The 142,704-nt window shown below is 45.4% G+C and overlaps 5 protein-coding genes across 7 annotated transcripts; 2 read left to right on the top strand and 3 right to left on the bottom strand.

The window, feature by feature from the left end:
• Positions 1-39,928: 39,928 nt before the first annotated feature.
• On the top strand, positions 39,929-84,848 carry SMTNL2 (smoothelin like 2). Its single transcript, XM_077836636.1, has 9 exons — positions 39,929-40,333; positions 68,127-68,214; positions 68,991-69,233; positions 69,930-69,992; positions 72,235-72,310; positions 74,573-74,746; positions 75,424-75,541; positions 77,033-77,184; positions 83,235-84,848. Exons 1-9 carry the CDS (start codon positions 39,929-39,931, stop codon positions 83,359-83,361), a joined length of 1,446 nt encoding a protein of 481 aa, XP_077692762.1. The 3' UTR covers positions 83,362-84,848.
• A 7,664-nt stretch (positions 84,849-92,512) lies between these two features.
• Positions 92,513-100,926, bottom strand: LOC144276591 (tricarboxylate transport protein, mitochondrial-like). Its single transcript, XM_077836797.1, has 9 exons — positions 100,766-100,926; positions 98,205-98,312; positions 97,978-98,077; positions 96,955-97,093; positions 96,502-96,586; positions 96,149-96,253; positions 95,795-95,910; positions 94,978-95,051; positions 92,513-94,320 (listed from the first exon to the last, which is right to left on the bottom strand). Exons 1-9 carry the CDS (start codon positions 100,887-100,889, stop codon positions 94,206-94,208), a joined length of 966 nt encoding a protein of 321 aa, XP_077692923.1. The 5' UTR covers positions 100,890-100,926; the 3' UTR covers positions 92,513-94,205.
• Positions 100,927-105,498: 4,572 nt separating this feature from the next.
• TEKT1 (tektin 1) lies at positions 105,499-113,645 on the top strand. The gene is made up of 7 exons (XM_077836752.1): positions 105,499-105,688; positions 106,617-106,782; positions 108,021-108,149; positions 108,713-108,856; positions 109,762-109,984; positions 111,589-111,785; positions 113,486-113,645. Exons 1-7 carry the CDS (start codon positions 105,499-105,501, stop codon positions 113,643-113,645), a joined length of 1,209 nt encoding a protein of 402 aa, XP_077692878.1.
• Positions 113,646-114,667: 1,022 nt separating this feature from the next.
• On the bottom strand, positions 114,668-116,971 carry LOC144276717 (F-box only protein 39-like). The gene is made up of 3 exons (XM_077836989.1): positions 115,958-116,971; positions 115,573-115,749; positions 114,668-114,796 (listed from the first exon to the last, which is right to left on the bottom strand). The coding sequence occupies exons 1-3, from the start codon at positions 116,969-116,971 to the stop codon at positions 114,668-114,670; spliced, it is 1,320 nt and encodes a 439-aa protein (XP_077693115.1).
• A 4,497-nt stretch (positions 116,972-121,468) lies between these two features.
• XAF1 (XIAP associated factor 1) lies at positions 121,469-133,437 on the bottom strand. 3 transcript variants are annotated; one of them, XM_077836761.1, is made up of 8 exons: positions 133,421-133,437; positions 132,584-132,667; positions 130,173-130,308; positions 129,326-129,382; positions 128,477-128,735; positions 127,154-127,221; positions 126,025-126,369; positions 121,469-123,210 (listed from the first exon to the last, which is right to left on the bottom strand). In XM_077836761.1, exons 2-8 carry the CDS (start codon positions 132,649-132,651, stop codon positions 123,097-123,099), a joined length of 1,047 nt encoding a protein of 348 aa, XP_077692887.1. In that variant the 5' UTR covers positions 132,652-132,667; positions 133,421-133,437; the 3' UTR covers positions 121,469-123,096. The 3 variants fall into 3 exon arrangements, with proteins under 3 accessions (XP_077692887.1, XP_077692889.1, XP_077692888.1); XM_077836763.1 differs by lacking the exon at positions 133,421-133,437 and adding an exon at positions 124,624-124,693 and having other exon boundaries at positions 132,584-132,722; XM_077836762.1 differs by lacking the exons at positions 121,469-123,210; positions 133,421-133,437 and adding an exon at positions 124,592-124,693 and having other exon boundaries at positions 132,584-132,722.
• Between the last annotated feature and the right edge of the window lie 9,267 nt (positions 133,438-142,704).

Genomic DNA, 142,704 nt, shown 5'->3' with positions numbered 1-142,704 from the left:
CTACACTCGCACTGCGGGATACCTTACTCACACTAGTCCCATTGACTAAAGTGGGACCACTCCCGGTGAACAATCCATTCACGTTGAGTAACGACATCGCAACATGTGCTCTGTTTTTATACCTCGTTCCTGTAAGTAACATCATTTACCTTGTTAGCACTGAGTCCGGCTGCTCACTTGAGCTGGAGTTACTTCCCTCCTGCCTCAGGCAGCACCACAAACAGCCTTACGTAACAGAGTGAAACTTCTCCTTCAGAGGCTGAAAAACAAATAGCCGTTGGCAGTTTCCTCTAGCTGCTCTTGCCTTAACTTGAGAAACTATTAACTGGCAATCTGACTTTGATTCCTGCACCAGGCAAGTTTGATACCAGCCAAATACTGTCAGGTGAGTTACTTCTATCAGCCCTACCCTGAGTTCTTCTCTGACCACAAGATTCTATTCATTCGGGTTTTACTTCCAAATGTTGAGGCTTTCACTCAATTCTCTGGCTTCTCTTTTTTATAAGGTTCTTATACCACTCTCCTCACTGTAACATCTGAGCACCTTCCACTAGTGCATTAAATGACATGCCTAACATCTATCGCACATTTGTTCTCTCATCCTCTCCCCAGGGGAAGATACACGAGCATAGGAATGTCTTGCTTTGATGGGGTATTTTGTGTTGTTGGTTTTTTTTGTCTTCCGTTTTGTTGGAGGGGATGTTTTTTTTTTATTTTGTTTTAATATACCTGGTGCTCAGTGTTTATGCTGGAGAAGGCAGGTCAAAGAAATGTGCCTTCCACTCAGAGCAGAAGGTGTGAGGTTTGTGATGGCCCTTAGTCCTGGAGGAGTTCATTCCACAATCTCAGACCAGCCGCTGAGAAATTTCAGATTACAGAGTTGGCAATTTATATACACATCACCTCGATCAATCGATTCCCAGTGCTTTGAAAAGTAACACCCCACGTACAGTGAGTGCTAAGTCCTTCTGACACCTCAAGCTTGAATTGAAAGCTTCAGATTTCAAACACTCAAAAGTTTGGATCGAGGCATGCAGTGGAGGTTTTGGTTTGGGCCGTTAGAACGATAGGAGCTATTTGCAAAGTTTGGAACTGGATCCAGGTTTGGAGTTCAAATGCTTCAAAGGCTCATGGATGTCAAACCCAGAACTCTGGTCTGAATCCATTTCACACAGAGAACAGCAAAGACTGAAATCCTCACATCAGCTGATCTGCTAAACATCTCAAACTCCCTGCTGGGCTAATTGATTTCTCTCCTTTGCCCATGTGTTTGTACAGTTTCCCCCAAATGGCCTCTTGGAGCTTGGGGCATTTCTTGTAACTCCATATTTAGTTATCCTGACTCAGCATGTTACCTTGCTTTGAGTCCCTTTTCACTGTTGCAGGCAGAATTATTGCCTTCCTTTCTAAAAACCTGCCAATTGATTTTCATATTGAATAAGAAATTCACAGCTCAGAGATGGGTAGGGTTGCCGATCCTCCCAGTTTCGGTGTAAGTCTCCCGGAATTGGGCTCTATCTCCCAGAGGCTACTGAAGCCAAACTGGGAGATTTTAGGCCACTAAAAGTCCAGTGGCGCACCAGGGCTAAGGCATGCTCCCTGCCTGCCCTGGGAGTGGGGAGAGGGTCTCTGCATGCTGCCCCCGTCCTGAGTGCTGACTCTGTAGCTCCCATTGGTCGGGAACTGAGGCCAATGGGAGCTGCGGGGGCAGTGCCTGCAGGCAGGGGAAGTGCACGGAGCCCCCTCTCCTTCCCCCCAGGGGCCGCAGGGACGTGCTGGCCACTTCTGGGAGCGGCGCGGGGCCAGGGCAGGCAGGGAGCCTGCCTTAGCCCCACATTGCCGCCAACCAGGAGCCGCCTGAGGTAAGCGCTGCCCAGCCAGAGCCTGCAGCCCTCACCTCCTACTGCACCCCAACCCCCTGCCCCAGGTCTGAGGCCCCTCCAGCACCCAAACTCCCTCCCAGAGCTTACACCCCGCACCCTTCCTACACCCCAACCCCTGCCCCAGGCTCAGCCCAGAGCCCCCTCCCACACTCTGAACCCCTTGGCCACAGCCCAGAGCCCACACAACCACACCCTGCCCCAGCCCAGTGAAAGTGAGTGAGGGTGGGGGAGAGCAATCGACGGCAGGAGGGGGGATAGAGTGATCGGGGCAGGGCCTTGGGGAAGGGGCGGGGCCTCATGGAAGGGGCGGGGCAAGGTTGTTTGGGTTTGTGTGATTAGACAGTTGGCAGCCCTAGAGATAGATCCTATGCCTTGGAATTCAGATCACAACCCTAAGTTTGGAGGAGTCCAGATCTGGGGGGTTCGTTCATAATGGAGGGAGGAGCTAAACATAAAATTTGAATCTTAATCTGGGTGTAGATTCCTGTCTGTCCTCCCCCCTACCACAGGAAAAGGTTATGGGGTATTTGGACTTCGGAGCGTTTTAGTTCAGGTCCAGCTCTAGTTTAAGTGAAAGAAGGAGAAGAACATAACCACTTACATCAAGCCTTTAACCCAGTTATGGAGACCCAGTCAGGGCCTGTCTAAACGATGGCTTTTAAGGGTCTGATCCAATGCTCATCCCAGGAAATGGAAGGACTTTTGTCGACTTCACTGGGCTTTGGATTAGGCCCTGAAACCTGATGTAAGTGCATCCCCTGACTCTATTCCAGTGTAGGCAGGGCCTCTATAATCTAAAGCTCAACCCTCAAACTCTTACTCAGGATTAATTATAGTTTGCACAATGTTCTTATTGTTTTGCAGTTTATTTATAGTAGCACCCACTGTGTGCTCAACAGATTCCAAAGACTCAAGATGTACCGTTCCCTGCTCACAATCTAAAGACAGGCAGACCATGGGACGCAGGATGAGACAAGAGGAGCAACAATAGACAATGTATATACAAGTCACCCCCAGGCTTTGAATGCCCCATACAGAGTGAGTGCTAAGTATTAGGCAGCCCCCTCAGACAGCTCATGCTTGGATTGAAATTCTTGGCACCTGGTTTGTAAACTACTTGGAAATATTTGTCCCTGGTTTGCACCCTCCCCATCTCACCCCCTGCTTGACCTTTCATGGCACTGACAGGAAAGCTGAGTGGTCCCCCGAAATGTCAGCTCCTCAGTGAATTCAGCCGTGTGTTGTGTCCCCAGTTCCTCCTGGGGCGGTGAATGAGATTGGTTCTCATTAACACTGCCTGGGCATTTGGCATTTCAGATTACATAGTGTCATGTCCATTCGGCAAGGCCATAGTGATGTTTAATGAATGGGGCCCCAGTGGTGTCAATCTCTGGCTAAACCCATCGTCTGGTCCAGCACGTTGCAGAATACACAGAGACACTAGCTCCTGAAGGGATTTTGTTTTTATGCAGGGAAAGTTTTAGAGGCAACATGCCTACCAAAAATATACTTCTGGATACAGACTAACACGGCTGCTACTCTGAAACCTGTCAAAAATATTAACACTCTACCTCCACAGTATGCAGCTGTGTTCAGCTTTCGTAATGAATTAATGGTGCTTGGCTGTTTCAAGAAAAAAATAAAATCTGAGCATTCGTTTTTTACTGGTAGGGCATAATACCGCTCTGAAGACATAACCACCTACCCCACCACTGGGTGCCAGGGCTCACCAATGTGGGTAGGTTGGTACTTTGATGGGAGATGTAAAGCAACGCCTTTGAGAATCAGTAGGTTGCATGCTACCTGAGTCAGTATGAGTCTGGTATTATGGGTCACTGAACTGCGGGAGCTACCGAGGAGTAAGAGCCAGGTGCTGACCACTTGTGGCAATTAAAGATTCCACAGCACATTTAATGAAAGTCTTGGCCAAATTCCCATTCAGGGCATTAAATCTCACTTGCCTAAATTCCCCCTGCCATCTCTACTGGAGATGGTGTTCTTCATTTCCTAAACCATTTTATAGTGTTGTTTCACACTGCCATGTACCCCACAAGAGGTGGATAATTTAGTTTTTCATTCATATTTGGATTAAAATAAGGCAAAGAGGCAGATAGCATAAGTAAGCCCGAACACAGAATAATTACGAGCTCATTAACAGTTCTCAGAAGATATTCAAATGGCTCCCCAGAACAAAAAGCCAGCTTTGGGTCTTGAATACAAAGCTTGGAATATATTTAATATGCAAACCTGATGCAGCTATCTTAATTGCTCACATACCATAGTGACAAGTGCATTATGAAAAAGGAAATCGATAGGTTTTGTGGGGGGGGTTGGGGGGGATTAAGATTTAGGCTGTCTATACCACAGATTTCTGCTGGCATAGCTGTCGGCTAGGGCTTGAAGACGTGTGATCTCTGACTGACATAGCTCTGCCAGCACGAGACCCAGTTATATCAGCAAAGCTGCACTTTTACCAGCACAGGTTGTTTAGTTTTGTGGGGATGGACAGAGACAGGGAGCTGAGCTAAGACATAATGGTAAAACTGGCACTTTCCTATACTGGCAAAGTGCTCCTAGTGTAGACATAGCCAGGACTTACCTCCACAGATCACTGAGAAAATGAATAATGAAGAGAACAGGAGAAGCATTAAAACACACACACACACACACACAGAGTCAAAAATGGCTCGAGCTCTCTTCCACCCCCGACCTCCCAGCTTAGTTCAGATCAAGATCAAAATTTCTCCAAAGTTCATGGAGCATTTGGCTTGGAGTTTTGGTTTGAGCCCGTCACTGCATAAAAATAAATCATGACTAGCATAATTAGCTGATAGAAATGATAATCCTCCATCTAGCCCAGGGGTGGGCAAACTTTTTGGCCTGAGGGCCATATCTGGGTATAGAAATTGTATGGCGGGCCCTGAATGCTCACAAAATTGGGGGTTGGAGTGCGGGAGGGGGTGAGGGCTCCAGGTGGGGATGCAGGCTCTGGGGTGGAGCTGAGGATGAGGGGTTGGGGGTGCAGGAAGATGCTCTTGGCTGGGACCAAGGGGTTTGAGGGCAGGAGGGGGATCAGGGCTGGGGCAGGGGTTTGGGGCGCGGAAAGGGGTCAGGGGTGCAGGCTCCAGGCGGTGCTTACCTCAAGCAGCTCCCAGAAGCAGCGGCATATCCCCCATCCAGCTCCTACACGGAGGAGCGGCCAGGAAGCTCTGCGCACTGCACCATCCACAGGTGCTACCCCTGCAGCTCCCATTGGCTGCAGTTCTCGGCCAATGGGAGCTGCAGGGGCAGCGCTTAGGGTTGGGGCAGCGTGCGGAGCCCCCTGGCTGCCCCTACATGTAGGAACTGGAGTGGGGCATGCTGCTGCTTCCAGGAGCTGCACAGAGCGGGGCAAATCCCCAACCCTGCTCCACGGCTGGAGCGCCAGAGCAGGGCAAGCCCCAGACCCCTGCTCCCTCGCAGGAGCTCAAGGGCTGGATTAAAATGTCTGGAGGGCCTGATGTGGCCCCCAGGACCATAGTTTTCCCACCCCTAATCTAGCCCCAACTCAATCACTCATAGAATTATCATTTCACATAAACAGCTTCAAATGAAAAATTGAATGATTTATGGACATGTCCAATGATTTATGGACCTGTCCATAGGTTTTCTATAGCTCGGGTCTCAAAGATATTTAGGTGCCTAACACCCACTGATTTCAATATCTTTGGGGATTGGGACCTAAATGCCTTACTGATCACCCTTTTATTTTATTGTATCGTTGAGATCACCCCACATTTCACTATTTAGAAAGCGTCTCATTCATTCTGCGTGCCAGAGGTACCAACCCCCAGGCACAAAACAGTCTTTCATTGTTGGTGTTCATAGATTTTTCCATCTACAGAGCAAATGTGAGACACTTGTTCCCCCCAGAGAAAATGGACAGAGCATTCAAACTGTGTCGTGTTTCATAGGCCGCTGTGCTGTATTTCATTTGTGGGTAAAGTTATCCCCCGCAGAAGCCTGGATCACAATGAGGAGGACGACCTATATTACTGTGGTACCTTGAGGCCCCAGCTGAGATCAGAGCTCCATTGTATGAGGTGCTGTGCGCACACAGATTGAGACACATTCCCTGTTCCCAAGAGCTTATGATTGAAGCAGATGAGACAAAGGAAGTATTGTTACACCAGCGTTTCCCCCCCAAACAGATGGGGACCTGAGGCCCAAAGATTCAGGATCAGATTTTTAAAGGTCCGGAGGTATCTAACTCTCATTGATTTCAGTAGAAATCAGATTCTACTCTTGATGCTGTGATATTATTTTGTTTCCAAGTCATCTGTGAGGCCTGCTGAAGGGAAAATGGGTAGAGAAGCTCTGGATTGAGAAATCAGAGACCTTCTTTATGTTAGGCATCAATATACCTTTTAAATTTGACCCTAAGTGACTTGCCCAAGGTTACACAGGGAGTTTGTGGCAGAGCCAAAACTAGAACCTAGCTTTCCTGAGTCCCAGGCTCGGGCTTTAACTACAAGACCTCTCAGCCTTTAAGTACAGAGCATACCCACCCCATACAACCACTCACATAGACTATCCCCTGAGCACCCATGCAAGGCTTGGATGAAACTGAGCTGGAATTAACTCCTTGTTTACCAGGACCCCACTACACCACCCACCACATCATTAGCCATGCAATCACAGAAGCTCTTGCTGGCCTCGGAGCACTCCTGTAACTCCGCCAGTACTGACTACCCCAGTGCAGATTCCCCTGATGGGGAGAGCTGACCAGGCGGCATACAACTTCTTTAGAAAGCCCTGTATCAGTCCCCACAGCCCCTAGTGTTCAGAGCAGGTCACGGGCGTGGCTGGGGGAAAAGGCGCAGCGGGAGCATGCTAAGCTCTGGTGGTCTTTGGCTGGCATAACAGCCTTTGAGTACCTGCCGTTCAACTGTGCTACCCTCAAGTCATTGGGTGGTTGCTCAACATGCTGTTTAGGAACAAAGCTCCAAAAACTACCCACACATGGCTCCTCCTTCCTTCTAGGATCAGGGTAAAAGTAGTGCCACTTCCAGCACCAGCCCGCACAGCTGTCGTCATAAGGACAAAGACATGAAAACAACCTCCGCCTCCAAAGATACGGTTCCCTTGGGACATTTTTAGAACCATAACATCTGCAAGATTCCGTGGAGCCCATTCCCACTGGCCACAGAAAGAAGGGTGGTGAAGACCTATTAGGTTATCTCCACCCTGGAATCTCAAACATTTCCATGCTACGGACCACGTCTTAGGGAAGAGGGGGAGACGGTGGCTGCCTCCTGCAACTTCTGTATGAAACCTATTGAGGCAATGTGACCTAGCAGCTAGCCTGCAAGATGGAGACTCGTTAGATGTGGGTTCCATTCCTGGCTTTGCGTCTAGCCTGCTGAGTGATCTTGGGGAAGTCACTTCACTGCTATGTGCCTCAGTTTTCCCCACCTGTGAAATGGGGATAATGACACTTGCCTCCTTTGTAAAATGCATTGTGATCTACTGATGAAAAGTGCTATAGAAGAGCTGGGTATTATTACTGTTGATTACCTCTAACATGTAGTTTGGGGGCAGCACTAATTAGGGAAGATGAGAATAAACTGTGAAATTAAATAAAATAGATGAGATGAAAATAAACACTCTGTAATAGGAAGAGTGAGGCTGCAGTTAGTTTCCACACACACGTCTAACCCTTCTGCTTTTGCACTCCTTGGGGGCAGGACCTAATGTCTGTGGCCCAATTCCTCTGCAGTGCTCCTTCTAGCAGTTGGGAAATGCTTAGCAAAAGGTTAGCAAGTACTCAGATCAAAGTCCTTTACTGAATAGAAATGTAGACAGTGCTTTTACCAATCACTGGTCACTGACTTCAACGACTAACATAACCTAGACTGAGAATATGAGTCTTTGTTCCCCTCTGGTGGCTGGTCTACATAAGAGGAAGAATCTACCACTACTGTCAGCTAATGGTGTTGTCCCATCACCTCACATGGTAGGACTTCATGCTGAAGGTCATGGGTTCAAACCTCCCTGATGATCCAAGTGGCGAATTGATATACTTGAACAAAACATAACTGCTTACTTGAGTGAAATGCTCAGATAAGCTGTTCAAGTGCTTGGTAACAGCCTGAGAAATGTTATGCAAGTTATTTACTTTGGCAGGGGGCTTTCTTGTTGCATGTCCTTTCCACTGCTCTTGGGCTTCAGCCTGCAAAAGGCTGAGCCGCCCCCTCCACTCCCTACTGATTTTGGTGGGAGTCAAGTGTGTTCAGCATCCTGCATGATCAAGCCCCTGATCTCTCCAGGTCATCGTTTGTAAACTTTGAAGTCTGGCTGATGCATCACCATTGTGCAGACCCACCTGAAATCGCCCTGTGGACCAACTGAGTGCTGAGAATCACTAGCCCAGTTCATCCTGATGCTACTGCACTTACACACAGACAGATCTTCAGCTGCTGGAAAGTGTCCTAATTCCACTGGCTTCACTGCAGCGATGCCAGTTTATACCCGCGGAGGATCTCCCCTACATCTCCATATCCACTAGCGCTACATCTGAGTCACGTGAACTTTGTATAACAGGGCCTGGTCCAAAGCCCAGTAAAGTCAACGGCAGCTAATATTTGGCCAACCTAGCTTTAAATCACTCATCCAGTGGGACTTCTGCCACTTGACTCGATAGACGTTGCAGTTAGCAAAATGTGACTATGTGGTGGGTCTGGATATACGTGCAGGGCCTGATTCCATTCTCATTCCAGTGTAAACAAGGAATACCTCCACCCACATCGGTGGACTTACACTAGCTTCAGTGAGAGCAGCATCAGGTCTATGGCACACAGAGTTTGCATTAAAACCACGTGTGCAGCTTTAAAAAGAATGTTCTGAGCCCGAATTGTTTTTCCTCACTGGGGACCTGAGTACTCAAGAAAAAATAATCACATTGAGATTCTCTCGCTCTTTCTCCTTTCCCCTGCTTATTTGAACAGCTGGTTTCTGGAAAGATATTACACTGCCCTTTAAGTTTAATGTCTGCCATGGGGTTCTACTGGTTTACAGTGCCAAAAATTCCACATCCAAATAATGCACCAGCATGACTGTGATGGCGATAGCTTGCTAGACTCAAAATGCAATCCCTGCACAGTGCTCAGTAGTTTTACGAACGCTGCCATGTAAACAGCTGGGGCAGGCTAAGGGGCTTGCTTTAGTTTAAGACCTTCTAAGCAGCCTGCAAGGGAGGACGGTGCGAGCACTTGGCAAAATGACACAATCGCAAAGGTTTCATAGGAAGCCTAAATTGGAGATAATGGACCCAGTGACTCCCAAGCGCAACTCCAGTGAGGTCAAGTGAGTTACACCAGAGGTTCATCTGACCCATCCCATTTATTTTTAGTTTCCCCTTTAACATTCCTCTGTGTGTGTATTTATATCACTCCCCTCCCACTATTCCCCTTCCCTACCCTTTGTGCTTTGATTTCATTTAGCGTATAAGAGTTTTCAGGATAGAGACCACGGGCCACATTGTGATCTTGGTGACAAGGGTTTAAACCCTGAGTAATTCCACTAGGATGAATGGAGCGACTCCAGATTTACACAGTTATAGTGGAGATCAGAATCTGGCCTGGTGTCTTTTAATGTACCAGTAAAGTGCCATGCATATCTACCTTTATTAAAAGTTACAGATTAATGAATTCCACTGAGTTTAACTGAGGGCCTGTCTACACAGGGACACTCAGGAAAGTTAATCCACATTAACTTTTAAAGTGGATTAATAAAATCACATTAAATCCCGCTGTGGACATTCTCACTCAGAATAAAGGCTATATCTATACTGTGCTGTAGTGAGGACTACAGGCATGTTAACTGCACAGTGCACAAGAGTTGCACTCTAGCTGCCAGTGTGGACACTGCTGGCAAGAACTAAAAGGTACCTAGTTGGTGTTAAATATACTCCTCTTTCAAACAGGACTACATCAATGCAAACTAGACACCTTTTAGTTTGTGCCAACAGTGTCCACACAGGGCAAGTTAGAGAGCAACTCTTTGGTGTGCTCTGCGATTCCCACCCCTGCAGTCCACACTGTGGTGCAGTGTAGATAAGCCCCTAAAGTCTCTAATTAGTTTAGCCTAATTCACTTCCCAAGGCCTAAACCAAATTAAGGCCACTTTAGTTCACATGGGGTTTTAATGCAGTTTTACTAATCCACTTTAAATTCACACCCTTATTAGTTAATTTAGACTAATTTCCTGAGTGTCCCCATGTAGATGAGCCCTGAAACTTTATAAGCAAAAGGGACAATTCTGGCTCTCTGTTTCATTAGAAACTCCTCCCAGCCAGCAAGGTATCGCTTTATGGCTACCATTGGTAAAAGGCTTAACACTGTTGCTAGTAGCTGGTGGAGACAGTGGCCTTATGCAAATTAACAAGGGTGCCACATAAACCCCAGCTTTGTAAACAGGGAGAGCTAAAATTCTCCAGAGAAACATGGGAGAAGCAGCGCTTCATCTTGTGGACGGTGCCAATCTGCATAGATGGACAGCAAACCAAATCCAAGACTGAGTCATGGGTTGTCTGGATCTGCTCACACCCTGGATTTCCGGTCTCTGCAAATCACATAGAAATGGGCTCTTTGGTGGATGGGAGGGTCCCAAAGGAGGGCATCGCAGTATGTTGGAAAAACAACAAGCCAGAGAAGTTACGTGTTTGGTGACAAGGGAACCCCACATAGGGAAAGAGACAGACAGACAGGACACCCGTCATGATCCAAATGGCAGGAATTGTATATCATACCACAGGAATGTGTTGGAGGGATTGTGAAGGATACTTGAGGAGCACAGCAATCCGAGTATTATCAGGCAGGAAAACCACTATCATGCATGGGTCTGATAAACCCCAGAAGAGCCCCGAAGAATGCCATAATGGAAGCTTGAGTAGTTTATGAAGTGCCTTGGGAATGCAGAGGGAGATAGTGGGGAACCCAAAGCAGATTACACCAAAGGAATGAGGAGTGACACCCCTGTACTAGCCACTTAATATTTCTGGTGCTATTCAGCTGCTCGGGGAAAGATGCTTCCTGGAATGAGGATTAAAACAAGGGAGCAGCATGCCCTACAGCGAATTTATTTGGTGGCAAAACACCAGCCCTCTCTGTTTTGAGGTACCTGTATCTTTGGGCAGCTACGCAGCCCATCTCTCTGAAAAGCCCTACAGCCAGATTTTGAAAAGAGCTCAATCCCCCACAGCTTCTATTGTTCTCAGCAACTTAGGCATGAAGAGATTTCAGAAACTTGTCCAACGTCACAGGCAGTGCAAGGCAGAACCAGGACTGAGTCCCACTCCGTTTTCTGTACAGTGATCGTGCCAAAGAGCCCCAGTCATGGAGCAGGACCCCATTGTGCTAGGCGCTGTACAAACACAGAACAAAAAAGATAGCTCCTGCCCCAAAGATACTCTGGTGCCGTAACCCCAAGGCTGTTGTCTTCCACCAGCTGGTTAGTTGGGCAACCAGGCTCTTTCAAAATCGATGCCAGCTGCTGTTGTGGTAGAAGCCAAGGAGCGATTAGTACTGTGGTTAGCACTTGGATGGTTGGCCCTCCAAGTATAAACCAGCGCCACCTTCACAACACACCTGAGCACTGCAAGCCTTGTGGCTCCTTCTCAGTCTGGATCGCCTACGTCTCCGTCTTTGGATCTCCAGCACTGTCATTCCTGGGCTGCTGGCCCAGTTGAAATAATTGCGAAAGGCACTCAATTAAACAGAGTCCCATGGAAAATAATAGCTAATAGTAAGATGTAGATGAGGAAGCAGGTGCTACGTAGGAGACAGCGATCACGGAAGTGGTGTCAGGGAAGCGGCCGTGCATTCTTCCACCTCTTCTGTAACAGAGCACTTTGGGACAGGTGCTGACACCAAGTGTCCCATCTCCAAGACCACCTTCCACCCCAGCAACCCCCACCAGCTGGAGTTGTGCCAGGGTGTCAAGTTGCCTTACGCTGTGAACAGCTAGAATTTTGATCTGGAAAGAATTGGAGCCACCTGCGGCATGCTGTCAAACCCGCGGTCGGGTAACATTTGGCCGAAGAGAGGGTGACTGGGCCTTGGTGTTATCTGAAATCAATATTGGGAAAACAAAGTTTGCAACCATGGTAGCACTCCCCCGCTCTCAAATGTTACAGGCTGAAGGGCTTTGGCATCCATGTACTTTACATTTCAGGATATCTCCATAGGTGCTTCTTGCTCCCTTAGGCATGAGGAATAATAGAAAGACTGGCTGAGCTAGGAGTCAAGAGCAGAAGCACAAAGCAGGGAACGGCTGCTCCTTTCTCTGAACCTGAACATGCACCTGCCCTCAGAGAATGTGTGCTCTGTTACTTCTCTGCCATCAGGAACTTAGTATTGTGATAATCCCCAGTACCAAACATAGATGACACAGAAAAGTTGCCTATCAGTTATTTTAAACAGCTGAAGACCCTTGGCGACAAGCCCATACGAACTGAATATTACCTTCAGCTGTTTTCAAATAAGCTTTGCAGATTAGTACTAATGGCTTGATTTTGGTATCCCTGGGGCAGGCAATAAGAAGATAAATAATATGTTAAAATTAACATAATTATGTTCTTTAAATCTCTAAAATTGCGTAGCCTTACATGCTGCCAACCTGTGACCAGTTCTTGCTAACAGTTATTGTATATGTGCATTTGGGGCACCAAGTTCCGTACCACACTTTTCATGCTTCCATATTATTTAGATCATACGAAAGTCTGTCTGTGTCTTAGGCAAGCCTTTAAGGTCCTTGTAAATAAATATTGATGGATTACTTTCCTCATAGTTTATTTTTGACTCACAAATGTTTTGGCACAGTCTGAGATTGGGGAGATTTGTGATGGGGCTGACGAGGATACATTTTGAAAATGAGGATTCCCCAGCATGCGTGCACACACACACACGCCCACGTACACATTGTACATATACACACACATATTCTACACTTACGACACATCCATATACAGACATATTGCACACACCCCGCACAAACATTGTATACACACATGCACACACAGTCCATAGACCTACACACACCTATTATGCACACACAAAAATACACAGCTACATAGACCTACACACACCTATATTGTACACATACACACATGCAGACATGATACCCACACGTATACACACTCTTCTCTGACCCTGTAAAATCCACTGAAGATCGACCTGCTCTGCTATTCCATTCTGTTCTATTAATTTCACTATTTCCTTCCCCTGTGTCATCCCTGGTCCTCTGGGCTCCTCTCTGGGAGTCTCGATGTTGAAATATTACAGGAAAGACAGTTTTTTTTAAAAATCCTCCTTCTGTTTTGAGTGATTGGGCTGACAGTGGGAGAAAGCCATATGAAGGGTGCAAAAAAGGAGAGGAAAATTGGGAGAGGGGAAAAGAAGGGAAGTTCAGGAAGAAAAGGGGAGGACAGGGAAGGGTGAGAAATGAAGGGGGGGAAGAAAAGAGAGAAAGAGAAAATTGAAAAAGGACAGAGATGAGGGAAGGAGAGAAGTGACAGGCTGTGAAAACAACAAACAAAAAAGAAATGAAGTGTTCACTTTCACTACCAGTGCCATTGTTTTTGGGGGCTGAACACCAATATGAAATGTTAGTTTAACATGATGGGTTGCACAATCACAGGTACCACAAATGGGATCTACCCTCAATTCTCACAACCAATGCAAAATTTCTCCTTACAATATGGCCTGGGCACGTCTCTCACCTACACTGGTTTACATGAGTTCAGCTCCATTGGCTTAACGGCCTCCATCTCTGGAGGATGTTAAACAGAAGCTACTAAAGTTAGATATTTTTAAATCATCAGGTCCAGAGAACTTGCACCCAAGAGTTTTAAAAGAACCAGCTGAGGAGCTCGCTGGACCATTAATATTGATTTTCAATACATCTTGGACACTGGGGAAGTTCCAGAAGACTAGAAGAAAGTTAACATTGTGCCAATTTTTAAAAAGCGTAAATGGAATGACCGAGGTCATTATAGGCCTGTCAACCTGACATCAATCCTGGATCTCAACATAATGGAACATCTGATACGAGACTTGATTAGTAAATAATTAAATGAGATTAATGTAATTAATTCAACTCAGCACAAGTTTATGGAAAATAGATCCTGTCAAACTAACTTGATTTTTTTTTTTAGATGAGCTCACAAGTTTGGATGATAGAGCGTTGATGTAATATACTTGGACTTCTGTTTGACTTGGTACCATACAACATTTTGATTAAAAAACTAGAATGATATAAAATTAACATGGCACACATTAAATGGACTAAAAACTGGCTAATTGAAAGGTCTTAAAATGTAACTGTGAAGGGGAATCATCATCAAGTTGGGTATGTTTCCAGTGGGATCCCACAGGGATCAGTTCTTGGCCCTATGCTATTTAACCTCTTTATCAATGATCTGGAAGAAAACATAAAATCATCACTGATAAAGTTTGCAGGTGATACAAAAATTGGGAGAGTGGTTAATAATAATGAGGACAGGTTACTGATTCAGAGTGATCTGGATCACTTGGTAAACAGGGCACAAGCAAACAACTGTATTTTAATACAGCTAAATGTAAGTGTATACATCTAGGAACAAAGAATGAAGGCCATACTTACACGATGGGGGTCTCTCTGCAGGGAAGCAGGGATGCCGGAAAAGATTTGGGGTCATGGTGGAGAATCAGCTGAACATGAGCTCCCAGTGTAACACAGTGCCAAAAGAGCTAATGCAATCCTGGGATTCATAAACAGGGGAATACTGAGTAGGAGGAGAGAGGTTTTTTTTACCTCTATATTTGGCACGGTGTGACCACTGCTGGAACACTGTGTCCAAATCTGGTGCCAACAATTCTAGAAGGATGTTGATACACTGGAGAGGGTTCAGAGAAGAACCACAAGAATGATTAAAGGATTAGAACACAGGGCTTATAGTGATAGACTCAAAGAGCTCAATCTATTTAGGTTATCAAAGAGAAGGTTGAGGGGTGACTTGATTACAGTGTATCAGTATGTACATGGGGAACAAATATTTAATAATGGACTCTTCAATTTAGCAGAGAAAGGGATAATATGATCCATTGGCTAGAAGTTGAAGCTAGACAAATTCAGACTGGAAATAAGGCAAATATTTAACAGGGTGAAAATTAGCCATTTGAACAATTTACTAAGGTTGTGGTGGATTCTCCATCACTGACAATTTTTAAATCAAGATTGGATGTTTTTCGAAAAGATCTGCTCTAGGAATAATTTTAGGGAAGTTCTCTGGCCTCCATTATGCAAGAGGTTAGACAAGATGATCCCAGTCGTCTCTTCTGGCCTTGAATCTATGATGGAGTTACTCCTCAAGTTTGAGAGAGGTAGGGTGACCAGATGCTCAATACAAAATATCGGGACTGCCACAGGGGGAGCGCCTTTTCAATCATTACACTCACCCGGCACGTTCGGCGGCGGCAAATAAATCTTGCAGGCGAAGAAACAAGTACCCGCCACAGAAATGCTGCCGAAACCCATCAGTGACTGAAGCACCCACCGCCGAAGACCCAGACATGCCGGGTGAGTGTAACAATTGAAAAAGCGCTCCCCCCGCCTGTCACCACCGCCTAAGGGGAAAAAAAAAGACGTGTCCGAAACAAAATATTGGGACAAATGGCGCCCTGACCGTGCTTTGGTCAGGACACAGGACAAACTGCTCAGTATCGGGATAGTCCCGATTTTATCGGGACGTCTGGTCACCTGAGAGAGGGGACAATCAGGCCTGAAATTTTCTAGCATAGTCTGGTGTCAGGGTGGGATATGAACTGACCACTCCCGGCAGAGGAGGAATTTCTGAAGGGTGGGGTATGGAAACTCCACTGAATGACTCTAATCTGTTTCCCACAACGTCCAAATTATGACTCCAGATTTAAAAGTCACCCAGCAACACTGACAAGGAAGATCAGACGACAGGCTCCAACAAGATCCTCCCAGCTACCATGGAGTAAGAAACCAGCCTCACGCTTCCTTGCACATAATGTGACTTGATCGCATTCTATAAGTATTACATGGGGAACAAATACTTGATAATGGGCTCTAGCAGACAAAGTATAATAAGATCAAATGGCTGGAAGTTGAAGCTAGACAAGTTCAGACTGGAAATAAGGTGTAATTTTTTATTTTTATTTTTTTTAACAATGAGGGTAATTAATTATTGGAACAATTCACCAAGGGATGTGGTGGATTCTCCATCACTGACAATCAAGATTTAAATCAAGACTAGATGTTTTTCTAAAAGATATGAGCTAGTTCAAACAGGAATTATTTCGGGGAAATTTTATAGCCTGTGTTATGCAGCCAGACTAGATGGCCTTTTAGACCCCTTTACACTGCCAGAGAGGCGTAAAAGGACCTTAGTGTAAATGCAATCAGTCCCAGGGTGTTGAAATGACTCGCCCAAGGTCACATGGAAAGTCAATGGCAGAGGCAGGAATAGAACCCAGGAGTCCTAGTTGCTAGTCCCTGCTCTAATCAATCACTTAAATGGATGAGAAATGATTCACGCAACTTATAAAGCTGTAAATAAAATGGTAATAATGATACACAGGGGAGGTTAAATCTGCAGCCGATAAGTCTGAAGGGGAAACATGAATTAGCTGAGGTATGTGCCTGCAGCGTGAAGGCACTTTTAAGAGCGCTAGATCACAACTCAGAGTGTTGACGTGTTTACTTGCATTGACCAGTTATAACAAAGGCTCCGACAACAATGTACCTTACATACACTTATCTTCCACTACGTTACTGGCAATCAGGGTGTTTCACACAGTTTAAGCAAGGTCTCTGGGAGGGCTGCCTTCACCCCATACAAATAGGTGTCCCTGCATGGGGCTGGAGAGTTAGGATTACAAACTTTTGGAGTGGCTGCCTGGTAAGGCCTCCATTCAGCAAGGCACTTAGAACATACCTAATTTTAAGCACATGCACGGGCTCACTGAAGCCAATGCCTAAAGTTAGGCATGTGCTTGTACCTGGCTGAACTGGGGCACAGGTGGACAATTAGGCCCAGATCCTCAAAGGCATTTAAGCCCCTAACTCCCATTGAAATCGATGGTAATTAGGTGCCAAAGTTTCTTTGAGGATTTGGCCCTTAGTGGTTAAGGCTTTGTATCGATTCCTTCTGCAGTTCAGCTTCCCCGCCTGATGCCAGGGGCCTGCCTGCTTCACACAGTGGATTTCTCTGTTCCACAGTTTGACACGCCAGCCTTTAGTGGGTTTGACATGTGCCTGCGTAATACAAGCTGTCTTGTTGGCAGCTGGCGAGGACTGCAAAGTCCTTTCACTCCCTTGTCCCTCTTCTGCTAAAGGATTATCATTTGGTACATGAGGGACAACAGGTGGGAGTGAGCTCTGGGAGGTGCCAAGACACCAGGGCTGCTGGCACAGAGGAGGGCCTTCCTGTGGAAGAAATGGGATTCATGCTGTTACGCAAGCTGCCCATTTAAACTTCTGGTTGCATGGAACCTCTCAGAGGGCATGTAACTAAACAATGTAGGTGGGCAAAATGCCATGCACTAACAGCGGGGCACAAACGCTGGCAGGCAGCTACACTCAGCAAGTTTCCAAGCCAGCAGTGTCCTAACTGTGAAGGTGCCCAGTGCTGTTGTGGCTAAGAGGATGTGCTGTCTTTTAAACAAAACTTCAGTGTTGTTATCATTCTCTGTGTCATGGTCTCCTCTAGAGGCCACGACTGAGATTTGCGCCCCACTGCACTAGGCGTTGAACATACAAATAGTAAGAGATAGTCCGTGCCCCATAGAGCCTACAATCTAATTATACACAACAGACAAAGAGTGGGTGGAAGGAAGTGTTATTATCCCCATTTTACAGATAGGGAAACTGATGCCCAGAGTAGCAAAGTGACTTGTCTGTGGTTGCCCTGGGGAGTCCATGGCAGAGCTGGGAATCAAACTGTCAGTCTCCAGAGTCTCCAGCTGGGGCATTAACCATCCTCATGTTTCATTTTAGAATCACCTCGTACCAAAAACCTGGCTTGTTTTAAAAAAATTAATGTTTTCCACCCCTAATGAAAATGGGCATTCCTGTCTGTTCCTCACTTGGGTCCAGTCCACCCTGCACAGTCTGGGCTGTGTTGTAACCAGGCCCCAGTCTCGGTGGTTTGTAGGGTAAATGGGCCCTTACTCAATAAACTTAACCCTTCTTAGAAGATATGTCCTGAAGCTGTTCCCGTTGAAGTCATTGGTGAAACTCCCACTGATTTTAATGGGGGCCCCATTCAATTTAGTGGGAGTTTCATCAACAGCTTCAATGAGGCGTTGAGGGGAGCCAGGATCAGACCAGAGCGGTCCTCACAAAGCACATCAACTAGCAACGAGCTGGTTAATTGTTTTCTATATTTAGTCTGTTTCCCAGCACAGCATGGAAAATGGCCAACTCCCTCTGGATCAGCAGGGGTGAGAGGGTGTACGCAGTGGACTCAGCAAAGCACAAAGGGAAATAAGGGGCAGGGCGTCCAAGCGACTCCCTTCTCAAAGGAAAAAGCCATTCCCAGAGTTCCTGGGGGACACTCAGCATTGGGAGCACAAGGAGATGGATATTTATGTTTTTCACAAATAAGTCACAAAGCTATTTTTAGCCGGCCTCCCACTTCCTTCCTTCCCTCTTCCCCCCTCCGCCCCCCCCCCCCCCCCGCCTGCAGTCAGAGAAGGACATCAGCATTGGGCTGTCAAATCAGCTGAAGAGCCCATGTGAGTGGGTGAGATTAACATAAACAAAAATGTCACCAGTGCTGATCTGGTGTCAGTTCTGGTCCTTGGGGCAGCTAATGAATTCCCTCTACTTCTATCATAGCAAGCTTAGCGGGTGATATCCAAGCCTGTGTAGAGGCCAGTGCCCAGCTCAAGGCCTATGCACTGTAGGACCTGCATTTGGGTGAATATCACCCTTTAGAACTAGGGCAGAGTTCACAATTAGCTTTTCCTGTATAGACACGTGTAACAGTCAAACACATGCACAATAAACCACTCTCTATGGTTCCTTTCAAAATGAGGCAGTCTGTAAGCAACGTTCAATGGGAAACTGAGGGCTCCATTGAGCGGGAAGGTCTGCAGATGTCTGCTCGGGACAGAAAACGTGCACTCCTCTTGCCACTGTAATATTCAATAACTGTGGGATGTCTGAATGTGCCATTGTACTGTGGGCATTGAAAGCAAGTGGGTACCAAGATATTTGAAAACTGGAACCAGCTGATCTCTTCCCTTCCCTTCTCCCTCACCACTTTGCTGAGGGAGGTGTGCTGTTACACACAGCAGGTGCAGCTAGGCCGAGTTCCCTAGCCTGAGAGAGAACTGCAACAACAGCAGAGTGCTGATGGTAATTTCAAACTGAGTGGCAAGCTGGCCTAGTGAAGTCAGTGCTGGCCTGCCGGACAGGAACGCCTGAGTTCTAATTCTGACACTGATCCTCCATGTAATTGCATCACTTTGTGCCTCAGTTTCCCCCTTTGTAAAATGGAGACAATACCAAGCTACTTCCCACCAGCACTGGAAGAACGATTTCGTGAATGCTTTGAAGTGTCCACTGGACAAAAACCACCATTGCAATTGGCTCCCTTGTTAGTTGGTGCAGACGAGCCAAGGACTGCCTGGGTCATGGAGGCTGAACTCTTCTCTCTTGGCTAAAGCCAGCCCCTCCATGGCAGCTGGACAGGGGCAGTGTGGCGGAGGTTTGCACCACGACAGCTCTCAACGCTGTATCTATTCTCAGGGATTGATTAAGATTAAATGGAGCATAGATCTATCAAAACCTCAGGTGCTCATGAGATACCAGTCGCCTCACAAACTCCCCCCACACCACAAACTCACTCCCCCAAACCACCCCCTACGAAGGTACTCTTCCTCCCAGTGCCCCTCCCCAGAGGGACTATTTTCCTTTTCAACCCCAGTGGACTTCCTGGTCCTCCACTCTTTGCTGCTTTCAATACCAAGCGCCCAAGGTTTCTGCTCTGGTCTGCCCCTGTTGCTTTTGTGGGGGGCCAAATCCTCCGTCTCTTCACAAGCAAATCTCTGGTGGATACCAGTAAAGCCAGGACTTCTGTAGGTGACTCTGGTTAGAGAGAGGACTCCAGGCTTCAAGGCTGTCAATCTAGCAGCTGTCACCAGGATGAGATTCACTCCCACACACAAAATCTGACCTGGACAACTACATGCCTTATGTAACAACAACAGTGACAGGCCAGAAATAAAACCCGAGGACCGAATTACCTCTCTACACTCTGCAGGCAAAACCCAAGTTCACTTGCGCCAAACAGGCAACATAGGAACATAGGACTGGCCAAACTGGATCAGATGCCTGGTCCATCTAGTTTAGTAACCTGTTTCCCACAATGACCAGAACCAGACGTTTCAGAGGAAGGGGTAAGAACCCTGCAGCAGGTAGATGTGGGATAATCTACCCCCACATACACATTAGAGAGGAAGGGGACACCTTGGGAGAGCTGTGTTCTCTTCTCTTCTCTTCTCTGCCACAGGTTACTGTGTGACATTGGGCAAGTCACTTAGCAATCTCTGTGCCTCAGGTCCCCCAGCTGTACAATGGGGACAACAGCACTGCCCTGCCTCAGAGGGGTGTTGTGAGGGTAAACACAGTAAAGACTGTAAGATAATTATTATGGTAATTGGGACCACAGATGTATCTTAGATAGACATTAGGTCTCCTCTCAATCTCTAATAGAAAGAGACTGATTTAAGCTCTGAAGCATGAGGCTTAATATCCCTTCCAAAATTTTCGTTAGCATTAGCTAGTGTAACTCTGTTATCGATACAAGAGTCCAATTCCTTTTCGACTCTGGATGAGTTCTCTGGCACAGGACATCCTTCCGGCTATGTGGTAACTAGGTGCTCAAACTGCAGCATTTCAGCCTGTGGCCGACTGCCTCTTCTGAGGGGAAGCACATCCTTTCCCTTTCATTTTGCAGCCAGGGCACGGGAGGTGCCCCTGTATTTGTTTTATCTGAGGGACTTTCACTGCGGAAAGCAGAGTGGAAAATGTTAGTCAGATGGGACTTTTGTTGAGCTACATGGCAATTGTTACTGTAAATGTTTGGCTGAAAAAACAAAACATTTGTCCTGTAGAATATTTATGGAACTCGAGCAGGTTTACACAAGTGGTGGAGAGGCAATTACAAATCTCGGGGTCCCTTCCAGCCCTTTGCCAGTTCCCTCTCGCTAGCCCCAAGGAAGGCCGGAGCGATCACAGGCTTCTGAACAGCACAGGAAGAGCTTTTTGGAACCAGGACCTGTCTACACTGGCTAGGATTGGCTTGGGGAATCCGATTTGTCTGCAGTTACTGTGTTTCATTTAATTGGATCAGGAAGGCGGGGGGGAACAAGCAAACAGGATTGTTAGGGGTGATGCGGGGGCAGAAGGGGATGTTTCTGTAGGAGCATCACCTCACCCAACTGGGTTTCTCATGATACAACCTGTGTGGCTGCTGATTACTGGCTGTCTAAAGAATAAATGCATCCAACCCCGCTGCAGAAGCCCGGCCACCCCAAGTCCCGAGTCCTCTTGGAGGAACCAATTCAACCGGACTTGCAGGGCTTGATTGCAAGCCCTGTGCCGCGGGAGGCAGGGGGTGGGGATCATCCCGGGAGCTGGCTCTGTTGAGAATTCCCCTCTACTGCGGGTGGGCTAGCCAGCTGCAGCCAGGTTACATTCCCTTGTGTCCTCTGGAGGGAGAATATGGGGCTGCTCCTGATGAGCCTTTGTGGAGTGGAGGCTCTCTCCAGTCGGGTGACAACTGGGGGAGACCGGGAGGGGTCAAAAGCCCCCTCCACACACACGGCCTGGTTCCAAAGTGGAGCTGTCAGATAGCAACACAACCCATTGGCCGGAAGACACTCCCTCCTCACAGACAATCAGGAGCCAGGGGCTGTGGAGAGAGCAGCAGTAGGGCTCTGGTCCCCCACCCTTCCAAGCTCCCCACCCCACTCTGGTGGCTGTGATTAAATCCCTGCCCTCCAAAAGACCGTCACTCCACATGGGCTACAGCAGCTGAGCAGCGTCTCCCACCAGGAGGCCTGTTCAGGCCAGTGCAGACCTGCCCGCCATGGGAGTGAGGGGCCTAGGCCGCCCTGTGGGCTTATCCCAGTAGGATCACAGAGTTCTGCCTGGGCAAGGGCTGCAGGCTCAGGCCCTAAGGGGAAAGCATGTTGTCATGATGAGAGGTGATGCAAGCCCAATTATCTGAAGGATTAAGAGCCCTCCTTTTCATCCAATTAAAATAAAATAATTAGAGAGCCTTGTCCTGAGGAGCAATGGTACTGCAGGAGATAAACGGTTCCCCCTCCAGTCAGATAAAGCATGCAAACGACTCCATGAGAAACAAAGACAGAGAGATGGAAAATGTGAGTCTAGCCTAGCTGTGGCCAGTTGGAGCACGATCCTCTAACACCATCCTGGAAGCAGCATTCCCACACACCAACATACTTTGCCACAATGGAGAGCTTTCAGGGAACACAGTAATTGCTCCCCGTTACCTCACCTGATTGAAAGTATATTTTAGTTTATAATTTTTAAGGAAGGGCCAGATCCTCAGCTGGCGTAAATCACGGTCGCTCCGTTGGCTTCCATGGAACTATGCTGATTTACACCAGCTTACAATCTCTCCTGAAATCTTTACACTCATGTCAGTTGGACATGAGAGGTCAGATTTTCAGGAGCTCATTGCCCATAATTTGGACCAGTTTTCAGAATAACTTTGCTCTCACCCAGGCCTCTAAATAAGAGCCACATTTTCAAAGCAGCTCAACAACCAGGAGCTCCTCCTATTTGACACTTATGGCCAGATTTTCAGAAGAGCTCAGCAGCCAATGCTCTTTTGAAAACCTGATCTCAGTTCTCGATGCTGAGCCCTTCTGAAAATTCTGGGCCAGGTGGCTTAATAGAAAAGCCCAAACTACTTTTGACATTGGCAGCCCTTGCGCTTTAGATTGAGGAATGGCGCAGCTCGCTGGGTTCAGTAGGAAAAATGCTAATGATGATTTGGTTCAGCTAGACAAACTCCTTCACAGGGGATGTCCCACCTTTGTTCCGTATCCCACGGCCTGGTACATCAAAGGGGATGGGGAAGAGGGGCTACTGGACTAGGTCTGATTTTCAGAGAAATAGGATTCGCACCCTTGGCTCCCACTCAAGCCCAAATTCGGCCATGAGGGCAAGGAGATTCTGGAAAGTGCTACGTGAGTTTTCATCTGTTCCCTTCAGGCTGAAAAAACAAACCTGCTAAGAGTTTCCCCCCTTGAGCAGAGCAGCTTGATTTTATGGAGAGGAAACTAGCAGGAGATTTGACTAAGAGAAGATACAAATCAGTAAAGAAACTAAACTACAAGAGCCTTCCAGTTGCTATTGACTTTACCATTAAAGGCAGCACTAGACTTTAACCTTGATACACATCAGCAGTCCAAGCACTGGGAGGGGGGCGGGAAAAGGGCCAATTACACACAAACTTCCAGGGAAGAAATTGGAGAAGAGTGGAAATCTGTTGCCTTGTGCAGGACAAGAATATATCGCTAAAGCAACTGACCTATGCAGGAACTGCAAAAAGAAATTCTCAATGTATACTTTTCAGCTGATGGAAGGAGATTTGGCCTTACACCATTTAAGTTTCAGCTTTCAGAATGATACCATTTTGCAGCCACTCTTTCTGCCTTATGGATGTGATCTCCTTCCACTTGGCTTAGGGTTTTATTTGTTATTCCTCCTTATTTCACAGGCATGATAACTTCTAAAAGGCATACAGAAGATGCATGCAGGCTAGGAGCATTTTGGGTAGTTGCATCAATCCATCCTGTCTCATTGTTTTCATAACTGTCTCACTCGCGCTTCCAAATTTGGGGTATGTGCCAAAATATGAAGCTAAAGATAGAAAATGTTTTGGAAAGCGGTATACATTGCTCTATAGGTTAATTACAAGGCACAAATTAGCCTGATCCTTGTTTGTCATGTGGACTTCGGGCCAGACCCTCAGATGCTGTAAATCAGCGGAGCTCCATTGAAGGCTGAAGTTACTAGATTTACGCCAACTTACACCAGCTGGGGATCTGGCCCTTTATCTTAACACTATTCATTGAGGACATATTTCCGTTTGGTAACAATCTGATGAAATGATAAATCCAGTCGATAAATCCACCTGCTAATCAAGCCGCCATGGCTCTGGCCCTGACATACATCAGAACAGCCTAGAATAGTCAAGCTATTTTAAATAACTTCTGCTTTTCCTGCCCACTCCATGACCTGTCCTATATTTGTCAAAGTACATCAAATCCATCGGAGCTATGGATACGTTAAAAATGGCAGTGATCTTGCGGTTATAGCTCAAATCTGATATCTTACAGCAAGTCTAGGGGAAATTCTAATGGTATTATCAATATTTATATAACATCATAGCATCGCTTGGCACGTCAGAGATTTTTAAAAGATGATCACTGCCCTAAACAGCTTATCATCTAAGATTCCCATCCTGCAGACTTATGCACCTGCTTAATTTCATGCACTGTATTTTCATTGGGTCTACTCACAGTGCGTAATGTTAAGCAAATGCAAAAGTCTTTGTAGGATTAGGGCCTGAATAAACAAGAAAGATAATGAAGGGGACAATGGAAGGGATAGAAAAAGCCGTTGACGTGGCACAAACTAAGAAAAAAGCTTGAGAAGCCCTGAGCAAGAGGAATTTAATCTAAGCATTCAGAAGCCTCCTATGAGAAGATAAATGCTTAAAACAAAAGGAATGAGAAAGATATAGACAGACACAAAGAAAGACTGTGTCAGCCTTACAAAACGGAAAGGTGAATGGTTTGATGTAATGTCTCCCTGTTGCATAAACCCTTCCCCATCTCTATCACTTCTCCTTTTCTTCCTTCTTTCTTTTTTTCTAATCCTTGTCACTGGAATTGTTCCAAGTGTATTTTGCACACTGTCTCACTATCCTTTTTCAATCTTCACAGTACTCTATGTTACATTTACCTGTTATAGAGGGCCTAATCCTCCCTTAGGGTGACCAGATGTCCCAATATTAGGGGCTTTGTCTTATATAGGCAACCATGCCCCTCTCCCCCCGAAAAAAAAAGTATCCGATTGCCTTCAGCAAGCTATGGATCAGGCACCTGGTGTATTACATGTGTGTGACCTGTATTGTCTGCATCTGAGCGAGATGGTCCTTTTGGGGGACAATAAGCATGTCTTTTTATATGACAGATCAGTGCTGAGACCATTGTCGATGCTCCACAGATAATGCACAACAATTAGCTCTAATATATGAGACTCTTCACTTTCCCTTTCGGTTGTTCTCTCCTTCTCTTTGAGTCTTGCCAGCTCCCACCTTTTTCCTCCCCACCCATCTTCTGTTGTTCTTGTTCCCCTTTCCACACCCCGTCTCCTGTCTAACGCTCAGTTACCAATTCTGCAAGGACTCTCCGTTCTCTCTTTAGTACCTTTTGCCACATGTGTGAAAACTTCCAGTCAATTTGGAATTGTGGAATATTCCTGCAGAACCATCTATAACTGGACACCTTCCTGAAGCAGAGGTGTGTCTGTTGGCTGCATATTTCAGTCCTGCTGGAGTACTGGCTACTCCTGATTTCAGAGCCGTAATTCACAAATTAAATACATCAAGAATCATGCATGGTTTGTTTAGGATGATCTGAAATAAGATAGAGTGATTCTGCTCTAAACTGCCCTGGCTTAGAGTTACTAGCATGCTTTGTGTCCACCTCTAAAGAGGAGTAACTCAAATGATCAGATTTTACAGCACAATGAATTCTACACTGATGAAATAGTGTTAGTGTTGGGGTAGTGCTGACCTTGCAAGTAGAAGAAGTCACACCTTCTGGACCTTCCTTTGTGGATAGCTGGGGAGGGGTGCATTTATTTTAAATAGATCAAACCGCCATCAGGAGCTCTTTCCTCCAGCCTTGCCTCCCCACATTCCTGTCTAACCTAGGATCTGCCCAAGCTTCTCCCCTGGGGCTGAACTCAGCCTGGGTGCAAGGGGGTTCAACTCCTTCAAAGTCAGTGAATTGTTCCTACTTACTCTAGGGTTGGATTTGGCCCTTGGTCTCTTTTCCCATCCCCAGCTTGGCCCTCTCCTCCCTTGCTGATGGAGCAGCCTCCTGGTTAGCATGTTCCATCTTCTCCCCTTTGGAAAACCTGTGACGCCCATGAGCACCAACAACCTTCCTAGGCCCCTGACCCCAAACTGCCTCCCACTTACACCAGCTTTACGCCAGTTGACTTCAATGGAGCAACTCCCGACTGACACTAGTCTATGGGAGAGGGAAATCAGACTCTGTGTTTCTTTTACCTTCACTGCTTCTTTCCAGGGGCCTGATTCTCCTCTCTCACACTCTATGCAGGTGTGACTCTGGAATTACCCGCTAGTGTCCAGGTGGTACATGTGAGAGGAGAATCAGGATCAGGATCCATGTCTTTATATGGTAAGATCCTGGGGGTGCAGAGCAGTGAGGACCCTGTTCTCTAAGGGTGCTGCAGTGAAAGCTGGTGCTGGGCACATGTGTCTTCAGTCTCCTGGCTCTTTGTCCCTACATGTCTGTTTAGTGTGAGTGGACTGACACCGTGATGAATCAGACCCCGTAAGCCCCTCAAGGCAGGACCCACCTTAATACATGTATGTAAAGACCTGGCACATTATGGGGTGCTAGCAAATAATCCCAGTAAATGGAAACATTTTGGAATGACCTCATCCCATTGTGGAGATGCATCAGTCTTGTCGTCTTTTGGGCCAGCCTCACTTCTGTGGGTTCTACTGTCAGCACTGCCTGGTGCAACACGCCTCCTGTCTGCAGGCCTGTCTGCTTCTCGTGTCTGTTTCATGGGTGGGTCTCCCATCCAAACCACAGCACAAGCTTGGACACCGCAGCATGCTGACACCGAAGAGAGAAGGCTCCAGTCACTAACTCAAGCAGCAGTAGCCACCCATCTAGCCAAGATGTGAAGGTGCAAGCAAGCATTTGGCACCATTCAGACTGATGGCCACTTAGGAAGGAGTGAAGGAGTTACACTCCCTGTCTTATGGAATGACAATACTCCAGTCACATACTGTGTTACAGCCACAAAAAGCCACTGTCTGGCTCATGCCTCCTCTCCTGGTAGCTATTATTTTTTTTAAAAGGGCAATTCTATTTGGGAGCCTAGGGTCAAATCCCCGATCTCAGTGATGCCCCTCCACATCCCAAGTTTTTGCAGTGAAGTGGTGTTTACATCAAATTCCTATCTATCACATGCAACATCTTGTCCAATTTATAAGGCCAGTTCAACTAGAATGCACAGGGCTGGGATTTGGGAGATCTGCATTCAGTGCCTGGCTCTTGCACAGGCTCCTGTGTGACGTGCCAAAGGTCACACAGGGGGAGAGCCTCCAAGTGCAGTAACCTCCTTGGGCACTTCTGAAAACCTGCCCTTTACCAGCTTTGGGCCTCAACTCAGCCATAATATTTCTTTTCTCTCAGCCTTTGCCTGTCTTGTCGATAGATTGTCACCTTTAGGGGACAGGGAATGTCTTCTACTACGTGTGTATATGGCATCTGTGTTGGGGCCTCTAGGTGCATTAAATAGTGATTGCAACCCTACTACTTCCAAAACCATACACCATTGTCCTCTCTGCCTGCTGACATTTGACCGGCTCACCTTTGTCTCATAACTTCCTTAGTGCTAACCCCTCCTGGAGATTCTCCAGTAGCTTAGCTTAGCAGTGGCCTCTGCTTTTTGAGCTGCAGAATCGGAGTTCTACCTCTGTTCCCCCATGATAGTTCTAAGCGACCCTGGTGTGCAATATAGCAAGAGCTGGAAGGTCTCAGGGATGTGTTACAATAGCATGGGGCTTGTACATCCTCTTGGAAGTTGTTACTGTACGGTAGCCCTACATTTGTTTTATTGTTTCTTCCTCCAATAGGTTGTCATTCGAGAAGAAATAATACATACTTGGCCTGCTTTTCATTTACACCACGGTCCCTTTCCTCTGCTCTGACCGTGTAAAGGAGCCTTAGAGTGGGTGTGAATGCAATTTAAGGCTTCTATACACTGCCAAAGCGTTGTAAAAAGTCCTGAGTGTAAATGGGAATCCGGGCCCCTGTTCTTTCTAGAGCTCACCTCCCTAGAAATGTAACAGAACTGAAAATAAGCAAGAGCTTCTCTGTGTAACCTGGGAACTTTTTGGCACCTAAACCATTATCTAGAAATTCTAAGGATCATACTTCTCATAATTCTTGGCTAGCGTATGTAATGTTCTGGCAGGAAAAGATAAGAGCAAACCTCAGGAGGATAAAATGATATCACCCAAAAGTACATATTTACAAAAGCCTAGGAGTTAGTCGCCTATTAATTATAAATGATACAGTTTGCAGAGCTTTCAAGTCTGACAACGCTAGTGACCTCATTGTTTTCATAATTAATCTCTACCTGTTGTAAAGTGCAGAGCAACATGGTACTGTAAGTAGTTGACTGTCATCATCTCTTCTGCAGTTGTGGTGATTTGCCCTTTATCGTAAAACAAGGAAAGACTCAGCAGAAAAATCACAGAAAGCAGAATATCTGACTAATAGCATGTATGCTTGGATAAATTCCTAACAATTGCCTGCTGTAGAAATATCTGATTAAAATCCATTCCACAAAGGCAGCTTAACGCTCTTACTCAGACTCGGTCTTTCTGGGGTCATTCAGGAAACCAAACTGAGGCTTGGAGATATTTGTTCGTTTCGGCCCAACCCACCACAAGCAGATCCAGACCCTGAAATTGATACCTCGGAGTTTGGAGGTTCAGGCCCCTCTCTGATTCTGTAGTTAGATGGGCCAGTGTGTTGGGTGGCGCATTAGTTTGTACAAAAACCCTTTGAACCAGACGTACCTACTGTAAGTAACAGATGGTAAAAACTCTGGGGGGTGTCCAAAGAAGTTCATCATGGTCTTGGCTTACTAGGTCCTGCCTCAGTACTGAGGCTGGATTAGATGCTCTTTCAAGGTCCCTTCCAGCCCTACATTTCTATGTTTCTACCCCAATAGGAGGCTTCTTTCTTGTTTTGTAGTGCATTTAGTGCTGAAAGGTGCCTGACAGATGGCTCTGGAGACGGGAGTCCTCTACCCTCATGGGCAGCATGTTCCACTAACAATACTGTGCACAAGAAATCATGCCTTGCCTACACGGGAAAGCTGTACCACTTTAATTATACCAGTATTGTTAAAGCTGTGCAGCGCCGCGTAGTGTGGCTGCAGTTCCTGGTATAAAGGAGGTGCTTTCTACCAGCGTAGCTATTTCCAAGCGGGAAGGAGAACAACTACATCAGCAAAAGGCATCTTTAAGCTGATATAACTGCATCCACACTGGGGCTTTTACCGACTTACCTGTTTTGGTAAGAAATTATGCCCCTACCTGACGTGGCTATAGCTAACTTTCAAGTGAAAAGCAGGCCTTAGAGAAGGAAAAGGTTGGAAGACGAACGAGAAAAGTTAAAAACCCAATTGTCACATCCTATACCCTTTCAAGCTCATGCTGCTTTAGAGTTCTGCAAAAGGTCGTATCTCCTGTTTGACATGCTAATAAATGAGCATGGAGTAAAGAAATGCTCAACATTTCCTGTGGGGTAACATGTTTTCCCCATGAGCTGCCAGACCTCCTAATTGCCTGCAGAGTTTTGAGTTTGGCGAACCACCCAGATATAATAAATAAAGGTTATTGTTGGTTAAGCCACAAATGCTTTCAAGGCTTCCACGGAGGACAAGAAGAATGCATCACTATAGAACAGTGGACAGTGTGGCCCTGGATTACTTGTGTAAGAAACGAGAGTTGAGAGAGGTAAGAGGGGTGCTAAACAGGGCACAGTCTTGAAAGCAAAAACAGAGGGTCTCAAAGAAGAAGCCAGAGAAGGGATTTGCATGATGAACTGCAGAATCATAGATGCTACTGAAGACCTTTTAGTTAAGAGGTTTTTTAGTCCAATCTGTGAGTCAGGGCAGGATAGTTTCCTTCAGTCTGTTTTCTAGCGTTTTGTCCATTCTAGTTTCAAATGTCTGATGTGACAGCATTATCCTTTGCCCTCTAGTGCATCCCAACATGATCGAATTATACGGTGGCAGGGTTGGGTTACTCGTGAACTATACATGTTGCAGGAATTGTGAAAAGGGCTGTGTCCGTAGCTATCTGAAGATACTCAGAAATGTAGAGGATAACTGCCAAAGCAGATATCTATCTACACAGCTGGCAGGAATGCAGGACATTCCACCAAATCAGATCCAAAAGGAAGTAGCTCTGTTTGCACTGGAAATAATTGGAAGAGCTGGGCCTAAGGAATATTGATTGTCTGGAGGAAACCACACCTCTCAGGTGGCACTGGAATGGGAGAATGTATATATCCCCTGCTGGTGTCTCTGATCAGTGATCTGACCTGCAAAGTGAGCACTCACAGTTGCTATTGGGTCCAGTCCTACCCCACTGAAACTAATGGGAGTTTTTGTAAACCAGTATCCTGTTCGAACACTATCCTGAAGAATCAAGTTAGTTCACCACGCATGGTAGACTAGGCTTAGTTATGATTAGCTGATGTAATATTGAACATAATTTGCCCTGGGCTATACTGACCAATAATCATAGTCTGCATCACATCAGCTCATCTGCCTCCTCACAATCATGTTCCAGTGTGATACAACTGTGCTCTTAGACCACTGTCAAATATTAATGTCTCATTGTTTCCTTGTGCTCCCCATCTGTATCACCTGTTGTCTCGTTGGTTTTTTTGTAAGAAAGGGGGAAAAAGAGCCTGCAAGTCTAATTCCCAGTCTGGGACAAGACCAGAGGCATAAATCACATATTTATATATTTTACAAGGCTGAAGATTTCACAAGGCTACCGAGCATTTCTGGATTAAGGCAACTGCAGTGTGGTCTGTTGTAAATATTCTATTTAGAGGACAGCTTGCTGCAGGGGCTTTGTGGAATGTATCTGTCTGCAGGACAAACTAACTTTAAACTTTCTATGTACATGGCAACCTACTGTAAATACCATCTCCTGTGTGCATAGTCATCATGCATGCCGGCACAAATCCTGGCACTGCTTCTGTTGTTAGGGCAGCAGTGACATTATAGTCGCCATGTCTCATTCCTGATCCAAAGCCCACTGAAATCGATGGGAGTGTTTGGATTGACTTTGCTGAGTTTTAGATCAGGCACTTTTCTGACCCAATCCTGCAGCACGTACAGGAATAGTTCTTATTACTCAGGCCTCATGTACCCATGTAAGGACTACTGACATGCGTAAAGATTGGGGCATCAGTCAAAGTGATTTGCAAACATTAGTCAGTTAGAACCTGATTTTGAGGCCAGTGATTACACACCCATTTCTTCATGTCAGCACAATCAGTCCCTCAGTCTTTGCAACATCCCTTAAGTACTGGTAGGCAGGTGCCATTAGCCACAATTAGTGGTGGGGAAGCTGACACAAAGAAGACAAGTGACTCACCCAAGGTCACAAACGTCGTCGGAGTCAGTCGTAGAACTCAGCTTCCCAGCCTGGATTCAGGCCACCATGCTCAGTAGACCAGATTCTCCTTTACGCTGATGTCACTTTACATTACTACGGTAGTAAGAAGGGGATCGGTAAGTACCAGTACACTCGGGTTGGGTACATCTTCACTGCAGAGTTAACACAGGCTCTTATTTGCCCCTAACCCCACTCTCATTTGCACACAAAACCCTCTCACCTATGTGGTGATTTTAACCCTGGCTAGCTGGCCCTGCTGGTGGGTTTAGAGTCTGGGTTCTGCTTTCACTTGGGCTGGTAACCCTCCCACTTTGCAATGAACATACAGATTAAATCATGGAAGTGCTGACAGTCCTCCAACACCTTCCCACAGTTCCCCCACATGCCCAGAAAGAGAGACAAGCTCTCCCAGAGCTCGCTGAGACAGAATCGTACAGCAGCTCAGCTTACTGCAGTGTTAAGAACCAAGGGACAGACGGGCCCCCAGAAGTCCTAGGGACACACATGAGTAAGCACAGCAACACAAAGGTTCCAGTAACTCAGGTAGGGCTTTGCAGTGTGGCTACTCACAGCTGGGTTAAGCTAGCCCTGTTCCCCGCCACCTGAGTTAACTCTGCAGGGAAGACATACTCTTTAAGGCCTCTTTACACTGTGGCACACTAGAGCAGCATAAAGTGGCCGTAGAGTACATGAGACTAAAGCTCAGCATGATTATTTTGGGAGAAAACAATCAGAACCTCCCTGAAGTCTTGGTTTTAGCTATCTCGAATCAAAACTTTCCTGAACTGTCCTGCTTTAACTATCAACAGGTATAGTAAAGTGGTACAACCCCTCCCTAGTGTGGACCCAGCTATCCCTGTATAAAGATATAGCTCTTTCCTAGATGGGAAGGGGAATAAGCTATCTCAGTATAAGGTGCCTTTATAGTGACGTAACTGCATCTCCACTAGGGATTATAGCAATTTAACTGCATTGGTAAAATTCAATAATAAAACCCCTGCACTCCTAAAAATAGTTATATCAGTACCAAAACTGCGTATAGACTGGACCTAATATTCAGCTCGAAGTCTGGGGTTTTCTAGGAACAGGAGACTGGAACTTGGGCTACTCATTGTCTAAGTCGCTTTCCACTCTTCCACTTGTTATAAATATTGTCTTCATATCATTATGGACCCTACAAATCTCATTTTCTGGGATTTTGTGGGGAAAACCAATTGTGCTGATGTGGACGTTTTGCAAAAACACGGAGGTTAGAGGACAGGACAATGCTGCATAAGAATCCTTCAGTACAGATGGTACTGCCATTCCCAGGAGAGCCCTACCCCTTCCTTCCTTCCTTTCTCCCTCCCTCTCAAACTATTTTAAAAAATGAGTCTGTATTTGGGTTTTAAGAAATTAATGTAGTAGCTGGATAATATTACATTATCAGATGTATCATGTTAAGATTTGAACAATATTAAGGGCAACAAAAGATGCCTTTGTGAACTAATTGCAAAATAACCTGTCATCCTTCCAGTACTGTGCTAACTTAAAGAACCAACGTCAACTTAAACCCCTACAGGACTGGATAATGCAATGCCTCAAACCAGCTGACTCTCACTGGGTCAGAGCCTCAGCTGGTACATCAGCGTAGCTTCATTGACTTCAGTGGAGCCCACTTAAACTAGCTGAGGATCTGGCCCAATAACTAATGAATTCCCCCAGTACCACTAAATGCCAAGTCAGTATAATTAACCTCAGTTTAAAAGGGGGAAACTGAGGCACGGGGTTTAAATGACTTTCCCAAGATCCCACAGCAACAGGGCAGCAGAGAGAGGCTTTGTTCTAACCCAGAGTCTTGTGCTCAAGACAGCAGATTACACATCTCTGTTAGATTCTTGGGGCCTGATTCTTCTCTGAAATCAGTTTGACGCTACTGTAATGCCTCTGACTTCGTGGATGGTTTCAGAGTAACAGCCGTGTTAGTTTGTTTCATATTCTCTGTGTATATATAAAGTCTGCTGCAGTTTCCACGGTATGCATCTGATGAAGTGAGCTGTAGCTCACGAAAGCTCATGCTCAAATAAATTGGTTAGTCTCTAAGGTGCCACAAGTACTCCTTTTCTTTTTGACTTCATGGAGTTACTCCTGATTTGAGAGTGGGCTAGTCAGGCCCTCGGGGCTAACCTGACCACGTGTGTAAGTGAGTGCAACTCCACCAACTTCAGATCGTCCCTACTTTCTACTTTAAACCCAACTAGCCTTGAATTACAATAGTTATGGCCAGATACAATTGTAGCAGACAGTCTTCTCAAAGGTTACCTTAGTAACACGAGACAAGGACCACATCTCATCTCAGCGGTAACCTGGAGCAAGTCATGGAAGTCAGGGGAGTCACTCCGGAGTTAATTACACTATTGTAGCTCTGTGCAGAATCTGGCCCAGACTGTAATAGATAATTGTGGCAAAATTATGTCCTGAGTTACAGTCACGCAACCTCTTTTAACTGGGTGGAATAACTGACAAGTAGACATCTCCCCACCCCCAGCACAATCCAAGCCAGTTACTATATGCACTTTTGGTACAAATCTAGATCCTGATCCGGCAAGCAGCTCCCTGCAGGTGTGCTGGTGTCTGCCTGCTTGGAGCCCCTTCCAGAATCAGGGCCTTACACAGTCTGATGACTGCCAGGGTTGCTCAGAAGAGATGCTGGGACTACAGCAGCAAAGGCTGACTCTGGAGATGAAAAGAAAGGAGAAGAGGAACTTGGAAGGCCCCCTGTGGCACTGCAGCCTGTTCCAAGGGAGATAAAGAACATGATGTCACTGCACACACTGACGTAAATCTTGTGAGTGAAAACAGACTGGCAGCCCGTGGAGATCTGTAACAAAGGCTGGGAGCCTCCTTTTTAACCCTGTGTTATGCTGCCTCGTTCACAATAAAAACAAACCAGTAGCTGCAGCTGCTGAGATTTTTCCATTCCCCACCCTGCCCCTCCGAGAGGAGAACAGAGAGCAAATTTCACCCTGCAGAGTTTCCCAGTCCCTGAGCAGAAGAAACTCATGTAGGGGGCACTGGATGCAGCTACCCTAAAAGAAAAGGCCTGATTCTCCTCTCCCTTACACCAGAGTAAATTAGGACTATCTCTGTTAAAATCACAGGAGTTAGGCTGATATAAAACAACCGTCAGACCAGAATCAAGTCCAACATGTACTCCAATAACGCTCAGAGTAGTTGGTAAACATGTACGGCCACTGGATTGGATGGATCAACTGTACCAGTTTACACATGCTGCTGAGGACCTGGTCCAGAAACAGAAGGATCGACTGGTGTCTGAAATCCCCCCAAAAACTACTTTGTTGGGCCTGGACATTGTATTCTGCCTCATGTATATCTTCCCCCAGCTGACCCTGCCCTGCACGTTGCAATGTACACTATGAATGCTTATGGACCAAATTACGCCCTCCTCAAATATGTATGCAAAATGCCAAATACAGTATCCAAATATAAGGAAAAGCAGTTACTCTGCAGGAACTGGAACTAAAGAGTGAGCACACAGAACCCATAACAATCAACTTTTTTTCTTTCCACAGATCCCAAACTCAAATTTCAGTGTTAAAAGGAACATCTGAATCACCGCAGAATTTCTTCTTGCCAGCTAACACTGACTTCATACTTGTTTTAGCTCTATGTTACACTGCTGATTGAATAAAAGGCTATTTTGTCATTCTGTATCCGTCCTCGCAAATAACCCAAGCGTGCAAGACAATTGATAGCATTTGGATTTACATTTACTGACGGCATTTATGGGGTAGAAGTTAATTGATTGGATTAAGTTTAATTTGGATGAGCTCATGACTTGGGGGGGATGAGGGGGGGGATGTGCCAGATTTTCACTCTCAAACCTCAAGGAGAAATTTTTAAAGCTTTATAGCTGCAAATAAATCTATTTTTGTCTAACATTGTTGTACGCTAGCCCTGCTGATATCAAAGATTCCAAACACCGGGGAAAAAATATGGCAACAGGTCAGCACGGATGTGCCAAAATAGCTCCATAGGTCGTTACAAAAACACATGCACGCACAAAAACCTTGGCAGTAAGCTTTACCATGAAATAACTGTTGGAACATTTAATAGATTAGGTAATATAGTGTTCTTTCCTGTCTCCCAATCAAAAGAGACAGATTTTTTCTTTTAAAGGATCTAAGCAGGATTCTTACGAGCTTCATGGAAGTGTTTACATTCTATACTTAAAAAATGACAGACCAGCTCTGAAGGTGTCATAGTAGTTAGAATACAATATGGATCGACTGATGAAAGAAATTATTAGGGGGAAAATATATTTAAATCTGATGAACTCTCTTGTCAAACATTAGGGAAAAGCTTAGGCAACCTGCAATGCTCAGACAAATAATCCTTATGGGAGCAGATCTATTTGCAATGGGATTATTTGCATGCACGTTACTTGCATGAATAAGGGTGAGTCACCTGAAAGGCTTACAGGATTGGGTTCTAAGAAAACTTCAGGCTCCCTAAAGGTGCCCCACAGTTGCCAAAATATTAAAATTGAATTAAAAATTCCACATGAATGTGGGTAAGTCCCCTTACCATTGATGCACTGATTCTTGGAGTGCACAGAGGCAGTTTTGCAGGCAATGTTATCACATTATTAGCACTACAGCCGGAAGCGACAGAAATAAATTGAGGTCTTGGTCCCACGGAGTGTTGAGCTGCAGATTCGAATCCATTTTTGTGTAAGCTTTCCAGGTGCAGACTCAGGGTTGTACAGCGCTAGCCCATCACGGGCACTACCAGAAACAAATATTAGTAACATTCCACTTCATGCAGCAGGGACGGAACTGTGTGCTGGGTTACAGTCAGGAACTCCTTTGCAAGACCACTGCACGCAATGGGTTTGGCCAGATGTCAGGGAGGGCATAACTGGGCTTGCAACATCTTTGTCACCACTGAAGATGTGCAAGATGGAACGACTTGATTCTCGGAGCCCGGATGGAGTTTGCTGCGCTGGCAGTTATTAAAACCAGACCTTTTTATGTGTAAACTGAAAGCTGAACACATTTGATCTGGGACCCACTGAGATGCAGTAAGGCCCACAATGCCATTTGCAGAGTCACTTTTCAGAGCGGAACCTTTCTCTGAGCCAGAACATGCCCCAAAGCTCCAGCTACACTGGGTATTTAAAACATGTATTGGAATCGCACTAATGCCTGGATGCTATAGTGCTAGGTGATTTAGAAATGCTGCAAAATCCTTACACAAAACACACCACCATTCTACAGTAATAGTCCAAACAATCCAAAGCACGGTGGTCATGTAAACTGTGGTGTTTGGGATCACCACAATATTTTTCATAAGGCTGGAGAGACAATTCTGACTAAATCATTTTGGGTATCGGTTTGCTTGGCCAGTGTGGATGGGGCAAAGTAATTTCCACACTGTGATTAGAAGCCCAGTTCTAAATAAAGCTCACACTTTTAAAATGGTTCGGTCCCCAACCATGCTGGTCAGCCAAGTCATGCGAGAAACCATTTCAGCTGGAACTGTATTTCACCATGGTTCCAAAACCTGGTGAAAAGCCCAGTGTAGGTGAAGGCCTGTCTGATGCTGGCAGGAAAAAAAGAGTTGATTTCATTGTACTGGACAGATTTCCAGAAGTGTCTCATTTGGAGTGAAGAAACAAACCAAGTGGTTTTTGTTCTAACAAGATGGCATGGTACTGCTGCTCTTAGGCATTGTTTGCTCCTGTCTAATCTAGGCTTGATCCTAAAAGGTAGAGCACAAACAACTAAGGACAAGAGCGTGTGGATGCCCTCCCATGGACTTCGGGGGCTTTGGCTCAGGCACGAAAAGATGACCGACATTATTCGATTTTAAAAAAAAATCTTATTTTCAGGCATGACTTAAACAAAGAGGCACAGGCAGAAAGAACAAAACTCAGAGCGAGAGAGGATTTTCCAAGTTGTCTAGGAGATTTGGACACCACGTTCTTGATGATATTCCGGCATCTAAATCCCGTAGACAGCCTTGAAGCTTTCAGACAAAGTGTGTCTGTCTTCTTCCCCCGGTAATGCTGCCCCTTGGTTTATTTTTTTCATTCTTGTGTTTGTTTTTTATATTATCTGTTCAATGCTGGCTTTGTCGTTGTTTGTGGCGGCTGCTCCATTCCCAGGGCTGCATCCAGCTGCGATGACTTGGAAGAGGGAGATTTCAAACAAACAAAAATAAGTGCTGGGCATGATTTTAAATGTCTGAAACAAACAGCAAGTGTCCCTCATCCTGAGAGAGAGAGAGAGAGAGAGAGAGAGAGAGAGAGACTTTGAGACTGGATTTTAATTTCTTCCAAAATCAGGAAGGCCCTTCCTCCACATTGCTGTATTTACTGAATTGTGCAATGTTCCACATGCATGAACAAGGAGAGAAGTGGTTTTATAAATAACATTATGATGTAATTATTCTTTACTTGTCTGGGTCCAGACACACCAAAAGAAGTGGATTTTCTTGGAACAGATATGTGCTGCTTAGGGCTTGTTGGAAAATTTCTATCAAAACATTTTTTTTTTTTGACTGAAAATTGAGCTTTCAACTGAATGAAATTTTTCATAAAAGGTGGGGTTTTTTTCCTTTTAATTTTTTAAAACTTTTTGACGGAAAACGCAATGCCTCCAAAATTATAATTTTCAGGTTTTGGCTGAAAGAATTTTATTTTTTATTTTTATTGAAAGTTCAAATTTTCAATGAGAAAAAAATATTCTGATCAACTTCCCCCCACCCCCAAATCCCAAGAACTGGCATAAAAATCATGAGATTTTAAAAATGAACGGGGGATTCTTTTTATTTACTTCCTTTTTATTTGGCACATATAAAGGTCAGGCTGCCAAGCTTTTCTCTTTAAATAAATGAAAGCTGATGTCCCAGTGAATATCCTAATTCCTGCAGCTGGGGGCTTGGAGAAAAACAAAAAGAATCTTAAGCCTGACAGATGGCAATGCTGTGACGAGCCCCCGTTTAAAGCTGGCTCCTAACTGGAGTGGCTTTGCAGGCGTCACCCCAGGAATAAACTTGGCCAAGTATAGCCCCAGATCTGCCCTGGTTTACTGCTTGGGCATACATCGCGTCAGTATTTAACCGAGTTTGCAGCTCATTCTGGACTCCACAGTCTCAGAGCTGCTGCTGCCTGTCAGGGGACAACAGTTGAGCGCTGACCCCTTTCTATGGCAAGAAAGCATCTATTGTCTTATAGGCCATTGGCATTTGCTTGTAGGGTTGACTCAGAGCTGCAAACTGGGCCCCTTCTTCCCACAGACGGGAGAGGAAAAGGGGGTGTTAACACAAATCAAGGAGGAAAGAGAAATCAGTGGGGGTTGAAGGTTAAAGCCAGCTTTGGTAATAAGTCAATACCATAAATAAATGCAAACACGTGTGTGTCTCTGTAGATCACACCTACCTCTGCCAGAGACCTGGATCTCTGGGAAACACCTGCGTGGCCTGCCATACCAAGAATCTCCCTGGCTGTGCACTGGTAGGCGTGTGAGAGCATGTGGCAAGGGGAGCGCCGCACGTGTGCAGCTGTGTCTGGATGGGAGCAGGTCTATGTGAGTGCCGCGCACATGCCCGTGTACAAGTTATGTGGGAGAGTGTGTGTGCCTTTACTCTCCCAGAATCCAGTCCCCTCTCCCTTTGCCTCCAGGCTCCCCCAGGGAGCGATAAGGAATGTTTACTTTGGCAGGAGCATCCAAGCAACACAGGAAAGACCAGATATGCAACCCCCCTGCTCAGTCCTCTCCCCTGGCTCCCACTCATTCCTAGCCACCTCCTCCCACAATTCCCGCCCCACCCACAGCCTTTCCTTTCTGATCCTCCCTCCCCACCCTGCCTCTCCCCCCACCCTTGTCCCCTCCCACCCCAGAGCATCTCCCCTGCAGCTGCACGGCTCCTCCAAGAGCTGTTGACAGAGCCAAGCAGCCTCTGGCAGCTGCGAACAAGCCAGCCCCCCTCCCCACCCCTTTGCACTGTCCCCTCCTGAAATTGCATCGCCTCCTTGGAGGAGCTGGAGAGAGACACACACAGCCAGCCCCGCTGCTCAGCCAGCTTTGCTCTCGCTCCCGGCCAGGGCTCCCCCAACTTCGCCCTCCCTCATTCGCTTTTCTGTGCAGAGCTGCCAGAGTTGCCTTGTGCACCCCCGGAGCGGGGAGAATGCACAGAGCCAGCTGGAGCCCGGGGAAGTGAGCGTGCGAGTGCCCCGGGCAGGAGGTGGCCCTACAGCAGGGGCTGGGGGCTTTCCTTAGCCCTGTGTTTCTCAACCTTTTTGATACCAGGGACCGGCTTGCTGTCTTCCTAAACTGTGTCAGGGAGATCTCAGGGACCGGTGCCAGGACGCTCCAGGAGTGGGGTGTCCTGCGTTCGCAGCCCCCAGCCTCGCTGGCTGGGAGTTTGCCCGGAGCCCGGCAAGAGTCCCCAGCACCCCAACATGGACACGGTGGCCAGCGACATCGCAGACCTCAGCAGCCAGGACGCGCAGAGCGTGTGCGAGGCGCTGGGGCGCTACGAGGACACGCTGCGGGGCGCTGTGCGGGAGATCCACGTGGACATCCAGGTCTTCAAGCAAGGGGTGGACCGGCAAGTGGACGAGGTACTGCGCCTCGCCAGCCCACTGGCCCGCACCGTCGCCGAGCTACAGCAGGAGAACCAGCGACTGCGCGTGCAGGTGGAGCGCCTGGCCAGGCAGGTGGAAGCCCTCAGCAGGTCGGCGGGGCTGCCGGACAGCTGGGCTGCGGAGTGCGGGGCAGCCGGGGGGCCCAGCTCTCCAGGAGCTGGCGCAAGGCGGGCCAGGTTCTCCAGCCATGCCACCTTATCCATGACCGGCAAGAGCCAGGTAAGCACAGCTGGGAGCGGGGAGCTGTGCTGGGGTGCCCCCTTGGGGGTGGTTGGGCATTGCACGGTGCTAGGGAGACAGGGGTGGCTGGGGCACCTACCCCCAGCTGGGGAGCACCGGTGCACAGGAGGGACTAATCCAGGCATTTAAAAAAATCTCAGCACCCCGCTCCACTTGTGTTGAACAGAACATTTGATAGACCTGGCCAGTTTGTGAACTAGGCCTGAACGGAGATTTCACTCCCTTTAACAAAATCAAATGGCAAGGACAGATCAAAGATAGTGCAAACAGCCTGTTTGAAATCTGATGATGTTACTGTCTGATGTCTCTCCGAACAGGAGCTCATCTAAGGATTGTTTTTATCTCTGCTAGTTTCCTTCCTTAAAATGGTTTTAAAACAAAATCATTGGTCTTTATGTATGTGGGGCCACGTCCCCGGAGGGTATAAATTGGCATAACTCCATTGAATCAGGCCCCTTGGGTCAAAGGGGGTTGTATGAATGAGGAGAGAAGTTGGGAGAGCCACGGCTATATATCTAAGGCCCTTGAGCTTGCGTCCAGTGGAATCGTTGCCCAAGGAAATTGTGCGTGCCCTTTGGTGTGCTCCAAAGGCAAAATGAAGCCCTCTCTTCAGGAGTCTATTTATGAGCAACAATAGAATTCCTCCCTGCCAGAGGTGATTTAGTGTTCTCCAGAATCCCTGGGCACCCACCCCCCTGCAGGACAGTGGTATGGCTCTGAGAATGGGCCCTAGAGGATAAGGCTTTTATGCTGTCATTCCAAGGTCATAAACTTGCAAGAGCAGATAAAAGTGCTGTCTCAGGGCTATGTTGGTCTGTAGCTTGGTACAGGGAAACCCCACAGAGTTGAGCAGAAACTCTGCCCGAAACATGATACCCAGACAAATTGTTTATTACAGTACAAAGAACAGAGGGCCAGGTGCAGCCCCTACCACCTGGAGGTCGCAGTCAGACAATGAACACCTTTCCCACCCCACCAGAGCCCCCATGTCAGCCACAAGGATCACCTTATGCCCAATAGATTATGCAGGGGTGCTAGGGAAGGTAGTTTAAGGCAGTGGAGAAGCACAAAACTGTTCTAAGGTAACTGAGGCTCTGGATCAATGCATGAGTGAGTACTAACCCTATTTAAAGGGCCTTTGGCTGGGAACAGTTGAGAGCTTTTTAAAGAGCATCACCATGGGCAAGCGGCAGCGTCATTGCCTCCTGCAGAGAGATCTGTAGGGTAATCTGGATATCAAGTGACTGTACTGGACTGAGTTGAGCCAAGATTGTTTTACGGGGCAATTTCATTTGTTGCAATCTTCAAAGGCATCGCCCTAGGAAGATTTGCTCACACTTCACAGTCTCACTGCAAGTGTTTGAACACTAAGAATGAAACAACTCATTTCATGCTTTCACAAAGGTCTGACAAGCCCACTTGGCAGTTGCTACAGCTAACTCCCAAAATGCATTGTCAGACTTTCCTCAATCCTTAGGGAAATCTCTTGTTGAAGGTAGTGGAGATTTGCTTATAGACTAGAGCAGTGGTTTTCAAACTATGGGTCACAGACCCAGTACTGGGTCACGGAATGGAAGGCACTGGGCTGCGGTGGCTCTGGTCAGCACCACAGACTGGGCTGTTAAAAGTCCTGTCCGCGGTGCTGCCCAGCTAAGGCAGGCTAGTCCCTACCTGTTCTGACACTGTGCTGTGCCCCAGAAGCAGCCAGCAGCAGGTCCAGCTCCTAGGTTGGGGGGCCACAGGGCTCTGCATGCTGCCCCCACCACGAGCACCGGCTCTGCACTCCCATTGGCTAGGAACTGGCCAATGGGAGCTAGAGGGGCGGTGCCTGAGGGCAAGAGCCACACAGAGCCACTTGCATACTTCCGCCTAGGAGCTGGACCTGCTGCTGGCTGCTTCTGGGGTGCAGCGCAGTCCACGGTGCCAGGACAGGTAGGAAGCCTGCCTTAGCACCCCTGTGGCGCTGCTGACCCGGAGCTGCCTGAGTTAACCCCATGCCCCAATCCCCTGCTCCAGCCCTGAGCCCCCTCACCCCCAGACCTGGAGCCTGCTCCTGCAACCCAAACCCCACATCCCCGGCCCCACCCCAGAGCCTGCAGCCCCAACCCAGAGCCCTGTCCCCCTCCTGCACCCCAAGCCCCTGCCCCAGCCCAGAGCCCCCTCCCACACCCTGAACCCTTCATTCCCGGCCCCACCCCTCAGCCCTCACCCCAGCACTGCAATCCTCTGCCCCAGCCCTGAGCCCCTCCCACACCCCAAACCCCTCATTCCCAGCTCCACTGGGTCATGGGCATCAACAATTTTCTTTAACTGGGTCACCAGAAAAAAAGTTTGAAAACCACTGGACTAGATAAATGCTTAAGGATTTGGCCTGTTGTACATACATAACAAATCTCACAGCTCCTGATCCAAAGCCCACTCAAGTCAATAGGAATCTTTCCACTGAGTCCAGAGGATTTCAGGGCTATCGACCAGAAAGAGATCCACTACATTTAGTATCGCTAATCCCCACTATCCAAAAAAAAAAAAAAATCACAAGATTTAAAAAAAAAAGATTTTTTTGCTATCTGGTTTTTGAACACTTGGGTCACATTTTCAGGCTTTTGTCTACAGTCCTGGGAACCAGACACTTCCTTTTTTTAAAAGGACAGCTGAGATTCTTATATAATCAACATGACTCCCAGAGCTAAGGCTTCATATATCACAAGACTTGCAATTAAACAAAACCAAACCACCACACTTTGGTAACACGGACAGCTAGAAACAATTTTAAAAAGTCTCGTGGCTGTTCCCTAATGACAAGAACCACAGCCAACAAATGCAAGTGTACTACTAAGAGGCACTCGGGTGGCATGGTGCTGGGCAGAGTATAATTGCCTGGATAGAACAGACCAATAAATGTTCTAGTTACAGCTCCATTATGATCAGCAATATTTCCTTTCTACTGCTAGAAAGGAACACTTTGCAATCCATAATTGGGTGCTGAATCAGTGGAGATATCTCCAGTTCACTAGGGGTGCACCTGATATCTTGGCAGCAGTGGCTTGACTCTTGTGCATGAATTATGTTATGCAATATGATATAGGCGAACAGAAAATAGTTTGGGGTAGTTCATATATTTTCTTTGACTGAGAAGTAGCTACTGTTATTTTGGGACTTGAGCCCTAGGGTGAAATTCTGGCCTCATAGACTTCAGCTCCAGAGTAGGGAGAAGAACCACAAGAATACCAACAACTGAGATACCGCTGTCTGTTTTGTTTGTATTACTAATGCATGTATTTCTGGGTCCAGTCCTGCTCACAATAAGGATGAGAATAGTTCAGAGAAAAAGAACGGTCCAGTGATTCCGGTGCTAGTCTAGAACTCAAGACCTTGGCTCAAGTCCTTGTTCTTCCTTTGTGACCTTGGGCAAGTCATTTAATCCCTTATCTGTAAAACTGGAATAGCAGCATTTTCCTACCTCATAGGAGTATTGTAAGGATCCGTATAAAGACTGTGAAGTGCTCAGATACGGTGGTACTGTAATGGGGCCACAAACAGACCACACCCACTGAAGTCAGTAGAAATATTTCACTTCAGTGGGCAATGGCTTGGGTGCTCTGACACTAGCTACCCTCTCTGCCTCGGTTTCCCCATCTCTGAACTCAGGGATGGTGGGGAATTGAGATTGAAGCATTTTCTTAGTCTAGGAAAGGAGTGATTAACAAAACACATCTTAAAGTGCAAAGCTGCGCAAATCTTTTCCTGCACATTGTTATGAATTAAAAATAGGAAATTTTCACAATTCACTAAAGAACAAGGATGCTTTAAAAAAAGCAAAAGCTGGCTCATTTTCAAACAAAAATGGCTTTGCATCCAGTAGCATGTAAAGGGTCTTTTTGCATATTTGTGATGTTAATAGCTATTGTGGGTACATATTGTTGTGGGGCCACCAGGCTTTTTTGAACACAGTTCTGCAAAACTAAAATATTGCATTTTTCATGTCATTACTATTAGGCACTACTGTCACGGCATTCATGAATACAAGACCCAGCTGAGTGCAGGGTCCCCTTGTGCTAAGTACTGTGTGTAGATGCAGTACGGGGCGGTCCCCGTCCCAAAGAGGTTACAGTTTAAAGGGACAAGATAGAGACCAAGTGACTTGCCCAAGGTTACACAGCAACCTAGTGGCAGGGCCACGTCTCCCGAATCCCAGTGCAGGGCCCTATGTAATTCACCATGCTGCCTCACAGCTTTATTTCTCCCTCTTTAATAAGTTGCCTCGCAGAAGAAACCCACCCTGTTTATTTCTCTGATGGAAGCTTTCTTCCCAAGGCATCACACTCCTCTGGTCTGGTGGCTCTTTATTTTGCCACGTGCACGTGAGAATCGAATTTAACCCACTGAGCACCCCCAAAATGCAAGGTCGGGCTCATCATTTTGTATTTTCCGAAGAAGATGGTGGAAACTTACACCGGAAGAGTCTTGGGCGTCCATTATTTACAGTAGTATAGGTTCCCCCAGACCAGGTGCATGTTAATCCATAGTGCACGCTCCTAGTGCTATGAAAATGGGGTTGGATTTCTTAGCTTCAGCTTACCGCAGGTCACTGGTTCTGTGCTATGTCTCAGACAGCTCTTGGCCTGAGCTGTCATTCCCAGTTACCAGTGATGTCATTCAGAGCAGCTGGCTTTGCAGATCCCCTGGGGAGAGGTGAGAAAGCTCTTACAGCTGGAGCTACCTCGAGCAGCCCTAAAAGACAACAAACGTATTGAATGTACACTCATATGATGGATGGCTTTGACTTGTGCAGGGATGAGCGTGCCTGGTGTGGTTCTGTATGGCTGAAGTCTCGGGAGAACGGCTGGAGGATACCAATTGTTGAAAGTGATTTCAGGGGTCTGTTTCATTTTTAAGCACGCACATCACCGGAGACCAACACGAACCCTCTGCAGAGTTCTGCTCACGTCAGCAGTTCGGTGGAACTGCCTCCAAAAGAGCCTCCCCCCCCCCCCCCCCAGCACTCTTCTAGTGGCCTGTCTACCCTGCAGCTGGAGTTGTGACTGCAGCGGGAATGGGCACACAACACACTAGCTTTCATCCAGCTACCGCAGCTAAAAATAGTAACAACGCCACAAGAGCGCAGAGCCCTGCTAGGCAGGCAATGAGTATGTGCCCAGCGTTCTAGGTGGGCATGTCCAGTCCGCGCCAGCATCTGTCCGGCTGCAATTTCACTGCTACTTTTAGCGGCGCGAGCTAGATTAAACCTGTGTGGGGATGCTTAGACTCGCTGCAGTCACACCTCTGCCTACAGCGCAGACGTGTACTCGGGTGAAATCCTGGCCCTACTGATATCAGTGGGGAGTTTGCTGTTGACTTCAATACGACTATGATTTCACTCTCTGATCTCCGTCACCAGCCCTGCTGGAGAGGAGGGGGAAAAGAGCAACTTTCTATGTGAATGAAAAGGTAACATAGGGTTCCATGTTTGAAAATCGGGCCTAAAAGGTTCCTGTCAATTTTAGGTGCTTCCAGGCCAATATGATTATTCAGATGAAGGATTAAGGTTCCCATGTCTGGAAACTCCCCATTCAAACAGAACAAACACACAGTACTGCTTTTAGAGTAGCAGCCGCGTTAGTCTGTATTCGCAAAAAGAAAAAGGAGGACTAGTGGCACCTTAGAGACTAACCAATTTATTTGAGCATAAGCTTTCGTGAGCTACAGCTCACTTCATCGGATGCATTCAGTGGAAAATACAGTGGGGAGATTTATATACACACAGACCATGAAAAATGCTGACATGCTACCTTTTATTTAGGGTGATTTTTGGTTGCTCTGTTATAGCGATAAACAGAACTGTATGTATCCAGTTTCAGATTCTGGCATGTAAAGGTGCACACTGCAAGAGGACATCATTTTTGTGTCCATATAAGCTAGAAAGAGGAGCTTGTACCGAAACCCCTATGAAAGGCAGAGTCCTTTACCCTGCTTGAATCCATCACATGCATATATGTACCTGCAGAATTAGTGCCCGAACACAGCCCTCTGCCTGGGGTTCCTTGACAGCAGTTGAAGTATCTGTGGGAAGAAAGCTAGGCTGTACTTGGTTTTTCTCCAAGGCCTCCCTGTCTCAGACTTTAGTTTCCTATGCCGGAAAGAGTCACTCTCACCTCCGAGGTGGAGTTAATGAGCAACACCCACCACAGTGGGTCAACAGGAATTCTGTGTGGGACACTTTACAAAGTGGATCAACAGAAGAACCTGCCACTTTATCTCAGACCCTGAACTGCATACCTGTGAACTCTGGGGAAGTTCCGATCGAGAGTGACACACTCCCAAAGTTTGGGAAAATCTTGTTAGGCCCATTCTTTAAAAGTATGATCATGTCTGTCACCTCCAGATTTTGATTCTTCACTTCCCACTGCAGGGTCAGGCAGGATTCTAGAGCTGGCTGAAGTTTTTCAATCAACACAAGTTTCCTGCCCCTCAAAATGGAGTTTTATCTAAACCAAAACTTTCCACAGGAAAATGTTAGGACTCTTGTTTCTGCAACCCAAAGTTTTCCAAAATATCAAATTTGTTTCTCCTTTTTTCCTGTCTCCCTCCGCCCCCAGGACAATAAAATGAATAAGCGACAGAGTAAAGAGAAAAATGAAAAGCTGCAACTCTAGCTTTGCAGAAGCTGATGAAGTTTTGAAAATCTGGAGAGGAAAAAAGCAAAGACGAAGAGGAAAGTGAAAGATTCTAGACATTAGGGTGACCAGACAGCAAATGTGAAAAATTGGGACAGGGGGTGCGGGGTAATAGAAGCCTATATAAGAAAAAGACCCAAAAATTTGGACCGTCCCTATAAAATCGGGACATCTGGTCACCCTACCAGACATACATTCTAAGAGTGTGGGCAGATGATCCCATATCTGCCTACTCTGGGGTTCTTACACCTTCCTTCTTCCGAAGCACCTGGTACCAACCGCTGCGGATGACATCATCTTAAGTTAGATGGGCCTGGGGTCTGATCCAGTCTAGCAAGTCCTATGTGCCTAGTGCATTCAGTGCTAAGAAGGGGGGAGGGAGACCCCAAACATCTGAAATCTTGATATCCATTTTTCGATAACTATCAAAATCAATGCTTCCGTTTGAATTATTTCAAAATTTTCCCATAAAAAAGTCACTTCTTAAAAAAAGTTTAACTTTAATTTGAAACTGTGGGGGGTGGGTGGGAAATAAACAGGTTTTTCCCACCATCTCTGTAAGAGACACTTGCAAGCACTTGGACTTAGTCTGCTACAAGACTTTTCCGGCTGCACTTTGGTTATAATTGACCTCGCCCCCCCCAGCTCACCCTGGCACAAATCCATTCGCAACTTTGAGCTACCCAGAGAAAATGAGCCAGACCCTCCAATGGGGTAGATCAATATAGCTCCCTTTGGCCCAGTCACTGCAAGGTAGTCCTATGCTGCAATTTGTTGTGTTCCTGAAAAAAAATTAAAGATTAAATTATGAGTGAGCCAGTGCAGCCCTATGCAGGGCTGGATTTAAGGGCAGGTGACCCAGGCGATAGCCTGGGGGTGCCAGGCTTGGAGTGCTGGTTTTGTTGTTAGTGACAAAAAGGAAAATAGGGAATACTTGAAACATGTTACTTCAGACATTCTATGTGGGTTCATTTTTCACTAACCTCCTAGAATGTTCTGGACTTTAGCAGAATCTTGTGGAACCTTCCAGACTTTCTGAGAACTACAGTCTCCTCAAACCTCCTAGAATGTTGTCAGCCCTGCCCGCGCGGGTATATGAGGGGCGGGGCGTCGCCAGTCAGTCAGTGAGATATAAGAACGAAGTGAAGCGAGAGCCTAGTTGTGATGTTGTGAACCTTGTTTTATTTTGTAATTGTGAAAGTATACTTGTGTTTTAAGATTTGAAGAGTGTAAGTAGCGACTAACAAAAAGACATATTTAATGAGATGCCAGAGAACTCTATCGAACACCTATCTACACAACAATATAAAAGAAATACTGTTACTTCTTTTGCCATGCTTAGCATGAAATGTTTGAATACTGTGGATCACAGACTTTTGCTCTCCCTAATACTGTTTTACCCTGAAGAAAATAAAAGATGCTCCTGAAGATGCCTTCAGGAGCTCAGTATAGGAAGCGAAAAGCTCAATTGCAATCTAGTTTGCAGCAAGGGGCAAATTTGATGGGAAAAATATCTGAAACAAAACAACATACACTGGGCTTTAGGCAGTAGCAATCATCCCAGTGCAGAAAAAATTGAGGAATTTGTTTGCTTAAATATATGACATGAATAAATACAGATTTACAGATCCTAGCATGCAAATGTATCGTCTTATCTGACAGGGATAAATCATGCACGCAAATCATGCATCAAAGTTGTGAAATGGGCTAACAATGCAATGCAGGGGAGAGGGCACTGAAGCTGTCCCTTGCCTGGGGCACCCCATTTGGCCTGGACGGCCAATTGCTACCAAGGTGTGAGCTTTTTGGGAGGAGTGTTCATAGTGTTCATTACACAGTTGTCAGGAGGTGATCCACAGCTTAAACTTAGTATGTCCTGAGCTACCACGTACTTGTTGCTTGTACTCCTGCTTTCCTCAGAGAATTAGATTTTAAGCTCACTGGAGTGGGGGCCCTGGGTGAAGGATTTCACCTCACGTCTTTATGTATGTTTGTTACAATATCCTAGCATAATGGATCCCTGATCTTGTCTGGGGCCCTTTGGCGCGACTGCCATACAAGTAATAGATAATGTGCAGATATAGTTACAGCAGCCCCATGACAAGACTGGAAGGATGACCAGAATCCACGCTTGATACACCTGAGCAACACCGCCGAGTAGAAGAGAAGTCATTAACCCTCCTAGCCATCTATGTGGGGATTTGAGCCACTTGACCACCAAGGTCATGGATTTCAGTGCACCTGATCTGTTCTCAAGTCCTGCTCGGCACCAGCTCATTTGGAGCCAACCTAGAGCCTGTCACTGGAGCTCCAAGTATTCCTTTGTCTGTGCTCCCCCATGCAGGCTCTCCCTTATGTGGGGCTTATGTGGTACAGAGAGCCATTATGTCAGGCTGAATTTCACCCTAACTGGATACAGGAGAGTACCTGGAGTTGGGAAGGAAGGCAGATGTGAGTCCATCCATGTATTTTACAACAGCTCATGCATAACGCCTTTTTAGGTCTGCTGCGTAGAGAGATTTATTGCACTGATTAGGTGGAGGGGGGAGAACCCTCTGAGCTAATGCAGGTTTTCTGATAAGACTGTGCGTGTATTATTCCACTGCAGAAAGGCCACATGCAAACAATGCCAGGTTTGGGTTCAGTTGTGGCATTAAACCACAGCCTGCAGCAGGAACAATGCCCCAGTGTGTGCTGTGGAAGTATGCCAGGCAAGCACAGCTGTTCTGCCACCTTAGAATAAAGTGCAAGGCGTACTCTTCCCCTGTGGCATGCTGGCTGGCATGCTGGGCCCTGAGATCATAATGTGGAGGGCATACTTAGGCTGGCACTAGCCTATTGCAGCACCACCAGTGATCACCCTTATATTCTAACTTTGTTTTGAGGGTTTGTGGTTCAAGGGTAGATATTGTCACCCGTCACTGCGGTACATATTTGACCTCTGCTCTTCCTCCCTAGAGCACCTGAGCAGGGCTAGATGCAACTGACCCCCTAGGGATAGATTCCACAAGATGCTGCGCACCTCCGATGAAGTGTTCAGTGCTTTTGACTCTGACTGACATAGACAGGGGACAATGGGCACTGACAGATGGTGCTAAGTACCATGCAGGATTGAATGAGCCCACAGTATTTTGTTATAGGTAGTGTTGTTGCGGAAGTGCTCTATAAAACAGATCTCTCTCTCTCCCTCTTCACATATGAGAGTAGTTACTAGATAAGGGATAATAGATAGCACTCAAGAAGATGCACTCTTACTTCTCTGCTGCTGTTGGCGGTGCTGCTCCTTCAGAGCTGGGCGCCCAGCCAGCAGCCACTGCTCTCCAGCTGCCCAGCTCTGAATGTGAGCAATAAGTCCCCCGCCACCCAAAGCTCCCCGGTTTGAGAACTACTGATCTAGACCATCTCTGACAAGTGTTTGTCTAACCTCTTCTTAAAACCTCCAATGATGGAGTTTCCACGACCTTCCTAGGTGATTTGTTCCAGTGATTTGTTCTACCTTGACAGTTAGGAAGTGTTTTTCTGACGTCTATTCTAAATTTCCTTCACTGCAATTTAAGTGTAGGTCTTTCTATGCCACTCTTAAGTGTCAGCTGGAGCTGTTTTTTTTTTACTTCTGCTTTAGGCTGTCTACACTGCCACTTTCAGCGCTAAAACTTTAGTCGTTCAAGAGTGTGAAAGGACACTCCCCCCGAGTGACAAAAGTTTTAGCGCTGAAAAGCACCAGTGTAGACAGCTCTTTGGTGCCGGGAGCGAATCTACCACCGTTCATTCGGGATGTTTTGTTGTTGTTGTTTTTTAAATCGCCGGGCGAGCTTGATAAAGCATGTCTACACTGCTCGCATCACAGTGCTTCCCTTAATGTCTAATTTGAAGAAACTGATTATCTAAAGTTCCCTATTAAAGTGCAGATCTACTACGAACAGTGTTTGTGATGACTTGGCACTTTATTCACCCACAGACCTGCGCCATGCATATATTTTGGGTCTTATCTGTTTACTAGCCAAATCGAGTTTCATTACATTTACTCTTGCTCACCCTGCAGAGAAACACTGCTTCTGGAAGAGCAAGCCGGGTTCAGTTTTGGCTTGTGCCTAGTCAACGGAATGGTTATCCAAGTTCCAACAGCAAAATCTTTATTTATCTCCCACTTGATAGGAGTTGTGCAAGGATTTGTTGAATTCAGTGATTAAGGCCTACCTGTGTACTGTTGGGAATTAGTGCAGAGACGTGACATCAATTTACCAATCAGAATGAGCTCTGGACATTAAGGACCTGATTCCTCACCCATTTACACTGGTGTAACTACTGATTTCAGTAGCATTACTCCACATGTACAGCCATGTGAGGAAGTGGAGAATTGAGCCCTCAGTATTCACAGCCAGACTCTAATAAAACTAAAATTAGACGCTGTGTAGCAAAACTGTTGTATAAGGTTAGTTATTAAGAAACCTATAGAACTCCACTTGTTTGGCTCATAGAACTCCTCCCATTCTGTTAGCTACACTAAACTGTTTAGTCCCTATAACATTCCTATTTGGATTTTAAAAAAATCCCTAGGATTTTCCTTTTGAAGGATATAACCGATTTGACACCAGTTTTCCAGTAGGAGTAACTCCACTGACTTCACTTTCCCTGAGTAAGAGTACAGAATCATGGCCCATTAATGTGTTTTCAGAAGCAAACCAAACCCTACCCTGGCTTACACCACTCTAGTCATTCCAGTGAAATTCCTCTAGATCGGGCCAAATTCTGCTCTCCTGTTCCAGTGCTTATTTACGTCAATTGCATTTGAAATGTTGTCAGTGAATAATGAAAACAAAATGGTCGCCAGGGGCCCTAAAACACTTGCTCAATAATGCAGCAAGTGTCTGAATCCTATTTTTGATACTTGAAGCCATCCAGGAACAATTCCGTTAATCTCCGTTTTTGCAAGCTGTTGGCCTGTCTCCAGACCAGGGAGGATTAACACCACGCCCAGAGCTTGCTCAGGCCCTTTCTTCAGGACACCATGTCATAGTAGGACCATTAATGTTCAGCATACCCCAGAACAAACCACTTCAACATAAATCCAACAGGTAATTTCCCCCAACCCATTGTCTTCCTTACCAGTCTCCCTGCTTCCTTACCAGTCCTCCTAGAAAACACCTGCCAGGGAATCCCCCTGTTCTAGAAACCATCCTACTTCCTGGAGCTTCTCCTATACCCACTCTTACAGCCATTACAGGAAACAGGAGCTCAGCAGGAAATCAGCTGACCCCTTTGCAGCTGGTTCTGATCACTCCCTCTGCTATGCGCAAACACTTGTTTTCACAGGGGCACTGCCTCTGCACAGGGCTGGCTGGCTCCAGACCCCCTGTTTCTTTTGGGGGCAAACCACCCTGTTGCACTGATAAAAGGGTTAAATACTTGGGGTGAATTTGGTAAGAATCTTCCACCAATGTTTGAATTAAATTGTTTTGTGGTAAAATCTGGTCAAGCGGCTGAGTGATCTTTTGGGGCCCAATTGTTTCTGTTCCAAGGGCCTGATCCTCCATTTATTTTATTTTATTTTATTTTATTTGGCCCATGGGTGAGGCTATGGAGGGGCATGTTACTAATGTGTTGGCAGCATTTGTCTGCACTCATTTAAGAGCCATTTGTCATGTCTCAGCTGCATTTGGCCCTAAAACCTTGGTGAGAATATAACAGCATGAAGCAGTTCCCAGAATCTTTTTTCCTCCGCATGAAGTTTGTTTGCTCTCTTAATGCTGCCCAAATTACTGCCTTGCTGGTGTGCATTCTTCTGAAGTGGGAGCCAGATCCTTTAGATAACCTTTTAAGGTACACGCACTAGCCAAGCTGTTTGGAATTTGTACACTCTGCATGGCAGGCGGTGGGTCAACCTGGCTTCAGTAACATGAGAAGTTACACCAGGTGTGAATTCGGACCAGTGGGTGTTCTCTATGTCCTTGCCGTCTTTCTCTCTCTAGATAACGTTGTTTGCCTTCTCGTTTTTTTTCCAACCCCCCCAATCCCCTACATTTTAGTACCATTTGTCTTTCCTTCAGCCCTTTACTCACATCACAGGTTTCCTCTCCCCCGCCCCCCTTCTCCAAGAGTGGCAAGCCAGCTCCTTTCACCAGCACTGAATTTGCAAAGGGCCCTGTTCTGAAGGCAACATTTCTTATGGGCTTGATCTTCAGAAGGGCGGATGAGTGCCCTGAACTCTTCCTGAAGTCAGCGGGAGCAGTGGATGCTCAGCACCTCTGAACATCGGGCCCAAAGTGATGTCGATGGAAATTTTGCCAGTGTCGGAAGTGCAAGATGGTGCCTTGAAAGGGGAAAAAATAATCTTCCCCCTGATCATTTTCAGAAACAAGTGACAGCCTCACCATGAAACCAAAGACATCATAAAAGCAAATTAGACAGGAACAGATATGGTAAAGCATTCTGGGCATGATCCCGCACTCTGGTCCCAATCCAGCGAAGCACTTACATACATATGCAGTCTCGTTGACTTCAGTGAGACTAAGCATATGGTTAAAATTAAGCAAGTGCTTAAGTGCTTTGCTGGATTGGAGAATGCTCAGCATCATGTGGGACTGAACATTTAGGCCCTTTCAGGAATCTTGTTCCCACTGAAGTCAGTGATGATAATCCTCATGACTTCAGTGTTGTGCTTCTGACCCTTCATGGGTTAAACAGGCTCTTTGGGACAGGGACTCTCTTTTTAATATGGGTTTGTACAATGCCTCTAACAATGCTATGGGATTTCCAGTTAGATCACATTTGTAAGGTACTGTGCACATGAAAAACCAGTTGGAAGGCTGCAGTGTGATATCCACTGCAAGATTGGCTCTCTAGATACCTGTTTATTATTATTTTATGACGAATCAAGATTCTCAAGCGTGATTTTGCATGCCTCCATTTTTGGGTGGCCAACCTGAGACACTGTAAAGGGGCTGATTTTCAGAAAGTGCTGAGCACCCACTCTGTGAAAATCAAGCCACTTTCAGTTGGGCAACCAGAATCACTAATCACGTCTGAAAATCTGGGCAATTAGTAATCATTAATTATCCACCAAATCCTGTGGCCCTCACTCAGGCAAGATGTTCATAGAAGTCTGTGGGAGTTTTACTCAAGTAAGGACTGCTGTTTTAAAGAAATTGAAACCGTTTGCCTTCCAAAAATGCCCCCAATCCGTTCATCTCTCAGGCAGCCTGCCCATCACTCAGTAATCATGGCTGTGTCTGCTCTCACAAGGCATGTTTTGTTATGGGTAAATTAAAGCTATATTCAGAAAGCCAGGCAATAGGTTAGAGCGGGTGTGTCTACACCGTGATAAAGACCCGCAGCCTGACCCGGATCAGCTGACTCGGACTGCAGGGCAATCAAATTGCAATGTAGATGTCTCCCGCCTTGTGGGGTCTCAGAGCCCGGGCTTCAGCATGTTTGTAGTGCCACAACCCATGCCGCGAGAGCCCCAGTGAGCTGGCCCGCGCTCTGAGACTCGGTGCCGTGGGTTTTTTATCACAGCGTAAACATACATAGCGGGACTGCTCCTGAACGAAAGAGAGCACATGGTGCCGTCAAAGCCCTGCTGAGATTGCATATTAGGTCCATGAACTGTAACGTGTATGATTGTATTTAACACTGTGTACGTAATCCAGTATGGTGCAGTCAATAAAAACAGCAGCTGTGTTTTTCTGTCTGCAGGAAACAAATCCAAGTGTCACTTACTAAAACCCAACAGCTCCCAGGGTTTAGCGCTAATGTTTTATCGTTGCATTTGTCATGTTGCTACCCTGGCAACAAAGGCCACTTGCTTTCTGTTTTTCTATGTGTAGGAGGTTTCTGTGTATCAGTCCTGAGAATTCCTCTGCTGCTGAACATCAGGGGTCAAAACCTGGTTTCTGAGCCAAGCAGGCTTTTATCTAGGGATCCCATTACTGTTGTATCTGACCACCTCACAATCTTACAAGTATCTATCCTCCCAATTCCCCTGCAATGTAGGCAAAAATTTCTGTTATCCCAGTTTTACAGATGGGGTACTGCTGTGATGGTTAATTTGCTGGCTCTTGTGATAAAATCTGATCCGATGCTGTGATGATGCCCGTACTTTGGTCATAGGAGCATGCTGCACTGAGGTTTTCTAGTCTTGCTGAAGTGCAAGCTGCTGTCCTGCATTGGTGGCTAGCTAGGGGAAAAGTGTTAACACCTTCCTACATAGCACTGCATGCAGTCAGGGAGGTGCTAATACAATTTCCCTTTTGTGGGTATGGCTTGTGTGAGGGGATTTCCTCTGCATTGCACACACTTGCCTGTTGTTTAATCCTCACAGTTCCTCTTTATTCTGAACAACAAAGCATCTTGGCCTCAGAAGCCAGACAGAGCTATTTAAAGGAGAGACGGGCCAGTCCACACCTCTGTTTGATTGACTTTGTGCACCGCTTTGATCCTGTCTCTCAGACTTGAATTGGAGCTGGTGTCAGTTCATTAACCTCCTGCCATTATATCTCCTGCTCTACCCGACTCTGTTTTTCTGTGACCTGAACAGTTTGATTCTTCAGAGTTAACCCATTTTCCAATAAAAAGGATCCCCTGCAACAGTGGCTTCCTACCTGCCCAGACAACCATTTGAGACTTGTCCCTTTCCCTTGCAGCCATCAGTCTACGCGTATCGCCACTTTCTGTTCAGTCAGCATTCTTCTCCTCCCCTCTGGGCTTACTTGGGGAATTGGAAGTCCGGCAGCCTGATCCCTTGGGCACACTTTAACCCATCACAGAATGTCACCATTTCCAAATGCAAGCTCACCCCAGCGTCCTTCCCAAAATTCAAAGGGGTTCAGATTTGAGATGCTGGTTCTGGCCTGTCCCTAGCATCTATTTTTCCTTATTTGCCATTATTTTCTCTCTTAACACCCCAGCATGAAACTCTTATTGCCAACAGAAACAGCTATCAGAGAACCAATAAGGGAAGTTGGTAATTACTCCAGATGTCTGCACCTCATTGCAAATTTGTAGCTACCAGAAAATGTGTTTCGTGAGACAAATAGTGTCGATTTACAATGCTTCAGCATGAAGCTAAACATAGGAGTTAAAGGTTCACAAGGTGACAGTGTTATGGGGTTGTGTAAGTGTTTTCAGGTTAAATTAGCACTCCCGCCTTCAGCGATAAAGGCTGAGATATTCAAAGCTACCCAGGGGATTTAGAGGCACAACTCCCATTAGTTTTGGCATGAACCATGTGTCTAAGTCCCATAGGCAGCATTTAAAATCTCAGCTAGGTGCTTTCAACTGCATATTGATTCCCGATAGCATATTGAAGGGGCCAGATTCATCTCTGGTGTAACTCCATTGAACTTCCAGGGAATAATTTAGCTCATGAAGTAGTAGGCTGAGTACAGCTGCGTGCTGACAGAAATCTAAATGAAGAAAATGGCAGGTCATTTATTTCTGATGGAAAGTATTGACAAGTGATTCATTTTAACTTCCATTATTTCACACAGAAGTGAAAACAGACAAGTTTATGTCGGAGCTAGCGCTAATGTGAGTATTTCATTCAAGATAAAGATACCTTGCATGTATATAGCACCTTTTGACAGGGGCTGTCTAAGAACTTTGCAAAGGTGGGTAACAAGTATGATTACCCTAGTTTACAGGAAAAGAGACTAAGACAGAGAAGGTCAGATTCTGAGCTCAGTTAAACTGGGTGTACGCTGGCATAAATCCATTGGTGGATTGAATCCTGTTCTACATTGGTGAAATCAGAATCAGGTCCCGGGTGAATAAGTGTTTTGACCACAGCCATCTGATAAGCCAGGGTCAGAACTGGCAAAAGAATCCAGGTTTCCTGACTTTTCATCTCCATAGCAAACAACTCAACCTGCCTCTGAGCTACCTTGACTTCTAGGATAGTTTGTAAACTACCAGTTCTTGAGAACTACATCTGAAATCACTGTTTTTTAAAGGCCATTTTTCAAAACTTCCCATAAAGAAATAAACCAGATTCTAACTGGTTTCATAACATTTTGCAGACTACCTCTTTTTTTTTTTTTTTTAGAAAAGATGTAATGTATAAATGTAGCAAGAACAGATGTAAAGTCTGGCATCCTCTACATCCCTCAGAGGGGAATGCCGAAAGGTATATCCGCAGAGAAAGAACAAGAGGATACCAATATATATTCACAGAGTTTTGTTTCATGCAGATTGCCATCCTTAAATCTGGTCATGCCATAAGATGAATATGGCATATGGACAGAGAGAACACACAACATAAAATAGTTATCTACAGTCTGGAGCTCAGCACTTCTCTTCCCCTGGTCCTGCTCCTGCTATTAGAGCAGAAGCTTTTGTTTTGCACACTCCTGCTTCTGCCATTGATCTGGTTTCTTGGCACCAAACTTTTATGTGACACCATAATGGACCCAAATCTGGGAACCACTGTTGTGAAGGTGGAGAAGAATGTCATATGTTTGAAGGATGATTTTAAAAGCAGGCTGCTGGAGCAACAGCAGTGCTGCTGAGGATCAGCTCCTTGTTGGGAAATCTGTTGCTGTTTGTCAGATTTTTTAATCCCTGCATTCCCTCCTCTCCCTACCTCTGATTGTTTGTGGAAGAAGAAGTCCTCTGTCCTTTCTCACTAATCACCTCTGACATGCCAGTGGTAACCCTATCTCCAATGATCTTTCTGTAGTGTTTGTAGTTGGGCTCCGTGCCTGTCTGAATAGGATAGTCTAAAAATGTAGCAACAGTGTTCTCTTTGGATTCTGTTGTAGGAGAGTCCCCTTTCATCGTGTTTAACATGCCATCCACCAAACGCATGGCAGCATCTTCATGAGTCACTCCAGTGTTCCTTCGGCATGCGCCACATACTTTCTGCACTCCAACTGGCAAACAAGCTTGGCTGAGACAGGGACCACGGTAACTCCTTGCTTCTATGTCCCTTCTCGGAAAGGCCTTGGAACAGCTGGCAGGGCTTTCTATCGAATACCAACTGGTGGCATCGGATGAGGAGTACCTCTCCCATCATTCCTCTTGCACCATTGCAAAAGCCATGCTCAGGGAGATCTGTTTGCAAAGCATTGCCCACGAGGTTATGTGAGCTGGAGCTTCACCTGGTCAATATTTCCTGTACCAGATGACCTAACTGTCATTTGCCATCCCTAACTCTGGTGACAGGTTACCTGGTTGGGTTGGCAGAAGATCAGCTTGTCTTGCATTTGCAGTTATTGAATGGTTTGCTGTAAAGAGATGGCTCCATATGGGTAACCCGGTGAAATTTAATGGGCCTGTGATATATAGGAAGACACACTAGACCAGTGGTGGGCAACCTGCGGCCCGTGGGCCACATGCAGCCCGTCAGGGTAATCCGCTGGCGGAAAGCGAGACAGTTTGTTTATATTGACCGTCCACAGGCACGGCCGCCCACAGCTCCCAGTGGCCGTGGTTCACCGTTCCTGGCTAATGGTAGTGGTGGTAAGCAGCAGCCAGCACATCCCTGTGGCCCGTGCCGCTTCCCGCAGCTCCCAGTGGCAAGGAACAGAGAACCACAGACACTGGGAGCTGTAGGCAGCCGTGCCTGCGGACAGTCAATGTAAACAAACTGTCTTACAGCCTGCCAACCACTTGTTGCCCACCACTGCACTAGATTATCGAATGGTCCTTTCTGACCTTAAACACTATGAAATCTTCTACATTCCTGTGTTTGCTACAGAAAACCTGGATAACACAGTTTTCTTCCCAGTGTGCCGTGCAGACCAATGGCCTTTCGTATATGACATGCACAGTGTTTTATAAAAGCAGATGGAAAAACGTGAAGGAGGAGTAAGGAAGAAGCTTCCTGTTGATGTTGTCATGGAATCATACGGCCAAGTTTAGCTCTCAGCTCCAAAATGGGAGAAGCCCCACTGATCTAGGTGCAATTTCTCCAGATTCACATTGGTGCAGCTAAGGACAAATTTGGCCTCGTGCTGGAAAAGAGCTAGTAGTCCATTTAGTCTATCACTCGGCCAGTGCAGGATTGCACCCTATTCTACACTTACTACTGTTTTCGCCAGTCTAGCTTTAAAAATGTGCCAAGAAACGGGCTTCTGTCTCATCTCTTGGGAGATGATTCCAAGGACAGTAGCAGTGCTAATAACAGTCACTGCTGAGGGCTTTTTCAAAGCTGCAGGGTTATTTGCTACTGGAGAATATTAGTGTTATCTAATAGATCATTTTCTTTAATGGCTTCTTACTCTGACACAAGACTTAAGAGGGAATGACCATGTCATGCTTCTTCCTGGCCTGCTTGTGTTCCCCCCATCTTTTGTGCCTTTCCCCTTTTCTGTAGTATCAGTGATCTGTGATATGCTAGGCATAGAGGGTGAATTCTCGGCGCGGTTGAAATCCATGGGAGTTTTGCTGTTGACTCCAGTGCCTGTTGCCCAGCAGTAAAGTGGGGATGATGACATTTTGCTACCTCACAGGGCTGCTGGGAAGCTCATTTCATTAAAGTTTGCAAAGCACTTTGAGCTCCTCCGGCGGAAGCGGTTAGAGAAGTTCAAAGCCCCATTATGCTGTATTGTCAACGCCAAATGTTCAAAAATCATGAGTCAGACCCCCACCATCATGAAATTTTCTAAAAAATAACAGATGTTGCGTTCTTTTGACTTGTCCTCTGGTTTCTGAGCCTCGAGGCTGCCCTGAGCTCACATTTTCAAGCCTGTCTCTGCAACCATGAGCGCTAGACACTTACCTTTTTTAAAGGGAAGCTCATATTGTCACTGAATCGTATGCCTCCAGGAGAGGGGGCTTTCATAAAAACACCAGCTATCAAGAGACTAACGATTGTATCGCTAGAGTTGGCAAAGAGAGATTATGGGATGCACCTAGGGGTGGAGTCTGAGAACTCAGGAGTCTAAGCGTCTTCTCTCCTGTTATCAGGTCTTTTCCCCCACCCCCATCATTATTTTGTGCCTCCCAGTAGCACTCAAAGCCCCCCAACCAACATCGGCACTCCATTGTCCAAGGAGCTGATTTACATAATATGGCGTATCAGAGACAGCCCCCAAGAACAAACAATCTCAATAGGCAAGACAGACAAAGGCAATATTGCTCTCCACAGGTCAAAGATGGGGAACCGAGACATGGAGAGGTTAAAGGCCGAAGTTTCCAAAGAGCCCAGGGATAGATTTTTCAAGTGCAAAGCACCAGATTTTCAGAATTGCTCAGCTCTCAGTTAGGCACCTAAATAGTAGTACTCTGCCTGGATAGCACCAGAAATTGAAGCCAGATCTCCTGAATCCCAGATCACTATCTTAACCACAAAGCCAGCTTCTTCTTTAACACTACCTTGGTTTCCCCCACACTGCTGATATCTAGGACATTGTAATTATCAACTGTGCCTACAGTAAATCCACAGAACAATGGTCAGCGTGGTAGGAAGTCAGTGTAATGGGTAGGATAATGCACTGTCTGCAAAGAATGACGCGTAATCTGCCTGAATTTTGTTTTGCTGCTGTCAGTGAATTCACTGGCCTATTCTCGGCCGTCGTCGGGTCCATTAGAATCAACACGTACCTCCGTCTGGAATCTGTTTCTTTCTAAGTGTTCCTTTTAAAAAGAATGACTTCTTTTTAACTGGGGCTCGGGGGTCTGGGTAAATATGGATTTGAGAGAGACTGACAGCTCCGGGCTGAAAAGGCAATTTTCTGAGCATGTAATTAAGTGTCTCTCCGGGTGTCTCAGGCAGATGCTTGTTCTCTCAGCTTTTCCAAACCATACAGCAACCCCAGGCAGCACATTCCTTGGAGAGCGATGTCATCATCACCTGTGTTCCTACCAGGGCTCATCCAGCTGAAAGGAACTGTTACCTTTCTGAAGAGGCTTTAAAACAAAACCATTTCATCTGAGTGCTGGGGAGCTCCGGGGTGCAGCAGAGAGAGAGAGTGGAAGGATTCAGAGCAGTGCTCTCAATCACCAGGGTCTCATGATAATTGTACCTTCTATCCAGGGGTCATTTTACAGACATTAATGAATGACACCTCACAGTATCCCTGGGCGGTAGGAAAGTATTGTTTTACACGGGAGGAAAAATACATTCTCAAACGTGGTCTTTAAATTTGAGTGCATGAATTTTGAGGTGCCCAGCTCTGGACACCTGCAGTTTACATTTCACAACTCCTGAGCACTCATAACTCCAGCTGAAATCAGTGGGAGCTACAGGGGCTCAGCACCTGGGAAAACAGGCCACAGAGGTCTACAGTTGGGCACGCAAAATTAGAGGCTACTTTTGAAAACTTCAGCACAAGTGGCTTGCCTGGGGCCACAGAGGAAATCCACGGAAGGGCTGGAAATGGAACCCTGGCTCATAGACAATCAGTTCCCTCTTACACACATTCAGCTTACAACTGTGCTATTCGTAGGTCTCATGTGGTCTATGTACCCCATGCTGGTTCAGCGCACAAAGCAACTGCCCGCCTGCTCAGCCAGAGCTGATTGGCAGACCCACATGGCAGCTGTGCTGTGAAGATAAAAGGGCAGCAAGACAGGCAGGTAGGGAGGCTGCCAGAGGGACGGAGGGACCGCAGAGAGAGGATCCCTCCAGCAGACTGGTGAGACGCAGCTAGACAAACCAACCCACCAAAGAGGGAGACGGTGTGGGGAAGATTACAGAGGTAGGAAGTAGCTCAGGGAACACCAAGGGTTTGAGGGGGTCCTGGTCTGGCTGTCTCTGACAAAAGTCCTGAGCTGGAACCAAGTGGAGTGGGTGGGCCTGGGTTCCCCTCTGTATCCCATCTTAGAGAAGAAACTCCTAAATCCTGGAAAACTAGGGCTGATTAGCCCCTACTCAAGCCATGGAACTTCTGCTTCCCCTTTATCCTACAGGGGCAGAGTCTAATGAGGAAGGATTGGTCCTTGACATGGACTTGACAAATGCAGAGTTGAGAGTGACAGCAGAGGGGAGGATGGAGTCAGGTGGGCAAGCCTCTGCAAGGGGATGCTAACAGATAAAGACCCCCCTGAACAACTCTAACCAACAATGAAAAATCCATTCTGCACATTTACCAGCCAAGGGCCAGTAGCTCCCATCAAAGTCACTGTGAGTTCTGTACAGAGAACAGTGGCAGCAGAGTGTCCTTTGGCATTAAAAAAAAAAAAAAAAAATCAATCCGGCCACTTTGTACAAAGTGGGTTAAATTCCAGCCCGTGACGCCAACATGAATTTCACTGTTGACTTTAATGGGAGCAGGATTTCACCTTTCCCGAACTAAACTGTGTTTGAATTGTTGCAAACCGGAGAAAGTGAGTGTGTCTACTGTCGGAGGCATCCGTTTCTGTGCATGCCAGAGCAATGAGCATGCTATACAGGAACACTTGGGTTAGCTGCACTTTCTGTTTCAGTGGAGGTTTGCTGTTATTTATCTTGCAGATACAGCATCATGGGGGTGTTTCTGTAACTCTTATTCTGCTTGCCTCATCTGTGGCAAACCAGTCATGGAAATATTTTGTCAGATGAGAAAATGATTCCCTACAGTTTGTAAATTGACATTATCAAGGGTAGAAGGATCAAGAACTGAGCTACCTTTTTTGTGTCTGTTTGTAAAGCTTGTGGAATTCTTTGTGGGTTTTCCTTAAAAAAAAAAAGTCAGTGGTTTTTACAAACATCTATTATGAAAGGATGGGATTTTCAGAAGCGCGCCATGCTCATTTCCCTTTGCTTCCATTGAAGCTGATCAGAGCTTTACCACTAATTTCAATGGGAGCAGAATGAGGCCAGTACTGAGCACGTGTGAAAATCCCACCCAAACCCAGCAACAGCAGCTCAGCATTCAGGAGGAGGCTGTCGTCAATGATAAGCTGCTCTGCAGGGCTATGGAGCGAAGTTTGATCTTGAACCCTGAGTGCATGCTGCCTCAGCACAACAGAGAGGAGGCAAACAACCTGGCCCAGGTGTAAAGGCAGCAAATCAGAACACCAGGGCATAGCCTGACCGCCCTGTTACATCCCTGCTCGCTGCATGATCAAAACACGGGACCTCCGACTCGTTACCGACTATGCGCCACCATCAGCACTGACGTGACTTCTGAAATCAATGGAGCTATGCCAAAGATGATTGGGCCCACATGCTAATTGTGACTTGTGCAGATGGGAACCATGTGTGGAGTCCACTTTACGCCCTGTTGAAATTTGAATAGATGGGCCATTATTTAGGGTCAGACTGTCTCTGGCTGGTGCCAGAGTGCGATAGCCCTTCCTCTCACCCCTCTCTAGGACCAAGAACAAGTGCAATCCCTGCCCTCAGGGGAGGCTAGAGAATGCTGTCTCTGGGCAACCCCCAGGAAACAAATGTTGTTCCCCCCAGCAGCGCAAATGGGGAGTAACTTCCCTAAAGTTATGTTGCTCCAGTTTTACACCAGTGTAATTGAAAGCTGAACTGGGCCGGTGGACTGACTGTTTACACTTATCAAATCATTAACTTCAAACTTGTGAGCACTTCCATTGAAGTTAAGCACATTGCTTAAGTGCTTTGCTGGACCAGGGCCTAAGTCAGTAATGGGTGGAGGGCTGCATGCTCTTTAGACATCAGTGCACAGAGCCTTGGTAAAACACTCCGGTCCTCAAGGTGAAGATGCTCCACTCACTTCCGGTTCCCTGCTTACAATGGATTTTAGTGGATAAGAGCATATTTGGACCATGGGGCTTGCTACTGCATGATACGGAGAGGGAGCACCTCAGCCAATGGGAGTGCTGAGCACTGCCTACAGGGAAGCACCTCAGCCAATGGGAGTGCTGAGCACCGCCTACAGGGAAGCACCTCAGCCAATGGGAGTGCTGAGCACTGCCTGAGCAGAAGCACCTCGTTCAATGGGAGTGCTGAGCACCGCCTGAGCAGAAGCACCTCATTCAATGAGAGTGCTGAGCACTGCCTGAGCAGGAGCAGCTCATCCAATGGGAACGCTGAACACTGCCTAGAGGGAAGCACCTCATCCAATGGGCATAGGTGCTAGAACTACGGGTGCACCCCCTGGTTTGAAATGGTTTCCATCATACACAGGGTTTACAGTTTGGTTCAGTGGTTCTCAGCACCCCCCACTACACAGATTGTTCCAGCACCCCTACCAATGAGAGTGCTGAGCACCGCCTGAGCGGGAGCACCTCATCCAATGAGAGTGCTGAGCACCGTCTCAGCGGGAGCACCTCATTCAATGGGAGTGCTGAGCACCACCTGAGCGGGAGCACCGCATCCAATGAGAGTGCTGAGCACTGTCTCAGCGGGAGCACCTCATCCAATGAGAGTGCTGAGCACCACCTGAGTGGGAGCACCTCATCCAATGAGAGTGCTGAGCACCGTCTCTGCGGGAGCACCTCATCCAATGGGAGTGCTGAGCACCGCCTGAGCGGGAGCACCGCATCCAATGAGAGTGCTGAGCACTGTCTCAGCGGGAGCACCTCATCCAATGGGAGTGCTGAGCACTGCTGCAGAGGGAGCTGATCACTGCTGCAGAGGGAGCTTATACCACCCTCATTACCATAGTATTTGAGTGTCTTCCAGTAGTGGATAAAGCAACATGACTAACATCTGTGCGAAGTAACTTACTGTATAGCAAAAGCCAAAGCAGAAAGCTTGGCTAATGGACAGAACACAAGTCAGAGGTGTCCCCATTTATGTTACAACCTGGCCCTTTTTATTTTAAAATGAGCCTTATGCTTCAATTCTGCACAGGCCCAAACGGGCTAAATACTTCAGCCTGAGCTTAACTTTAACATGATGAGTAGTACCACTGAGGTCAGGATAGGCTGGCTTCTCTAAAGTTTTGTGTAAATCACAAGAAGTGAGTAACTAGTGGCAGGTAATTTGGATTTTTAAAATTCTAATAGCAACAGAGGTAAAATGTGTTTGTTTATAACTTATGGGTCCAGATCCTCAGCTGCTGTGAATGAGTGTAGTTTAATCGAGTGTTATGGGGCTATGCTGATTTACACTGGCTGAGGATCTGGCTAATGATGTATAAGTTAACAGCATTCTAGGCTATGTCTACATTTACAGAGGAGTGTAGCATACAGATACTGCACACCCAGCTAGCACAGATATAAATAGCAGTGTCGATGGTGAGGCACTGCTTAGACAAGTAGAATACAGACACACCCGAGGCTTAGGGTATATATATCCGACATGGCTCTCTCTATACGTGCAAGCAGTCCCACCTACGTCTACGCTATTTTTAGCAGTGTAGTGTCCTGCTGTCCTCTGCCCTGCCAGATCCTTTCACTGCCATGTGTAGCTACACACCACAGTGTGGATGCAGCTGGCTTTTCACTGTGATACATAGCTACACTTACCCCACACGCTGTCACAAGTGTAAACAATAAAGCCCTACATGTTGGGCTAAACTCTGCTCTCAGTAACACTGGGGGTAAATTCTGGGAACACCATTCAATCCACTGTGTTGCTCCAGATTTACACTGGTGTAACTGGGAATAGAGTATGTCCTTCTGCATTTTTGCCAACTTCAAGAGTTCACAAGTTATGAATCAGGCTCTAAAATCATCATTGGCTTAATTATGATTTTTTTAAAAAATAATAATAATAATAAGGCGTTATTTTTCTTTGCCTCCAGATTTCTGCATCTTTAGGTCACGCTCAGTTCACATTTTCAGGCTTTTCTCCATAACCATAACGGTTAGAAATTTCCATTTAAAAAGAAAATGAAAACGGAGACTCATAAAATCACCTGCCTCCAGGAGCTGAGGCTTTAAGACAAACACCAAATATTGTGAGGGTTGGGATAGAATGATGTGAGTGCACAACCCTGCGTCTGGTGGGATTTTTTGTTTTGCTTTGTTTAATCCTGCACTCTGAATCCAGGGAGAGAGAAATTGACATATAACTGTTGCATCTAATGTGACAACCCACTTGCACAACTGACTGCTTTGTTTTCTTTCATAATTTACTTAGATTGAGTAAACACACGGATGTGTTGCAGATTTTTTTTTTAAACTTTTGGGCCAGTCTGGTGTAAAGTCTATTTACAGTGACATCAAACTTTCCCATGGACTTTAACTTAGGGAACTCGCAGTTTCCCATGAACAGGTATAAATACCACAAACATTTTTTAATCGAAATAATCATGTGACTGCGAAAAAAATCTTTTTTTGGTCCCTTGCAACCAAAAATTGTGTACTTTCTGTTGGATGACAAAACCAAAACATTCTTGGCTGATTTGCCTGGAATTAAATTAGCAAACATCTAAAAGTAGTGTAGTTTTCCAAAAACAACATTTCAAAAGTTATAAATTGTAACTGAGTCATAAAGTGCTACGATATTTACTTTTCCCCTAATACTCTTTCCATATGTCATCTAATTGTAATGACTGTCATTTTATCTGCCTTAAGTCGAAAGAACTTGTGTAGAACATTAAGCAGTTTTATGCAATGTCCTGTACATGTTGTATAAAGAAGATTCATGTGTAAACATAAGGGACTCTTCAAGTTAATGTTGAGAAGAGTTATAGGCTTTACTCCACAGCTTGTCCCAGTGGAAAACTTTTACGGGTCATAAATTATACCACCGCTGTACACAAAGGCCATTAAATCATTCCTAAGGTAAAAATACTAGGTTAGGATTTAAACTTACAATAAGTTAGGCTCAGCAACTGGATTGTCTGTGTGGAGAAAAAGTTGTCTTTTATTTTGCCCAACCTGTACAGGAGGGGGAATAGATTTACTGGGATACTGCTGTAATAACTTGGACCTCACTCCTGCAGTCAGTCCTGATGTGTGTGACTAACTTTACTCACAGGAGTAGACCTGTTTAAGTGGATGGGGCTATTCAATTCAGTGAAGTTTTACATCTGCATCAGTGCTTGCAGATTTGGCCCTCACTCTGTTTCTGCATTGATTTTCATAATGTGCATGCAAATCCTGGGTCTGATCTTGTGAGGTGCTGAGCACCCTAAACACCCAGCACCTCTTTTAGGCCCTGATCCTGCAAAGGCTTAACTTTACACATGTGAATAGTCAGACTGGCTTCAACAGAACTACTCACATGTGTAGAGATATGCACATGCTGTAGCTTTTGCAGGATGGAGATATTGTGTCAAAGACAGTGCAGAATCATTTGAAGACATGACAAAGTTGGCTATAAAGCAGAATAAATTAACTTTGTGCAGAAGAACTGTGAGGCATGACTGGTATGTGCATCTGTGAAAAAGATCACACTCAGTTCACTGAAAGGTACAGACTGCGCGTCTCTTGTCCTGGGGTGAGATCTTGGCACTCTTCAAGTCCATTGGAGTTGTGCCATTGATTTCAGTGGAGCCAGGATTTCACCCGTGGTGTGCATACCACTGATCTAAAGTAGACAGCACTGATTTTGATCCTGCTTCTTTCTGCTCCCAAAGAAATCAACGGGAGTTTTGCCATTGACTTCACTTGGAGCATGATCAGGCTTCATTTTCCACACTGTGTTAAATTAACAGCAGATGTGCTCACCTACAGTTCCCTACAAGTGGATGGCAGTGGTATTTGCTAATATTAAAAGCATGTCAGCTTTTAATATTAGCTGCCCGTCTTTTCTGTATAGCAGAGGGCTTTGTTTTAAGTTGCAACACAACTCTGGAAGGTTGGGGGGCGGGGGGAGGGGGAAGGAGCACCAGAACTTCCAAGGTATTAAAGTAACAGAGGGTGGAAAAGGCAGAAATTAGTCTTTTGTGTGATGCCCCCTGTGATTACAGAAAGTCCCCCACCTGAGCATAGTGTATCCTCTATGTGCCACAGGACGGGAAACCCCCCGTGCGTAATTTGTCATGAAAGGGGTGCCAGGGCTCAAACAATTTTTTTACATTTATAACTGAGGCAGCAAGCCCAGAGTAGTCGGGGCTCTGAACTGCCAAACCCAGAGGCACTGGGGCTCAGCCCTGGCAAAAATTAAGCATCGGAAACCCCTCCTTTCCGCACTGTGCTCCTGAATAATTTGGCTTTTTGGGGTAGGGGCTGTCTCCCACCCTTTTGCCTGGAGACTATCACAATGGGACCTGATCTCAGCTGGGGCCTCTGGATGCTATGACAGTGACTACCATTAATAATTAGAAAGCCAGAACATCGTTCAAGTGTTGCGTGTCATGTTTTGGCAGAGCGTGGACCTGGATGACCACAACGAACCTGAGACTAGAAGAGTTTCTAATTCAGCCATAGTTGAAAACGGACACCAGTCTTTGTCAGGTAAGAGGAGAGAAGTGCTCGAAATTAGTCTTTTCAAGATCAACTGTGAATGCAAAATATTGCTGCTGGTCAAGAGCTCAAGTCTGTCAGGGTCTGAGTAACTCTCTAATGTAGCCAGTGTCTTCCTCTGGAAGTTGCTCAGCATGGATACTGTACTAAGGCCCTGACCCTGAAACACTTAGGTATATGCTTGGTTTTATTACCATAATTAGCCCCGTTAACTTGTTCGGCCCTGGTTCTGCAATCCCTTAGGCACATGCTTAAGACCCATCATCAGCATGACTTCCAATTACTGTAACAGGACTTTGTATTCTGAATGCCTTCCTGTCCATACATTTCAAAGGACTTTGAAAACTATTAATTAACTCTCACCACCTGTCTGTGGGAAAGGTCTTATTATCTCTCTTTCTCAGAAGAGGAAACTGAGGCACGGATGGTTTAAGTGAACCAAGAAAGAATAAAGGAGTCCTGCTTCCTAATCCCCAGCAGTAGGCACTAGACTTAGTGGCCCTAAAAGAAAACACAAGTGGATTAGTCGTCTGAAGAAGCTTCTCAAATTAAGAATCTTAAAGAGTAGAATATGATCAGTTACTTCTAATTTATATCTGAGTCTGTGAAATAAATGACATAATCTGCTAGGGGAAAATTTGATTGTTATTCCAGTCTTTCCTAAAATAAAATTAAATAAAGCCATGGTGCATAGATATTGTTGTGTATTATTAAAGATATCTGTCAATAAAAGTATTTCTCTCTACTTGTTTCCTTTAATACCCTAGGTCAGGCAAAAGTCTCACAGGAAGTGACCTCTTCCCTTCAGATGTCAAACTCGTCCCCCGAGGCACATGCCCCTGCAGTAACCTTACGGATGCCCCACCTTCCAGTTACTGCAATAACAAGAGTATCAGAGAAGTTTTCAGGAGAAACCTCCACCTTATCAGGAACTAGTAATGCTACCAGTGGCCTGATAGGGCAGAGCAGGAGCCAGAATGAGGCTGTGATAAAAACTTCCAGCCAATCAGGTAAAAGAAAGTTCTCGATAAGAAAATAATTTGCTCACTGAAGCCAGCTCTGATTTAAAAAACAAGAACAACAAAAAAGCTCATATAATTTGATTCTTGTTCACACTATTCAGTGTTCTTTTCTGAACTGCACTTCATGCAAAGGTTAGTGGCTGTGATGTTTATAGTCCAGTTTATCTGAGTCTAAGTCACACATTGCAGATTTTACATAGACGTTGCTCCCATTAGGGTTAGATAGGACCTGATCCAAAGCCCACTGAAGTCAATGAAAGTCTTTCCATTGACTGCAGTAGTTTTGGGATCAAGCCCATAGTGGTTTGCTCACAACTTCACCGTGAGGAAAGTCTTGTTGTTCCTGTTTTACAGATGAGGAAACTCAGGTGCAGAAAGTTCAAGTGACCTGCCTGAGATTTCAAAGAGGAGTGAGAAATGCAGCCCGGAATAAAACAAAGGAATCCTGACTAGAGTGGGCTGGAAAATAGGAGTGGGGTAGGGGCTATGGACCTGATTCTCCTATTGCACCAGTCTGACACTGATGGAACGTCACTGAACTCCTTATTTGTGAAAGGAAAGTCCAGCCTCATTGCCAACGAGAGAAATTGTGTCCAATTAAATAAAAAATCCCTCCTCTCTACCTGACCTTTTATTAAAACAAAGAAACAAGCAAACCCCTCCTCTGTCTTCTTTGCTTTTCAGTGACTGCTGTGAAGACCTGGAATTCGAGTTCTGTGAGAACAATGGGCACCTCCATAGCTGCAGGTGGGTGTTATTTTCTCTGCCCTTCAGCATGGAAGGTATATCCAAAACTCACATTATTATGCTAAATAGTACAAGGTAGCCAATGCTGCAGTGCTTGGGGGTTCAGATCTGGTCCCATCTCTGCTGAGTAGGATGTGTCTATCCACTAATCTTTAATTGGATGGTTACATTACATCAGTATGTAGTAACACTAAGAGCGTTACAAGGCTGCATGCAGAGGTCCAATTTAGCCCCATTGAAGTCAAGGAGAGTCTTTCCATTGACTTCAGTGAGAGTTAATAAATGAATTCTTAGCAGAGGGCAATGGTCCATTCAGACTCAGGGCATGTCTACACAGCAAAAGCTGTTCTCTTGAATCCAGCTAGCGCAGGTAACAGCAGTGAAGATAGTGCCGCGTGGGCTTCAGAGCTGGCTAGCATGCCAAGTACATACCCAGGGTCTGTGCCAGTCTTGAACTACTTGCGCTGAATCCCATGCTATACTGCTATTGTTCACCTGTGCTAGCTGGATTCAAAAGAGCTCTGGTAGGCTAGCCTGTACACACCTTTTGCTGTGTAGACATGCCCTTGGAGTAGTTTGCCACTGGGGTTTGGATGATCCAGCCAGAGCAAAGAAAAGCCTTCAGTTTATTTTGGATTTTCCACAATACTCTTTGTCCTTACCACAAACACTTCATAAATCACACTCCCAGAAGGGAATTTATTCTCTTAGCCTTTGAATGGTTTGTCTAGCACTGAGGCCATGGTGCTACCAGATCAGACTGATTTTGCGTTCTTTGCTGTATATTGGGGCAAACTTGATTTTCTGGAGGAGAGAATGACCAGATACCTCCGCTGTGGGGAACATGGAGGGAGTAAGGGCTGTGTGAAGCTGCAGCCTGTAGAGCTGGTGGGAAAAGACTTTAACATGGGTGGTATACAAATGAAGGCAGATCAAACCCTGGTACATATCAGGAAGGCTGCTAAACAGAGCTGCTTTGGTACAGCAGCCACACAGCATGGGAGACTGAAATTGCTGGTACCACCATGGCAAAGGAAATTCACTGGAGATGAGTAGCAGGGTTTGAAAACGTTTCTTTTCAACATCTTACCCCTTCTTCAAGTCACGAATGTGTAAAAGGACAAAATGCCTCAGCCTCTCAATTCACGTCGAAACAAATGACTTGAACTCTGTCCTAGAATGCTGTTAGTCCACATCACCAAGCTGTTACTCTCTGTAGACAGCAATGCCATTTGGAACCGATTTGCATAGTCAGTTCTGCAGGGATGCAGAACGACACAGCCTAGAAAACACATTACTTCTTAGCACAAGGCTTGCACGTTGAGGATCCAGATCAGCTGTGGGCAGAGGAGCACAGGAAAACTTGTCCCTTTACCGTCCAAGGATTAAGCCTGAGATGAAGAATCTTTACATTCAGTTTTCAAAGGGCGATTAAGTTTACACTTGAAAACCTAGGGCCCAATTGCCTTTTCATTTCCAGTAGCAGGGAGTAAATCAATGAGGTCGATGCAGCTACACGCATATGAAACTGATGGAGAAGAGAACCGGCCCCTCAGTGTTAATGCTGGGCGAGCATGTGCTTCATTCCCATGCACAAGTACTGAACAGGGCGGAGACCCTGGGCTGTGTCTCCAGGAGGCATGATACAGAAGATGCAGCCCAGGGAGAGGTAGGGGCAAAGCTTTGCTGTCAGCCACCTTTGCACCCTGCTGAACCTGGGCTGCTCGGGGGGGGGGCTGAAAGACCCTTGGTGGAACTAAAGCAGCCTGTGGGGCAGCTGCTTTAAATTATATCAGCCTCCCCACAGCTGCTTATGGCTTGCCAGAGTGACCACAGCAGCCTATGATATAGTACCTTTTCCTGATGCTCTGCCCTGACATGCCCTGGCTCCATCTCCAGCATGCCCTCTACTCTGGGACTGGCGGGAGGGCCAGTGTAGGTCTGCCTGCGGTGTCCCAGCCCAGTGTCTGCACCAGGGGAATTGTCCCATGGCCCCTGGGGAGCTGTTTATTGCCCTGTATGCGACTATAGTGGTGCCTGGGACAGCGGGGAGAATCTCTCCACAGGAAATCATTAGCTCATACTGGCAGAGGTCTTTTATAGAGAAATCTGCAACTCTTCATTGCTGTGAGTAAGAATAAATGTGTGGCCACATGTCAGGAAATAGATTGAAAACATGTGGGGGAAGGAGAGAAAATACTTTCAACACTGATGCATCTTGATTTTCTTGCTGTTTATACAGAGAAAAGCACTTCCGTCACAAAGTCTACGTCAGCCATGAGCTATGGATTGACTAGTGGAACCAAAGCTAGTGAAAGGTAGGATCTTTCCTTGATTGTTTCAGTGAGACTTTTTCTGAGTGTGTTCAACATAGCCTAAATGCAGAGGTCTTCTGTTGACTCACCCTGGCAGCCAGACCAAGTGGGTCCTACTGGCTTCGGTCTAAAAAAGGGTTTGAGTGTCTCTGAGGCAGAAAGAAAAGGAGGACTTGTGGCACCTTAGAGACTAACAAATTTATATGAGCATAAGCTTTCGTGAGCTACAGCTCACTTCATCGGATGCATTCACTCCTTTTCTTTTTGCGGATACAGACACGGCTGCTACTCTGAAATCTGAGGCAGAAGGAACTAGAGACCGGAACAGAGAGAGATCCTGCAGGTTTTCTCAGGAACTGTCAAGCTCACAATGATGCTTAGACTGGGATTAGTTTGTAACGTAAATTAACAGCAAAGGCAAACCCCAGAAATGGGTTACTGTGTTAGGAGCAGGTTGGGAATAGCATGTGGTTACCTGCCCTGCATTACAGGATAAGGGACGGATGGGCTTGTGGGTCAGGCACTGGATGGGGACTTGGGAGATCTTGGTTCAGTTCCTGGTGCTACAATAGACTCCCTGTGTGACCTGGGACTCTTAATCTCTCTGTACTTCAGCCCCACCCCCCCGTAAAATGTGGGTAACAATATTTCCCTACATCACAGCCATGTTGGAAAGATAAGTCCATTACTTTGTGTGAGGGGCTCAGCGAGGGGGCCATATAATTACCAAGATAATGTGATAACCTTTGATCTAGCCGGTTCCCCCAGCCAGTGCAGGATTGTTCCCTGCTGTATACTTTATTGTGCTTTAGCTAGGCTAATGACCTATGTCTTCACGCACGGAGTGTTCCACCGTCATACAAATCTCACTGTCAGAACGCACCAAGTTCAGAACCTTGCTATTAATTGCCACGTTGCTAGCCCTGTTCTAATCCCAGCGTGAACAGGCACAGATGGGATGTAAAAAGCTTAGAGATGTCCTTTAATAGCCATGCCTGGGCCTCTGAAAGCTCCTTTTAAAGCACTCAGCTGTGTAAAAGTTGTTATTTTGGGTCTATTTTTGGCACTTGAATGCATGACCCCTATCAAACATCCTTAGTTTGACTGGCCTGCAGCTTAGCTTGCAGCTTTAAGTTTCTAAACTCCTTGCAGAACACACTATGACTTTCTGCCTTCACTCCAAAAGGCTGACTACCACACCGTTGTGATTAACTCAAAGTCACAGTTGTTTAGTATAGGATTACACAGTATCACAATTACTGCAGCAATAGCAAGGCATCCTCAGCATGCAAAACTTCATCAAGAAACAGGGGAGCACAGGTTACCTAAACCTCTTAAACTGGGCTTGCATCTGCCCTGAAAATTTCCCTGCACAGGGTTTTACATTTCTTTTGAACAACTAATAAGTTAGGATGCTATACCCGCTCCTTGGTGGCTAAGTCATAGGAGAATGATCATCGTGGGCTTAATAGTAGATCTGGGTTTGATTCACAGCTCTGTCGTGGATAATGTGTGATCTTGAGCCAGTCAGTGCCCCCATTTGTGCCTCAGTTTCCCCCTGTTGGAAATGGTGGGAACACACCCACCTTCACATGTGTAATATGTGGCTTAAATCACTAATGTTTGTCAAGTGCTTTGGGAACCTCAAATAGAAGTGCAAAGTGATAGATAATCCTGTATAATATAATCCAACTGGCCTGCTGGTGTAAATTGGCCAGGGTCCATTGGAGGCAGTGGAGCAACACTGACTTACAGCAGCTGAGGATTGGGCTTGGTATGAGTGATTTAGGAGCCCAAGTACCAAAAATGTGACTTATGCCCCTAGATGCCTAAATCTCATTGCAAATTAATAAGGATTCAGACCTTACGTGCCCAACACTTAGATTTTTAAAGGGATTTAGGAGTTGCTCTGCTCAGAATTGCAACGGCTGTTTTAGATGGCTAAGTCCCATTTTCAAAAGTGATTTAGGCCTAGATATTTATTTAAGCGCCTAACTCCCACTGATTTCAATGGGAGTTAGGCATCTAAATACCCTTGGAGACCTGGCCTTTTGCAGTCTACGTCCTCTGACCTTTCAGTTTGATTTAGGTTCCGAAATACCCAAGTTACTTTTGAAAATGGCTAAGTTATTCACATGCTTTTGAAAATGTTTATTCCATGTGTTTAGGCTGCTGAAGTTTTGCTGTTACTGATCTCAGTGCTTGGTGGCGATACCCAATGTTCCGGATAGTTTCTCTTAGAGTGTTTTTGGTGTTCTCTTTCAGCAATACCATTGACAGTTACTATGATGTGACACCCAAATCCTGCTCCCCACCTCCGACTGTACATCGCCAAGTGGAAAGGAGGCGAGAACTGGTGCGGTCTCAGACATTGCCACGCACTTCAGGAACACAGGCCAGGAAAGCGCTCTTTGAGAAATTTGAGCAGGACAGTGGGAAGTATGTCACTCCTTAGTCCCTCTTGCATCCAAAGGGGGCTCAGTAATGGGAAAATATTCTGCTAACAGCTTATAGCAGAGGGATCTCCAGATTTGGGAATTTGAGCAAAGGAAAGCTGGGGCCTGATCCAACTCCACTGAAGGCAGTGGGAGAATTTCCAGTGGGTGCTGGCTCAAGCCCTTGGTGGACACCTCCAACCAAGAATGAAGATCCGGTAATGTCAGGAGGTCAACCTGAAAGGGACAGAAGCCAGGAAATTCAGAGCTCAAGCTGTTGTATATTCACTCACCTGGCCCAGTGGGTGTTGTTCAGAAGGGACTGTTGTAAAAACCTCCCTCTGGATGGCTCATAAAAGGAGATGGATTTCATGGTCTTATAGTGTTATCTGAGAGCCAACAATATGTACTGTGCTTTACAGGACATGGTCCTTGCCTCAATGTTTATACTGTAAATAGAAGGTAGAGGTGAAATTCTGATTCTTTTGACGTCAACAGGGGTTTTCCCTTTAGCATGGTTAGGACCAGGTTTCCCCTATGCATGCCTCACATAGGCAAGGGGTGGAAGAAGAAAGATTGTGTTTATGGGTTCTTTACTGTCTATGTCAGGGCACGCAGCTGATGTGAAGACATTCGGATTAGTCTCCTCTAGTCAAGGTTTTCTCCCTTTTCTTCTTCTAGAGGAAAAGGAGAGTCCAAAGCAAAGCTGAAGCGGTCACAGAGTTTTGGGGTTGCCAGTGCAAGCAGCATTAAGCAGATTCTACTGGATTGGTGTCGCTCCAAAACCATAGGATACAAGGTGAGAAGACGTCACTGCTTTCCATTTTAATTCTTTCCAGGAACTTCTTTGAGTATTTCTAGAGACACTGTACTCAAAAAGTGTGTTCCACAGCTAGTGAATCTAAAATACACTAGACCATGGGTTACATTTATCACTGGTCTCCAAAAACCCCAAGAAACGGTGTGTGTATTGCTTAGTTCATTAGAAGTGAATGAGAATACTCACATCATTGAAGTTAGTGCTTAAGGGCTAGATTGTTTAAAATATTTAGGCACTCAACTCACCATAGGAGTTAGATGCCTAAATTTCTTTAAAAATCTGGCCCTCGGTGCTTTGCTGGATTGAGGTCTGAATTGTTTGCGTTTACAGGATCCATCTTACGTTTGTGCACTCTCTGCTAATGGCAGTGTGTGCCTCCTTTATTCTATATAGTGAGATGTGGATAGGGCTGGAGATTACTCAGTAGTACTATTACCTGGAGACAAAGATAACTTAGTTATACAGTAGACCAGACTACTCTCCATTGGAATTAGAGATGTTTAATCATATTAAATGCTTGAGGTTAAATTCTCCCAGTTTCAGCATGTTCGTGTCTATGGGATCGCTCCAGTTTAACTGAAGAGAATCTGACCTGGGGGAGGTTCCAGTAATGTTACATAGCATTAAACTGCATTGCCTAATGAAATTGCGAGGGAAAGGGACAATTTCCTAGATTTATAAGAACAAAAGAATGCCCATGCTACAGTTCCATTCTGAGAAAACAAAATATTGTTGTTGTTGAACACTAAACTCAAGGGTGTGTTCCAACAGATAATGAAACCATCAGTCTGACTTTTGTAGGGTGGGGAAAAGTCTAGCATCATGAAGCAAAAGAGCCCAGTTCCATTTCGTTACATGGGTGCAAATCCACAGTGACTCTGGCTCTTTGCTGTAACGGCAAATGGGCCAGTTTCTGCACTGTCCTACACTGTGTGCAGTCCCTCTGGGGCAAAGTGTCCCCTCATTTACCTTCAGACAACTCCCTTAAAGTTAACAGGGCTAAGTCAGTACTAATTTGACCCTAAATGTGAAGCAAGCAAGTACAGGTTAGTCTTTATACGACACTAAGCACTGCACAGAAAAATACCATCCTCCGGTTAGTGACTACTCCATAGGTATAAGTAATACTCTCGAGTAAGAGTAGATAAAGACAGAGGCTGATCCAATGCCCACTGAAGTTAATGGCAGTGTTTCCATTGTCTTCACTGGGCTTTGGACCAGGCCCGTAGACTAAACATCTGCTTTGCACCTGTGCTAACTTTCGCAAAAGGGCTGAGGATGCCAATTCTCCTCTTAGCTGAAATAACGTAATGGGTGTACAAACAAGGGAAAAAAACATAAGGCATCTGCTAAGTACTCTGCATGTTCCCTTTGGTGAGTAAGAGAAGGGCAAGAATACAGCCGTGAGTGAAGACGGCTGCAGTTCCCAGCTCTGTACATGGCCCTAAAGCTCTGTTTGCATTCTGACAGCACCTTGATCTACAGAACTTCTCCTCGAGTTGGAATGACGGGATGGCATTCTGTGCCCTGGTGCATTCTTTCTTCCCCGAAGCCTTCGATTATAATGCGCTTGACCCAGCTAACCGCAAGCGGAACTTTGAGCTGGCTTTCACCATGGCTGAGTGAGTATCACTTTAGATCTCTGTGAAGTGCATCCAATTAAAGTCTCACAAGACTGTGCGGCAACAGAGTGTGATCATTTCTCTCTCATACCCTCCATCACAAGCTCACCCTTCTTATGCCAGAAAAGGGTAGTAAGACTTTACAAGACATCACATGAAGCAGGAGGCTCAGGAATCAAAAGAGGCATTTTTAGCAGATGACTGGTAATCAATAAGTTGTTGCAAAGAAACTCCAGGGCTCTGTGTCCCAGTCTGTCTTTGGATTCATGCACTCAGATTCTTGCCTGCCAACTCCAGTTCTCCCTATCAACCAGAGCTATTATATACACAAGGGATTTAGGAGCATCAGTACCATTTGAAAATCTCCCCCATAACGCTTAGCACTAGAGTATCTATAAAGCACTTATCACTGTAGCTTCTAATAGCTGGGTCCTGCTCCCACAGCAATCCATAGCAGTCTTGCTACCGACATCCGTGGGAGGCAGGACTGTGTCTTTAGAGTGTGGGTACGTGCACTAACATGAAGTTCTGATGCACTTGATTTAGGTCTGGAAATTCATGGTTTTCACTTTAACATTTTCAGAAGACTTAACTTGACCTTTCTATTGCACATCATAGAGCTTCCATTCAGGTTCCATTTAGTAGCTTAAATTAACCTGGGCTGTTGTCTAATTGGATGTTGTTTCCCTCTAGTCCTTTGAGGGAAATAAGTTAAAATAGCTTTTACAAATTCTGCTGACAGTTATTACTGCATGTTCCCGACAGGTGGCTTTTCTAAATCCATGTAAATATCCATCTGGAAAGCTCTTAAACCTTATAAATTTTATTAATTGAGATTTGGAAAAAACCAGAAATGGTCTTAAGATGGATTAGTAGTAACTATGACAAAGTAACCAGATCAGACCATATGACTCGTAACTGTTGACAGCCTATTGGATTTCAATGTAGCAGAGAACAGAATACATGCACTTTCCTTGAGACAGCTGGAGGGTGGGTTATACAGGGTGACTTACAAGCACTGGAAGATACAAACTGAATTTAAAAGAAGTTATTATTCCATTGTTAGAAAATTGGGTCACTTTAAAAATTACTCTCAGCCAGATCCTGTAAATTGGCGGATGCCATTGATTTGACTAAACTGGTCTAGCTCCATTGACTTTAACAGTGTTACACTGATTTACAGCAGCCTGGGATCTGCCCCTCCAACTTTAACTTACGAGGTCAAGGATTCTTTGCCTTTTGAGTTGAAAAGTTTAGGATTTGGAACCAGGAACCAAAACAACAGTCCCAAGAGTCATGATACCATGGTGCCTAATCAGTCAAACTCACATTTACAATACTCTAACTTGGCAGATAGGACAACTGCCTTTTGGCATCCCCTGAAAGGGAACAAGGGTGGCTATTGCAAGGACACTTGCAATGAGAGATTATCCCCCCCACCTCTCAACAAGCCTCTCATGGCAAAGTATGTGCAAGACATGGCCGTTGTCTTTATTCTTCTGTAGCTGTAAAATGATGTTGATCCGTGAAATAAACACAAAATTAAGTGGCGAAACAAATGTAAAACATGCATCGGTCAAGAGGCTGTATATGAGTGGTCTTTGAGCAGACACTAGTTGTGGTGTTAACATACGAAATAGCGAGGAAAGTGGAATGCAGTACCAAAGGCCTTTTACTGGTCCTGCTATGCGTGTTTACAGGATGTACAGAACTAGTATGCCGCTGGCATATATACACAGCAAGATTCTGTGTACTTGCATTTCTGCAATCGACACTTTCCTTAAACTGAATTTCTCCTGACTTTTGGATGACTAAGGAACATACGATCAGACTCTCACGTTTGGTTTTTTTGTTTTAGTGGAATACCATTGTTGTTTAGAACAACACTTATTTTGCTTTGTGAAATACTGTTAGGAGGGATGAAAGTTATGTCTGTACACTCTTATCATTGTCAATTAAAGCAATTAAAATGTCAGCCTAGGGCTCTGTTGTTAACACACGCATTTGTCTAAGGGCCCGTCTCTGCTGGGGAGTGATTTGTACGGGTGTAGTTAGACAGGCACAAATCCCAGTGTAGATGTGCTGCACCAGTGCAACTTAGTGTGGTTTGAAACTGGAGTAAGCTGCAGCAGGGCTTGTCTACACGATGCGTTAGTGCGCCTCAGTGGGGTTTGAATTGTAGTGTACACCACTAGTTGTACGCTAACTGGCCCACGTGCACCCTGCTAACCTTCACTAAAAGTTCCTTAGTGGGTGTTGAGTCCTGTTTCAAACAGTACTATGTTAACATGCACTAGGGAACTTTTAGTGCACGCCAGGGGCTCCACACAGGCCAGTTAATGTGCAACACTCTAGATGCAGACTAACACACTGTGTAAACAAGCCACCAGTATTTCATCAGTGCAGTACATTTACACTAGTCGTTGGCACTGGTGTAGCTACACTGGCACAAATACCCTTAAGGTCTGTCTATATTGGGGTACATCTACACAGGGGTAAAAAAATCTACGGCTGGCCCGGGCCAGCTGCCTTGAGCTCACGGGGCTCGGGCTCCGTAAAACCGCTGTGCAGACGTTCAGGCTTGGGCTGGAGCTCAAGCTGCGGGATCCTGCAAAGATGGAAGGTCCCTAAGGTCTACGCAGCAATTTGTAGCCCCGGAGCCTGAGCCCAAGTCAGCTGACCCCAGGCCAACTGCAGCCATGCCGTGGGTCTTTTATCTCTATGTAGACATACTCTAAGTCTCTTAACTAGGACTTGAAAAATATTCAGTACTATTTTGTTCCATAGACGGTAGCAAGAAAAGCAAAACTACCAAGGGATGCCAGCTGGTGGACTATTGATTATAGATCACAGAACTCTCCCAGTGTCACATGGAGTACAGGTTCACTTGCTATTAAAGGCAGAGCCGATTTAATTGTGTTTCCCAGCTGCAAAGGTCTGCAGATATATCCCTCCAGACTCCTGCAGCTGTGTCTTCTATTGCAGGCCAGTGGGAACTTCAGACGATGTTTCCTCTCTTTCTTCCCAAGAGTAAGCATCAGGAACAAAGCTTTGGCCTAGTCAGCACTGTCAAGACCAAATCCAAGCTAATGAAGGAGCAGATGGCCTAATGGAGAATGTAGTATTAGCACTCTTCTTGTTAAAACCCTAGTATGCTCTAGCTCATTGTAGCTTCATAAAGGACCTGATGTCTGAAACTCTGGGTCGTGCTATAAAAGCTAATCTTTCCATTAGGCCAGTCGTCAACATGTATTGGGAGCATTCAAAGTTAAAATCAAGAATCAGACAGCAGTCAAAGCAAATCACAAGGAAAGCTCTGAAGTGCCACAGTTTATGGAAAGTGGCTCATTTTAACAGTTTAAAGCATTCCACTAAATTCCGTTCTGCCATTTTCTACATAAAAAAAACATTTACTGGTCTTAAGGGGTTTGACATTATACTGAAGCTTTATTAGGTAATGGCTGCAATGTAAGTGTGCCATCTCAGTGGGATGATTTTATAACCAGCGTTACAGTGTTATTTCACTACTCTTTGGGAAAATGGGCTCTATATCCTCTATTTGGACAGAGAAGAAGAACCTACATCCTTTCTAGCTTTTTATGATACAAGTCAGAGGTGACTCTTACTGAACTTTTCAAGTAACCATCATAACAAAGAAACCGAGGTTTACAGACGCCTCAGGGAGTTAGTTATCCAACTCTCATTGACATTCAGCGGGAATTGGGCAAGGAACTCTGAAACCCCTTTGAAAATCCCACCCTAATACCCGATTTAGATGAGGTCTGCATGTGAATCTCGCCCCGCTGGAAAGATCAAAAGTATGCAGCAAGTGGTTTAGTTTTCTGGAGTGAGATTTGCAAGTCTCCTCCTAGTTATGTCCATGAGAGTTGACTTCAGTGGTAGCAGAGAGGGGCTAGTGCTGTGCATTTCTGAAAAATCTCAGCCCTGCTTGTTAGGTGAAGCTCTGTAAAACAGATTGAGGGATCACACCACGCAGTTGCGTCATCCTGCGTGTTTTGGCACACCGGATCAGTGAGTGAGACCAGCCAGGGTTTGCTAAATTCATAACAAAGGGGCATTTTTCAGCTATTTGATAATTTTGTTCAATTACAGAAGGAAGGAAATTTTAAGCTGCTTGACCCAATGTAAACATGACTCATACTCAGCTGCTGTGCAGTTTAACTCGGGTAACAATAAGAGCGCTCCATGGGATACACAGTCAGGTTCAGCATGCTCTTTCCAAATAATCACAGGATGCAGCAATGCACGGCTACAGGCACCTACAGCTTTTGATGTAGCTTCAAACACTGTAACACTGATGTACAGTAGGCCCCACTCGGAGTGAAGTTTTTCAAATCAAAACTTCATTAGAACTGGAATCACCGTTTGCCATGAAGCAAAACTTGCACTATAAAGGCCATGCACCGTATTTGAGCTCGCTGCAAGCGAGGTCAGTCATAGATAAATAAAATGATAGGGGAAGAATCTTTCTTACTCCTGCTGCTCATTAACAATCCCGTGAGTAAGCCTCAAGATTTTTTAGCTGGTTGATTTCTGACATGAACTATAATAGAATGCATTACCTCCCACACGCCTCTCTCATGTCACAGGGTGGCTCTGTACAGCCCTGGTTTGGACTTCCCCTTTTCTCAGGACTCTCTTAGGTTTCCTTATGGTTAACACCACCCCAGCCTAGGGCTGGTTCAATAATATTTACAGTTCCAAAACAAAAAAAATCCTCAGATAAAGTCCATCACCACCACACACACATTCATACTCAGCTTTAGCATGTACAGCCAGTCCTGGAGCTCTTCTTCTGTCCCTGTTGGCTGTTCACTGAGCAGCCACACTCAGTCCTTCCTAGCTGGAATTCAGCCTTCTCACACACTAGCCCTCCCCTTATTCCTTAGGGGCTCCTGGGCTCTGTACCCTCTATCACAGCCGTCTCCCCAGCCAGAGCTGAGAGAGATCCGTGGGTAGTCAACCTTCCCCTACTGGTGCCTGCCCCTTTATAAGGCCCAAGTGCTTTCCCTTAAGCCCAGCTGGGCAGCAGGTAATCAGTCCCAGGTGCACTAGACCGCTCCCTCCCTCTCCAAGGGACCAGTCATCCTGTGGCCCAAACCCAGCTTTTTTCATAGCCAAGATGGTGTGCCGAGATAAATGTGGGCTAGACCACAAGAGACTCTGAAAATTCAGTAGTAACCTATTAGATAAGAGCTGCCTGTGGAAATATAGGCTTCCCCCTGGCTGTTGTTGACTGCGACCTTGGTGTTTTCTTTTAGACCAGAGAAAGACTGGTCTCTCTCATTTCCTTCCACATGACTTGGGTTCTACTGGACAAACCTCTGTCTGCCCAGTGTGCATCATTCCACAGCCCTTCTGTCACCCCAGGCCTCAACAGACATCTGCTCTTCTGCCTCATCCTGGATCCTAGCCTGTCAGCCCTGATCCTGATGACTATCCAGGACTACTGCCTGGGTCACTCCCACCTAAAACAAACATCCAGGCCTTCCTCATGAATTCCCTGGCCATTTCACTTACTCCTGTTGTCCCCTGCAAGCATCCCTACTGGCTGACAGAACAGCCCTGGGTTCTCCTCTGAACAACTGGAGTGACCTGGGCTTCCTTTCTCCTGCAAGTGGGAGAAGAGGATTTGCAAACCCGAGGGACCCTGCTTGCTGAGGCCCAGGGCAAGGCAGGGGAACTGTGGCATGATGAGAGATAGGGATGCATCCAGCAAAGCATTAAGGGCTTGATCTAAAGTCTATTGAAACCAACAGAAAAATATCCCACTGAGCTTTGAATCAGACCATGAGAAGAAAGGAGAGACGTGGAACAGGAATGTTCCCTGCTTACAGAAAATGGCAGCCTTCAAGCAATACATGAGCTTGACTGTTTCAGTGTTAACTACAGTGTTATAGAGATTTCTTTGATAGAAAATTCCACTGTTTGATACAAGCCCAAGTGATTCCGATATCGGGGTAGTAAATGGATACTGGAAATTGTTGGCAATAACCCTGTTTGATGGATCTGTTTTGGTGTTACTGCAGGAAACTGGCTCACTGCGACCGCCTGATAGAAGTGGATGACATGATGGTGATGGGACGCAAGCCAGATCCCATGTGTGTTTTCACCTATGTGCAGTCACTGTATAATCACCTGCGTCGCTTTGAATAAACCCACCAGGGAAGCTTGAATACAACCCCATACTGAGATGACTCCAGTGTTTTCTCAACAAAAGGAGAGCAGTGTTTTGAGAATAGAACGTGGCCACTATTGTTCACGCAGAAGCTTGTTATCATCCCTGTGCTTGCATTCAGCCTCGTCCCTGCTTACACTGTTGCCAAGCAGGGCCCCAAATAGTGTTGATCACAGCAACGGGCCAGTAAAATATAGGGAAAGGCAGAAATCATCATTCTGGTGCTAGTGATAAGTTGTTTTAAATACAGTTGTGTTAAAAGATTGAAGAAAGCTAAATTATAAGTCTCCTTCTGGTCAGCTTGGGACACATGGCTCTGTATGGTAAGAGCACCTCTGCTTCAAAGTCACTCTCTCCTACCACAGTTTAAGCCACACAGGAGAATGTAGATGATGTTTTCTACTCCTCTACCCAGTGTAACATACAAGAAACAGAAGGCAGCTTACACCAAGACTTTACAAAGGAAGGCAGCCTCTGCTCTAGTGAATACAAGTTATTTGACTTCCACCATTGCAATATCACCGTGCTCGGGTGTGCTTATTATGTTATGTGCGTGCGCGCAACGTGACAGCCGCTGGTGGGGGTTTTTAAAAATCAGTGGCCCATATGGGGATTGAAACCACAGCCCAGGGCCTTTGCCACTTAAGCTAAAGGAGTTACACACTTCACTTGCAGAAGTAGTAAGCTATTATCTTTTATCTGAATCAGCTGCTAGGGGCAAGGGACACAACCCACCAAGTGTCTGAGCTCAAATCCCCATATGGGCTATTACTGTGTAACAGACTCCACCAGCGTGTGCTAGTGGGGGGGGGGGGGGGGGCAAACCTGAAAATCTTTTGCTCCAGTGGTTGGTTGAGGCCTGTGCAGGTCCTGGCTTAAGTCCTTGCTAAGGAGGCATGGGGGGAGCAGGGCTGTTATTTGTACGCATTTATGTACGTGTTCATAAATTTAGTGCTTACAAACCAGCGAGTCCTCAGGAGTCCTATTTAACAGGTGCAGCACAGGCAGCAGCGACGTACCTCCACCCCAGCCCTAGGAGAGATCTCCATGATCCATTCCCTCCTCGGCCTCCCTGCTGAGGGGGCCTGCTAAGGTGCCACTGAGTATAAATGATTTGGGAGTTTTGGAACACCTTGGGCTATTTCTGATCTCAGTTAACCCACAGTAACGTCAGTGGTGTTATTCCAAATTTACACTTGTGGGGGAAAAAAAAAAGATCAGATTCCACCCTCTGGCTTCTGTTCACTAGATCAGCAGCTTTGTTTTTGCAATGAATGTAAAAAAACTGAAGTCCCATCCCCCCCCGAATAAACTAATAGAACGTAACAACTGCCAGGCAAGCAGATTGCTCTTGCTAAAGAATGGTTTTTTTACCTGCATCTGTTTCTGTTCCTCACAGATATTTATAAAAATGACTTTGGTTCTGTATTGATGACCATTTATAATAAAATATATGTCAAACTCCTTTTGGTTCAGTGCTTCTGGCTGAGTGGAGGATAGAGCAGGAAAGAGATTCCCAGAAAAGTTTTTTCAAAACTGAAATATATTTAGAATTTAAAGGAAAAAAAAACAACACACTGGGTCCCATTGTGATCTCAGTCACAGGGCTGTAAATCCAGAGCAACGTCATTGGCTTCAGGATGTGACTGAAGCCGCTGGGTCCTTCTGCAGTACAAAGGATAGTAATAATATTTACTATCCATACAACTATTTGCATGGTAGGGACTATCACACCTGCTCTCTGTATGAGTGTCGTGCTCCCTACCAAGGCTCCTCCTTCATCTACACGGAGATGACCCACTACTAAGGATAGTAGCCTAGGACTCAGACTGAATTCAATTCCCTGCTCTGCCACTGATATCCTGTGTGACCTGGGCCAAGTCACTTAATCTCTCTGTAGAGATGAGAAACTGAGGCTCAACGGGGAAAACAGCACTGTCCTACTGCCCAGGGGTGTTGTGAGGATAAATATGGTAAGATGTGTCGATACTATGATGATGGGAGCCATATGGCTACCTAAGATAGATATAGCTCAGACTGTCCCACAGATCATCCTGCTTCTCCTCAGTTGGCTTCTAGAGCCAGCAACTGCTGCCTGCTTCCCCCCACTCCTCCCCACCCCACTTTACAGAAAACTGGCAACAAGAGTTTTTTAAAATGTAAATAGTAGTTGAAACTACAGTTTTTAAGCATGTGCAGCTCAAACGCTGGACTTGCTAAATATACCAGGCCAGATCCTCGGCTGGGGTCAATCACCATGGCACCCTTGAAGTCAATGGAGCTACAGTAATCTGGCCCAACTACGTCACTGCAGTCCCCTTCTGTACAATGCACAAGCTTGCTCAACTGAGTCAACACAGAGGGACAGGAGGCTGGCCTCTCACTGCAGAGTTAGGAGCCAGCCCAGAAAGGACAATGATGCTAACATGGATTGCTAAATGCACCATCCCTGCAGGATTTTCACTCCTTTGGCCACACTCTTATTCCTGTTGAAGTCAATGACAAAACTTCTGTTGGTTTCAATGGGAGCAGGATTACTCTCTTCCTTATAACAATTACACTGTCTGAGCAATCACTAGAGAACCAGCACGCGTAAACGTGCGTGCAACTGTCGAAAAAGTTACCAGGCTGAGGTGGTTCAGGCAGTTCCAGATCTGTTCGTCCGATGGACTGAACTCAGCAAATGAATTTTACATGGTCCAGGTCATAGTTTGTTGAGTTACAGATCTTCTCCCCCTCACTGCCACGTTCTCATCTTATTCAGCCTATTTTGTTCCAACATCTGAAGCAGGACTTCCAGATACCTTGCAGAGATAATTACATCACAAGTCTAGGGCTGAGCCCCTCCTTTGCCAACTGCATAGCAAAGACCAGGCAATAACTAAGTATTCTCTCACTACAACAACTTTCTAAAGTTTGGTTGTTCTGAACAGTGGGCCAGTTGATAAGCTGGTGTAAACACATGCAACTCCATTAAATTTCCGAGGAGCTTCTCTCAGTTGCATCAGCCTAAGTTTGGCCTGAAACTGAACAAACCAACACATGGGGGTTGGGGGAAAGACAACAAACAGAAGAGCTATTGACTGTAGTTACCCCCACCACTTCCCTCACAGTTTTCAAAGGGAATCCCTCAAACAGGAAACACACACTGAGATTTCCTAGTTGCACTTCAATTGTGAAATAGTTTGCTACCCCCTTCATGCTGAAAAGTGTTGGATCAATTCAATCAGAGAGATGAGCCCAAGCTACACCATTCCAATCTGGGTCTGAACTTTCCCAAAGTTCAGAAGGATTTGGATGGAGAGAGTTTTCTTCCAATCCAAATAGTTTGGTCAGAGTTTTGGATCAGGTACCAAACAGCCCAAAGTTCAATGGCATTTGGAGTGGGAGTTTGGCTCAGGCCCCATCTCTTGTAGAATACATTATTGCCCAATATAAACAAGGCTAGGGCTCTTGCTTTTCTAGCAAACTGGAAAAGAATAAGGAAAAGCCATTAACTGAATACGTAAACTGACAGTTCAAGCTGGGGGGCATCCTGCTGTTTATAATGCAGATATCCTGTTGCTAGTGTCACAGTGGAAACAATTTGAAAGCCTTTATGCACATCTGAAAAATATAAGGTGCCACATCCCAGTTACTGCTAACCTTCTAGCTGTTACGGAAGTGGATGGAGGTTTGGCACGCTTTTGCCAACTTGTCAGATAACGCTTTGGTGTTCTGAGTTTTAACATTGTCCTGAATGACCAAAATCATGATGGAGAGTAAAGATGTATACACAACTATTGCTCAGCAAACTGTGTTCTGAGTTGGAAAGCTCTAGATTGCTATTTCACAGTAATAGTCAAAGTCTTTATCCTGTTGAAATGCTCTGAAAGGAAACCTGTCTTTAGAGCCAGAACATACAGACCCTTTCTCACAGCACAGCATCACTATTTTCTCCATTAACATGGTCAGTAGGGGCATTACAGTATGATTCTTACTAGCCATATACCTTGCATCACCCCAGATTCATTCACATAGGCCCCCACTCAAAGGGCTCGCGCTCCATTGATTTCAATAGGACACAAGCATGAACTTAGGTGCTTTGCCAAATCAAAGCCAAATGCAAATCTACTGAGGCACGGAAAGCTGAAATGACTTGCCCAAGGTCCTCCAGCAAACCTGGGTTCTATTCCTGGCTCTGCTACTTGTATGGTGGGGGTATGCTGCTTGTACGCCCCAGGTTCCCCATCTGTAAAAATGGGGATAATAATAGTGACCTGGTTTGTACAGAGCTCTGCAAGATACACTGATTAATAGCATTATAGAGAAGATATATTCATGAAGCAGTCACAGGCCAAATATTGTGCAGCACCAGACTTCCTCTCCTTCACTGTTTCAGACGTGGCCACTGACTTTGTCTTTTGCATTTAGCTAGTGGCAAGTAACTATTATTTTACAATTATGATATATTCTTGGACATCTGTTTTAAAAAAGCAGAAATATGAGAGCTCATTATAAAAAATGAACTCACTTTCAGCTAAATTTAGCCTTGTCGGAAGTTTTTTTTTTTTTTTTTTTAAAATCAACATTGCAAATTTTGAAAATTTTCAAACCAGCTCTACACCACACACATGTATGTATATTGCACTGGCAACTTTTACTCCTTCTTCATCTTGTCGGCTTTCTCAATTTGTTAATAGTATGTGATCTAATTTATAATGAAATATAAAATTAGTTGTGCATGAGCTTGCACTGAAACTGAAGCCTTTAAGGGACACCTCTGCTTGATTTCTTTATATTATTTTTCCGGCTCCACAAATACCTATTCTTCAAAAGGGAGAACAGGAGACCAGCATTTAATAGAGATTAATAAAAGTGGTATATATCAGATTCAACGGCAAATGGCAGTTTTGAAATAGATGGCTCACTGGTTTTCTAATGTCCTTCTAAAACAACTTCAGAGCCAGTCCTCAATGCATACAAAAGAGCAATCATATTGTTCAGTGGCACTTCAAGCCTCCTTATAAGACCAGATTATTTTGCATTCAATTTCTGCAACACGAAACATGTTAATTTTTCCTTTTCAGGGATTTCCTGGATTTCAGTGTAACTGATTAGGGGGCCCAAGCCTGCAAATCCTCACTTTTGGGAGCAGGTTTGCAGACTTAGGCCTTCAGTAAATATAGTTATCAAATTGTAGGCTCCTTAGGATAGAGACATGCCATGTTTTATTTGGTTGTAAAGTGTGTCAGACACACCTCTCTAAACATTGGTAGCAAGCAGCTGATCTAGTATTAACAGCAACTGAACATTTCTCTGCTGTACTTCTAAGCATTTGCAGTAGAACACTGACCTCTAATGGCTAGAAATCAGTTCAAGATCACTCTGTGTAGTGCTAATTCAACTACGCAAATTCATTTGAACACATTCCCAAACGCATATCTCATATAAATAAATAAAATGCATTGAATTATCTGATTACTTTCAAAGCCAGACTAAAAGCAGTGTCTGAAAATTAAGAGACATCACTGTGCATGTACAGTTTAGAACAGGGGTCAGCAAAATTTTTGTCCTAAAGGCTACATCAGGGTATGGAAATTGTATGGCTGGCGATGAATGCTCAGGAAACTGGGGGTAAGGGAGTGGGTGCAGGCTCTGGGGTGGGGCCAGAAATTAGCAGTTCAAAGTGCAGGAGGGGCTCCGGGTTGGGGTGCGGGCTTTGGAGTGCTCTGGGTTGGGACCAATGAGTGCAGAGGGCAGGCGGCTCCCAGAAGCATGTCCCCCCTCCAGCTCCAAGGCTCAGCCAGGCGGCTCTGCGCGCTGCCCCGTCCACAGGCGCCCCCCCGCTGGCAGCTCCCATTGGCTAGGAACTGCAGCCGATGGGAGCTGCAAGGACGGCGCCTGTGGACGAAGCCCCACCGCGCAGAGCCGTCTGGCCACACCTCCGCATACTACGCAGGAACCGGAGCGGGGGATTGCTGGCTGCTTCCTGGGAGCCGCACGGAGTGGGGCAAACCCCCGACCCTGCTCCCCTGCAGGAGCTGAGGGCCAGATTAAATGGTCTAAGGGGCCGGATGTGGCCCGCGGGCCATATAGTTCGCCCACTCCTGGTTAAGAGCATTGTTTGAAATATCCATAATGACGTTTTAAAACATGATCAATAGTAACTTTAATTATTACATCAGAGACAAAGTAAGATACATGTGTAGCACCAGGGGGGTCTGAATGAACAAAGGAGAGAAGCTACATTGCCAGGAACTCCAACAAACTTCAGTGCAGCCAGACTCTCACTATCATACCTGCCTCCCCTAGAGAGGGCCACAGGCAACTCTCAGAAGAACATGGTTTCACTTTCCATTCCCCCAGCCTCTCTCAAACCATACTCCTCTGCGACCCTGCTAGTGAGAGATGAGAAACCCTTACAAGACTTTACGAATGCATTCATAACAGTTGTATGTAACACACTTCCCTTTGGCGTGCTTGAACATTGTAATCTGATCAGTATAGATTGTGAATATGCATTTTCATATGATGAATTTCTATATTTCAATCACTGTGCAGCCTACAAGGAAACCCATATTTAGATTTCAAGAACCAATTACCATTGTATCTATTTAAGGGCCCCAAGTGTGTCTCCACAGTAAAAATGCAGAGATAGAACAAGTTAACAAATTAAACAAATAATCACCTTCAGTAGCTGGATAGGTGCTTCCTACCTCTGTTCCATCCAGAAGTTATGTGGAGTTTCTAAGGAGAACACTGGCAGTGATGCTGACTGAGAAGAGGATGTCCCAGCATAATTACCTTCCCATCCATATAATTCTACTGAATTTGAGATTGTTTCCTTCTGCACCATCCAGCTGTGGAGAATACAGAGGTATATAGAACAAATATCTTTTGCAGCAGGGATTCCACTTTAGTTGGATATATTTACCCAAATAATATGAACTACATCACTAATCAGATTACAGTGGGCAAGTTATGCTCTCATCTATTTGTGAAAGCATCAAGATTGCATTGGTATAAAGAAAAACAAAATTTGGTCCATTATCTTCTCACCCAGTGATTAAACACTTTTGAAATGTATCAAATTCTCATTTGTTTTCTCTGATGAAATCCACAAACAAAAATTTAAGAAGCTCCATATTTAGATTTAATTTTTTTTGAAAGAGACAAAAGATTGAACTTGTAAACAATTATTTAACATTAAAAATAAATGGAGCAAACAAGTTAGAAATGTTAAAGAAACACCGAAAAAGGCACAAACATTAGAAAGTGGCTTCCTTGAAGCATTGATCAACATAGCATTTCCTGGTTATGGTGCCCAGTAATGGATAAAATTAGAGACCTTCTAGTAATTCCATGTACTACAGACCAGAACAACTGGCAAGTCCATGTACTACTGACTGGACCAATATTAGGTACAAATAAGCATAACTCTGTACAGTATTTTTACTTGCCAGTGTGGTAGCTTTGTAAAGATGCTGTCTGTAGGTGAACACAATCATTCTGATTTTGCTACAGCTGAAGATAACGTGTTCCTATTTCTGGTCCAGCCAATTCGGGATTACAAAATAGGCGGCTAATGAGCCAGTATGGCTAAATGAACAAAGCTAAAAACACTAGTCCCCAAACCCACATACAACTTAACACAGCTGTCAGTATTTATAAAAGTCAGCCCCCTCAACAACATTTAAACTTCATGATCAGGCTTGATGCTTTCCTGTCACTTCCTCAGCTCTCCTCTCCTGTTTAAGCTTAATGTCCTAGTATTTAGTCTTATTGCTATTTCTATTGGATAGGCCAGAGCCAACTCCTTTCATATAGGCACTGTTATAACTATTTAAGTCACTGTAGTTTGTCACCTTAGGTGTTGCTTCCTCCTCAGCTGAGCTCCGAAACTAAGTGGCCACTAAAGCCATTTTTAGCAATGAATCATACTTAGGCTCTGTGGCAATGAGGAATCTGGACATTTACAAAGCTTTGAACTGGTTATCTATATCAGAGTTGAAGTGGCTGATACAGCTATAAATGGCAGATCATCTAAGGTTGAAAGTAGAGCTGTAGAAACAGAAAACAGTTTGCCAAGAGAACTCACCTGACTTTCCTTTGATGGCGCAGTTAAGACAGATGGGTCACTGGGGATCAAGAAGTTTTGGCAACTACAGAGTGATTTTAGTGGACACAATTTTGGTCAATGTGGAAACTCCAGTCAATAGTGCATGGGGACAACTTTGTTGTTTATTGAGACAGTACGAGGGTTGTAATGACTTTGGCAATAAACTATTCTTTAAGTTATGAAGGTGGAAGCCCTGCCTATTCTGGAGGTAACAGTGACTATGTAAAGGAGCCATGTTATGGCAGTTATGAAGTAATGCATATGGCTTTAGAGTGGAGTGCTTAAAATTCCAATAATTCAGCAGACATGTTAAATACAGTATTCCTTGATGACCAGTTAAAAGCAACACCTGTTATAGGTAGTAACATGGGGTCCCAATTCTTGAGGGGTTCCTAATATGCTCCGTATGTGCTTTGTATTCACCAAAACCCAGCAGCAAATTATCTGTAAATCGCAGATTACAGAAATACTTTAATACAGAATGTAAATGGCCAGTTCATAGAGAAACATGCACCACTCTGTTGGCCAGTGCTTGCTGAGGGCAAGTGAGTGGACTGGCACAAGTTTCCTATAGAGTAAGGAAGCTTCTACAACTAAGTTTCCAATCTCTTGTACTTGGTGACAAATCCAACAACGTGCTAATGGTGAGAACCACAAGAGGAAGGGATGGTTCATATACTACAGGGATAATAGGAGACAGGGCAGTACCTTTGCTTTGACATGATCCTTTGCCTAAACTGCCGTGAGCTTAGCTCTAGTTTGACGTTTTCCGACTTGCCCAAGTCTAAATGCCATAGCAAGTCTATGCTGTAGGATAGAGTACGCTAGATGACATTTTATCTACATTGATTTGGACCTTTCAACAACTTTTTTTAATGCTTGTCTTTTTAAAACTATATGCACCTCGGGCCCAAATTATCTTCAGATTCACTGGTGTAACCCTTGAAGTAACTCTGAATTTACACTAGCGTAACAGAGAAGTATTTTCCCTGCCCCCATTTCCCGGAGGATCCATGCACACAGGTTAAATGAAGTGTCTTCATATGCGTTAATGATTAATGTAACACCAAAATAAAGAGGTCAACTGGAATCATTTTTGAAGAACAAGTGTTATAATGTCTTAAGTTTATTCTCTCTTTCAGGGAAAAAACCCCATTTGCCATGCTCAGTGTTCCAGTTTGGCAGGCTGATTACTAAAGCATATATTAAGAACCAACGTATTTATCTGTTCATAAATACAAGACTACAAAATATGTTTTAGGGCATTATCTAACCCTTGAAGATGCAGCTCCCTGAGTTCCTATATCAGACAGAACATCAGAGCAACTTTCAGTGATGTCCCTCAAGAAGCTGGAAGCAGGGGTTAGTGAAATCTGGGGCCAGATCTCCAGTAAGACTGCAATGGCCAAGTAAAGTTACCAGAATACAGACAGAGCATAAAAAACACTGCAGAAGTTTTGGAAACTTTATTCTGCAATTTTAGAATAGTGCTAGACCTACAGTCCTTACTCAAGTAAGACTCACTGAACTCAACATGAGCTTTACTTAAGTAAATATAGCAGGACTGGGCCCTTATATAGTAGGGATGTAAAAGGTTAAACAGTTAGCTGGTAAGCATTACGCTGACCGTTAACTGGACCTTAACCGTTAACCCCAGCACAACCCCAGCCCCGGCCAGTGGGCCCCCTGCCCCAGAGTGACCTCGGTTAACCAATTAAACAATATTATTTTAATCATTTAACCGGTTAACTTTTTAAACTGATATTTACATCCCTATTATAGGCCAGTGATCTGGTCCCAAGCATTCCTTGCCGCTTCTAATGCCTCAGATCAGAAAGCTGGTCCAGCATTCTCTCCACAGCAGAAGCCCAAAAGGCAGCTTCCTCCTGGCCCAGAAATCAAACTCAAAAGTAAAAACAAAACCCAAACAAAAAAAACAAAACCCCTATTTACACACTTGCTATTCAGCCTGACAGATGCTGTCAGCCAGCATGGAAAGTTTGCTCCCTTCTCCAATTTTTCAGCATATGTGATCTTTCAAGAACAGTGTGGCAGACTCTGCTCTCATTTATACCAGTGTAAGTAAACAGTAACTCTATTGAAGGCACTCAAGCCTTGTCTACACGCACAAGTTGCACATGTTTAAAAATCAGATTACCTAAATCTGTTTTGGAACCAGTGCACTTTTAAAACTAGTTTATGCGTCAGGGTAAAATCTATATAAGCCAGGTTTAAATTAAATGAGAGTGTCCATACACGAGTTAACAGTAACTAAAATCCATTTAAAACCAAACAAAAAACTTTTAGTTGTTTGACACAGCTTTGTGTTTCGATGGGGCCTCTTTGGAGTTTAATGGTCAATAAAATTAATCCAGAGATACACTCATGTAAACAGCAGAATCCAGCCAAGTGTTTTTACTTTAGTTGGTTTTCTGCCTACCAAGATCATCAATTTCAGCTGTGTTAGGAGCCAGTATGTACGCAGTTAGTAATGCTGCCCTACTAACCTTTTGTCTACACCATACAACTTATAAACTTTGAAGTAGTGTAATGTTTGGATTACAGTTTTGTCACTTTAAAGAATGAGGACGGAGTGATAGTTTTTGCATTTCAAACACCTTTGATAATAAACCATAGGCAATAAGTTCAATTTAGATCTGCACTCATTGGCCTTGGCTAGCCAGCTATCCAAATGTCCTCGTTAGACTTATACAAGCAGCATCAGGCAGTTTTCCAGACCTTGTTGAGAACATTGACCACTTCTTCATAAATAACAAACACAATTGCTACATCCAAACAGACTCGACCAAGACGGGGAACTGTTCCTTTGTAAAATCTGTAGGTAGAAGAATTATAAATAAGAAAATGCTTCACAGAAGAACATATTTTTAGTTTTTGGAATAAAAATTCAGATGATTTGAACAACGAAGTTGCCTATACAGCTATAAATCTATTTCACAAAGTCAATCTCAAGGGCAATTTGAACTTCTACAGTTTTGCAAATAGTTTCTAATAAGTATTCCTAAAACAAGTTGCCTACAGTAACTGATTATATCAGATTCATAAACTGGCAATGAAAAAACCCTGTTAGATCAGTCCCATCCGTTGGCAAATAGGCAATAGTTCTTATAAAAGATCAACAGCATAAACTGTTCCACAAGCATGTATGGAGAGGAATGAAAGTTATCAAATATGCTTCCATCTTCTTTTCCTCTGTGACCAGTCTGCATGTGACAGACAGTCATTTGGGGCAGGGCAGGGTAAGGAACAGTAGTTGTAAATGGCATATACTAGTTCTAGACTGCACTAAAAGTGAACCCATGAAGACAGACACCAAAACAGTACTAAGATAATATCCATAAATGCCATTCTAGCAAAGAGGTGTACGGTGGGCTAAGAAGTGTTACCCATCAAAATATGGAAAACAATAGTTTCACTGAAATATTGCAGCTATAATATCCCACATATATTGACAATAGTTGAATCCACTTACGCTAATGAGCCCTCCTTTTTGAGGATCTGATAGGCACAATCTAGTGTATTTTTATATTTATGGGCTTCCAGGCCCTGAAATGAAAAATATAAGTGAAGTGAGTTGAGTGATTAGAGATCTCAGCTTTTAGCGAATTCCAATATAAATTGTAATTAAGAAATGGCTTTTTCCCCACCCCTCAATTAGAATCCCAAAATTGTCACAGTACTATCTGCTAAAATTATATGAACAGTGGAAAAACATGGGAGGCCCACAGAGAAAAGTGCAGGATTTCCACAAAATTCTACCTGCCACTTTGGATCAGTTTATCTGTGAAAAAAATCCCAGTCACAAATTTTGAAGCTTTTGTGCCTAGTTTTCATTTTTAAAGACAAATCCAATGATGTGCCATCATTAATACACCTTTCCTTTACAAATGGAAACTAAGCTTTTAAAACATCAGCAGAAACCAAGCAAATCCAAGGATTTCTTCACAAAAATGTGGCTCCCTTTAGGGTAGTTGTGATGTGTGGTACCTGACACAGCCACTAGCAGAGCACTATGCTAGATCTGAAGTCAAACGCAAACTTTGTTAAGTGAGGAGTCTTTTTTCCTCGGTGTTTGTTCAGTGCGTAGCACAATGGGGTACTGGTCCACAACTACAGTAATAATAATAATCCTCAAGAGTCACAGTAACCCAGAGAAATTGTAGCTGTAAAAGACCAGCGTATGGGGTTCTTTTTGCCTTCTTAAATGAAAGATCAGAGCTCTGCTAACTAAGTGTCCGGAGAGTGGAGAGACCGTTCATTTTAAGATTAGTTTCCGTAGTGATTTTTACCTGCATCCTGGTTTTGATGACATCTAATGGAGTATTGCCAAAGACACTGGCTGCTCCTGCAGTAGCACCAAATGCAGCTGTAATAAATGGATTCACCTTTCTGTGGGGATTATCACCTGATCAAGCACATACAGGAGATAAAGCAATTAGACCATATACCTCAACTAAATTTCTAAAAGCATTAGCATTTGTACTTAATTTAGAATATATATTCTCATATTCAATTAAGTGGTCAACAGTAGGAAGTATTGATCAAACTTTTATAACATTGCCATTTAAGCAAGTTTAAAAAAATTAAATAAGATTTATCTACTTCTCATAATACAATTCAATTGCCAGCCTGACTCATTTTACCTAGATACCAATTGCGAAGGGAAGTCATCACAAAGAAACGGATAGCCTGGTTTGAACCTTGTTTGAGGACAGTTGCTGTCAGCCCCTGATATGTGCCACGTAAGCCTGTAAAAGATTACGTAATTTTCCATTTTATATATACACATTTTAAAAAAATGCGAGTGAAAATTAGACAGCCAGAATAAACCTGCCAGTCTACTGAAACACTGGATGATTCACTGGAACAAACAGTGATCTCTCTCAACACATTTATCTTATACTATTAGGCTCAAATAGAACAAAGGATGTTTATGGTTCCCCCGTTAAGTTATGCAGAGATAAAAACCACAATAGTTTTTGCTACATGATTATACCTTGTTCCCGAACAATCTCCCGGACACCTTGGAAAAACCCTCTATACTTTGGATTTAAAGAGGACTGATCATGAATGAACTTCACCTGTAACAATTTAAAATAAAAAACTTTAAGCACAACGTTGTCTCATGACTATTATCTTCTAGTCCATCATTTAATATGAATAGGGGCTATTTTATTAGGTTTTGAAATACTGCCAACTTCACAATTCACGGGAAAAACCCTCCCCTGCCTTTTAAACAAAAAAAATTTCATAACTACATAAGTTTTCACAGTAAAGTGATAATACTCTGGTCTACTTGCCCTAAGACGGATGAAAATAGCACAAGCTAAAATGTGGTAGGCCATTTTAAAAACCACAATGAGGAAAGAGTGATAGACTTGTTTAGCTGACAGGAAGAAGTTTCCAAGAAGTAGATGTTATAGCCTATGAATATTAACATTCTGCCCACCTTTATAGTTTCCATTGGACAGACGACTAGGACAGCTTCTGCAACACCAGCTCCAAGGCCACAAAGTAAACTCCTTTTGTTGTCTAATTTCCCATTTGAATCCTTTGCAATATTGCTGAGGAACTCAAACATTCCGAACCTGCAAGGAACAGAAGAGTTTTGTTTTCTCCACCACAAATTTCCTCAATCTTACCCTGTGTGATTTGGTGAGTTTCCCTTAATATTACTGAAGTAATAACTATGACAAACAAGTCAAAAGGAGACTGTGTGCTATCATAACAGCCTTATTCCAAATGATAAAGCTCAGTAAAGCATCAGCTAAAAAATGCAAAGAGAAGACAGAAATACAGAATGAAACAATATCACATGTCTAAGTAAAAATGTCATCTTATTCTTACCAGCAGCATCCAATAAGATAATGAAGTTGACATTTTGCAGCGATCACTATCTGACCCTGGAATGTTTGATCCAGTGCATACCACAAATAGCCTCGTGATGTTAAATCTATATTATCTAGTACTTTATTTACAGCACTATGATCCCAAACTGGGTCTTTAACAAGAGAGAACACTTATAAAATGGACCATTCTCACTATTTTCCTCTTTCGAATGGTGTAACAGTCAAACTGATGTTGTGTCTTTTTCCCCCCAAGATGTTCATGTGGCCTAAAAATCTGCTTAAAGTTTCAATACAGAACATTATTTTTCCAAGACCCGCATTGCAAGGCAAATAAGATACAGATAGAGCTCAAGAGAGAGAACTGTACTGAGCACACCACAGTTCTTTAGAAATTGGGGGGCAGGGCGGGAGGAGGGAAATGGTGGAAAAGGATAGAGTTACAAATAAGATGCAAAAAAAAAAAAAAAAAAAAGCAGAAAGCAAAAACCAGTCTCATTTAGCACTTTAAGATCTATAGATGAAAAAATCATGCTATGAAATTGATGAAAACCCATCAGCAAAGTCCTTCCACAAATCTGACATTTTTATTATATTTATGAATAATAATTTAGAGATCATCTTACCTGACAGCAGATTTTGGAATAGAGCCATACAACAAAGAACTGAGGCCCCTGTACAGACCCTTGACACCATGCTCCTGAATGGTTAGCCTCACACAGTGACCTGCAAGACAATTTCCAACTTTTACTTTACAAATGAATCATACAGCTTTGCCTGCCAGGCTAACAGTCTACTAGAAACTTTGTTTGATATTTTAAATGCACACAAATGCGAGTTGTTATCCTCTTACCAATGCTTCTATACCGAGGGGGATTTGCTCTTTCATCCAATTGTAACTGTGTTTTTACATATTCTGTGGGAAAGGTGATACAGACTTCAATACCTCCAGCAATGCCACCTGCACAGAACAGAGAGGTTGAAATGTTATGCTGTTATTTTATAGAAACAAAAAGTAAGCAACACACACATTGTGCCATACTGCACTGTGCCAATCAACATTGCTAATGATCCTATTAACAGTTTTGGCAACAATGCAATAAAGTACAGCAACACAGCAGAAACATTTCAAAACCAGAAGACACCCAGAAAAATTACTGGCTCAGCCAGTAACTATTACAAACCAAGCAGCCAACACAAAAGGGGAGAGGATCAAAGAATTCCATTGAGACAATGAGAAATAATTCTTAAATTACAAATGCAATACACCAACAATCCAAAAACAAAAAGCTTGGTTATTTTTAGTGAAGATTAAGTGCAGTTAGAGAGGAGAGATTCCATTAAACACCAAAAAGGCTAAAATATTAACTACGGAAATCACAAGGATGGTAGTATAATTTTAACTTAACACCCAGCTCACATATACACACAGATCATTAAACAAACCAATAAACATGACATAAAAACCAACAGACACACTAATACAAATCCAGCAGCCACACTTCGTGATTTTAGTGGGAGTTGGATCAGATGATTTTCACTTTAGACTTCAGCTGGAGTTGGGGGTACTCAGCATTTGTGAAAATCCAGCCCAGTATCTATAGTTACCCATTTTTGGAAATCTTGTTCCCCTCCATTGACTCTTCCTAATATCCCGTTGAAGGTTTTATTATTCTTGGGACCATACCTATAAAAACTTTAAGAGGTCCCCTTTCTCTCTTCACCCACAGAATCCTTCTTAGAGTAATATATTACTCAACAACAATTAACCAAGGAATATTTCATCTCAGGCTTCTGCTAATTTCAAAATAACCTTTTAGAAGCCCTCACCGGAATGAGATCACTTTTCAGGATCTCCATACAGCCTCATCCTTCTCCCACTGAAGTTAAAGGAAGGATTCCAGTTGACTTTAATGTTAGAAGTATCAGGCGCCTAGTCCTTATATAGCACACATGCTAATCATGCTTTTCAAGAGATCAGTCCCGATTTTTAAGCTAATTTACCATTTTTACCCCCATTCCATTAATCCAGAAACCCCTCCAAATTATAATATTTCAATGCAGTTCGAGGGTGTGTATTTCCAGCTTTCAAGTGACGGATATGACTGCAAATCAGTTTTTTTTACAACTTGATTCTCCACTGTCTTGTACCTATACAATCATTTATCCCAGTGCAAAACAGTTGTAAAAACTCCACTAAAGCAAAACAGTAGAGTTTTACATGCTCTTTGAATATGCATGAGTGATTAAACAAGGTGCAAAGCAGTGGAGAATACAGCCCTTACTTGGGTCCCTAAACGTGAGTTTTTGAAAGTCTGGCCTTCAGTCCCAGGGACTGACAACTTCTTGCAGAAGGGAGGATGAAGGAAACTCATATGGCTCCACACACCCCAAAAATCTCTCTGCACAGCACAGCCCCCTCCTTGCGACCATTCCCTATCCCTTGGGGGAAGCTCACTCTGTGTCATTAAAGGAAATGAACACAAAAAGAAGTGGGACTCAGCAGCCAGGTCAGCACCACTGTCTTTGGGATGAGGCTAGAGCAGCAAGGAGCTAGGGGAAACAGCAGTGACACCTTCCATGGCTGTCCCAGTACAGGGTAAGTTACAGCTGTCATGATCCGGCCAACACCCCCTTTCACCTCCAGCCAAACCACCCCAACCCCACTGAGACCAGTCCCCCCCACCTCCAACAGGCCCACCCTCGCCCAGCCCCACTGAGAGCACCCCCCCGCGAGCACCCCCCCGCACCTCCAACAGGCCCACCCTCGCCCAGCCCCACTGAGAGCAGCCCCCCCGCCCAACAGACCCACCCTCGCCCAGCACCACTGAGAGCAGCCCCCCGCACCTCCACCAGGCCCACCCTCGCCCAGCCCCACTGAGACCACCCCCCCGCACCTCCAACAGGCGCACCCTCGCCCAGCCCCACTGAGACCACCCCCCCGCACCTCCAACAGGCCCACCCTCGCCCAGCCCCACTGAGACCAGCCCCCTGAGACCAGCCCCACTGGTCCCCCCACACCAACAGCCCCCGAGACCAGCCCCACTGGTCCCCCCACACCAACAGCCCCACTGAAGCCGAGCACTCCCGCCCCCGCAGCCCCGCTGAGACCGACTCGAGCCAACGCCCCCTCCCACCAGCACGCGCTGCCACGCCCACCCCCCGCATCACCGCCACCAGCCCCCCCCACAGCTGGGACCCGGGAAAGCCGCGGCCGCGGCGGGCGACACACACGGTGACACCCCCCGGCGCCTGTAGCAGCGGAGGTGCGGTGCGGGCGGGCGCTCAGGGAGTCTGAATTCCCCGCCCTCGCGGCCCTATCCTTGCGCATCGGGCGGGGCGGGCGGGAGGCGGCTCCTCCTCCTCCCCCTCCTCCCCCCTCTCCACGCGCGCCTGGCCGGGGAGGCTCCTTACCGGCCAGGATCGCCTTGCCCGGGTGGGTGAGCTTGGCTCCTGCGGTGGCTGCGGCGGCAGCCACGGCCCGAGGAACCGCTGGCTGAGCGGACATGCAGGCGGCTCTGTCTGCGCCCTCCCGCATCGCAATTCAATCGCGCCCCCGCCACTGTTCTGCCCGCCAATGCGGGACCGAGCTGGGCAGCCCCCATCGGCCGCCCTCTTTGCGTATTCATGAGACCTTATGAATATTGATGAGTGGTGCCGCGGGGCGGGCTCAGCCTGGGGGCCACTGATTGGCTGCGGGGATAGTGCGGCTCTGGGATTGGCTGGCTGTGGGTGAGGCGAGGGGGGCGGGGCGGGGAGATGCTGCAGGCTCTGTGCATTGAGATCTGTGCATTGAGGTCTGCAGGCTCTGTGCATTGGGGGGGATGCTGCAACCAAGGCCCAGTGCACTGAGGGGGATGGGGTCTGGGAAGGGGGCCTCATCAGGTGACATGGCTCACAATAATGCCTCATAGGTCAAGGGGTAATGGGCTGAATTTGCAGCAAGGGAGAGGTAGATTAAAGGGAGGGAAAACCTAACCCTAAGGATAGTTAAATACCGAAACAGGCTTCTGAGGGAGTTGTGGAAGCCCCCATCCTTGGAGGTTTTAAGAGCAGGTGAGACAAACACTGGTCAGGCGTGGCCAGGTATAGTAATGTTGCCTCAGCACGAGGGGGTGGACTAGATGACCTCTTGAGTAGAGCCCTGCGCAGATACAAAATGTATATACCTATACAAAGCGGAGATCTGCGGCGCTGCAGGGCTCTACCAGGAGCTGCAGCCGTGAAACCAGCAGCATGTTGGGCTGCTGCTCGCAGGAGCCAGCACCCAGCCTGGGCATCTCCTCGGGCATGGCCGTACCACCCCCACAGCCCTGCCCACCCAGGCTTACTGGCAACCGTCCCGTGTCACGCGAGCGTTTGAGTGGCTCCCAGACAGGCGTCCCTTCCACGTAGCGGGGTGTGTCTCCTGTCCGGGAGCATGCGAGCCGCTTGCACACACTAGTGTGATCAGGGACAGCTGCTGGTGAGCCTGGTGCCCGTCCCAGTGGGCAGGGCTGGGGGCAGAATAGCCATGCTGGGGGAGCTGCCGGGGCTGGGCGCTGGCTCTTGCAACCAGCGGCCCGACATGCTGCTGCTTTCGCCCCTGCGGTTCCTGGTAGAGCCCTGCAGCTCCGTGGATATCTGCTTTATATCTGTGGATATCAGCATCCTCGGTTATAAATTTTGTATCCATGCAGGGCTCTACTCTTGAGGTCCCTGCCAGCCCTACATGTCTATAATTCTGTCTGATGTTATTACATATCTTCTTTTTATTTATTTTAAAAAATTATTAAAATCAGAAAAATTTGAAAGATCACATTTCCTTTTCCCTTTATGCTGTTCAGTTGCTTATTTTCATTTGTTTATTATTATATTTCATTCAAACAGGGAACCTTGACTGCTCAGTTTCTCTTTCTGGTTCTCATGGACTAACATGAGATGGTGTTTGGGTTCACGATAGCCTGGGAATGTTAAAAATTGTTCTAATTACTAAGAATAAAATTATTCTCATTGTTTTTAATTTTAAAAAATCCTCTCCATCCAAAAGTTTAATTAAAACTTGTGTTAACCATAATTTAAGTTAGGGAATAAAATTGTTTGACAATGTTTCTTTAAGGGTTCACTGAGATGTTTTAAAAATAAAGAGGCAGTTTTAGATACATAAACCAATAAACAGAATATGTGTAGGCTTGATATTTACAAATAAATATGTTTTACAAGCAAAATATTTTGAGTGTATTTCCTCTTGGACTTGAGTTCAAAGTTTTATGTTTTCCCTCCTCCAGTTGATGACACTAACACAGGGTAAGGATGAAGGCTGCAAGAGAAATACAGAACACTTATTTCAGGTAAAGAGGTTCACCAGTTCTTAGTGGCTTTACATAACAGATAATAAACAAAGGCCCAATCCTGCAAAGTGCTGAGTGCCCTTAACTCGCAGGAGCAGGCCCTAGATTGTCAGAGCAAAAGTTCCAGAATCAAAAGAAAGCTAATGGGATACCACTGGATCACACTAAAATATTTTGGGGTGGACTTTACAATCTGGGGTGACTGAGACATGGATTTAGGTCTATGTGCACAGTTCAGCTCTCAGGGTGATCTGGAATATTTCCCCAGTTTTTGACTCTTTCAGCTCCAGCTTCTGTCTCCTTCCAAGTTTCACATCTCTCTTTCCTGTCCTTTCTTCTCCCTTCTTTCCATCTCTTAAATACAAGATCCTTCTCCTCTCAGTAATCTATAGCTATCTGGTATTTACAGAGCACTGATTGCCATAGAATTATCCTAATATGCCTAGACTAATCCCTTTTTCAGTTCAGCTCCATCTTTTCTTGTCTCTGGCTCCTGATCTCCTTTTGTCCCCCGAAAGGAAAAAACATATAATTGCCTGTTTAAAAACAAAATAGTGTTCATAAAATATTGTTGAAAGTCTAACGTTTTTTAAAGTATTTAATTGGTTACAATTTAGACAGTCATTTAAAGCTCTTGTAACTAGGTTTCAGTACAAGGTAGATGATAATTCATTTAGTTAGCTAGATTTAAAATAATAAAGCCGCTTATCCCAGGCTGTAGGCACCCTAACATAATTAATTGTAACAATAAATACAAGTGCATTAAGTCTCTGCGTGATAGATAGATGCTCACGTGCTGAAAGGGAAAGGACTATTATTCTCCAGCCATGTGCCTCTTCCAAAACCCCGCCCCTGTTGCCAAGGTGAAGTGTTGCCTTGTTCCCATAGGAACGGGTTTGTGTATATTCCAGGCTGTTTCTGAGACTGCTCCTGGAATATTCAGTCGGGGGGGGGGGGAAACATGCTTCACTGCTGCAGCGACTGAGGCTGAGGTCACAATCTGGAGTGACTCGACCAGTTAAGGGAAGCCAAGATCTTAGAACTTGACCAGCTTTTGCCATAAGCAACAGTCAGGCCAGTAGCCAGACAGCAAAAGTAGGTGTGCAGTTTGAGGGGACAGATTGGCGTGGGTGGGTTTGGCGGCATGGACTGATGTATGTCTGTATTTGTTGGGGAGGGGGTGGATTTGAAGGGAGGGATTGGTGTGTTGTGTGTGTTTAGGGGAGGGATTGTTGGGGAAACACTTGGATGAAAGCACAAAATCTCGTTTTCAGCACAAGGGTGTATTATAATATGTTTCAAGAGTAACAGCCGTGTTAGTCTGTATTCGCAAAAAGAAAAGGAGTACTTGTGGCACCTTAGAGACTAACCAATTTATTTGAGCATAAGCTTTCGTGAGCTACAGCTCACTTCATCGGATGCATACTGTGGAAACTGCAGAAGACATTATATACACAGAGACCATGAAACAATACCTCCTCCCACCCCAAAGGAGAGTGAGTTTGAGTGTGTATGGGGGTGGGGGGGGTGAGAAAACCTGGATTTGTCTGGAAATGGCCCACCTTGATTTTCATACACATTGTAAGGAGAGTGGTCACTTTGGATAAGCTATTACCAGCAGGAGAGTGAGTTTGTGTGTGTGGTTTTTGGAAAAGGGGGGAGAGGGGGGAGAAAACCTGGATTTGTGCTGGAAATGGCCCAACTTGATTATCATACACATTGTAAAGAGAGTGGTCACTTTGGATGGGCTATTATCAGCAGGAGAGTGAGTTTGGGGGGGGGGGGCGGAGGGTGAGAAAACCTGGATTTGAGTGGGAAATGGCCCAACTTGATTATCATACACATTGTAAGGAGAGTGATCACTTTAGATAAGCTATTACCAGCAGGAGAGTGGGGTGGGAAGAGGTATTGTTTCATGGTCTCTGTGTATATAATGTCTTCTGCAGTTTCCACAGTATGCATCCGATGAAGTGAGCTGTAGCTCACAAAAGCTTATGCTCAAATAAATTGGTTAGTCTCTAAGGTGCCACAAGTACTCCTTTTCTTTTTATAATATGTTTATATCTTGTACCAAATTCATGTATTTTATCATGACCTCTTGGCATCACCATTTCCATAAGTAACAAAAATTACCTTAGTGGGCCTTCGTTTTTCTTTTCTTTTCTTCTGTCCTTCCTTCCACTTTTTCCTTCCCTTGTACCTCTTGGTGTATTTTCTCCTCCATCTTTTTCAGGTCTGTTTTCCCTTAGCCTAATGTTTCTGCTTAATTCTTTTTAAAATGGTCAGCTCAGCTCACCTCTACGCCTGTTCCTACATCTCTTCTTTCTCTTCAAGAGACTTTTTCTGATTTTGCCTTCCTCTCTTTTTTTTTATTTTCCCTATTTGTCCCTTGAGTAATTTCGCCCTCCTTTTCCCATGTTTTCTTTCTTTCTTTCCCTGGGTTATCTCTCACCTTCTTCCATATTCCTTTTCAGAGTCTTTCCCTACTCCTCCCTGCCCTACAAGCCCCATCTTGCCCTTTATTCAATCCCTCAGATTTTCATGAGCCAGGATTTTGCTTTATATGGTTTGGCTGCCAGTGCCTTCCCTCTCCTTCATCATCCTCCAAGCTGACCCAAAGTCTGGTCCACGTGAAGTCTTCACCTACTTCATTCAGGGGCTGCTACTTACCCAGTTTCCATCCTATCCTCCCTTACCTGAAGGCAGATTGTTTTGCTATCTGTGCCCCAATGACCTGATGCAATATTATCCCATTTTCAGGTTCTCCATCCTAAGAGCTAAGCTGCTGCTTCACGTTCAGGATCTTTCAAAAAGATAATGGCCAAACTGTTGCAAGCTCCACCCAAGTTCCTCCCCCCAGAGTGGCATATTGCAAACAAGACACAGTATGCCAGTGCAGAGAGTCAGAGATCCAGGTCAGAGCGACTTGTAGCTGAGAGCCAGAGGCTGGTGGATGAAATCGAAAAAACAACTCAGAAAACCCAAAGCGACGTTAACAAGAAAATAGGTGATCGTGTGGGCTTTGTTATTTTATTGATATGATTAAGGGAGACTCACAAAAGCAGGAGATATTAAATAGTAGCAAGTTTTAATGGCTTATTTCTCCTTCCCTTAGAAAAATGGGATGCATTTCCAAATCCTTTTAAAAACACTTTGTGATGGATTTTATATTTTTATAACCAAACAGTTTCAGGCATCTGTTAGATATAGGGAGACAAATTCAGTCCTGGTATAATATTTACTAATTGTTAAGGCAAGAGCCTGGACTGAGTAAAGAAAGAAAAAAAAAACATATCTTGGCTCACACTGGGTCATACATTACATTGTCCCACCTTGGAAATGGTGTAGCTCCACCATGTTCCATGGGGAATTCAGAGAAATTGTGCATCAGGGTGCCAGGAGTAAGGTGGATGCAGTTGTGATTTGCCTTTGAGAATCCTCTTTCTTACCCATGTATCTCTGCAAAGGCCAGTTACAGTCTGACCCTTTGAAAGCATTATTATTTTTATTACAATAGTACCTTGAGGCACCCAGTGTGGCCAGAGCTTCATGGTACACTGTACATAGATGTAGTCAGAGGCAGACCCTACCCCAACGAGCTTACAGTCTAATGAGATAAGACAGACAAAGGAAGAAGTATCATTATCATCACCTCCATTTCACAAATAAAGAGCTTAGCCACAGAGAAATCAAGCGAGTTGCCCAAGGTCACACAGGAAGTCTGTGGCAGAGGCAGGAATTGAACCACATCTCCTGGCTCATAGTCCAGTGCCTTAGCAAAACCATTGCAGTACATCAGCATACAGAGCTATGTGCACAGCACTTTCTGTGGCTCGAGTCCTTTTCTGCCCAGGGCTAGGGCTGGGCCGTGAGGCTCTGTAGAAAAAGTTGGGCTTTTATTTATAATTAATGTGAAATCTCTCTTCATTCCACAGAACAGAGACTTGATGAAATAAAATTCTGGAAGCAAGAATTAGATGACAAACTAGAACAGGTTTTTAATGAGACAGAGGTGCTGTTGACTTTTAAGACAAGGCTAGAGAAAGCATTGGAGAGCTGTAAAGAGCCACTATTCATTGCTCAAGAGTGTCTCTTGAACAGGTAAGAGTAATAGCAAAACAACAACAACAACAATAATAATAATTAAGGGGGTAAGAAAATGAATTACTAAGCTGTTAAAAAAACTAAAAACCTCACCATGTTATGGATAAATGATATGTCTGGGTCTGGGATGTATGACATGTAAGGCCCAATCCTGCAAAGTGCGGAGCCCCTGCAACGCCTGCTAAAGATGGAGTTTCTAAAAGGGGGTATATGGGAAATAGGTACTGAGCTCCCATTGACATCCGATGGGAGTTGGGAACTTTGCTCTTGTAGATGTCTTTAGAAATCCCAGCCAAAGTCAGCAGGATTTGCAGGCGCTCAGCACTTTGCAGATTTAGCCTCTTCATGAGAGAGACAGACACCCACAGAGAAGGAAATGCTTTGTACCCTGTGCTCCAGCAGGGGAGATCTGGGTTAGATTCCCATTCCCAGCCTCCGTCTCCCATATGGCTCCAGGCAGCAGGAGCTGGCAGTGCTATGGAGACAGTGCTTCCAGGCCTTTGTAGGGAAAATAAGGGAAATCCAAGAGCATCCCATTGGGCTGAGTGGAGAGCAGCGCTGATAGGTTTCAAGTGCACTGCAGTCTTCCTCCTCTGGAAGGATGGTGACAATGAAGCGGGTCATCAAGTTTCAGGCTGTAAAGTGGATGAAACTTGAGGAATTCTAGGACTTTGATAGCAGGCATGGTGGACTGCCCTCAGAGCTCAGGTCCTGATGGATTCTCAACAGTGCTGAGCACCCACAGTTCTCATCGGCTTCTGTGGGAATTAAGGCTGCTCAGCACCCCTCAAGATGAGGCCCTAAATAAACAAGTATGTAAGAAACATGATCAATATATGAAAGCAAAGTGAACAAGTCACAGAATCCCGTCCTTTTTGTGCTTCACTGCGACTAAGCGTGTGAAGAAAGGCTGAAGGCCCAGGCCCATTCGTCATGTGTTCTGAGCAGAACTCTTTGCTTAATTCATCTTAAAAAAACCTTTGTAAAATAAGCCAGGAAAGAGAAAAGCAGCATTATTCCTGACCCTGCAAATGAAGGGCCTGATTCTCTTCTTGGTTGCCTTCCATGGAGTCACTCCTGATTTACGCTAATGTACACCAGAGGAGAATCAGGTCCTAGGAGTGGAAAGGTGGCTATGTCCAATCAGTTATAACAAGAACAAGGGCTTTGGGTCTCCAGAGCTGCAATACTCAAATGGTCGACACAGAGTGATGGCTCTCTCCTCTTTCTCTTAGGCAAAGGCGAGTTGGGATTGACTTGGTCCATGACGAAGTGGAGCGGGAACTGATAAAGGAAGTTGAAGTGCTCCAAGGGATTATGGCTTTGCTTGAGCGCACACTGGAACAAACCAATGAGCAAATTAGGTATCAAGGGGTCAACAAAGGAACAAACCACTGGATAGATCAGATTGGGGAGTGCTTCTGGAGAGGTTGTAGGATGGCTAGTGTCAAATCCTCAGAGGTGCTAAGCAGCTGCTGAAATCAGAGGGGAGTTGCAGGAGTTAGTACTTCTCAGGGCTTAGACCACGCCATTCGATTTTTAACAGCACTGATTTCAGTGGAGAGTTCTGTTTAGACACTGACGGCACAATATGCCCCAGCATCCGTTGATTCCCAGGGCCCCAGTCCTGGTCCCACACCAGTGAAGCCAGCGGGAGTTTTACCATTGACTTCAATGGCGGCAGCAGCAGCATGCCCTAGATTTTTACAACTTGTAACTCACAGTATTGCCTATTATGATAATAACATTCATATTTTCTTATTTACCTGATCCTGCCAACAAGCTGCATGGATGTCAGTGGGATTTTTGAGTGCCAGTGGATGGCAGAATTTGGCCCTTTAGTGGTGGTTTACCTCCATTAAAAAGAGAAGGGGATAAGTATTTTGTTAGGTTTCAAATTAAGAGAGTCTAATTGTTTTCCCCCGAGGTTAAACCGTTCAGCTAAATACAATCTGGAGATGGATCTGAAAGACAAGTTCACCGCCTTGACAATTGATAACTATTGTTCCAACTTGACAAATAATACACCTGATATAAGATATGCCAGAAATGTACTGAAGGTTGAAGGAAAGTAAGTGGTTATTTCCCTAGCTACACATCCAGTAGTTATACAGACATAATATAAACTGTCCCTGTAATACAAAGCCTAACATACCCACTCCAGTTTATAATAAGGTTATCTGTCTGTCTGTCCATCTGTCTGTCTATCTTAGGGATTTATACCGCAGCCCATCACCATAGTATCTGAGTGCTTTTCATCTAAAATCACTACTAACAACGAAGTTCCTAATGGACCATTGTTCTGTTGAATGGATCTGGTGCTAATTGTTTATGAAAGCAAAACTTCATGGCACTGGAAACCCACAATGGATTTACTAATCTAACTTCCAGTTCCACCTCATAATGATTGCAGAATGTGGTCCAGTAGATTGGCCATTGGAGTAGGAGTCAAGAGATCTAGGGTCAATTTCTGGCTTTGTTATTAATCTGCTGTATGACCTTGGCAAGTTGCTTCCTCTGTTTCCCCACCCAACTTTTGTCTATTTAACTCTTAAGCTAAAGTCTTTTACTATGTGTTTGTACAATGCCTAGCACCATTGAGCCTGATGTTGATTCTGGCCAATAATTATAATGATGCTTAATAATAATGAACATAATAATAAGCAAAAAGAAAAGGAGGACTTGTGGCACCTTAGAGACTAACCAATTTACTTGAGCATAAGCTTTCGTGAGCTACAGAGCTGTAGCTCACGAAAGCTTATACTCAAATAAATTGGTTAGTCTCTAAGGTGCCACAAGTCCTCCTTTTCTTTTTGCGAATACAGACTAACACGGCTGCTACTCTGAAACCTATAATAATAAGCAATAATAATACTGCTTCTTTCATATTAATAGAGATCTGCTGTCGTTAATGCATTTACGAATACACAAAGAGGGCTGAAGATACATAAAGAGACTTTTTTTATTTTATTATAGTTCTGTGAGCCCTGAAGACTGGGTAGATTTCTCGAATGTAAATGTTGAAAAGGCTGACAAGCAGAGGAACAACTCTTTGATGCTCAGGGCCTTGATTGACCGAATCTTATCCCAGACAGCAAGTGACATGCGCAAGCAGTGCGAGACGGTGAACATTGCTTTTAAGAACAGGGTGAAGGAGACAAAAGATGCAAAGAACAAACTGGAGATCCACCTTGCTAAGGTAAACACTAGAGCAGGGGAGGGCAAACTATGCCGGATCTGGCCCGTCAGGGCTTTCAATCCAGCCCACAGGATTGCCGGCCCTGTGGCACAGCAGGGCTAAGGCAGGCTCCCTGCCTGCCCTGGCCCGTGCCGCTCCCGGAAACGGCTGGCACCATGTCCCTGCGGCCCCTGGGGAGTGTGTGTGTGTGGGGGCAGAGGGCTACATGCACTGCCCTCGCCTGCAGGCGGGAAACCACGGCCAATGGGAGCTTCGGGGGTGGTACCCGCAGGTGAGGGCAGCACGCAACGGAGCCGCCTGCCCCACCCCGCCCCCAGGAGCCACTGCCGGACATGCCGGCCACTTTCGGGAGCGACACAGGGCCAGGGCAGCAGGGAGCCTGCCTTACCCTTGCTGCGCGCCGCTGCCACCCCGGAGCCGCTCGAGGTAAGCAGCGCTGGGCCGGAGCCGCACCCCTAACCTCTCCTGCACCTTGCATCCCAACCCCCTGCCCTGAGCCCCCTCCTGCACTCTGCACCCCTGCCTGCACTCCCAACCCCCTGCCCTGAGCCCCTTCCTGCACACCGCACCCCCTCCCATACCCCACACTCCCTCCTGCACCCCAACCCCCTGCCCTGAGCCCCCTCCTGCGCACCGCACCCCTTCCCACATCCTGTACTCCCTCCCACACCCCAACCCTCTGCCCCAGCCCGACATTCATGGCCCTGCATACAATTTCCCCACCCAGATGTGGCCCTTCGGTCAAAAAAGTTTGCCCACCCCTGCACTAGAGGACAGTCAGCAGAGAAAATAGGACAGGGACATCAGCCAGTTCTATGGATCCAATGTCTTGAGCTATTGTGCCTTAAGAATTCTGACTTTGCAGTTCTAAGCTGGACAAAGTCCAGTGCTTTTTCTGTTTTTATAGCTAAAGTACCATTAGCTTTTCCATTCCCAGTTATACAAATCCTCATGATTGCATGTGTTACAAGGCACATGAAAGCTTGGAGGCTCTTGATGATAACACAGTGCTACATATTAGGTAGTAGCCATTCAGAGGCCGCTATGGTCTAGTGGCCGTGTCTGGACCTGGGAATCAGATGACGCTTGCTGTGTGACCTTGGACAAGTCATTTAACCCCAAATTTTCAAAAGTGGCCTCTAATTATGGATTCTTCAGTGTTTGGGTGCCCAACCTACGACCCCTGGAGTGAAATCCTGGTCAACTGAACTCAACAAGAGTTTTGTGACTGACTTCAATGGTGTCAGGATTTCACCTCTGAGTTTTAGAGATGCTCCACAACACAGGTGTCCACAACTCAAATGGATTTCAGCTTGAGTTGTGAATGCTTAGTACCTCTGAAAATCGGGCCCTAAGTATCTCAAATTGGACACCCAAAAATTGAGTGTTAGAGACCACTTTTGAAAATCTTGGCCCTAATCCTTTGCTGCCCATTGTGCTGCAGTTATCCCATCAGTAAAATGGGGGTAATAATCCTTGCTCACCTCTGTACTTTGAGATCCACCTATGAAGTAACGCCTTAGAATTGCAAAGTATCATTATTAAAGAGGATGTCAAGTTTTCAAGTGGCACCGTGCAGCACTTCCCTTTGTTGATTTACTAAGGTGATGGATGAGATTACATCCCAGGAAAAAAACATTGCGGCCTTAAAGAAAGCTATAATCGATAAAGAAGGACCTGCCAAGGTTGCTCACACACGTTTGGAGACAAGGACCCATCGTCCCAACGTGGAGCTGTGTCGTGATATGGTCCAATACAGGCTGATCAGTGAGGTTCAGGAGATCACAAACAATATTCAGAGGTAAGTGAAATGGTGAAACAGCAAGAAGTCAGTGGTGTTGGTCACTGGGCAAATGTAACCAGCCAAAGAAGTAATAAATACAGACACACGCACAGACATACCTGTTTGCACGCAGTTACCACACATGTTTTCAATATTCTGTATACCTATTTTTCTAGATATGGTGGTAGAGTAACAGAACCCTGTTAAAGGGTATGTCTACACAGCAAAAGCTATGCATTGCTTAGTCTACGTGAATTAATTTGAATCCAGCCACTGTTCCTCAGACGTTCTTGTCAACTGCTGGAAATGGCCCATCTTGATTATCACTACAAAAGGTTTTCTTCCCCCTTCCTCCCCCTGCCCCCCCCCCGCTCTCCTGCTGGTAATAGCTCATCTTAAGTGATCACTCTCCTTACAATGTGTATGGTAACACCCATTGTTTCATGTTCTCTGTGTATATAAATCTCCCCACTGTATTTTCCACTGAATGCATCCGATGAAGTGAGCTGTAGCTCACGAAAGCTTTTGCTCAAATAAATTTGTTAGTCTCTAAGGTGCCACAAGTACTCCTTTTCTTCTAACAGCTGTGAAGACAGCGCAGCATGGGTAGTACAAGCCCAGCCCAGGCCCTGGCTACATATTTGTCTCACTAGCCTGCTCTGAAGCTTGTGCTGTGCTCTTTTCATTGCAGTCATTACCTGTGTTATTTGGATTCAAACTAGCTTGGGTAGGCTAGCCTGCGCACAGCTTAGCTGTGTAGACGTACCCTTAGTGCCACGTTGTTTTCCCTGAGAGAGTTATGGATATTACTGTGGTTTTTCCACTCGTTAGATCCTTAAATTATTAAAAAGAAGATGTGATGGGAATGCCTGGAGCATCCCAGCCCCAGCTTTGCCATTATTGTCAAGAAAAAATTGTACTTTGTACATTGTTTTGTTGTCCTTTAATTATACCATTTCCCATCTGCTTCTGCTTGAGGAGAGCGAATGTTGAGGACTGTTCGATGTTGTGGCTTAACAACCTCCTTCAAATCATTTTAATTGGGAGAGTCAGTTCTGCAAAATCGTCAGTACCCAGTGTGTTCCCAATCAAATGGTGCTGTTTACAAAGGGAGGGAGGTTGCGACTCTTGGATCATATGTGGAAGAGACCCTTAGCCAATGGACTTATCCCCTCCCACTTGGCATTGTCTCCTAGTCTCTGTGGAGTGCTCTTTGCTGATCTGATGATATATCTGGTGGAAGGGCTGGCAGGCCAGGGGCAGCGTTGTTATGGGGGTTTGGGGATTAGTGGCATCCCCCTGTACCCAGCAGAGTTTATAAGGAAAAGGTAATGGAGCCAGGAGACATATTATCTTGCCATTTGATACCCCTTTTTAAGAGGGAGAGGGGAAGGGCTCCTGGACAACCATGGCCCGGAGAAGTCCCTGATAGCATGGCTCCGAAAGAGCTGCATTGCTGGAGAGCAAAGCGGGACAGAGAGGCCCAAACACCTGGAGGCACAGAAGCTCCTTGTAGGAGGCCACGGGACCTGCAAGGTGTGGGAGCATCTGTCCTGCATGGATGGGCCACCCCCGCAGTGGAACAATGTGGGGAGAAACCATAAGGGGATCTTCACAGAGATTTCCTCCCACCCATCCCGTTGGGAGGAAGTGATGCCGCTCAATAGCAAGAAGGTACATGTAGTCAAAACTAACGTCGCTCTTTGTTTCACCCCTAGACTAAAGGACACATTGGCACAAGCTGAGGTGGAGCTGAAAGGTCTGAGCCGTCGACAGCTTTCACTGGAGGAGGAGATCCAGGTCAAGGAGAACACACTGTACATCGACGAAGTGCTGTGCATGCAGATGAGGGAGTCCATTTCCATTAACAGCTTCTGAAGCCCTGGTGTCGGATACAGCATTCTCCCACACTGGGCCAGATTCTACTGGGAAATACACCAGGGCAAAGACAGAGTAACCCCACTGAACATTAACCTAGCGCCTCTGTGTTTACACAAGTGTGACTCAGAGCAGAACCTGGCCTAGGTGTGTGAATTAATTAAAACAGACCTAAATGCCTCCTCCACAGCTGCCTGTGTCCCAGAAAGTCTATTGGAAGCTTTCCAGTAGACATTAAAGTTATGGAACAACAAGAAAAAATCCTTCATTCCAGCCACTTAGCATATCTTGGGTGCTGTCAGTGTCACTGTTTTTCATTAACAGATTTTTTTTAACTACATAAGCTAGAACAGATATTCCTACACAAAGTCACTGGTTATGTTAGACAGACAGGAAGCCAGCAATCGTGCTAGTTAGGGCCAGCTGTGGTGATGTGTACACCTGTCCACTGACAACTGGATGGAGAATGTACTTCAACCAAACGTAAGATAACTGCTGGCAGAAGCAGTGTTGGCTAATGGATAGGGCACTAGACTAGGACTCAGGAGACCTCCCTTCTATTTCTGGTTCTGTCAATGGCCTGATGGGTGACCTTGGGTTAGTCACATCCCCACTCTGGGCCTCAGTTTCGTCACCTCTAAAACGGGAATAACGATCTCCTTTGTAAAGCACACTGAGCTCTACTGATGAAAAGCATTATATAAAAGCTAGGTATTATTGTAAATGTGACTGTCCTGGCAGAATAATATTCTCTTCTTCCTTCGGTGCCATTGCAAAGACAAGACAAAATAACAAAGATGAGACACTGCGGGCCATCTGCGAAAGCCAGAATTTTAATACGTGGGCCTCTAAAATTGCTCACTGCTTGTTACAGTTCTAGTGGGCTTTCCCTTTCATTGGCTTTCCCTTTCAGGGACATTGTTAATACCATTAGTCTCCCCACAGACTTCCTCAGAAGACCAGATCAGACATTTCCTAATGTGACTGGTTTTTATTTTAACTCCTGGCTCATCACACACTGCTCACACCATTGGGTAGGCGATGACAAAATAATTAAGCTCTGAGTCGATCAGGTTTCTGAACTTCTTGTAAATGTCTCGCAGCAGTCGGTCCTCTTCACTGGTCTCATGCCTGGTTGTGTAAATCCTCACCTGCATGGATGGATCATAGACACACAAAGCTGCCACTGCAGTTAAGCTCATAATAGGGAGAAGCCCAGGTGGCTGTTGAGACTGCTAGATAAGCCAGCCAGCTAGTAAATGTGGTCAGATCCTGAAGTCCTTACTCAGTTTTTGCTCAGACAAGATTCCTAGGGCCATCAGTGAGAACTTGCCTTATTACAGACTGAATGAAAACCTAGACTTCCCCGCCTTTGGGGATTTCAACAGCAGAATAGCTGGGAAAACGAGTGCCTCATTCTCTGATCCCCAGGATCAGCTCTTGGGGTCTCTGCTGGAGGCTCAGGGCTCTGGGGTTCTGCTGTCTCCCTGGCAGGATGGTTTCCCCTGGCTGCAGCTGTCCCTGCCCATGATTCAGGAGAGCATCCCTATTCAGGACAGAATATAAGCACATGTTTAAGTCTCACTGAAGTCAACAGGACTTAACCACGTGTTTAAATGTTTTCTTGAATAAGGACCTTCTTTATAGGGGCTCCCGAGCATGGGATTCTGGAAGAGGTGACATCGGGGTTGTCACCTTATCGTACCGTTTCTGAGCATTCTCTGTGGGGCTGGTCAGGACATGGGAGACCTGTCTCTGCAAGTGGACCTTGGGAATACACGCAGGATTCTTACACTTCCTCACAACCCCTTTCCCTGCATATTAATGGTAACTTTCAAACCACATTCAGAGGCACTGCTGCATTAGTATGTTTGTAAACTACATTTCGACGGGGTGGATGGTGGGAGGTTTGGAAAGAGATTTTTACCTTCATGGTACACAAGACACATTTCCCCTCTGCCCGATTTTGCAGCAGCCTCTCCACAAATGCCACACTGAGGAAGGCCCAGACTTTGAGGAAGAACAGCCTCTCGCACGATAACACGAGCTGCAGCAGCTCCTCATCCAGCAATTCATGGTCATTGTTGAACTCTAGCGTTAATTTCTTGAAAATAAATAACAGTGTCAATGTCTATACCAATGGGCAGGGCAGTTATGTATGGGACTCATCTCTTGTGAAAACTGCCTTGTGGAGCTCTAATGACCTCATGGGTCAGGGTTTCACTTTTACACCAACAGTTTGGTACAATGCCCACACGGCCACCTGGTTAGATTAGTGACAAAACGGTAAAACGTTGCTGTTCCCACCATACCTGCAGAATGTGTTTGTAGGCTGGTAAGAGATAGGTGAGGGTCGGCCTCATCGACCAGTCTGGGTCACTGAAATAGCAGCTCCGTAGACTGATGCTCCTGAGTGGGATCTCCACTAAGAGTATCCTGGCTAGACTGTTGTGCTTCATGACTCTTTCAAAGAAGAAGTTCACTTTCAGTTTGGGTGCTCTCTTGGCTAGGTTGGCCCAGGACATCCCCCAAACCACCTGCCCGTGAGGGTCATGGATGTGGCACTTGATGTTTATAGTCCAGAGAGAATGGGCGTTGTGCTCGCACAGGATTTCCAGCAATTCATCGGAGATGCAGTTGTAATTGAGAGTCAGGATGACCAGGTTGCGGAACGTGGACATAGTCTGGTGGAACAAGGGGCTGCTGTAGATGGAAAGATGGTGGCTGAAGAAGTCTTCTATGTTGATTTCAGAGGCAAAACTTTTGTTTTTCAAGTAGCTCAAAGAGCTCAAAAGCTCACAGCCTTCTTCCAGCGTCACTCTTGCTCCTTTCAGGTTGAGATAATCAAGGTGCTTGCTCATTCTTTTCAGGAAAGTACTTACGTTCTTGATAAACTGAGTCCTGATCCCATTTTTCCAGACTAATCGGTCCAACTCCAGGTGCTGAATAGTCAGGGATACCAGACGGCTGTTACATTTGCCCAAGCGCGAGAGAAGCCCCCTCATAGTCACTTGAAATTTTCGGGTCAAAACAGCATTGTAAGGATTCAGGAACTTGATCTCTAGGTGTTCCAAGTACTTGCCGAATCTCTTGACGTACCACAGAGCAGATTCAAACTCGGATGTGTTTGACCTGGATGGCCGCCCACTGAAGGTGATTGTTCTGGTTCTCCAGAGAGAGCCTGAGTACATGGCTTGATTCCATTTTTTACAGACTAAAGCAGCCCGAGATCTGTCCCTGTCATCTAGCCACCAGAACATGTTGCTCAGGCAGACGTCAGGCAAATAGGCCCAGCAACTCTGCTCTGGTTCACTGTCATCCTCCATGAAGGAGACAGTCAGTTCCTGTTGGGTGCAGAATCAAACCTAGATGGTTTCTGGATCAGGAAGGCTGTGGGTAGTTTGTTTGCTAGAACAAGAACGTTCCAAGTGAATAGCAAAAATCCTGCCTCTTTACATCCGAACGCCGGTGACCACATGAGCTCTTGGGTCTAAACTGTGATCTAACCAAAAGAGAAGCAAAAGAGAAAATAAGCATAATACTGTTATGCTGAAAGATGCTAATGGCTGCCTTCAAGTGGGTCTGTGATCCAAAAACAATGGCAGACCAGGTTAAAGCAATGTGTGTGCTAAGCACCCTTCTTTCAAGCTCAATGGAAGGAACAATTAACCCCCTTTATGTAGTGATAGCTGGAGAAAATAAAAGGTATGAGGACTAAGCAGAGCTAAAATCATGTGGGTTGAAAGGCTTAGTTGATTGCCAATGCAAGGGGCTAGGGTATTGTTTTGCAAGGTGTGGTTACACAAGTATGTACATGAATTAAAGGAAACCAACCGAAAGCCAAAGAAGCCATTGTGAGTGCAACCCTGAGGTTGAGTGTTCATTAGGAAAAAAGGTGTGTTAGCTTGAGTTAACTAAAGTAAGTTCCAGGGGAAGACAACGCAGTTTGTAGTTTTCACACAAGTTAGCAGGTCAAGTTAAAAACTACCTGCTCACTTGTGTGACAACTACAACTGCCTCGTCTTCACTAGAATTTACTTCAAGTTAGCTAATTCATGTTAGGAATATACCTCGTTTTCTCCAGCGTAGACGAGGCCTGAGAAGAAACAGAGAGACAGAGCTTCTGGGCAAAGAACTTGCTGGAGTGGCAGTCCTGGAAATTTCTGAGCAAGGAAATTGCCTGCCGTTTTTGTTTAGGGAGACAGTACTTTATGTACATTCTCTGTAAGTTAACAGGATTGCAAGAAAGAAATACCTGATTCATATAATCAATTTCTCTTCTCAGCAGAAACAACCCTACAAAGCTCCAAGTGTTGGTTCACTGCTATGGCCAAAGGGGCAATTGTAAAATTATGTAACACCAAAAGGTACTGTTTCAGTTCCTTGACCTCCAATAATGCTTAAACCTTCGATGGTAAAATGATATAGAAGTTCCAGATCAATTTGTTAAATTTTCTACCTATGCAGACTCCAAAAGCTCCTGGAAAACATCAGTGTAATTGAAGAAGGCTTTTCTGCATGATCAGTTATTTCTTGAGCAGCCTCAACTCAGTGTTCTTGGTACTGTACAAAGAGTTGATTTCCTTTGTACTGCACAGATTAACTGCACTGCCTGAGATGAACCAGCTGATTTCAGCTGCTCTTCTGGGTTAACATCACAGCCTATTTTGGGAGGTACTGTAAAGACCTGCTGAAGCTTTCCAAAAAACTTTGAAAATTGGTCTATGGAAACATCACATCCAGGGAGTTAGGGGAATAAACATTAAGCTGTTCAGCCAATGGAGTGATCCAATTATTCAGTCCATTTTAGGAGTCCAGTGTGGTCCAATGGATAGGGCACAGGTAGGGTGTCAGAAAACCTGATGGAGGGTTATAAAATTAGATGAACAAGACATGTCATGCAAGAAGAGTTAGTTACCAGTTCTGATTTCCATGCTGGACTGGTGGGAAGGCATTCATACCCCAGCACCCTTCCCTCTCTGAGCTTGTCCTGGCAGGGCTCAGTGAGCACTGAGACATGTCATGTGCCTGCACTCAGCCATTATGAGGGAACAGCACATAGCTTCTGTGATGTCGCAGGCCCAGCCTGGCTTTATCCCAGTACAAATGGGGAGGAAGTCAGTTGAACAGTGTCCTTGATATGAAGGCAGGAAGGAGAGAAAGATGCATTGCTTGGGAGCTCAGTGCAAACAGCATACAAGGAATCTTGGGGGCTGCTGCAGTACATCCTCCCCTTCCCTCTATGAAACCAGGTGATGCGTCTGGAAGCTGAGCCGCAAACTGCAAGGGAAGAAAGTGGTGCTTGCTCCAGCTTTTAACCTAGGGGACCCAAACCTCATGCATGCAATGCAAGTTGGTTTCCACTTATGACAAGATAATGCTTCCATCCTTTTATAGACCACTCAATGCAAAACAAGTGCATGGAATAATCTGCAAGTATTTGCTCAGTTTTCTGACACTGGGTTTTGATCTGCTTGAGGAAGATGTTAGGCTATACTTTCTCACTTATTTAACGTGTTACGGATCAGATGCATCTGAAGCTGGTGGATTGTCACTATTTTTGCAGTCACCGGAGAATGAATTTATCTTTAAACAAAATAGCTCCACCATACTCAAGCTTTAAGTTAAGTAGCTAAAATCACTTTTGTCCCTACGGCAGTGAAATTGGAAAGAAAGCTGTACTCTCTCAATCTCCACCCACAAAATGAGCCCCACCCATTTGTGACACCAGTATAAGATGCTACTCACAGTATACTGTTCAGATTTTCCTAATATGATCATCCCTACATGCTTTGATTAGCTGTGAAGTAAACAAGGCTGCCATTTGAACGGTCAATCTTAACTTCAGGTTTAACCCCCAATTGAGAAGAATGAGAGCAGCTCCCAGCTCCCTGCGCTACGGCTGCAGGCTGTCCACATACTCAGGCAGACTTGTCACTGTTTATGAGTACAACTTTTGAAAATTCTCTTTGTAACAACAAGGGATATATATTTATATTTACACAAATGCTTAGTTTTTGGAGCACAAGCTGGCTGCTCCGTTCAACCCCAGCCCATTTAGTTTAATTGTTGTACCACAGTGTTTTGTTTTACATGTGACATACATGCCAGAGAAGTTAAAGCATGAGTGCACCAGGGTTCTACGACGTTGCTTTTAACTCTGATGGGCCTGAGCCAAAGCCTGTGCTCAGAGAAGAGCATCCCAGAGTTTGTGTGTGTGTGGGGGGGGGGGGGGTGTTGAAATACAGATCTGATTTACAGCCCAAGTTCCATCTCTTGTTTTTTGATGACGGTCCTTATGTTACTACACCCAAGTGGCCGCTATTAAACAGAGTGGGCCGTTAGCAAGAGAATCCAATTCTGCCCTTAGACTTCAGTAGGAATTGCACACATGTGTCTGAAGATCAAATTTAGCCCATACAGAAGATGTAGCAGTTGGTGGCAGGGCCAATCTAGTTATCATACTTATCAGCTCTCCATTACTGTAGTTATCTGAGCACTTCACAGTCGTTGATGTCGTTATTCTCACAATACCCCTGCGAGTTAGGGTAGTTGTAACAAGGTGGCCTGCTCCTCTAAAGGCCAGGGGGCGCCAGCCCTGTTCCATTATCACACCCAGCTGGGAAGAGATCAGGTGATCCATAAGGGCTGAAAGGGGCTCATTGAGAAGAAAACTACAGAAAGCAAACAGGCTCCTGGGGTAGGCCTCGGAACAGAAGGTGAGGCCTTTGTTGTCTGCTTTGGCCAAGGGACTAGCTTTGTTGGGTGAGTTTTGTGTTTGAATAATGAAGTGAGGAAGAGGGCCTATTCCAGACTCTGGGAAGGGTGTCAGGCCAATGGGCTACAGAAATGCTGCTGTTATGCCCCTTTTACAGATGGTAAATTGAGGCCTAGAGAGACTAGGTGACTTGCCTGAGCTCTCACAAGACATCTGTGGTAGAGCAGGTTTTGAACCTAGCTCTCCCACTTCCTAGACTAGGAGCCTAGCTACCAAACTAGCCTTTAATGATTCTGCCTTTATCTAATCCAGGCGCCCTGCAGCTATATCTCTATCTGCTTCCCAGGGCTAAGCAAGCAGGCTTTTTTGAAGTCTCATCTCTTTGGTGGATTCAGTCCATATTGAACTGTTATGAGTCAAATTCATCCCTGCTATGAGCAGAGCCAACACTCCATGAAGGCAGTGGAGTTAAACCTCAATTCGTTCCCATCAGCCCTTGTTTGCAGGGGGCTAAATGCTTCTCTGTTAAAACCTGTACAATTCCATTGACATAAGGGGGGTTGTTGGGGGTGTGTGTGCAGAATGACAGCAGACTTAGTTCTGGACTCTTGGGGAATTAATAAGAGGCCTGTGGGAGTGGAAAACTTTGTTCCAGTGGCATTTAAAACATTATTGTTCATTCACTTTACCCCCTTCTCCTTGCGCCCCCGTGCGGCCCCTCCCCTCCCCAATAATCAATCTGCTATGTTAAACTACATTTATTATTTCTGGTGATGTGGAGTTTAACATGATTACCGCGATCAGCCCAGGAATGTGACTTCCCCCGCCCCAAAGTCTGAAACATGAGCTGTAGTTACTATGCTGTATTGTAGCACCCCAGCTCTCCCTTTCAAAGGAGGGAGGGGATTCTCATGACTAGTGCTGGTTAGAGCAGTATTTCTGTGGGGAAAAAAATTAAAGCTGTTTTTAGTTCAAAGTGTTTGAAACAGGCCCAATTATAATTCATTTACTGCAAATAAAAGTCTGGGACCCAAAGACTCCAGATCTAGGCCTCAGTGTGCTGTGCAGACAAAAAATGAAGAGACTAATCTAGCAGATCTTTCTATTATAATAAAAGTTTATTAGAGTAGCACTGAGGAACAAACCCCAGTCAAGGATCAGGGCCCCATCGTGGTAGGGCTCTGCACAGACACTAAACACACTTTGCTTCAGAGACATTAGAATCTTATGGCTTTTTGCACATTACAATGACTTTTATGTCTTGGGATACTAAATTTATTATCCTATGCACATCTGTAAAACACTGAATGTAAAATTAACGTAAGAAACTGCTACAGAGTGTGAGTTAGCCCTTATACCCCAGCTACACACCTGTTCTCCCAAAAAAGCAATTGTGTAGCTATCCATATTCCATAACGTAGAGATGTTCAGCAGATATTTAGGATGGGCTTGTCAAAACCGGTGGACATCTTTAAAAGTCAGCTATTGACTTCAGTTGAAGCAGTGAGTGAGGCTAGTGCTGGCAGCATTGGAAAATCCTATCCTGCTTAGAGCTATCTTGAAGGTCTCATTTCGATAGTCACATTTCGTTCATTGACGCTCTCATCAGCAAAACGTCCAGGTATCAAGAGACGCAAAGCAAAGGGTATCCAGTTACGTACTAGTGGCTTGGCAGCATGGCTTCTTCAGATAATGTAAATCAACATTCATTTTCAAATGGATTCAGATGAACTGGGTGAGAATGCACTTAGCAAACAAGGTCACTTGTTTGATACACTCCACTTCCAGCAACGAGTGGATAGGATCACACACAGCTAGGAGTGCTTCAGTGCATGGAAAACACGGTACCAATGAAATAACCTTATTTATTCACAGTTAACATTTTTATTTGTTCCCACTCAACTAGAGTTCAACATCTGCCTCAATATACAACCCCCACTTGCTCTGGAGATTTAACTTTTCCACCATTTGCATCGATCAGTTCATGTGGAAGCAGTTTGGGCTCAGTCGTACAAGGGGCTGAAGACTCTCATCTGCCAATGAGGGTGCTCAGAACCTTGGGGGCTAAGCCGCGTGGGCTGCAGTCAATGACTAAGCTCCCATAAAGTTCAATGAGACCAGTATTTAGCCCTTTGCTGTGCTGGGCCACGCGCTATGAGTCAGTGAGGCCCACAGCTCTCATTGAAGTCAATGGGAATGGCAGATGCTCAGCAAATCTACAGTGCTTATGAATTCCTTGAGGGGAAATATTTTCCCCAATAAGTCACTATGATGCATAAGCTGCTCTCAGTGGTGAGGGGTGTGTATGTTTGGTTGGGAGAGAAGGGCTGTGAACGAGCCCAACAGACCTGAGTACAACCTGTCTAGTGGTGTGGGATGGATCACTATGGGAAGTTAGGGTCAAAGTTGAAAGCCAACACCTTGAAGGCTTCAGTGTAAGCACTGTGGACCAAGTACTTCTGTCACGTTACTGCACCTTCAGCCACGATGCACCAGCATAGCTGAGAGGAGAATTCAACCTTTAACCTCCGCTCTTGTGACAGCCAGGGCACAGAGAACAAGTGAGTCCCTAAGGAGGGACTACATGTTAATGCCCAAAAGGATGGCACTCGGGGCACAGCTGTACAGACCTTTCTGGTGGAGCTTGACGATGAGCCTATTTGGTTCAGAATAAATTTCCGAGAATGGTTCTTTGTTCTCAGTCTAGTGTAGGAAGCATGACGCTTTTATTCACTATGTATAAAGCCATGTGTTTAGAATGCCGTTACTAGCGCTGAACTGAAGCCTGGGGTCTGGTGGGGCATCTCTGGTTCCAGTTTCTTCCAGGAGTGCCTTAGAAAGGCTCCTCTGTAAAACAAACAAAACCCAATGTCTTTTTTTTTTTTAAAAAAATGAATCGGTAAGCCCATGAATTTATGCCCTTACCTCCCCTGACCCATTTTGACTGAGTCCATTAGAACAGTCCAAAGTACAAGGAAAGTGAGTACAAACTATGTAATGGATGGGTAATTATTTCAGGTTACAATCCCATATTCCTAGTCAGCCAAAACTCCCTTTAATGTCACACTCTGGTGCATTCTCTGTTTTAGTTGTATGGCATCTTTCAATGTGTAAATATGCTGCCTACAGAGAAAGGCAGCCATTTTGTGTCCAGGTTGGTGCAGTCTGTCTGAGGAGAGACATACACTGTATGCTCTTTCATTGATTTTTGTTCTTGTTTTTTTCCCCTTGATATAAAACAATGATAGTTCTGGCTAAAAGTAGAAGGTAGCATTTTTGTCTATGGAAAATATTATACAAAGCAATGGGAGATTGTCCTGAGTAAGGACTGCAGGATTAGGCCAAAGGTCCTTATAGTGAACATCACTTAGGTCAGGTGTGTGCACAGCTTTTGCACTGGTATAACTGTCAGGGAAATTATTATTATGGTTTTATCAGTACAGTTACACTGGTACGACCCCTAGTGTGGATGCCATTATACTGGTATAAAGGTGCCCTATAGCTTATGCCCCTTTGCATACAGAAATAAACTCTACTAGTATAAGCATCTTTAGACTGGCATAATTGTGCCCATTCTAGTGGGGTTGTACTGGTTTTATTATAACACTGTAATTAAAGTCATATAACACGGGCGGGTGCACAAGCCCTTAATTAAGATGTGATTACTAGAAACTTGTGGTTGGTTCTCAGTGTTGTCGTGCATCTTGAGTACCTAAAATCCTGTCTGCTAGGACAGCTGAAGACCTCATGCTTTATAAAAGGACAGCAGGGAGCTGATTTTAAGTTCCTGTGTGTAACTGAGTTGGTATGAAAATGCAGATATATATATTTTTTTAAAGTCTCCAACTGGAGAGTGGCTATAAAATTCAGTATTGACCTGTGGCAGCTTATTCAAGTGGCAACCATATAAGAATAGATGTTGGGAGCACCCAAGTTCTAGTCTCTCTGCCTCTGCCTTAACGTATAGCTTTGGGCAGTTGCAATGCAGCTAGGGCCAAATTCAAGCATTCCTACTGAGTTACCTTGACTAGGGAATGGGGCCTTGAAGATCAGAGTATAGTTTCTAAACATGGAGATGGTCTAGGAAAACATACCACTATCCACATTGAAATACCCAACTGCCCTGTGATGCTTTGATCTTTAACGTTTCCAGAGGCACCTGCTATGGGAAATGCCCCATCGCCCCGACTAGCCCAGCACCTAGTAACTGTAGATGGCTCTAACTGAGTTATACTGTATTTCTTAGAAATATTATAGTACCTTGTTTTCCAGGATTCCATTTTGGTTTCCTCCTGAGACTTTGCAAAGAAGCCAGACGCAGACATTTGGTCTGAACAAATAAATAATAATGACAATGAATACAAAAGAACATAGCCCTGCGTCCTTTATGTATCCACACTTGGTTAGGAGACAACTGGGTCCCTGCACCAGGCCTTGAGACCTGAGGCAAGCTCTGTCCCTGCTACAAAATAACCCTAATCACACTCATCATGCTGTATTTATGTATTTGGAAGCATATTGGGAAGTGAAGAGGGAAGAAGAGGCCGAGTACCTTGCAGGATCTGACCCTCCATTTCTGCATTTGAGGGAGGGATGGGAGGGAGAGTAAAGGAGGTTTTAAGCCATCTTTGCCACCTCTGTATTCTGGAGCTATGCAGGAGCTTGTCCATGGCCCCTTATGAACCCTGGGAAGCAGGCAATAGCCATGCACCTGGTCACACTACAGATCCCCCTCCTACACCAGGGAATGGGAATAGGGCTGTGCAGAAACCTTATGCTAGCTCTACACTGGCTCTGCCCAGGGGCTTTCCTTTGGGGACTGTTTGCACCCCTTTTAAGGCCCCTTTGCGCGGTCATAGTCTGAAAGGCCCTTAGCGTTCTGAGAGTCAAGCCCAGTGTGATTTACCAGACCAGATTCTCAGTTAATTTAAAGTAGGGGTAGCCCCATTGACTTCCATGGATCTGTGCCAGTCTGCACCCATGAGTCACAGCTGCAGGACTAGGCCCTAAATACTAAGGGCTGATTCTCCACTGTTACACCAGCTTTACATTGGTGTAACTTCCCCCAAATCAGGCAGAAGATAGATGTTGTGGAGGGCAGAGTCGGGCAGTGTCAATCCACAGTAACTCCATTAAAGTCAGCGGAACATAGGACTGGAAGAGCCCTCCAGGGTCATCAAGCCCAGCCCCTTGCTACCACAGGCAAACCCATCATATAACCCCGTTCGTAAGCTTATCAAGCTCCATCTTAAAACTACTTAGGTGGTTTGCCCTTTCTACTGCACGCCTGATCTGGGACCTCACTCCTGTGATGGTTAGAAAACTTCTTCTAATTTCCAGCCTGAATTTATTCATGGCCAATTTATACCCATTTGCTCTTGAGAGCCAACATTGTCCTTCAGCTTAAACAGTAGTGAAGTTCTGCTGGATTGTCATGAGTGTAAACAAAAATGGAATCTGGTCGGTTGTCAACTCCATGCCCAATTCAGGGCAGCGCACGCTGCCAGCTCTCAATAAGTAGTGAATAATAGAAGAGGCAGGTGTGACAGCTGAAGTATCATTGGTCTCTAGATTGAGGCTGTCTAAAGTCCGGCTGTCCCCAGCACCCCTTCGCTGTCCTCCACCCCCAAGAGCGTGCAGGGGGCACGTAGCATTTCTCACCTCGTGCTTCCTTAGAGTCGGACCTGGGAGAAGGATATTGCACTGGGAACAGGTCACCAACACATCGTAAGTCATTGGGTCTTCGAGAGCCTTAGGCAATACAGGATCCAGCGTGGCAGTGAAAGCAGGGCGGCCTGCTGACTTTTTGTTCTTCAGTGGCTTGAGCAAGGGCCTGGAGGCAGAAAAGTCCTTTTCCTTCCTCTTTGGGCGAACGTCCTTCCACGCCGCGGCTGCATCCTCGTGGCGGGGAGATGTAACCAGAGAGGGAGGTGGGAGCGGGCGGGATTTTGTAACAGACTGGCTGGCGAGAATCTCCGCGAGTTTGGAGAGCGGGCTGCACTCATTCTGTGGAGAACAGTTAAAAAGAATCATGAGAGAACAAAGGAAATAGCCAGATGGTGAACCAATGATGGGTGGCCTTGATAGTGTTGGGAAAAGGTATAGTCTGCACAGCGATTGAATATAAGAAAATTAAAAACATCAGAAGGAGATAATGGGAGACTAAACGCCAGTAAAGATGGAGGTCTTTAAAAACACTGGGGAGGGAGAGAGATTCTACAAAGCAGACTACAACTAAAAGTACCCTCTGGGGTGGGGAAGTCAGGGTTTGCAGGTGGTTTACAAAGCGAGGAGGATGGAGTCCAGGTAGATGCTCCAATGGGGAGTGAGGCTTTCATTAGGAGCTTCTGCAGCAAAGGTACCATCAAACTGGCTCAAAGGTTAGTGACAGCCCTTTCAGAACAGAAAGACCCCTCAGGGCAACAGAATTGGGGCCTACGTTCTTCAGGGCTGCTTTAACCAGTCTATCTCGATATGCCACTTCCTAGGCAGTGGGTGAGAAGGACGCAGGGGGCATGTAATGTCACAGCTGTTTGCATTCTGCATCAGCAGTGAGAGGCTAAGAGCCCTGGAGGCAGCGCTGCCAAACACAGACTGGTGCTAACGGCCAAGCTCGTGGTCACGAGGGCATGTGTAGCTGTTGCTAGCTGGACGTGGGATAGCAATGGCTGTGCAAACTGAGCAGCCAAAACATGTTGTCCTACCGAATCCAACATGTGGCTTTCGACAGAAAAGGCCTGACTTGAATGAGGCCCAAACTCTTTGCTGGTTTAGCTCCCAAACCACTTACCAGGTGTTGGAGGTACTGGTCATCTGGGAAGCACTTATTGCACTGCAGACAAAGATTGTCACTGAGACCTTCAGAGGAAAAAGGGGAAAGCGATCTGTTGGTAATACGCAGAGCGGGCACGAGTCCGTAAAATACTGTACCCAGGCTCCTCAAACTCGGGTCACGCTGGCTAGTACTAGAGGCACCTGATCCAAACACCACTGAACTTCAAGGGACCAGAGCCTGAGGCAGATATGGACCTGGATTTCACTATTGACCCCTATTAATAAACTCAAGTTCTGACCTTCCCTCCCTGCTGAACTTTGGAGTGGTTGAAATCTGACTCTGGATCCACATTTTGCCCCTTAGGCCCATCTTTGCATAGTGCTATCCCACAAAGGATTGTATATTTCCCAGTGAGTACGTTCTTGCTCTCTGTCTCCCATTGTTCTTTGTGGTGCCTACCAATAATTCTGAGGAAGGACAGTGTTCACAAATGATCACCCACTTATCCTATCACCCTCTGGTCAGGCCTCTTCTCTTACCCAACAGAAAACCGTCCCCAGCCCCAGAGGAGCATGATGCTATCGAACGCTTCAGTAATGCGCCTGGCTGTTGACACTTCAGTAGGAAGAAAGTCCATCTCAAATGTGCTACTTTTAAAGGTCACTGTAACAGGCTGGCAACATGGACTCTGAATACTTGAGGATTAAGCCAATCCCCCAGGAAGGGGGTGAGTTTGTTGCGCTTTAGCTAGTGTTTGCAAAGCTGCTTGTTTAGTCACTCTCGGCAGTTTGCAGTAGAAGTAGGATTGTTATGCCAACTTAATCGGATTGGTTTAATGGGATCGGGGTCCCTGCCTGAGAGAGAACACTGTCCTCCAGTTCTTGCACACCCAAATTGCCCTTAAAGCCAACAGGAATTTTGGGGGAAATAAGGAATGGTTGATCAAGCCCTAAGATGTCACTCTAGCTGAAAAGTCAATGGTGTGATTCTTATTTACACTAAGGCCCCTTTACATTGCCAGGGGCCTCTTGCAGACAAAAATAAGGCCCAATGTTTCTGAGTTATGCCACTATACATGCACAGCAACTCCACTTGACATCACCAGAGCTGCTCTGGATTTACAATTGTTGGTGTAATTCAGAGCAGAATTTGGCCCTTTAGCTGCGGCTGGTTAGACAATAACCCCTTGTGGGGAATTTCACACTATACAAAACAACCTGGATTAACAAGATTCATAGAGAATTGTGAATACAGTAATTACAGATAACTGGGAATTTCCAAAGCAACAGGTGTTGGAGAGACCTGACCCTGTTGCAGATCATGAGGGATTTTGGATACCTGAGGGTGGGAGAATCGAAGTTTGACGAGCAGACTCCTCGCTGGGTTGATAGTGCATCTCACCATTGCTTGATAGCTTACTGCCATTCTGACAAACGTCTTTGTGCTTGTCCAAGTCCTTGTACATGATGTATTTGTTACACTCCCAACAGAGCTCAGTGCGACTACCGCAGGCCTCCAGGTGCCTCTGTAGCTTATTGAAGGGCATTTCCAGCTCACAAAATGTGCATTTCAGTGATCGCTCATTACATTCATTGGACTGCATGTGGGCAGAGGAAATTATTGCAAACCGTAAATCAAAGCCGAAAGCATAAGGATGTTGGGCTGCAGCAATTGCTGCCGGTTCTGAAAATGTCCCCGCTAACTTCTCCATCCTCCTCTCGTTCCACATCTCCTTCCCAACCATTCCCACTGTCTGCTTCTCCCACCACAGCGTTGCACCTTCTTGCAGGCCATCCCTATGCTTAGAACGGCCTCTCGCTTTTCAGAGCCTCCTCCCTGGAATTGTGAGAGATGTGAGCTTGGGCTGCAGGGCAGAAGTGTCACTATCCATGAAAACAGTGGGCCCCCTGAGATGTGCAGAGGTGACAGACTCTCCTAGCCAATCCCTGCAGAACTACGTGGGAAGAGGAGGATAGGGACAGTGCTCACCATGTTTATTTAAATGTAAAATGTTCTGTTAAATTAAACTAAGGAACAACTGTCATGCTTAAGCTGTCTGACTCAGGGGCTGCTACATTTCAGCAGGCAAGATGTTTATTTTGAAGTCATTCCTCTTCAGTGCATATCAAGGTGATTTGTCAGAAATCATCTGAATAGGATTCTGATATTGTACATCACTCTACTCACCTCATGATTCTCCAGTAGGTATTTCTGCATGCTTTGGTGACACAGTTTACATCTGACCTGAAAGTGAAGAGGGAAAAGATTTAGTAGGTTGCTTAGGGGAAAATACGAAACAGATCATGGGGGAACACTTCAAAGATGTCTGGTGGCATCTCATGCCAACTCTGCTTCAGGCACATTGCCTAGGGTGGTGTTTCTATTTTCATCCCGTTTGACGAAAAGCTAGTGGAGATTGTAGTTTTTGCAGCAGGGACTGAGCTATGTTATGCAAGATTTAGTGGAAAATACAGTTCTGATCTGGCTGTTCAAATGCAGGATTTGGCCACTTTATTCAGGCATTCGAGCCTGAAAGTTCCCCAAGTTCAATGCTAAGGACAAGAGCCTCACATTTATGTAGGGTCCTAACTCTCATTGATTTCAGTGGAAGTTAGGAGCCTATAGCCCCATCAATATAGGGACAGATGCTCAACTGGGGTAAGATATCATCTCTCTGTTGACATCAGCGGAATTAAGATGATTTATGCTTGCTGAAGATGGCTCCAGTAGGACCTGATTCCTATGCTAGTTCTGCTATGCTAGTTTTATGCATTGAAATCAATGGAGTCCCACCAGCATATACTAGGTGTAACAGAGTGGAGTCAGGTCCATGTGTTCTAGGCCACAGACCCTCAGCTTGAGCATGTAAGTGCCATGTGGCTGGATGGGAGCTGTGAGCAGGGAGGAGAGGATATTTTCTGCTCTTCAGCTATAGACGTTCGTTGCTATTTGTCATCCAATAGCATGGCCAGGCTAAAATGAAACATAGCTCATAACTGGGAGCTCTTGTTTCAGGAAATAGAGCAACTCCCACCTGCTTATGTGCGTCTTGCTGATGCTCCTCCATCTCCTTTAGAGCTATAGGTTCATCACACTCTGGACAGATAGCGAGAAACCGCACGCAGTGGGCCTCATGGAGAGAGAAATTGGCAGCAGACACATCTCGTTTACTGTATGGCATGGAAGGGGGAAGGAAAGGAATGTTACTGGACCTCCTTTAACTCAACTGGCTTGTCCCTGAAAATTAGAGATGAATATTTATAGTTGTGCCCTGTTTGACTGAGACATTTGGACTCCGTTGCTGAGGTTGCACTGTTCTCCTATGAACATCTTTAAAGGGGACAGGCACGGTCAGTGGATTTAGGCCCAAAATATCTGGGTCTGATTCTCCTTTCACACATGTGTGAATCAGGAATAACTCCGACTGAGTCACAAAGGGGTGAAGTTGATGCGAGAGGAGAATTGGGCCCTATATTCATGTAGGGACCTGCAAAGTTTGGAGGTGGATTCCAGCTGTCCTCAGGTTTGGAGAACTTTGGTCTTTAATGGACCTAGGACAACATACATCTCCCTAGATTTTTGGTCCCGATTATGGTCATTTGTTTAGGCTTTCCAAGGATGGGAAGATAGGTATGGGTTCCCGATAGGTCAGTGGCTCTCAACCTTTTCAGATTACTGTACCCTTTTCAGGAGACTATAACAGGGTTAAAAAAAGAACTAGATAAGTTCATGGAGAATAGGTCCATCAATGGCTCTTAGCCAGGATGGGCAGGGATGATGTCCCTAGCCCCTGTTTGCCAGAAACTGGGAATGGGAGACAGGGGGTGGATCACTTGGTGATTACCTGTTCTGTTCATTCCCTCTGGGGCACCTGGCATTGGCCACTGTCAGGAGACAGGATACTGGGCTAGATGGACCTTTGGTCTGACCCACTGTGGCTGTTCTTAGGAGTCTGATTTGTCTTGCGTTCCCCCAAGTTTCAACTCACTTAAAAACTACTTGCTTAAGAAATCAGACACAAAAATACAAGAGTGTCACAGCACACTATTATGGAAAAATTGCTGACTTTCTTATTTTTACAATATAATTATAAAATAAATCCATTGGAATATAAATATTGTACTTACATTTCAGTGTATAGAGCAGTATAAAGTCGATGTCTGTGTGAAATTTTAGTTTGTACTGACTTCGCTAAATGCTTTTTCTGTAGCCTATTGTAAAACTAGGTGACTATCTAGATGAGTTGATGTACCCCTGGAAGACCTCTGCGTACCCCTGGTTGAGAACCACTACCCTAGGCTACCATAGTGACCCATGCTATTAATGGGAGGATGAAGAGACTGATTAGCCTGGATGTGGGAACTTCTGGGGACTTAGCAGAGAGTTAAGTCGTTTTGGTGACAGAACCATTGGGCATGAGGGGAAACTGAGGCACTGGCAGGGTTTGGAGGCACCTTGCTACAGATCCCTATTCCAGACTCCATGAAAACTAACTTTCCCTATAGGCCAGTTGTTCCATAATCCGGGAATTCCCTCAGCTTCTTTTGAAGCAGTTGGTACTTGCTGTTGCCAGAGACAGATGAGTCTCTGGTCTGACCCATTGTGGCATTTCCTGTGTTCCTAGATGTTTGTATATAGAAGCAGAATGTGGACAGTAACCAATGGGGGAGGATCTGCCCATGATAAAGGGAAACATGTGTTTTTAAAATACAAAAAATAGTTTTAAAAACTCTTGGCAGCCTTTTTGCAAAGTTTAACACAAAGCAGATAACAACCCTTGCCACCTCATTGCTGCTGGCGAGCTTCAAGAGCCTGCCCTGGCCCTGACCTCCTCCTCACTGAGAGAGACTAAGGGGAGCTCTTCAGAGCAGTATCCGAGGGGTAGCCGTGTTAGTCTGTGTCCACAAAACCAACAAGGAGTCTGGTGGCACCTTAAAGACTAACAGACTATGCTCAAATAAATCTGTTTAGTCTTTAGGGTGCCAACTCCTCATTGTTTTAGAGCAGTGGCTCTCAACCTTTCCAGAGTACTGTACCCTTTTCAGGAGTCCAATTTGTCTTCCGTACCCCCAGGTTTCGCCTCACTTAAAAACTCCTTGCTTACAAAATCTGACCTAGTAATAAAAAACTGGCACAGCATACTATTACTGAACAGTTGCTGACTTTCACATTTTACCATAGAATTATAAAATAAATCCATTGGAATATAAATATTGTCCTTTCACTTCAGTATATCGAATATAGAGCAGCATAAACAAGTCATTGTCTGTAAGAAATTTTAGTTTGTACGGACTCTGCTAGTGCTTTTTCTGTAGCCTGTTGTAAAACTAGGCAGATACCTAGAAGAGTTGATGTACTCCCTGGAAGACCTCTGCGTACCCTGGTCTAGTGCTCCTACAACCCTCAAATATAAATATCACACTGGGGAAATAAAGGATTTCTTACCAGTTCTTGCAGAACTTGCTCTCCTCCTCCATGGTTTCTCTCGGGCTGTGCCCCTCTTTGTCTTTCATTATTTATTTGGTCAGGCTGTAGGGAGAGAAATGAAACTGAAACTGCCTGTAATACTAACCCAACCCTAAACTAGGGCTCTACCAACAAAATCTGTGAAACAGGAAGCGTGGTGTGAGTAGGGAGGGGCAGTGTTTCGTGGTTGCTGTTTACCAAGAGTTCGGGTGAGCCCCCGTCCTGGAATAGACTCAGCTCCAACCTAGTCTCCAGGTGCTATGTGTTTGGGGTGGTATTTCCACCTCCTTCCTCTGTATCCCAAATTACTTTGAATACAATAAGGCAGTGGCTCTCAATCTTTCCAGACTACTGTACCCCTTTCAGGAATCTGATTTGTCTTGCGTACCCCCAAGTTTCACCTCATTTACAAACTACTTGCTCACAAAATCTGACTTAAAAATACAAAAGTGACACAGCACGCTGTTACTGAAAAATTGCTGACTTTCTCATGTTGACCATAGAATTATAAAATAAATCCATTGGAATATACATATTGCACTTACATTTCAGTGTATAGTCTATAGAGCAGTATAAACAAGTCACTGTCTGTATGAAATTTTAGTTTGTACTGACTTCGCTAGTGCTTTTTCTGTAGCCTGTTGTAAAACTAGGCAAATATCTAGATGAGTTGCTGTACACACTGGAAGATCTCCGCGTACCCTCAGGGGTATGCGTACCCCTGGTTGACAACCACTGCAATAAGTAATTTGCCGAGTTGCATGCAGACTTTTCTCTGGGGCTGTGAAAGCTCTAGAGGGAGGGGGAGCTCTTCACCTGCTCAGCTCCAGCCCTGAGGCTGCCTGTGATCCGATGGCGAGTCTGCAGAGTCAAACTTCCTTGTCACAGGGGACAGCACAGGGATCTGTTCCTCCACCCCCTTCCTGCCTGTTGCTGTGAATTCCTTTCCTGAGGACAAAGAAAACATGAATAGCCTTCAGTGGATTCCTTGGCAGACAGCCCTCCTGGTGACCACAAGAGGGAGTTAGATTTCAGAGTAGCAGCCGTGTTAGTCTGTATTCGCAAAAAGAAAAGGAGGACTTGTGGCACCTTAGAGACTAACAAATTTATTTGAGCATAAGCTTTCGTGAGCTACAGCTCACTGCATCCAATGCATTCAGTGGAGTTAGAACACCCCCCCTTGTCTTCCTCTTATTTTTCTCTATCCAGGCTTTGCGTGGCCAGCACTATAGGATCCCAGCCCTGATCTAATGGGTCTTTCCCATCTCCTATTTAGACCAGAACACATGTGAGTGCAGGATACAGTCCTCTAAGAGAAGGTGCATCAGGAATTGAAATGATTTGAACATTTCCAATATTAATTTGACTCAGGACAAAGACCTGACAGATGAAGCAAGCTGACCAAAGGAAAAAAATCCAAACCTGTTTTCAAGTTTTCACTGCATGGGAAACTGGTAGAATGTTTCACGCCTAGGGCATTTTCTCAAATGTCTTAAAAGGAGCCTGGCATCCGCGGGCTGTTAAACTGACCTTGTATGACATTTTGCTTATAAACACGCTGCAAATTTCCCTCCATCCGTAACATTTTATCCTAATGGATGGGCACAGGACTAGGAACAGGAGACTTGGTTTTAGTTGTGCTGTAGATAAGCCCTAATTTAAGTGAGTTTGTGTGGAGGAGAAAGTAGACAGAGCATCATAAAATAAAAAGCGGATAATCTAACACACTCTAGGCTAATCTCGCGATGAATCTCACTGAGTGGGCTTCAGGCTGTTTTGTTACTAGCGTGGAAGATTACTTACAGCTCGGTGCTAGTAGGTAGCTTAGAAAGGTTACCCTCAACCTCACCGATCCCCCATGGTGTCTGTATCTCCTCCAAGCCACATCCTCCTTTGTTAGCACAGCTCATTGGTCTCTGACCATGTGACAATGTCCATTGTTATCTCAGCCAATCAGAGCCCTGTGGCCTGGTTTCCAACTTCAGTTTCCCATTAGCATTTGGACCTTGCATCAGGCCACAGGTCTGAATCCAATGGGGTCACTTTGCTTCATTCATTCTCCCCTTGTCTGTCCAGAGAACTATCAATGGGGGAAAAATTTGCATGTGGACACAAGGTGCTTCTCACTATTGGAAAGATGGTTGGTACCTGTGGCATTTCCTAATAACTCCTAGTGCTCATAGAGCACTATTTACCAGTAGCTCTCAAACCACTTCATAAAGGGAGATCATTATCCCTGTTTTACATACACGGGGGGCCCAGCAAGGTCACCCAGCAGGCCAGGGGCAGAGCTGGAAATAAAGCCCAGGTTTCTCAAGTCCCACTCCAGTGCACTATTCCCTAAGCACACTGCCTCACCATGGAGACAAGTCCTGAGTTTCATGAGCATAACACTTCCAGAACCTTCCAGATCACCCTTGGGCTAGCTTTTTGTTTTGCCTAATAACCCTCAATCCACTTCAGGAGAACTTTTTTGGTATGAACAAAGGCAAATCTTTAATCTGTGGGCATCAAACCTCCCCTTTGCCCCAGTACAAATATTGTGATGGTTGGGATCAGTAGGTAGGGTGACCAGACAGCAAGTGTGGAAAATCGGGACGGGGTGGGGGTGGGGGTGTAATCGGAGCCTATATAAGAAAGACCCAAAAATTGGGACTGTCCCTATAAAAGCGGGACATCTGGTCACCCTATCCGTGGGGGCACATGAACTTGCAGACATGCTAGATTTAAAAGGCAGGGTCGTGACAGGACATTTTCAGTGATTGGTGCTTGATTGTGGAAATCACTCTCTCCCATTGGTCCAGCACAGTTGGGATCCGTTGACGTTTCCAGTCAAACTGCAAGTTTTCTTTTCGTTGTGTCGTGAGCTGACGGGGATATAGGTTGGTTGTGGAAGAAGGCTTGTGTGTGCTGTGCTGGAATATTTCTTTTTGGCTGCTGATCCACATGAAATTTGGACCAAGTGTAAATCATTATAAGGCTCTAGATTTCTAGAGATGCCCTTCTAATGAATCACAAGGAATAAACGAGGGGGAGTAGGAGTAGAATTCTGTTCCATCGCATCGCTTCCCCATTTCAATCCTGGTGGAATTATTTTCGTTAGGACTATCTGGTGGACAACCTATGTCCTGACGACCGAAAAGCCTGTATCAGTGAATGGAAACATGAGATTACTGCAGCACTGATAATGGAAACAAATTGTCACACTTTACACTGAGGTTCCATTTATAAATGGTTTATAAAGAGTTAGTAGGTGTTATAAGTATGTTACAGACACAAGCAATAGGTTAGAGACCTATTAATAAGCACACCAGAGAGTGATATAGATGTTTATAAGATACCTGTTGATTTGCTGGATTCTGTAAGAATCTATAGCAATTGATTAGCCATCTATTAAAAATATATTAGTTAACCTTTATAAATGGGACCTTAATATATAGTGTCTCAAAAATATTAGCTGCAAAGGATTATACTTCATATTTATTATTTACTGTAGTGCCCATGATCTGCTAGGTGCTTTCCAGACATATAAAACACTCAGGGGCTTAGTCTAAGGATGGACAGTTGGACAGGTAGATAAACCTCAAGGAAGAAGATTTTCTGGGCAAAGCAACAAGATTTGCTATAATCTGGATTTCTGCTCTTGTACCTGGGCAGTCTAGAGCAGGATTTCTCAACCTGTGGGTCAGGACCCAAAACTGGATCTCCAGAATGTTTCAAAGGGTCGCATGGCAGCACCTGTGGCTTCTGTTCCATGGGGGTGGCTGGGCTCACCTCCCTGGTCCAGGCCCTGCAACCTCTGGGGTCCCAGCACCACTCAGGTTTAACCCAGCTGTCATGGTGAGGGGAGGCAGGGGAGGCCAAATTTGAGTGAGTGGCCCTGCAACCCTATGAGCCAGGTCACAACTCCACTCTCACAAATTTGGTCCAGGCAGGGGGGCAGAGCCAAAACTGAACGACACTGCAACCCCAGAGGTTGCAACACCAGGAGTGGAGAGCCATGCCAAGCCAGCCCCACAGCACAAGAGCTGCAGGAGTCATTCAGTCTGTGACCAGGGCTTGAACTCTGCGTTTCGGGACTGTCCCACCCAATTCAGGACAGATGGTCACCCTATTTCACGTGTGCTTATCTTTACTCATCAATTAGGCCCAGGCAAATCAATACTTATGAAAATTAGGTCCTAAGGTTCAGATTCTTCATTGCTTTGCCCCGGGTCATTTACACCAGTGCAAAGTGAATGTCTTTGCACCCCTTTTGCAGTGATATAATTGACTACAAGGTGCAGGACCCTGGTGAATCAGGCCCCTAGGGTCTCAAGTTGAATACCCAAAGTCACTGGACACTTTGAAAATGTTGAGCCTTCACCTCTGTCTGTAATATGGGATAACGTTCATTCCTCTACCTTACTGGGGGGTTGGGAAGAATCCTTAGCTAATGTTTGCAGAGCTTCTCCAGAATGCCACACATGGGCTAAGTGTTGTTGTTAAATCAGAGTTCATTTCGCTGTGGTTAATTTTCTGCCTATACCAAAAAACAAAACAAAAAAATCCACTATTGCCCAGACCCGGAAATAATTAATGTTTATCTGGAGAAACACAAATTATGTAACACAGCAAAGAAAAGGCTTTTGAAAAAATATGTAAATGAGATGGCAGCCATCAGGAAGTAATGGAAGGACAGGCAGACTACAATGATGCCAATTACAATTCAAATTCTCCCCCCCCCCACCCCCAGTGTTTACTCTGTACAGTATTTGAAACTCTCCCCGGGGTTTGACTAAACTGTACTGGAAGTACCATCCAGGGCTCAGAAGTCTGGTCAGCAAGGGACGGTGACCGAGAGGTTCATAATGAAGGCTTTTATGTAGAAAGTTATTGGGCACAGGGATTGTACTGAAAGAACTGTAAGTTCAGAGTTACAAAAGCTCTTCTTGGAAAAATATCAGACGCTGAATTAGGAACCCAGTCGAAAGATATTCCTAAAGGAACACTGTGGACTGGCAGAGGCTGCAAAAAGTACTTAGTGGGGGGAGGAGAAACAGAAGGTAACGAACAGCGATGTCCCCTGAATGCCAGTAATAACTTTCTTTCAGTTTAAGGCTTGTGTGTAAACCTTCTAGTGCATAAGGTAATGATACAAGACATGTTTTACGCATCTGATCAAATTAAGCATCACACAGAGAGGTAAGTTCTGAACAAGTTTTTTTTTTTTTTTTTTTTTCAATGTCAAAAGACAGGGTAGTAGAAGTTTTCTGCTAAAACCTAGTAGTTCATTTAAGCGTCAGATTCCCCCTCCCCGCCCCCTCTCAAGTATCAGAGCTCTTGCAGGTCTCAGTGACTTTAATTTCATTAAGGTTTTGCACTTCTAAATGCTGTGTTGAAGCTGCGACATTTTAATTGTTTTAAAAAATGGTTGTATTTTGCGTGAGACAAACTGATTGCTTTGACACCAGGACGTTGTGCTTGCAGAAGGTGTGCTTATGTGGTTGGTGAGTGTTTGAACTATACAGGTGGACAGGGGGTGGGAGAAATTTCTGTCTCCAAATACACCCACTTCTACCTGTAAGTCATCTGTGCCAGTGGCCAGCCCTGTCTAGTGATAACAGCAGCCACTGGCATCCATGGTTCAGGAGGAGGACAAGATATCTCTGAAAAGTAATTTCTTTGGAATAAGTCAGATTACACCAAATAATCTTTATTTTCTAATTTCCCCACCTGGAACTCTTACCTCCCAACTTTACCCCTTATTCTCCAAGTTACTTAATTCAAACACTGCAATTGTCTTACCCTTTGACAGATATTTTGCTGTAATGTCCCATTCGCTGGTGGACCTGTGTTGTGCCATGGTTCTGAAGAGTATTCAGATCAAATGAAACAGACATTCATGGTTGTATTTATATGGGAAAGGATGGACTTGTTAAATTACAGGGCTCAGGAGGCTGGAGTTCTCTTACCAGCCCTGCCACAGATTCTGTGTTAGCTTGGGCACGTCACGTAACCTCCCCGTGCCTCAGTTTGCCCATCTGTAAAGTGGGGATAAGAGTAGCAAGGGTTTTATGAGGATTCATTCATTAATGGTTGTAAAATGCTTTGAAAGACTCCAGAAAGGTTGCTCTGTAGAAACACAGTGCACCACTGGCCTAATCCAACACCCATTAATGGAAGCCGAGCTGTTTAGTCCAAAGGCTTTGGATCAGGCCCCTATATTTGCTTTTGCACTGAATTTCCAGTTTTTGCTTTATTGACTCTTGTTAGGAGCCATGCTAGTCTATAGAAGGACATTCCCATCTAGCCCAAATTGTCTCCAGTTTCCAAACAATCCTTTGGCGGCTGTTAAAGGGTGGGGAAGCACATGGTTCAGCTTTGCAAACCCTGCCCTGCCCTTAGTGGTGGTGACTTGCGGGAAGCAGCTCTTTACATGCTTGCATGGTGGAGTCATTCACCCCGCCACGGGTTTCAGGTCTGTGGGAGGGTCTGACTAAAGCCCATTTTGAAACCTACCCAACTCCGAGCGCTTTGGCTTTGCGAGCGCAGCCGTGTCTCTGCAGCAATGTGAACAGTGATGGGTGCCCCTTAGCCTGCGAGCAGCCAGAGGCCAGGCTCGTGTGGGCCATGTGAAAGAGCTGCCATTCTCACAGAACCATGGGATCCGGCCAAGGCTGGCGTCACTATGCATGCACAGGCTGAGGGGGATGGGGATGGGGACAGGGACAGGAGGGAGAGCTGCCAAATCAAACCTGTTCCTCTCAGCCAGAAGCGCAAGCAAACTCCCAAGAGCAGCCATTGTAAGCTGCTGTCCTTCCCCATTCTGCCCAATCACACACCCCCTGCCCTCTCCCCTTGCTAAGCACTTCAGTAGGCTGGAAGTGCCCCTTATCTGGCCACAGCTGTCTCCTTTATTTTAATTAGATCTACCTACCCCCCCGCCCACATCCTCTCTAATCTATGTTTTTATATAGATAAATTTCAACACCAGGTACAATCCTGATGGGCTAGACTGACCCGCGTGACAGCTGGGTGAATTTGGCCCATTGCCTCTTACACAGAGAATTAACTGACACTGAAATAAAACATTCTCTGGGGAGGTGTTTAAAGGCATGGAGGATCTAATTTAAATGGGAAAGGGAGGAGGGACTGGCTTGCTGGGGTTATCTAGCAGTGATGGGTTAGGGAGCTTTTTTACCTCTCTGAGTTGTGGGGTTCCTAATTCAGCAGCCCACTAAGTGATTGAAGGCTGGTTCAGCCCAGCAGCGGCTTGGAGGCTCACGTGCAAGACTTGTTCGGTTCCTGTGCAGTTCCTAGTGGAGAGAGATCCACATCACAGTTGGCGCTACTTAGCACCCTTGTTGGCAGCCTCAGCAGAGAGGTCAAGCAGTGGATGGGTCCCTGTAAGTGGCCTGAGCCAGGTTAGCCCTGGGGCTGTTTGGGGAAGCTTACTCACTGCCTCTACAAACTTTTACCACCACTGAATGGAATTTATGAAACAGAGTAAAGTGAGCCACATCCTCCACTGGTGTAAATTGGCATAGCTCCATTGACTTCAATGGGTCTCTGCTGGTTTCCTCCAGCTGAGGATCTGGCCCTAGAGGGAGCAGTAACTCCAGGAAGGAAGCTGTGATCTGTTTTTTGGAGGCTGGCAAAGTCAACTCCCAATGGCTTTAATTATCAACAAGTCTAATTTATTTTTGTGTATAGGCAAGATTGTCAGAATTCTGCAAGCTGGGTGCCTAAAGTCAATGTCCAGGCACCTCAATAGAAGAGGCCTGGTTTTCCAGCTCCCAGGGGCTTCAGTGAAGTTGGTGGGTGCTCATCACTCCTGCAGGTCAAAGCGTTTAGTGATGTGCCTAACCCCGACTTTGGAGCCTAATTTTAGGCATCTAAGTTTGCAAACACAGGCCTTAGTTCTGCCGTGGGTGCCTGCCTTGTTAGATTGTGTGTCTGGCTGGCTCCTGGCAATACTGCAAACCTGATACTACCTGCTTGTTAAAATGGTGTTAAGGCAGATCTGTGTTTTTGTTCTGGCCTGTGGGAGATTGGGTCTGAATTTTATAGCTGGCCCCTCTCTTCCCCCAAATTCAGCGGTGTCTGGACTCAGGAGTTTGGTTCTAAGCTCTCTCTCTCGTTCAGCTGCATCTGGTCAGGCAGCAATTCAGCCCCTTCATAAACTCCAAGAGAGTTCTGGTAAGGTCACATCTTTGCAGGTGAATCCATTTGTCTAGATTACTCTCTGCCAGTTTCTTCTTTTCATCTCTTTTCCGCCTCATCTGTTTCTCCCCACAGGGATGCCACTGCCTCTCTCCTTAATTTTTTCCCCTCTCTGGAACTGCCCAAGACCAACTGCGATCCAACACTGCAGGGCACTTTGTGCTTTCAACATTCCTTCCCTTCCTATCCTGTTAAAGACATAACACTCCATTTGCTAGTCAAACCACTTCAGATGAGAGGATCATTCCATTGTCCGTATGTCTCCTTTCGCATATCTTGTACCTCTTGCTCTGATCTTCCATTGGTCAATCAATGAAGAGCCCAAGTCTCAATTACTTGGGATTTTTGATCCTTTTCATAGAATGCATGCAGTTAAATTATCTAAGGCATGTTGAAGATGGGTTTGAATGAAGCCTCAACACCCCTCTGTAGTAGATAGGGAAACTGAGGCACGGGTTGGCTAAGTGACTTGCCCAAGGCCATATGAGGACTCAGTGTCAGAACAAGGCATGGGCGCAGCCTCCTCAACCAAGATTTTTCCCTTTATTGATTTAGCTAGTCCATTAAAAGGCATCTCCCACTGCTTGGTTGATTTTGTCTTTTTATTCTGTGTTTACTGGGTGAGCACAATTGCTGTCTCTCCACTGAAGCCACAAACCAATTAACTATGTTTGCATTAGTTGCTTGGGTACAGCAAACAGTACAGCTTCTATAAGGAGTTACCTCTTTACAGTTACTTACTTGAGAGCTTCTGACACTTCCATCTGCTGCTGGAACCTGGACACATGAATGCAGGTTTGAGCTGATTCCAGCTCCCTTTCAGCCTCTCCACCTTTGTGGAATCTTTTCTGGGCTCATTATGTTACCCAGAGGAGCTGCTGCTGGGGCTCCAGCCTGCTACTCATTTCCTTTGTGGGCATTCATCGTGTTAGCCAGCAGAACAGAGCATCTCCTTTTGTGACTCTGAGCCTGGAGTGCCTGGTCACTAGAGGCCAAAACCTGCCAACGGTACCTTAAGTCATCAGCACAGCCCTTACCCAGGTCGTGCAAACCGTTACTCACATGAGCAGCCCCAGTGACTTCACTGGCCCTGCATCACGGTTTGCAGGATCAGATCCACAAGTCCTTGCTTCCCCACAGCAATGCACTTCAGCTTGGTTGTTGACACCTGTGTGTGAAGCAGGGAAAATGCCACTCCTCCAGAATTCCCCACTGTCTCACGCCAGTGGCAGCGTTTTAATGCCCACTTTGCCCAGGTGTGATTTACGCGTCAAGGTGCAAAGCAGTGGTGAATCAGACCCCTTGGTCTTCACTTGAGCAACGCTCTGCTCCAAGTGAAGAGGATCTGGCATGGCCCTAGCAGAGCCATGTTTTAGCGCAGTTGGGCCTTGCCCATACTGGAGTAGAGCTCATGCTAACTGGAAACATGTTTAAGCACCGTTCTTGCTTGCAGGATTGTAGCCCAGTTTCCATGAGCAATGTGGAGAAGGTTTTTCTTATAACTGTTATAAATGACAGCCCCCGATGAACCACGCAGAGAGCAGCTAGAGAGCATGGCTTTATAACATGAGCTGGGATACACAACGTAACTCCTCTTGTCAGGCCGCTAACAGGGGTAACATGATTGTACTCCAGAGCTTTCAGTGGGCGGTCGTGCAAGTAGAGAGAGAAAGAGTTTCTGCCACAAAGACAAGGTGTATGAGCTAATCTCTTTTACTGGACCAACTTCTGTTCTGACCTGAAGAAGAGCTGGGTGTAAACTGGAAAGCTTCTCTCTCTCTCTCTCTCTCTGCAACAGAAGGCGGCCCAATAAAAGAGATTATCTCACCCACATTGTCTCTCTAATAGCCTGGGACCAACAGGACACCACCATTGCATACAGAGTTTCTGCTGTG

This window comes from Eretmochelys imbricata, chromosome 17 (genome assembly GCF_965152235.1).
Source record: "Eretmochelys imbricata isolate rEreImb1 chromosome 17, rEreImb1.hap1, whole genome shotgun sequence".
Lineage (NCBI taxonomy): Eukaryota > Metazoa > Chordata > Testudines > Cheloniidae > Eretmochelys > Eretmochelys imbricata.
Note: the sequence above shows the minus strand (reverse complement) of the source record. Positions and strands in the feature narration are given on the sequence as shown.

What these genes read in the sequence shown, in the direction of transcription:
- SMTNL2 (XM_077836636.1), top strand. Translation starts at nt 39,929, where the DNA reads ATGGACACGGTGGCCAGCGACATCGCAGACCTCAGCAGCCAGGACGCG. An exon ending in CGGACACCAGTCTTTGTCAG is followed by an intron (nt 68,215 to 68,990) that starts GTAAGAGGAGAG and finishes TTAATACCCTAG; the next exon opens with GTCAGGCAAAAGTCTCACAG. An exon ending in GGAACCAAAGCTAGTGAAAG is followed by an intron (nt 72,311 to 74,572) that starts GTAGGATCTTTC and finishes GTTCTCTTTCAG; the next exon opens with CAATACCATTGACAGTTACT.
- LOC144276591 (XM_077836797.1), bottom strand. Translation starts at nt 100,889, where the DNA reads ATGCGGGAGGGCGCAGACAGAGCCGCCTGCATGTCCGCTCAGCCAGCG. An exon ending in ATTCCAAAATCTGCTGTCAG is followed by an intron (nt 97,094 to 97,977) that starts GTAAGATGATCT and finishes TGTTCCTTGCAG; the next exon opens with GTTCGGAATGTTTGAGTTCC. An exon ending in TCATCAAAACCAGGATGCAG is followed by an intron (nt 95,052 to 95,794) that starts GTAAAAATCACT and finishes TTTTCATTTCAG; the next exon opens with GGCCTGGAAGCCCATAAATA.
- TEKT1 (XM_077836752.1), top strand. Translation starts at nt 105,499, where the DNA reads ATGGCCAAACTGTTGCAAGCTCCACCCAAGTTCCTCCCCCCAGAGTGG. An exon ending in CAAACCAATGAGCAAATTAG is followed by an intron (nt 108,150 to 108,712) that starts GTATCAAGGGGT and finishes TTTTCCCCCGAG; the next exon opens with GTTAAACCGTTCAGCTAAAT. An exon ending in TGGAGATCCACCTTGCTAAG is followed by an intron (nt 109,985 to 111,588) that starts GTAAACACTAGA and finishes TGATTTACTAAG; the next exon opens with GTGATGGATGAGATTACATC.
- LOC144276717 (XM_077836989.1), bottom strand. Translation starts at nt 116,971, where the DNA reads ATGGAGGATGACAGTGAACCAGAGCAGAGTTGCTGGGCCTATTTGCCT. An exon ending in CCTACAAACACATTCTGCAG is followed by an intron (nt 115,750 to 115,957) that starts GTATGGTGGGAA and finishes TTTATTTTCAAG; the next exon opens with AAATTAACGCTAGAGTTCAA. An exon ending in GTGTCTTGTGTACCATGAAG is followed by an intron (nt 114,797 to 115,572) that starts GTAAAAATCTCT and finishes CCATCCATGCAG; the next exon opens with GTGAGGATTTACACAACCAG.
- XAF1 (XM_077836761.1), bottom strand. Translation starts at nt 132,651, where the DNA reads ATGAAAGACAAAGAGGGGCACAGCCCGAGAGAAACCATGGAGGAGGAG. An exon ending in AGCAAGACGCACATAAGCAG is followed by an intron (nt 129,383 to 130,172) that starts GTGGGAGTTGCT and finishes CTTCACTTTCAG; the next exon opens with GTCAGATGTAAACTGTGTCA. An exon ending in ACCAGTACCTCCAACACCTG is followed by an intron (nt 126,370 to 127,153) that starts GTAAGTGGTTTG and finishes TGTTCTCCACAG; the next exon opens with AATGAGTGCAGCCCGCTCTC.